Below are 144,179 nucleotides of genomic sequence, written 5' to 3' on the forward strand. Positions count from 1 at the left end.
ATGTAATTTCCAGAATAATCAAATCTAAAAAAAGATAAAATATATTAGTGCTTGCTTAGAGCTAACTGGAAATTTTGTGGGTAGAAGAGAAAAAACTTATTTAATTTAAACAAATGAAGGAGTTAGTGGATATAAGATTACTTTTGGAGTGTTACAAATGATCTAAAATAATTGTGGAGATGGTTAGACTACTCTGTAAGTACTACTCTATTAAAAAGCATTAAATGCTATAAAATTAGTGAACATATAGTATATAAATAATATCTATAGAAAGCTGTTAATTATTTTTTAAAGTAAGATTTTGGGGAAGAAATTTGCTATACAAATTTGGTACTAATTAAAAATTTTTGCCATATGACCCTGAAAATAACCATCAATGGTGTTTATTTTTGACCTAACTGCTGGTTCTCTTGGTCACAATAATAAATATAATTAAAGAAGCCCAAGATCAAATATATAGAGAGAATTTAAGGTCCACTTATGATTAAAAATATTCCCATAAAAATAGGTCTAGAACAATTCCTCGACCTGATAATCTCATAAAATATATTGTAAATCGCCCTGGATGGTGTAGCTCAGTGGATTGAGCGCGGGCCTGCAAACCACACGAGCATGGTTCGATTCCCAGATGGGGCACATGCCTGGGTTGCAGGCCAGTTCCTAGCAGGGGACTCACGAGAGGCAACCATACACTGATATTTCTCTCCTTCTCTTCCTCTCTAAAGATAAATAAATAAAATCTTTAAATATATATATATATATATATATATATATATATATATATATATAGTAAATCTCCTTCTAATTGGCAAAAAGAACATCAGTGATGGAATTGAAAACTGTGCTGTATTGATAAAATGAATAGACCTAGCAATTTAAATAATTGAAAAAGAACTATTGTATTAATTAAAATTTATCTCAAACACACACACACACATAGACATGTTATTTATAGGTTGAAAATATATAGTGACAGTTTTAAAACATGTACCAAAATTGTGCAAAACAAGTACATATCAATATTTGCTTCTGAGTTAAAAGAAAGAAGAGGATGGAACTAAAGAGAGTGAAAAGAGGCTTCAGATTTATCTGTACAATTTTGTTTACTTAATTAAAAATTTTAAGATAAAAAGACCAAAAGTCAACATTTTTATATTTTTGTAGTATATACATGGATATATGTTAGTATGTAATTTACCATAATTTCAAATTTACTAATTAATTCTGAAATATTTTATATTATTAAAACATTATTTGATTGCTAAATTACACTTTTAAAGAATTATTCTGTTTAAATTTTTTAATTTTTATGTTAAATGTCTACTAATCTACTATTCATATTAATCTAAATGTGTATCAATTTCCTCAAATATACATAAAGTGTATTTTATATTATATAGAATAAACAAATGTGATATACTTTTAACTCACAGTAAGTCACAGGACATTTAGAAATTATAAATTTTTTACCACCAAGCAGATTGATGACCTGACTTTGTTAAATTGTGCTAAATGAAGCACATCATCTTCATGAAAGATAATTTTTCATAGCTTTTACTCTGTCAAGTTTCCTACATTTTTTTTCTGAGAAAATTTTGGCACATTATATATGTCAAATTTACAGAGTGTTCTAATATTATTTTCACTGAATTCCATGTATTAAAATACATTATTCATGTAAGCAAGATTTTTTACTCAACTCTCCAAATGATGCACAAGAGAATATAAAGCAGGTGTAAGTAAGGTTCATAAGCTTTAATAAATGCCAGTTGAGTGCTTGTTTCAGCAGCTCCTATACTCAAATTGTAACAATACAGAGAAATTTAGCGTAACACCTGTGCAAGGATGACACAACCCTGTGAAGTGTTCCACACTTTGCTTTTTCTAATGTCTGTGGGTGGAGAAAAGGAGGTTGTATAAGGAAAGTGCCTTCCTCAATCAAGGGACCTCCAAGCCTGAAACCCCATTTCTAACTCCTCCTTCAAAAGCTAGCTCCATTCTGCAGTTGCTTTATTCTTTATTGTTCATAGGTGGGAAAACTGAAGTGCAGATAAATGAGGTGACTCACCCAATTGAGGACCCTCTGTTTTCAAATAAATAAATAAATATTGAATTGGTGAGTTAATACTTGGAATTCTAGACGCAACTTCCTTGATACTTGCATTGTTTACAGTATATAGCAAAATTCAGCCATCCAATGCAATCTCCCTATCTGTTACATTCAGATCATGCTTGTCTTTGTACCTCACCCTTTCAATTAGGCATTGGTTCTAATATGGTTAGAACCAATGTTATGTTCTGATCATTATGTTCTAATATTGCTCTTTCAGTATATTGCACACCTACTTCCCTGATCTCTACTTCTCTACTGCTTCACAGAAAGGGGAGTGGGATGAGCCCTGGGGCTATTCCAGTGAATCATACTTCCTCAAAAGGACTACTTCGCACAATGAGTTTTTTAAAAAGATTTTATTTATTTGTTTTTAGAGAGGAACACAGGTGGAGAAAGAGAGGGAGAGAAACATCAAAGTCTGGTTGCCTCTCAGAGGCCGCCTACTGAGGACTTGGCCCACAGCGCAGGCATGTGCCCTAGACTGTGAATCAAATCAGTCACTCTTTGGTTTGCAGGCTGGCACTCAATCCACTGAGCCACATCAGCCAGGGCTCAGACAACAAATGTTGATGCCTGTGGCATAGGCAGACTTTTCAAAAATGATATACTGAAGAAAGTATTTTCACAGCACCTAACATATAACAAACAATCAATGAAAGCCCCCCCCCCCCATTTTTTTATTGCTCAAGTACAGCTGTCTCCATTCCCCGCCCCACTCCCCGCCATATTCCCATTTCCCACCCTCAATCCTACCCCACTTTGGTTTTGTCCATGTGTCCTTTCTACATGTTCTGAAAAACCTTCTCCTTCCCCATCCCATTTTCCCCTACCACCTCCCCTCTGGTTACTGTCAGTTTGTTCTTTACTTCAATGTCTCTGGTTATATTTTTCTTGCTTGTTTGTTTTCTCAATTAGCTTTCTGCTATCACTTTACTAGTTGTTTGAGGGGGGGTCAGGCATGGAGAAAGATATTCCATGTAACTGAGGTTTCTTTTAACAGAGAACTTTAAAGAAACAGAAACATTCCATGATATTGGTTATGTGCTCTGTATAAGTTTTAAATATAAATAATTGTGTTTATTTTAAAAATGTAGATAATGAGAAACCTATTTTATATACTTGATCAAAGATTGAATACACGTAGGTACCTATTAAACACTGAATCTTCCACAACATTGGGAGGAAAGCCTCTACCCTATTGGTATGTTTCATTGCTGCAAATGGTATCTAAATATCTTAAAATTTAAGAATAATATAAGTAGTTATTTATACAGAAATTAAGTGTTTTAACAATGCCTACATTTATGTAAGATTGAGTGTATAAACTGTAAATGAGCATCTTCCATTATATCTCATTAACTCCAGATAAAATTTTCTCTTTCATTCTCTAAAAGAACCTAAAATAACCCCCTAGATTCTAGATTTGATTGTCTTATGTTTTGTATTTGCCTCCAAAAGTAGTGTACCATGGATACATTTTAAACAAAATAATGACAAAGTATAATTTTGCAAAGATTATTCCATTCAGGATTTAAATCCTGTTAAATTGCAACTCTGTGGGTTTGTTTAAAAGATTTTATTTATTTATTTATTTTTAGATAGAGGGGAAGCAAGGGAGAAAGAAAGAGAAGGAGAGAAACATCAGTGTTTGGTTTCCTCTCACATGCCCCCTACTGGGGACCTGGCACGCAACCCACCCCTGACTGGGAATCGAAATGGTGACCCTTTGGGATGCAGGCCAGTGTTCAATCCACACGACCTTTTTTCTTAAGATTTTTTTTATTTGTATTTAGAGAGGTGGGAAGAGAGGGAGAAAGAGAGGGAGAGAAATACTGATATGCAAGAGATCCATCCATTAGTAGTCTCTCTCACACCCTTCACACACCATCAACTGGGGACCTGGCCTGCAACCCAGGCATGTGCCCTGAGTGGGAACTGAACCAGCAACCTTTTGTTTCACAGGCCAGCACTACATCCACTAAACCACACCAGCCAGGGTGCGACTCTGTATGTTAAAAAAAAAAAAAAAAACATTGCTGAAACACTAGCAGTTCAGCTAGAAGACACTCTTGGGAAACGTTTTTTTTAAAGATTTTATTTATTTATTTATCTTTAGAGGGGAAGGAGAGGGAGAGAAACATCAATGTATGGTTGCCTTTTGTGTGTCCCCTGATGGGAGTTGGCCTGCAGGGAACCAGCCTGCAACCCAGGCATGTGCCCTGACTGGGAATCGAACCTCAATCCTCTGGTTCGCAGGCCCACGCTCAATCCACCGAGCTACACCAGCCAGGGCTTGGGAAACTTTTTAACAAAATACACTTAGGTATGTACAACCACATCCAATTCTATTGCCACCCAACTGCTGTATGTTAAATATAAAATTTCAGTGTGTTATTAATATATCTTCAAATTAAAGTTATTTTGTATATGTTGGGAATATTGGCTTTTAAATTCCCAGTTAGTGCTGAGTGGCCTTTTGAAAATCTTCATGTAAAATTATCTAAATGTCTGAAGTAAAGATTCTTACAAATGAAATTAAAGTAAATATGAAGAAAAAGAAGCAGTTTGGTTATTCATTTTTATAACTGACCTACCCAAATGCCTACTTAGATTCCTTTACATCTTCCTTTTTATCTCCAAATCCAAGACATATATTTAGAGAAGGTTTGTGATGTGGTACAAAACAAAAGGTGATAGAAGGTAAAATCCCTTCCTGCCTTCTATTTATTAAATCCTAATTCCTGCTCAAAATTATGTAAGGGCAGAGAGGTGAGGGGAGACAGAAATATTGAGGTAAGAAGTCAGATTAACCCCAACTGGTAAAGAGAAACCCTGTGGTCTTTGCACAGGAGGCAGCTAACGTCTGCAGATTGCAAGTGGAGTACCCATGCCTACCCAGGCCAGCATGGGGTCTGGCTGCACCTGCACCAGGGAGATAACAACCGCCAGAGCAACGTAGAAGGAAAAAAGTGTTGTATTCAGATTTTTCTTCTTAATTATTTAAGCATAAAATCTGTATAGGTCTCCAAGAAGTTAAAAAAATTCAGTCATTCATGTTAAGCTAAACCTAACCACTGTTGAGAATAAGTATTTAAAAAGTAAATTAAGGTTCGATTATGTATGGGGGAAAGAGAAATGGATAGTAGAAAATGAATAGAGATGGTGCAATGCAACCATAAAAAAGATGCAGAAACTTGGCCCAAAGCCCAGGCAGACATTGGAGATTTGAGCTCAGGTAAGTGTCAAGAGGACTGACTGAGCCAGGATTAGCATATGTTGCTGAGGTCTAAAGGTACATGGTGGAATGTTCATGGTAGAGCATGTTCATGGTGGAAGTAAGGCTCCACACCCCCATGCACATGGAGAATCTCTAGATACAGATTGTGCTAAAAAGCGTAAATTAGGTTTCCCCAAGCCTTTTTTTTCCATGTCAAACATTCAATGTATTTTGCATCTTGAACTATAAAGTTCCTGGGTGGCAGGAACCAAAAATCAAAGTAAGTATCATAAAATATTAAAAATGTGAGGTCAAAAAGTCTCTCAAAAATAATTTTACCCATGTTCTTCTCCAAATTATCTTGCCCAATCATCTGACACTCTCATCTCTTTGAAATCCCACTCTGCATTGCTGGGTGGGCTGGTTTTTCTTGACCTGCTCAGGCCGTATTTGGTAAGGAAAGTGGTTATGGAATAAACTTAAGAGAAGCATAAAAGAAGGTCTGAAGGCATTTCTCTTTGGGTTCTAAAAATACACTCCGTCAAACCTATACATTTCCCCAAATCCTATTGCCTCTCTCTCTCCCTTCTTTCCCATCAAAGCCACCCTTTATCCACAGGATCATCTGATTGGGAACTAGTAGCTGAAATGAGAAATTCTAAGCTTCATAAGCTAGAGCAGCCAGATATTTAACAAATAGCTGTTGTTTTAACTCTGTTCTCTTATTCTCAGCACATCTGACTTCAGAAAAAAATGGAGAAATAAAATTTTAAAGTAGACATGCATGCTGTAAAGTACAGACCTGCTGTAGAAGTGTACCTGGTTTGACGTCTCCCGTAAAATTTGATTTAACCTTGTAAAGTCTGACCTAAAATCTATCTCAGTCAAACATCATCACTCACACAGCATCAAGAACGCACCATTTCACACAGAACTTTAAAACATAATGACTTTAACTGATTTTTTAGTTTGATTTGTACTGCTTAATCTTTAATAAGAAAATGACATTTATTAACTGTGAATTTTAAGAATGTTGAATAAAAATGCAGAACAACAAAGTTAAAAGAAAAGAAAGTAAAACAGATAGGAATTTGTCTATTGCTATTTGTCTATTTGTCTATTAGACAAATAGTATTTTGTCTAATAAAAACTAGTGTGAATGTTTCATATTAATATTTTGAAAATCATTAAATACACAAAAATAAACATTTCAAGAGTTAGTATGTCTTGTTATATGTAAAATTAACATACAATGAATTGCAAAATAAATAATTGTTGAAATGTAAGTTGACTTCACCATTCCTAAAAGCTATTTAAGAATGCTTAATAATTAAAAGGGTTTGTACCTATATCTACTATTTTTATTACCACAAACCATTTTTAAGAAAATAATCATAGATGCTCACAGAGATTTAACATTTAATAGTAACATTTATAATAGCAAAACATTTATAAATATTTTAAAATCCCAAGCTAAAATAGTATGATTAGGTTTTATAGATACACAAACTAAACATTGGAAATGCACAAAAGTTAATGGTAAACATTTATAAATATTTTAGACATTCAAAGTAAAATAGTTTGATTGTATTTTGTAAACACAAAAACATACATGCATATACTAAAACATGAGAAATGTACAAAAGGTTAAGGGTGCTCATTGCTAGGTGGTATAATTGCAGGTAGTTCATTTTTTGTTGTATTTTTCAGTATTTTGCTGAGCATAAACAAAATCTATAACTAGAAAGGAATACAAAACTATTATAATAACAAAAATAATCACAGGTGATTAAAATGCACTTGAATGGGCTTTAAAGGTAATTATGTCTCTTAATTATGTAGTTGATACTTGTATTCTTGGTTTTACTATGATGATGGTTTTTATCATTTACATGTATTACATAAAGTGTTTAAATCAATTTATAATATTTTTTGGAAAACTCATTTTATGAAAGCCATTACTCTTCTGATTTAAAGGTAAACTACCTGCAAAAATAGAAAAATGTGTATGTTCTTAAAATTGATATTAAAATTAATATATTAAGTATAATTTTTACAATATTAAATATCATTGAATATTTGAAAGTTGCTAGGAAAGTAAATTTTAAAAGTCTTCATCACAAGAAAAAATTGTTTTGTAACTCTGTATGGATTCTCAGAGGCTAAACTAGACTCGTTGTGGTGATTATTTTACAGTATACAGAAATAAAAAAATCATGTTGTACACCCAAAACTAATATATTGTTATATGTCAATTATACCTCAATTAAAATTTAATCTAAAAAAGTATAAATGATATACTGTCTTAAATCAAAATCCAGTTATGAAGAACAAACAAAAATGTCTATTGTCTTCACTAACATTTCGCTTTAATAAGGAATCAGTCAGCATTGCAAGCAGACGAGTATAAAAACTGAAAAGTGTACCTTATTGAAAAAGACAAAAGAAAGTTTTTAGTACTATAGATGTTATTAATATGTATATTAGAAACTCAAGAGAATTAATTGAAGAAATTTTGTTAAAGAAAACCTGTAAGAAAATTCAATAAATTGGTTGGTTACAATTTTAATGTGATAACATTGATGGCCTCTCTGTGGATCAGCCCTGAGCAGCAAAAAATTCTGATGCATAGCCATAAACTTCCAGATATTTGAAACTGGTCATGATAAGCATGACAATAATTTTTTCTGAGTTTCTTGTTTTGCCTGCTCTTCTTGTACAGGAATCGCAGAATAATAAATGCCCATGAAGTTTTGGCTGCTGGAAATTCCAGAATTAGACATTTTTTATACATGTAGATTATGAAAAAGTAATTTTTATTCACTTTGAGGCAAACAGATAGTTACTGTCTCAGCTGGATTCGTATTCTAAATTACATTCACTTTGTACATTTTTATTTATTTTTATATTTTTATTATAGAAAATTTCAATTTATATACAAAATTAAACATACTAGTTAATAATCCTTCACACACCCAGCACCCAGTTTTACAATTACTAACTTATGGCCAGTTTTGTTTTTTCTGTATTCCTATCTACCATTCCACTACAAACTTATTTCAAAGCATAATCTGTATACCGTATTTAATCTGTACTTTTTCAGTGAAAGATAAGAATTATGTTTTTAACATGTCAGACCATATTCAACTAAAAATAAAGATAATAACTTTATCTCATCACATATCCAATTTGTTTAATCTATTTATGTCTTAATTTTAAATTTGAAGCAGAATCTAAATAATCTATATGTGTTTCTCTACAATACTTCACCATTCTCTGTAATTTTTTTATTTTATACCTTTTTAACTTTTTAAATTTAATCTTTACTGTATTGTTTTTATATTACCTTTTAATCCCCTTATGCCTCCCTCCTCCAGCAATCACCACACTGTTGTCCATATCTGAGTCCTTTTTCCTTTTTCCTCAATCTCTCCATCCCCTAACCACCCCGCACTAGCTATCATTCTGTAATTTCAAAAAAATTCTGTAGAGATTGCAAAGTGACTGCATCATCAAAGGGTGGCTTGACATGTTCCTCTGCACCTGTGTGTCCTCTATATAAATAGTTGGAGTGACAGGTTTGACCTGGCTCTGTTGTGTTATTTTTGAGAGAGTAAAAATACTTCAGAGTTGGATCTATTTTAGATCCACTGAAAAAGTAGTAAAATAGCGATAATCTAGTTTTATCATTTTTTCATGCATTAGCTGGACATTTCTATAAATAACCTCCCTATTTCTATTTCTATTTGGTTATCTATTGTTATACTTTCAACAGAAAAAACATAGACAAAATGTTTACTTTTTCCCATGGATTACTTATGATTAAAAATAATAATATTGATTATTATACTCCCAAAGCATTCCCAAATAGTTCCTCTAGCATTCTCTCAAAATGACCAATTTATTTTTTTACTTAGATTTTATAACATTACTTTTTATGGTCTTATGAGTCCATAAGAACATAGATGTCCATAATTCATAATATGAATTAACACATCCATTTCTTATTTTGTGTCCTACCTTTTTTATTTGAATATGCTGTAATTACTTGTCCACCATTATTTGTTGAAGTAAGGTATAACTTTATAAAAGTTTCATCAAAGTAGATTTTGAAAGTCTATCAATGTTGAATATTTTCACAAATTTTCACAATTTAATTATTAACCATAATGATGTGATAAAAATACTTAACACTACTCTCTTAATTCATTTCTTATGATTTAAAAAAACAAGTCAGAGAAAATTTATTTCTGAATCAAATATTATAAGTAATTTACACCAAATGCATTGTCAAATAATCACATTTTCCCCTAGAAACTTCATACAACTTTAAATTTTCAACTGTTTTTTTTTTTAATTTTGGAACATGGCAACAACATAGGTGGGAACAGAGTTCACTTCCCCCTACACACCAGTGGAACACCTAGCCAATCTTCTAAGGAACAGAGTGAACGGCCAGTGGTATCCCAGCATATATGAAGATTGGAGACCAAAAAGTATAGAGGATATTGAAAAATCAGATGGTAAGGAGAGTGCTTTGGGACAATAAGGTCTCCGGGACCAGCACAGGGACCAGGGTAGATGCAGCCCCAGGCCCATCACTGGCAGGCCCAGGCTTGGTACCTGCTGGGTCTGCCGCAGGATTCTTGGTAGAGATCCAGGTTAAGGGCTCCCTCCCCTGCCAAACAGGGAGGTTGGAGCAGCACCAGGATGGAACTGGATGTTTGAAGTTGCTGGGGCGGGGGGGGGCAGTGAAATGGCAAACAAACAGGGGTGGTGTGCATCCACAGAGACTGTGGAAGCCATCTGGGAAGAGTTAGGCTGTGATGGACCCTGACCCAGATAATTTCTGGTCTTGTTGGAGAGTCGGACTATGTGAGAGGCCAGGTGCTTCTTTGGAGCCGCAACTTGAACAGGAGGAATTTTTCAAAAAGAAAAAAAAAGAGGCACTGATGGCGCTTTAGGGAATTCTTCCACAGCAGCTGCACCCTTACCCTACTCCTGGCCCAAAGGGCAGAAGGTGCCCCACCCCACCCTAGATCCCAGTGGTGTGCCAGAGACCCAGCTGCCCCACCCCTTCACCTCCTGAAGCTGCCCTTGACACCACTGCCAGTGACTGCACTCCTGCTGCAGTAGCAGAAGCTGCGTACTCACACCCAAAGCCCAGGGGCAGCGTGTTCTCAAACCCACAGGCCAGCAGCTGCCCATCTCACACCAGCAACAGAGACCAAGTGCAAACGCCCACAGCCCAGGCAATGACATGCTCAACCCTGCCTCCCAGAGGCACCGCATGCCCAACCCCATGGCCCCTGGGAGCAGTAGCCGAGGAGGCATGTGCCCACGTCCACCATTACAGCCACTTCAGCGGCCCCCACCCTGTGGGGGCACCGACTGGCTGGCTAAGAGAAAGGCTGAGACACTCCTCACAGAGGAGAGTAACAGGGTGCAGGGAGTCAGCAATCCCCAGAAAGACTTCATTCAATGGGAGAGCCGAACTACCCTGAAGAGACTTGGAGAGTTCTTAGCATCTAGGACAGCAAAGAGCTAGAATGTGGTATGTGAGTTGCCCCTAATGGTGAGCCTCAAGGATGGCATAACTGGTGGACTAAAGGCATAGGCTAGGCACAGAAGGGCTATGGGGGGTCCCATAGCAAATTGAGGGTCTGGGCTAGAGGCTGGGAAACTGTGAAGAGTGAGGCTCAGACCTGGCCTCTATCCCCTCAAAACCACAGGAAATGAGAAAAGCTACACCAATCCCCCCACAGCCTGCTGTAGCCAGGGAGACTGACAGAATTGAGTTGGCCAGTTTAAAGCCAGCAGGAGGCTTATTTTTTCCTTCTTTCTTCCTTTGTTTTTTTTTTTTTATCTCCACAAGTGAGACAATAAAACCCAGAGCTGTGAAAGGACCAGAGTTAGACCCAAAGACGGATCATCCCATCAACTGAGACAATGAGATAAATCTCACTTTGCTACTCCAGAGAACTTGCAAGCTATTGTATATTTGTATTATTTTTTCATTATTTTTACATCTTTTATTTTATTAGTATTTTTATTTTTCTTCTTTCTGTTTAGTCTTCTTCACTTTGTTTGATTGCATTGTTTGACTGTTTTCCTTGTTCTCTCTTTCATAGTGTATTTTTAATTTTCTTTCACTTCACTTGTGTTCCAATAGTGCACTACTCTAGATCGTGTACTTCCTATTCTTGTCATTCAGATCAATAGATTCTGTCATATGATTGTCACTCCATTACTATTGTAACTAACTGTTGTTCCATACAGTTGTAAATACTACACAGCACACCTCCCCAAAATTAGCTCACTTCACTGTTTTCAGAACTTTATTACTGTTGTACTTAACTCTATTCTCCCACACAATACAGCTATTTTCTATAGTTTACTCTCACTGTATCTCATAATCTGACCTCCCGCAAGCTCACTACTTTCTAGATCCAACTCACAATCCTTCCTCCCACTACCAATAGTCTTCTCTTTTCTCCACCCTTTCTAAAAGTAGCTAGTTGGGTGAAATATCATGGATAACACTATAAATATTCAAAGGATCTTCTATCTCTGCTGGTTGGTACTTTAAATACTATAGAATATACTCCTGCTGTCTTAATCCATTTTAACTTCCCCCTACAACTGATCACATACAAGAGTACCTGGAACCTATGAACACCAGGATACCTGCTGAAAGAGGAAACCCACCAACAAAAGAACCACAGATAATAATGGAAGAAATTGAAGGAGTGAGTGGAAGCCACACTACTTCTACCCAGGACAGATCTGGACATACAACTAAATAGTAGAGAAATTACCCAGAACAAACAACTGAATGATAGGGAGAGAGAAGCCTCAAAACCTCATACAGAGAGAAGAACCAGCTTCAACACAACCTGTCCACACCTGCAAAACAGAATACAAGACATGGTGGATGGAGTGACCCTCAGCTAACCAGCTGGAGGGAAGGACCCACCAAGGAAAGACCCAACAACAATCAAAACCCAAAGACATACAGAGAGCCAACAGAACTGGCAGCCCAAGACCAGCAAGCTCAGGAGATCAAGGAGACTGCACCACTGAATCTCACAGGTTTCCTACCATAGAAGTTCACACCATAAACCCAGAGTCAGAACAAATTAATTTAAGAAGCAGAGGCTAACAAGAAGAGGCTCACAAACAAGGGGAAGACAAAGAAATAATCCCCAAATGAAAGAAAAGGAGGAAGCCTTAGGTAGAATGCTAAATGAAACAGAGGCAAGTCAACTTTCAGTTACTTAATTCAAAGCAATGATTCTAAGGAAGCTCAACAGGCTCACACAGAATTTCCCAAAACTACAGGAAAACTACAATGAACTCACTGCAAATATATCAACATGAAAAGGGAAATAGAAACTATCAACAAGGGCCAAGAGGAAATGAAGAATACAATTTCTGATGAAGAACACAGTACAAGGAATCAAAAACAAGCCAGAGAAGCAGAGGATTGAATCAGCTAGCAGGAAGACAAGCAAGAAAAAAATATCCAGAATAAGCAAGAAAAGGAAAATAGACTCAGAAAGAACAAAGAGGTGTTAAGGAACTACAAGACAACATGAACCATAATAATATCCATATATTAGGGATACCAGAAGAAGAAGAAGAGCAAGGGATACAAAACCTGTTTGAAAAAAAGTCACAATAGGAAACTTTCCTAATTTCATGAGAGAAAAAGTCACACAAATCCAGGAAACAAAAAGATGCAATCAAGAGAAACCCAAAGAGCCTCACTTTAAGACACATCATAATTAAAATGGCAACATTCCAAGACAAAAAGAGAATCTTAAAGGCAGCAACAAAAGGTAATATACCAGGGAGCCCCCAAAAGTCTAGCAGCTGACTTCTTAATGGAAATATGCCAAGCCAGAAGACATTGGCAAGTAATATTTCAAGTAATAAAAATGAAAGGCCTTCAACTGATACTACTCTATCCAGTGAGGCTTTCAATTAAAATGGAAAGCCAAATAAGGAGTTTCCCAGACAAAAGAAGCCTGAAAGAACACACCTCCTTCAAATGATGTCTGCAGGAGATGCTAAAGGGTCTGTTTTAAGAACAGGACGAAAAACAGAGAGAGAGAGAGAGAGAGAGAAAGAGAGAGACAAGTACAAAAAATGTCAATGAATAAGTACCTACCAATAATAACCTTAAATGCAAATGGATTAAGTGCTCCAATCAAAAGATAAAGAATAGCTGAATGGATGAGAAATCATGACCCACACATATGCTGCCTACAGGAGACACACCTCAGAACAAAAGACCTAAATAGATTGAAGCTGAAGAGCCGAAGACAAATATTCCAAGCACATGGTTAGGGAAAAAAAAGCCAGGGAGGCAACACTCATACCAGACAAAATAGACTTCAAAACAGCAGCCATAAAAAGAGACCTAGAAAGTCACTTCATAATACTCAAAGGAAGAATCCATCGAGAAGACATAAACATTGCAAATACACATAGGAGCACCCAACATAAGAGCATGCAAATACCTAAAGAAAATCTTGGAGGACTTTGAAAAAGATATTGACAGCAACACAATTATAGTAGGGGATTTTAACACCCCACTGTCAAAAATGGATAGATCTTATGAACAAAACATCAACAAAGATATTTGGACATTGAACAATTCTCTAGGTCAAATGGACTTAACTAATATACATAGACCCTTTCATCCTAAAGAAGCAAATTACACATTCTTTTCAAATAGACCACATGGAACATTTTCAAAGATAGACCACATAATAGGACACAAAACAAGCCTTAACAAATTCAAGAAAACTGAAATCATGTCAAGCATTTTCTCTGACCTCAAGTGACTGAAACTGGAAACCCAAAACACTCAAACTTGTGGAGATTGAATAGCATGCTATTAAACAATAAAGGGGTCAAAAATGAATCAAGGAAAAAATCAAAAAGTTTCTGGAAATAAATGACAATGAAATCACAACAATCCAAAATTTATGGGACACAGCAAAGGCAGTTCTGAGAAGGAAGTTCATAGCAACACAGGCCTACCTAAAAAAAGATGAAAACATATCAAATAAAGAACCTAGCCCTACACCTACAAAAACTCAAAGAAAAACAATAAAGACAGTCCAGAGCAAGTAGAAGAAAGGAAATAACCAACATCAGAGCAGAATTAAATGACATAGAGACTAAAAGAACAATTCTAAGGATCAATAAATCCAAGAGATGGTTCTTTGAAAAGATAAACAGAATCAATAAGCATTTAAGCAGACTCATCAAGAAAAAAAGAGAGAGGATCCAAATAAACACCATCAGAAATGAAAGAGGAGAGATTACAACTGATACCTCAGAAATACAAAGGATTGTAAGAAATTACTATGAAGAACTACATACCAAAAAATTTTAAAACCTAGGGGAAATGGACAAATGTCAAGAAAAATATAATCTTCTAAAACTGATTGAAGAAACAGAAAGAATGAACAGACCAATAACAGCTGACAAAATGACACAGTAATCAAAAAGCTCCCAAAACACTAAAGTCCTGGATCAAATAGTTTCATAGGAGAATTTTACAAAGCATTTAAGGAAGAACTAAACTCTATCCTTCACAGATTATGCCCCAAAATTCAAGAAGATGGAGGACTCTCAAACTCTTTTTATGAAGACAGCATCATCTTAATCCCAAAAACAAATAAAGACATAACAAAGAAAGAAAACTTAAGGCCAATATCACTGAGGAGCATAGACACTAAAACAGTCAACAAAATATTGGTAAACCACATCCAGCAATATGTTAAAAAGATCATACACCATAATCAAATGGGATTTATCCCATGTATGAAAGGATGATACAATGCTTGCAAATCAATAAGCATAATATATTACATAAACAAAAAAGACAAAAATCACATGATCATATCAATAGATGTGGAAAAAGCTTTTGATAAGGTAAAGCACCCATCTCTGATAAAAAAAAAATTAGCAAAGTGGGAATAGATGGAGCATTCCTCAACATAATAAAGGCCATATATGAGACACCTACAGCCAACATCATAATCAATGGGCAAAACTAAAATCTTTCCCACTAAGATCAGGAACAAGACAAAGATGCCTGCTTTCACCACTCCTATTCAACATAGTATTGGAAGTCATAGCCACAGCAATCAGAAAAGAAAAAGAAATAAAAGGCATCCAAATTGGAAAGGAGGAAGCAAAACTGTCATTGTTTGCAGATGACATAATAGTATCATATTCTCTATAGAGAATCCTATAGACTCCACCAAAAAACTATTTGACCTAATAAGTGAATTTGGCAAAGCAATGGAATACAAAGTCAATATTCAGAAGTCAAAGACATTATTGTACACCAACAATGAAATTTCAGAAATAGAAATTAGGAAAGAAATCCCATTTGATAAAGCAACAAGAAAAATAAAGTACTTAGGAATAAACCTAACCAAGTATGTAAAAGACCTGTACTGAGAAAACTATACAACACTGAAGAGAGAAATCAAGGAAGACACAAACAAATGAAAGAATGTACCATGCTCATGAATTGGAATAACTCGCTTCATCAAAATGTCCATACTACCCAAAGTGATTTGTAGATTCAAGGCAATACCTATTAAAGTACAAATGACACATTTCACATTTCACAGATATAGGTAAAGCATTTTAGAAATTTCTATGGAACCATAAATGACCCTGAACATCTGCAGCAATTTTGAGAAAGAGCAAAGTGGAAGGGATCACAATACCCAATATCAAACTATATTACAAGTCCACTATAATCAAGACAGCCTGATACTGGCATAAGAATAGACACATAGACCAATGGAACAGAACAGACAGCCCAGAAATAAATCCAAGTCTCTATGGTCAATTACTGTTTGACAAAGGGTGAAGAAGCATAATATGGAGCAAAAATAGGCTCTTCAACAAATGATGTTAGGAGAGCTGGACAGCTAAATTAAAAAAACTGAAACTCGATCACTGATTTACACCATATACAAAAATAAACTCAAGGTGGATAAAATACTTATATATAAGTCGTGACACCATAAAAGTTCTACAAGAAAATATCAGCAGGAAAATCTCAGACATTCCATGCAGCAATATCTTCACTGATATGTCCTCTGAAGCAAGGGACATAAAGGAAACAATAAACACATCGATCTCATCAAAATAAAAAGCTTCTGTATGGCTAAAGAAAACAGCATTAAAATTAAAAGAGAACAAACTACATGGGAAAACATATTTGGCAATGATATCTCAGATATGGGTTTGATATCTAAAATATATAAAGAACTCACAGGACTCCACTCCAAGAAGACAAACAATCCAATTAAAAAATAAGCAAAAGACATGAACAGACACTTCTGCAAGGAAGACATACAGAGGGCCCAGAGGCATATGAATAGATGCTCAGCATCACTAGCCATCAGAGAAATCAAATTAAAACCACAATGAGATACCACTTCACACCAGTCAGAATGGCCATCATAAACAAATCAACAAATAAATATTGGAGAAGATGTAGAGAAAAGGGAACCCTAGTACACTGTTGGTGGAAATACAAACTGGTTTAGCCACTGTGGAAAACAGTGTGGTATTTCTTCAGAAAACTAAGAATGGAACTGCCTTTTGACCCAAATTTACCACTGCAGGGATAATATCCTAAGAACCCTGAAACACCAATTCAAAACAACCTATGCTGTTGTTCATAGCAGCACAATTTACAATAGCCAAGTATTGGAAACAACCTAAATACCCATCAGTTAATGAGTGGATAAAAAAAGTCTGGAATTCTATGCAGCAGAGAGAAAAAAGGCACTCCTACCCTTTGCAAAAGCATAAATGGAACTGGAGGGAATTATGCTAAATGAAATAAATCAGGCAGTGAGGGGAAAATACCATATGATCTCACCTTTAACTGGAACCTAATCAATAAAAGAAAAAAGCAAGAGAAATATGACCAAAGGCACTGAAATACGGAACAGGGGGACAGTGACCAGAGGGGAGAGGGGAAGGAATTTCAGGGGAAATAGGGGAGGGATTTAGAGGAACAAATATAAAGGATACATGGACAACAACTAAGAAGGGTGGAAATGGGAGGGAGGAGGGAGCATGGGAGTGGGTTGGGATGGGAGTAAGATACAGAAAACTGTACTTGAAAAATAATTAAATAAATTAAATTTAAAAAAAGCAAGCAAAATATAACCAGAGACTCTGAAATTAAGAATAATCTGACAGTAACCAGAAGGGAGGTGATAGGGGATAATGGGAGAAAGTGTTTTCAGAAACAACTGCAAAGAACACATGGACAAAACCAAGGGGGGTCGGGGTGGAAGCAAGGGAGGGAGGCGGGTTTGGCTGGGGTGGTCTGAAGTGGTGGGAGGTAAATGCACACAACTTTAACTGAATTACAATAAAATAATTTTAAAAAATCTAAACTGTAGGGGTGATAAATTTTGTGTTTTTCTGTACTATTATCAATATATTATTTTACTTATGACAAAATAAATAATATAAAGCACAATGTCACATGGTTAATATAAGCTTTGATTATTTAACTAGCTAATTTTTCTCAGCCTTAAAATAGCTCTAATTCACTTTTTTCATAAATTTCTATAAACATTCAAGGTGGTTAATGTGAATATTCAAGTTGACACTAGACAAATTTTAGATTTTCCAGGTTTAATTCTGCACCCAGTTACAAAGTATGGGTTTTTCTTTTCCCACAACAACAAGCAATTCTTCAACAGCAGTGGGGCATCCTGAAGTTCAACCCAATTCTGACATTATCTACTGGGAGACTGCATCAGATCTGAGATTAAGGGCTCAGTTCTATAAAACTTCCCTTCACTTCAGATACTAATTGCAAATCTATATTGTTACTTGTGCTTCTGACCAAATGGCTATTTTGGAGTTTTTTCACAATCCCCTTCTTGGATTCAATTAATGTGCTAGAGCAGCTCACAGAATTCAGAAAACCAGTTTACTCACTAGATTACCAATTAATTACAAAGGCTATTAAATGTTATAATCAACAGCCAGGTAAAGAGATACATAGGGCAAGGTAGGGGGGAAATGCAAAGCTTTACACCCTCTCTCTTTGTATCTACATGTGTTCACCAACACTGAAGGTCTCAGAACTCTGTCCTTTGGGGTTTCAATGGAGATTTCCTTACATATGCATAAATCATTAGTTATAGATGATTGAACTCAAACTCCATGCCCTTTTCCTTCCTAAGAGGTGAGGGTGGAAGGAAGGTATGACTCAAAGTTCCAACTATAATCACAAGGTTGACTGTGCTAACAATCAAAACACCTTTATTGCTCTCATCAAAGGAAATTTCAAAGTTTTTGGAAGCCATGTGCCTGAAATTGGGATAAAGACCAAATATATATTTCTTATTTTAATCACAGTGATACACTAGCCAAAAATGTCTTTATAGCACATTATGATAAGGCTTCTTGAAAAAATGTTCTGGATTTCTTCATAAGTCTTGCCAGTTAGAGGTAGCTATGGAAGAAGGGTCATGTAACTCCCAGATCAGTTATAGGTGAAAAAGCAAAAGTAATACAATGTTCATTAGAATGGAAATAACTAGCTACTTTAAGCCATTATGTATTTATTTCTTTGAAGTATGTAAATGATGTAGGCCTTCCCCTAGATCCCTGTCTACATACATTTCCTAATATAAACTTCTTGCATGGCTCATTACAGTTTTGTTCATGATTAAGTCAGAAAGTGGATAAATCCATTGGTGTTGACACAATGCTCAAAGCCTGCAGAGAGATAACAGCTATGGCACATTGACTCTTGCTACATATTATAAACCCCTTGGAAGTAGTTACTCCAGCACATTTTACCCGTTATTGTCCCAGTAGAGAACAGAGGGCAGAATAAAACTGGATACTTAAAGAGCATCTAATTGGAATCAGAGAATTGTGAAATATGTCAAGAAGACATTAGATCTAGCTTGAGTGGCTCTCCATAGTCAAGATTTTAAAAATATGACTTGAAAACAATATGATGGTAGCAGATTATAACCCCATTGAATAAAATTGAAATGTTTGATCCACAGTAATATAAGTAATAGGAAGGAAGGAAGGAAGGAAGGAAGGAAGGAAGGAAGGAAGGAAGGAGGGAGGGAGGGAGGGAGGGAGGGAGGGAGGAAGGAAGGAAGGAAGGAAGGAAGGAAGGAAGGAAGGAAGGAAGGAAGAAAGGAAGAAAGAAAGAAAGAAAGAAAGAAAGAAAGAAAGAAAGAAAGAAAGAAAGAAAGAAAGAAAGAAAGAAAGAAAGAAAGAAAGAAAGAAAGAAAAAGAAAAAGAAAAATGATTACTGGAACCTGTAGAAAGCCACACAGTAAGTATAGCCTTTGGTACAAGGATCATTTCACCAGTGGTGACCCAGAAGGAAGAAAGCTGGAAGGCAAAGCACAGCCCAACAGCACTTGACTCTTCCACGCTTCCAATCTCCTGCCTGTGACTTCCATCGATGTGTTCTTACCAAAAGCTAGAGGTCATGGCAACAAACTGATCCAATCTATGCAGGTCAGATGACTGGGAAATGGGGAGCAGGGTGATAAAATTTATTGTGGACCTACAGAAACAAAAGAGGACAATCCAGCAAATATTTTTTGACCTGCAATTTGTTGTGTTTAACTTCATTCAAAACAATTACAATAGATTATGTTGTGACAGTGGTCATAACAGTGAGCACTAAAAAGAACTTAACAAAATCGGTGAATTTCTGTGTAGCCATTTTAATACTAAATATGGGAGAAAATTCACAATATTTTCTACATATTATGCTTTATTTTTTCAAGATAAAAATGCAATTGAAGTGCAAAAACAGATATGTGCAGTGTATGAAGAAGGTGTTGTGACTGATCAAACATGTCAAAGATGGCTTATGAAGTTTGTTGGTACTAGTCACATTTTGGCCCAATGATTCTTTGTTGTGGGGTTGTCTTATGCATTGGAAGATGTTTAGCAGCATCCCTGGCCTCTACCCACTTTCTATCTCTTGCCAACAGCAAGAGATAGCCAACACACTCAAAATACCCAAAGTGATAAAGTTATTGGTGAGAATTTTAAAAAATGTCTTTTATTTTATGGAAAAAAACTAAATGGACTTTTTGGCCAATCCAAGATACATGCACACACACACACTCACAGAGTTTGTTACAAATAATGCTCCTTTTCCATTACAAAATGTTTTATTATAAAACTGTAAGCATGTAATTCTATAACATAACAATGTCACACTCAAGCATACCCTATGACGTTTTAAGTGAAATGTTCAAATTAAAACTATAAATTATCACACACACATTATTACCCTATCAACCACACTTTAGTAGGTGTTACTTCTGCTGGACCCTGTATATGTATAATATCTTCCTCCTAGCTAAACTGAGACCTTTCTATTTCTGATGTGCTGCTGACAGAGAGTTCAGGCACTCTATAAATAGTTGCTGAAATGAATATATGTTGTCTTAAGTTATGTAAAAATCTGATTTTTGCACTCTTCTTCATGAAACCCTGAATTTAGTTGCAGAATTTGAAGTCAATTCCTTAGATCACTGAGCATCTCATCACCACACAGATAATCCAAACAAACAAAAACCTCTTATATTTATTTAAAATGCACTATTTTCTCTGAATAAAAATTTCACTACTACAGTACTAAGATACCACAGGACATTTTAGACATATCTTGCATTTATATAACATTGAAAATCACATATATATGATTACAGATTATATATATATATATATATGTGTGTGTATATATTATATATATATATATATATATATATACACACACACATAATATATACTGGATTTGACTATGCCATAATATCAAATAGGGGAACTGATGGGACTTTTATGTATCCCTTTTATAAATAAAGAAAGGAATGAAAAGGCAGAAAGTTTAAATAACTTGCTCCAGGTCAGAGAACTTACAATGAGGCAAGGCAGAATGTTTCAGAAGGATACTACTTTCTTTGAAGAAGTTTATGTGAACAAAAGAGGATATGTCAATAAAGAGACAGGCTCTCCAGGCACAGGTCTTAGCTAAAAAGGCAAACTTCCTAAATTTAAAGTTGGAATATCTACATTAAACCACCTCTTCTTCTCCCTAGAGAAACATCAGCAAAAATTGCCAATTCTGCCTCTAGAAACAAGAGACAATCTCTTGATACAGCTTCTTTCCTTCTTGCAAGTCAGGGGGAAATGTTCTTTTTCTGTACAAGAAATTCCATCCTGCTAGCCGAGGAGATCGATGCATGCCCTAAATAGGAATCATCTGCTTTTTCCTCACTGACCAGCTCTGGCTGCAGAAATGAGTTGCTGCCAATTTTATGCACAAGAGAAATTGTTACTTTTACTAGAATTACTAGATTGAATTGGAGATTTGCGCATGCTAACTCCTTAGTGATTGCTACTACAAAGTCTTTTACCCTGGCAACTTTTGTCGTAGGAAACAAAGAATCTCAAGCTGGTTTAAAGAGTAAGGAAGTTCATTATAAATATCCACATGAAGATGTGACTTGCATGGGAATTTAAGAGCAGAAAGATTACTGGAGGAATCTGAGCACCTGAAACTGGAAGGAGAGACTAAACTTGGAATACCTACAGCTACCTCAGTCACAGAAGTAGTCAAGGGGTTTCCATAGAAGTAATTGATCATGCAAGTGAACACAATTACACTTTGTATTGTGTCTGTTTCATTTTAGTTTGCTAATAACTCATGTGTTTTCCGTGTTTCTCAAATTCTCAAGACAGTCAGACTTGCTGGTATACACTTGCGCTTCTTTTTTTTAAGTTTTACTTTTTAAAATTTAACAGGAGTATGAACCATCTGGGAGTCTTGGTAAAATGAAATTTGATTCAGAAAGTCTTGGATACAGCCTGAGATTTTTGCATTTCTAACAAGCTTGTCCACAGATTATGGTTTGGGAGGCAAGGTAGAGTTTCTTACCAAGTCAAACAGTAAGTGTGTTAGACCACTTTAACCGAAGTGACTTATTCGGGAGGCTTGATTGTCCTTCGCTTATGTTTCTACCATTTATCCAACTACCTGAAGTCAGGGTTTAGGGATAGGTTTCTTACTGTATCAAACATATAGGGGCTGTGAAAGGGAAGTTTACTGAAAAAGGGACTAGGATTGGGCTGATACTCTAAATTATGCCACCTATAAACTGTTACTATCCATTGAGAACTGGTGGTAGTTTAGTTTCTTTGTCTACTGGTAAGTATCATCATTGAAGATCAAAAAAGAGACATTCAGAGCATCCCTACTCACTGTATTACCTCTTGCTCTAATTTTAAGGGATGCAAAAATAACCTCATTTTTTATACTCTATTGTAGATGAAAAGAATTGTACTCACCTATAATTTCACTAAAATTAATTACTTTTAAAAGCAACAAACTTAGTAGTTAATATGTTAGCAAAAACTATGGTATTAAAAATTTTTCCTACCTATTGTGAAAAATCCAGAAGCTGGGATTTTAAATACAAATTCTCCATCCTCCAACTGGAGTGATGCACTTCACCTAAACCACAGTCATTGGCGATTCACTTCCACAATAAAGACCAAGCTCTTTCATTCCAGCGTTCTTCGCAGTCTGATCTTATTTATCCTTCTGAGTCATCTCATACCACCTCTGCCACATACCATATCTTGTGTCATCCCTATACCATACCCAATTATTTGCCGTAACCTATTTCAGGGAACCTTACCAGACTCTGTGATTTTACTCTACCTTTTTCTTTCTAGAATGTGGTCCCTTATATATTTGCAGCTCATGTTTCTACTCATCCACTGATTATTTTACCCACAAGTAATCATACCATTTTCTCTGTTTTAATAGTTACCAATAGATACCCTAAAATAGCACTTAGCCCAGTACTATGTTTGTTTATTCATTGTCTAATAGAAATTGTTTTAAAATGAGCATAGTACTTGGTAGCCACTCAATAATATTTGTTAAATAAATAAACAAGGGGAATAAAGCAGTCACTTGGTCTGTAGGGGTAGAGTTGGAGGAGCAGTGGTTGGAGGAGTCCTAGGAAAAGTGGGGGAAGAAATGAGCGGATTACAAGAGGCAAGCCACAGCTCAGCCACACTGGATGCCCAGAGATAGACTCCACAAGTATGTCTGCCATTCGCTTCCAACTAGACTCTATGCTGTATCTGTTTGCTAGCGAATTAGAATGATATTTGAATCCTGAGTTCACAGCTGCTGGAATATTTACGTCTGCTAAATGAAACTGTTCCTTCTGTTCATAATTCAGGATTATGGTGCTACAACAGCAGCTGAATTGAAAATCAACAGCGAAAGGTGACTCATCAGAATGGCAGGGAAAGTAAATCAAATATCAAATAAAGCCAATTCCTTTATTCTTTTTGTCTCATTAAGTTTCCTTTAGAAGATGAAATATTTAATCTATTCTAGAGATATGGAACTCAGAGGCTCTTATTATTGAAGAGCCTTATTGCAACAGGTTAGATATGTTCATCTTAGCACTTTATAGTGTTTGTCTGAACACAATTACACTCATAAGGTCATTTGGCTGAGCTTTATTGGCTTATATTACTCCAGAGAAATTTTTTTCAGAAGTAGCTCCATGCTTTCCTGTCTTCTCATGCCATCCTTGATTTTAAGTGATTATAATTTATAGCATCTGGCCCAGATATTTTTATAGGCTTCCCTTTTGAACCAAAGGCCATGATAAGAATGCATTTACTATGCATTACCTAGCTTATTATAAAGGATGTTTTAATACAGTCAGCTCAGAGAAATGGTAATAGACATTGTAAGTTAATCTCAGAATATGAAAGAAAGGGGTAGGGGTGAGGGAGAGGGGGGAGAAGTGTGTACTTTTATTTGGATGGTCTGTCTTTATCCAAATAAAACCATCTCTTCTACCCAACAACAACAACAAAAAACACAGAAAATACAGATAAGTCAGGGGAGAGAGGAGAAATATCCTAGGGGAAACACATCAATTCAGTCTATGCAGTTCCTCCCAGTTCAGGGCAGAGTGGCTAGCCTAGCAGCTAGGGTCAGTTCTCTCATCTCCCTGGTGCCCGTTGGCAGATTTTCAAATCCTAAGCTTCATAGTTATTTTAAAGGTAATGTTTTTGAATGCCATGGAAAGGCTAGACAGCCCCCAAAGTTGAACACATTGAGAGATCTCTGTGGAACTTAACATGCCTCCCTCTGCACTGTGTGCAGTCCTCTTGGCCCTGGGAGCTATGAATGCACAGCACAGCACCTTCTTTGTTTAGCTTGCACTGGCAGCACTTGCATACAGGACCTTGCACATATCCCAATAGACTCCATGGAGCTTATGATTTTCATACTCCATGTAAGTAGAGTACCACTGGGTCTTTTGAAATTCTTTTATTATGTCCTCTGCTGTCGACCAGGTGAAGTTTGAGTGTCTTCTCTAAGTCTTTGCTTTCAGGTTCAACCAGTCTCCTGCTGGTAAACCTGAAAGACAGATGTCTCTATAAGCTCGAATTTAAATTTGCTGGAGCAGTTCACAGTTGCCCCTTGCTATCCCTGACTATTGTCAGGGGAGAGGCTTTCATCTTCCCACAGAGCAAATTCTGCTGGTGGTGCACTTCCTGAGATGGGAGGAATTTCTTGTCTGGGGCTTCACCATTGCTGCTGATGTGTGAACAGAAGACAAAGCCACAGAGACGTGCTGAGGCACCTCACCATTACTGTCTGTGGCTGTCATGGGTTTCTACTGCAGGTAGGCAAGGCTCCACCATGTGCAGCAGAAGCAGAAGCCATGAAAGCCCCAGGCCCTAGGCTGGTGAGAGTTTTTGCTTTCTGGATATAGTCCTGGCAGGGACCAGCCTTCTCTGAAACTGGGGAATTCCTGTTTTACATATGTAAATGTTCTTGGAAACCTTGGAACTTAAAACAATAAAATGACACATAATCTTTGAATTGATGAGAAAGGAAAAGAAGGGAAGTCTTGAAGCTCATCCTTTTCTCTGCCATTTATTTCATTCTAAATCGTGTCATTTTATTATTGCTGTTATTCTTGAGGGCAATTCAAAGGCAAGGAAGAAGCATACAAGATAATACAATTGAGAAATACAAAACATAGTATAATTAATATATTTATTGTCTTGTAAGAAATAATACCATAGAGCAGACAGTCATATGGACATTAGAAAGAAATATCTAAGTAGATAAGGCTAGTATATGCTAATTGTGGCTCATAGGTAAAACAACCAGGTGTAGGTTTCTGTAAGGGTTAAAATGATGTCTGGGAATACCTTTTAGTCTTTTCCCAGAAACTATTTCTTAGACATCTTGATATAAATCTAGGTATTTATACAAAAAACATAACAAAACTACAAAACATAATGATGCGCACATATTGGTTTAACCTCTGGATACTGAGGTTACAAGTAATTTTATTTTTTCATCTGCACATTTTCTAATTTTTATCTAATATAAATTATAACTGTTATTAAAATATGATTTCTATGAACCACAACTATTACTTACATAGCCTTTTATTACAGAACATATTGCATTCTATTAATATTTTATGTTACTCCAACTAGCTCACAAAGTCTTTGATGGTAAATATGTGAAATTTTCTTTAAGTTGCCTCCTTCATTCCAAACTCTCAGACTCTGAGACTTGACTTGGGTTTCAGGTAATGGATTTTTTTCCCTCAGGTTGAGCTGTGGTCAATCATGGCTTGAAGATTTAAGAGTTGTGTGACCTTAGGCCAATAACTTATCTATGCACAGATATCCTTATACAAAAATAACAATGGTGCTTAAATCTTAGATCCCTTCCCTTTTGGTACCTGCAAGCCAGTTCCTTGGTACAATGTGATCCACAGACCAGCAGCCTCAGCATCACATGAGTGCTTGTTGACAAGTAGATTCTTGGCCCTGTTTCTAAACTACTGAATTGAAACATGCATTTATGCATTTTAACAAGATCTCCAGGTGAGTCATTTCTCAAAATGTGTTGAAAAAAATTATGCTATAGTATGTGTGTTCAGAACATAATTATGTCATCTAAGAAATTAAATACACAAATATATATTCAATCTGTGGGAAGCTCTTTAGAACACCATTCCCTTCCACTGCCCCTCACTACAATCAGCAATTTCTGATGTAGAAGACTGACAACTATTAATGAACTGAGAAAGATATCAGGTCAAATAAATGTTGGACTTGGACCTTAATAGATAAAGCCATATTTTAAGAGATCCTTTCACAAGCTTCTGTTTCCTAAGAAAGACCCAGGCTATCTCTCTGTGCAACTTTAAGATGAAATTTGTTCTTTCACTCCTGGTAAAACAAGATGCTTACATTTCTTTTTTAAAATTTATTTATTTATTTATTTTTAGAGAGAAGGGAAGGGAAGGAGAAAGAGTGGGAGAGAAACATCAATGTGTGGTTGCCTCTCATGTGTCCCCTACTGAGGACCTGGCCTGCAACCCAGGCATGTGCCCTGACTGGGAATTGAACCAGCAACCCTTTGCTTCACAGGCTCGTGCTCAATCCACTGAGCTACACAAGCCATGGCATGTTTCTTTAACAATTAAAATAATTCTATTTATTGATGAGAGAGAGGGAAAGAGAGAGGGAGAGAGAGAGAGAGACTGATTTGTTGTTCCACTTATTTATGCACTTATTGGTGATTCTTGAATGTGCCCCGACTGGGGATCAAACCTGAGATCTTGGCACACCAGGACAATGCTCTAACCAACTGATGTACCCATTCAGAGCCCTGACTTTCTGACCTTTGATACTATATTCAGTGCCAATTTACTATCAGGGCCACATAACCTGTAATATTGTGAAAAGAGGGCCTAGAAAGTTTAGTAATTTTATTGTGATGATGAGTTTATAATCCACTTCTAAAAATGGTTAATTTCCTATTATTTAATGCTACCTAATGTTTTTAGGGGACCTGAGAAGATCACAATCATTCATTTTTAATGTTAGTATAAATTGGTGCAAATATTTTTCGATGGGGATTTTACAGCACCTATCAAATTAATACATGCATATACTTTTAACTTGTACTTCCATTTCTACAAATCCATTCTATAGAAATGTTTATTTATAAGGTGGGGGGCGGAAATTGGAGGGACGTGGGGAGCACTGGGGGGGCAGGGCTGGGAATACAAGACAGTACTTGAACAAGAATTAAATTTAAAAAAATGTTTATAGGGACTCAAAGATATATGTACAAAATTGATTGTGCCAGCATTGTATAGAATAATGAAAATATTTGTAATAATACAAAACATGAGAAAAGATGAGTGCCCATCCACAAAGAGATGACAAGTGATATATTATAGTACATTCATACTTCACTGAATGGGTTCCTATCATTTTGTCCATTCAGATAACTTTATTTTTGCAAATTTTTTGGAAATATGGAGAGACCATCAATACTTCTGGAAATTACACCAGTTTCTGCCTTCAGCTATGCAGTTCAAAGTGGAAATTGGCATATTTGCAATTATACTGGTTTGTGGACCACTGTTGAATACTCCAGATTTGGGTACCTGACCAAATACACAAGCACCATAATTCCCCAGTCTGCTCCATACAGTTGATTGATCCAGAGGTGGATACCTAACTCAAGTGGAATGCATTTGAGTCATGCTATAGATTTTTAAAACTGCAACTGGAAATTCCCGGGAGCTACATTCCCCATCACGTAGAGATAACTTGCTTTGCAATGAAAGAGAACAATCAAGCTGAAAATACACAATAATCTGAGATAAGAAAAGTGTATAAATTCTCAGTATACACTAGAATTTTCGGTTCCAGTTCTAGTCTTCTGATCCTATAGTTCAGCCATCCAATCTTTCCTTGGAATATATGACCAATAATTTCTCCTTTTAACTGAAATAAATCAAATTGAGTTTATATTAATGATATACTGGTGTGTAAAAAAGGCAAATTTCAGCCCTGGCGGGTGTAGCTCAGTGGATTGAGTGCTGGCCTGCAAACCAAAGGGTTGCCTATTTGATTCCCAGTCAGGGAACATTCCTGGATTGCCGGCCAGGTCCCCAGTTGGGGGCATGCAAGAGGCAACCACACAATGATATTTTCTCCCTCTCTCTCTCTCCCTTTCTGAAAACAAACAAAATCTTTAAAAAGGCAGGTTTCATAATAATTGAATACTTTGATATAATTTTTGTAAAACTTAAAACTTATGTGTATATAAATATGAAAATCATATAAAAGGCACCTTAAAGTGGTAACACTGTTTTGTTTTTCTTTTCAGTAGTGGGGAACAGGAGAAGGAAATTTGTCTGCTTTTATTTTATATACTTTTATATTGACTAAATTTTTTATAATAAACTATTAATTTAGTATTTGATAAATAGTTTTATAAGTCCATGAACCAAACACTTCTAGAAATACTATATTTTTTTTTAAAGTACTTTACAACCACTCACTCTTAAGTGTTCTGGTACCAAGTTCACTTGCATTAACTGGACCCACAAGGAAGCCAGTAGAGAATTATGATTGTTTCTGGTACAAGGTTAAAGATGCAGAATTCCACCTCACAAATGCCTAATTTATGAACACCTGTCATGTAAAGATAAAGGCTACTGTTCCAAGCTAACTTGCCAGGAGATACCTTAGCAGAGTAGAAAGTGCTCAAGTTTCACAGTCAAACTGCCTAGGTTTGAATTCCGCCCCTCTGTTTACTAGCTATGGAGTACACGGTGAGTTACATAGCCTTTCTGCACCTCAGTTTCTCATCCATAAAACGTCCTGACAAGGGAGTAAAATGTTCTTTACTCCTAAGATTGCTATGAAATTTAGTACAAATAATGCATCACAAGGTCTGGCACATATGACACACTCTACCTATGCAAATGTTAGCCATTAGTGTTATCAGAGGCAGCTTGTCTTCTAGGTGCTCAAGATTCCACTACACCAATGTGTTCTTTCTCTACTATCAAATTTGGTACGTCTTACCATGTAGAGATAGCAAATCTCTTAGAATAATGATTTTCCTGTCATGGTAAGAAATTTCAACGTGTTAGAATCAATTTCAACAGAATTTATTCTTTCTTTTTTTTTAAAGATTTTATTTATTTGTCTTTAGAGGGGAAGGGAAGGAAAGGAGAGAAGGAGAGAAATATCAATGTATGGTTGCCTCATGTGAATCCCCTCATGGGAACTAGCCTGCAACCCAGGCATGTGCCCTGACTGGGAATCGAACCACGATTGTGTGGTTTGCAGGCCCGCACTCAATCCACCGAGCTACACCAGCCAGGGCGAGAAGAGCTATTCTTAAATTTATGTAGTTCATCATAATAAAAGCAGACAGCTTGTTGTATTTCAGAAATTCTAACGTGCATTTTTTTCACATAGTGCAGATCCCTGAAATCTGATATCTCTCAGAGTCATAGAGTATTTCAATGTGCATCAACCAAGGAGCAGGCCAGGAGCTGCTTGTGTTATAGGTGGCTATTGCCTAATAGGGGCAGGATTTTCAATAGCTGTATATAAAATATAGCTTTGACTGTGTGTTATTTGCATTGCTGGTATGAGATATGTTGAGTTTAGTTGACATTTAAAATGTCCAAAAAATACATTATAATCGAGCAATGCAACAGAAGATATTGTATATTCAAAGTTACAGAATAGACCAGCATGATATATATTAAAACTCTATATCTAAAATAAAATTTCTACATCATAAAGCACTATATCAAAAGTTAACTGCATTTCTTCCTTTGTAGTTCATAAAATAATGACACTACACTAGGTAGTAACTTAGATTCAAATAAATATATTAATTGACACTAAGAAATAGGCAGCCCTCTTCACCCTTGGGGGTTCCCACTTCACCTTGGCCCATGGTACTGCAATGCAATATCTACTGACCACATACAATGTGCCAGGGCCACTGGTGGGGACTGTTTCCTTTCCACCAGAGGTCAAAGCCTTTTCTGCTGCACTTTATCCAAAACAAAGACCTTTCTTCCACCATTATTTTCACTGGCTATAATTTTGCTTGTAATTCCTAGACTTTTATTGTCTTTTTGAATAAAAGGATTTAATGATTCAGCTGGAGTCTGCTTTTGATACAATGGCCTTTACATGTGAATCCTGCTGCTGGGGTAGCGTTGATTCCTGACAAACAATGTATTTACTCACAGAAAAGATGTTACTTACTATGAGTTAATAAACTTCATCTATCCTCACTTCAAATTCACAATATAGATGCAGTGCTAACACCAAACCTCTAGCATGGAGATGAGTGCAATTTGAGTACATGTGGTCAAAGAAAGCACAGAGGAAAGAATCAGACAGTGCTGGCCCTGGCTGCTGTTACCAAGAGGGGAAGAACATGGCAGGGCCACTCCAACAGTTGCCATAGAATTTTGGTTATAATAAGAATCCAGAGATGAAAGTTAAAAAATTTCCCTCAAAGAGGGAAGTGAGGATTTTCAGGGAGAAACAGAGAGATGTTCTCAATGGGAAATCCATTATGGTTAGAGAGAAAGCAAACAGTTTCCAAGAGATAAATCTTAAAACTAAAAGCAGCTCCTATAGATGGAGCAGTGGCTTTGGCTTCCATATACAGGAGAACTCCCCCTACACTGCTGACTCAAAAGCCTTCTATGTACCTGAAACTCAGGAATCATTTTCAGCAGTGGAGACACTCAGGTTATGAAGAGTGGGTACATGGAGATGAGACCCACTGAAGGCACCAGTCTCATGCCACCACCTCATTAAGTTCACTCTTAGAATCTCTTTGAATGAATTGTCAGATGGGATTGTGGGGGAGCAAATATGTCATCCCAATATATGTCACTTTGGCACATAGATTGCTTTTGAACTGAACACAATTTAGATTCTGTGGGCTCAGAGAAGCTTCTGTCCCTGCCTTAGCTACTTAGGGGAATCTAAATTGGGGTCTTTCCCAGAATGAGAACTGTTACCAGAGATATGTTTTACCTGAGTAACCCATTTGTTGGTTGCTCAGGTAAAACATGTCTGTTTTGACAGTGAAAATGTCTAATTACCAAATATTTCTTCTTCTTACAATCCTGTTAATTGGTCTCTGCTTAAAGCCCCAGGCCCCTAATTCTATCCCTTAGCTCAGAACGCCATACATACCTCACTTTACCTTTTTGTCTCTGAATCTTTCATTTATGTGGGTTTTTTTATTCGCTCAGGTATGTATGGGTTCTCACACATACAAAATTTTATGTGTGGGAAAATATGTCCCATGTTAATCTGATTATTAGACCAGGCAAAAGAACCTTGGTAATATAGAAGAGAATTCCCCCTCTCCTGCAGAACCAGTGGTTGCTGTTTTGGATGTTTCTCTTTAGTTCTTCCCATTCTAACTTTCCCCCTAGTGTTGCTTATTTGAATTTCCACACTAAAGGGAAACTTCACTGTGATCCAATTAATGCAGAATTTCTAACCTGGAGCCCTAGGGGCAGCGTGAGAAGATTCATTGTATATTTGTATTACCACTGGTAGTTTTATTCATTGCCACATTGGGGATTGGATGGAACTGGAAAGCATTATGCTGAGCGAAATAAGCCAGGCAGTGAAAGACAAATATCATATGATCTCACCCTTAACAGGATTCTAAACAAACCAAACAAACAAACAAAATACGACCAATGACACTCAAATATGGAACAGGCTGACAGGGTCCAGAGGGGAGAGGGGAGAGAATCATAGGGGAAAAGGGAATGGACTCACATGAACAAGTATAAAGGACACATGGACAATAACTAAGGGTGGGGGGTGGAAAGGGGAGGGAGGTGGGGAGCATGGGGTGGGGGGCGGGCAGGGTTGGGAATATAAGACAGAAACCTGTACGTGAACAAGAATTAAATAAAAATTATATTAAAAAAAAGAAAACAGAACTTTCTACTGTGCATGCCATTTTCTTAAAAAAATATGATTTGTTCTAAAGAATTTATAACCAAGCTTTATAATTTATCCTTATCTTAAAGTGAGTGAAAATGGTACTTGGGGAAGATCAGGTGAGCCTACTGATTTCACATTTAGATATACGTAAAAACAGATTCAAGTACTTGCATTCCTAATATTCCTGTCAGGCCCTTCCTTTCACACTAAAAATTTGTCTTTCCTCTTCCTATTTTCCCATTACTCAACACTTAACAAGAAAAACTGACATATCTTTAACTTTGCATATAATAGGTTTTCAAATTTTACTTGTTGATTAACCAAATAAATGCCGCACGAATGAATGAATGAATAAAAAGAGTTGATTCTTCATAGGGGAAAAGGGGATGGACTCACATGAACAAGTATAAAGGACACATGGACAATAACTAAGGGTGGGGGGCAGAAATGGGAGGGAGGTGGGGAGCACTGGGTGGGGGCGGGCAGGGCTGGGAATATAAGACAGAAAACTGTACTTGAACAAGAATTAAATAAAATAAATAAATTTTAAAAAAAGAAAAAAATAAATAAACAAAAAAGGGGGGAAAGAGTTGATTCTTTCACTTAATTTGAAACTTACTCTTTTAATTTGAGCATTGATAAAGAGGAACAGAGTATTCTTTCACTTAATTTGAAACTTACTCTTTTAATTTGAGCATTGATAAAGAGGAACAGAGTTATAATGAAACAGCTGTGGTCTATAGGTGGCATTTATTCCCTTCATTTCTTTGAGATACACCACCATTCCAAGCTTCCAGGACCTCTCCTCCTTAGAGCTATGATTCCAGAAAATTGAATACTTAGGCCACCCTCCTGATTAGCCAGTCTTTCCGTCTTGTTTTACTGATTTGGGGATAAAAAAGTCTTTGCAATTTTCCCTAGGAAAAGAAGACATGGTGCGTTACTAAATATGACTAAATCAATACCTCCCCTTTACCTCTTCCTTTCTGTCTTCCTTTTTCTGCCTCCTACTTCCCCTGTCTTTCATCTTTCTCCTAATTCCTCAATGTGACACCTAACCTTGCTTCTGATTTTTCAACTATAGACTCATTGTTTCTTACTGATTAAATCACACATCTCTTTGCAGCTTCTTCCTGAATTCAGTGAATGTCCTTTGGAGCTTTCTAAACCTCTTTGCTACATTTAAAAATCTATTTACATAATATTCTCTGTTACAAGTGAACTTGATTTTATTCACTAAAGCAAAATAAATCTTTTCCATTCCTTTAACTTCTTCTTGTCATTCCACTGTTTTCACTTCCCTGCTGAGCTGCCGACCTTCCAAGGGAAGGTCAATTCCATGGGAGAGCTTCTAGACAGGCAATGACCAATACAAGCCAGCTCCACTTTAGGCTCAGGTACAGAGATCAGTAGTTGGAATAAACTGACATGTATAAAATACCCATTTTGTAATAAGCCACATATACAGAGTAAGATTTTTTTCATCACAAAAAACCCTATACTTTTGATACTATTATGCCATTTTGCAGAGTGTGAAACTAAGCTTTGAAGGATGTCTTACACAGCTCTTACTCTTGGAAGCACAGGGCGAGATCTCAAGTCTCTCCACTTCTACTTTATCTCCTCTTTTCGAGACAAACCTTTGCTTAAAATACAAGCACCACTATCTTATTTTTTTTTATTACAAATGGAAGACCTAGACCCATTTAGTAGTTACTTCTCCTAGTGGGGTAACTGTTAATATAATTAATTTCACTTTAAAATGATTAAAATTATAAATTTTATTTTTTTAGTTTTACCATAAACACACACACACACACATTTAAACAGTCTTTCACTTCCCACTTTTTCTTACAACTGCCTTTCTTTAAAAGTTATGTCAATAATTACAGAGTTCAGGATGAAATACCTAAGGTGATTTCATTAAGTTAAAATATTATATATTATTTTTTATTATCTTCATTATGATTTTACCTGGTTAAATATAGATTTTATAGCTCAGGGACATAGTATTATCACATATCAAAAGCTGCACTTCACAGGGGTACTGCAAGGAGTTTTAAAACACTAAATTTTTCTAATATAGGAATGCCATTCCTCAGAGAGAAATGTACCATTTACACACAAACACATAAAAATTCCCTGGTATTTATTTGGTCTGTTGGCTATAAAAGGAATCTTGGAGCTTTCACTTGAATTTCCACTTGACAAGCCCTTGACAAGATGTTGATGACTTCCAAATCTCTTTTCTAGTCCATACTTCCCTCCTGGGCACTAGACCATATATCTCACTGCCTAGTGGACATCACCTTGATGTCACTCAGAAACATGAAATTTAACTTGTCTAAAGTTGTACCCTTTATTTTGCACTCTTAGACATGCTGTTTTTCTGTATGTTTGATTTTGATATAACTGTCCACTCAGATGTTCAAACCAGATATCCAGGCATCATTCTAAAATTTTCCCCACCCATATCTTATTAATCATCACATTCTTGAGAGTCTATCACAGTGTCTCTCAAGGTCAGTTTCAAAGGATCAGCCTACGTACACCTACACCTGCATGCAAAAGCAAAGGCTTCCATTTTGATTGCCGTGTATGCCACATTCAGCTATCCATTTGATCTAGTAAATTGCTCTCTGTAGTCATAGAACTGGCCTTGGATCTCAGTCAAAAGAAAACTTGGAAAGTTAAATTACTGAGAGAGAAAGAAAAATGCATATTTCCTTGGAGCCTTCGCTACAAACTTTAATTCTCTGAAGTTTTTTGCTCATTATATCAATAAATATTTAAATGGCAGCAGCCAATTTGAGGCTTCTTCTGCCTTATATCAGGCCTATATTGATACCTTCCCCGAAATTCTCTTGCTCATTACCTCTGGGAGGAACAATTGTAGACCATATGGAGAGATTATTTTAAAGCATAGCTGTATTCATCTGATAATACACTAGCTTTTACTCACACCTAAACAGTGATTTCCCTCCCTTTTTCAGTTTAAGCAGGATATCCAAAAAATCTACAATACCACAGTACAAAAATCCTGGCTCTTACATTGTAAAACCTGTGGTCTAGGTGTATTTGGAAGAATATAAAGTAATTTTTCATAGACATGTAAATCATTTTAAGAACTTCTAATTTAAAATTGGACATGTACCTGGCTGGTGTCACTCAGTGGATTGAGCGCAGACCTGCAAATCAGAGGATTGCACTTCGATTCCCAGTCAGGGCACATGCCTGGGTTGCAGGCCAATTCCCAGCAGGGAATGCATGAGAGACAACCATGCATTGATGTTTCTCTTCCTCTCTCCTTTCCTTTCCTTCTAAAGATAAATAAATAAAATCTTTAAAAAATAAAATTGGATATGTAAACTATAACCTCTCCTTCACTGTCTAATGAGAAATCGTGCAAAAACAAGAAGGTCAATACAAAATAGGGACTCAACATTATCATCAAAACTTTTGACATTTGTGAAAAGGATATGCAAAGAAATAGATACATGAAAAAGGGTATATGATCAACCCTTCAACTTCCCAACTATCACTATTTAAGAGTGAGATACAAAGGCAAGAGTAGCCAGATATAAGACCTTTATTCTTAAGAAACACTCCTTTTACCATCACACAGAGGCTTGGCCTTTCTTTCAATGAACTTTCTGAAAACAACAGTTTCAGAAAACAAACTACTTACTTCAAAAACATTTAATCAAAAAGGAAGAGTGACAGAATCATATATGACACAAGAAACAAACAATAAATAAGAGGGCATAAAAAGAATACTTGTAATAAAATAATATAATAGTAATAATACAGAACATCTTAAAGTATTTCAACATAAAACTTTTAAAATGTAATAAAACAATAACAAGATAATGTGAGCAAAGATACATTAGTTGAGGACAAGATGATAAAATTAAAATATGATGGAATATGTATATAAGAACTAAGAAAAGATATGAGAGAAAAATAAAAAACACAAATAAAGGCAAAATTGTTAATAATAACAGGAGAATATACTCTACTAAACATGGTAATAAAAATGGGATTTAAAAAGGTAAATAAAATGAATGGATATAAATAAGTGTTCCTGAAAGAAATTTGAGAAAATAAAAGGTAAAGGAGAAAAAAATGTGCAAATTGGGTAACTAAAGAAAAAAATAAAATAAAATCTATCTTTAAATATATTATTCAAGAAAACTTTCTAGAAACAAAATCTTAATATAGAGACTAAAATATATTCTGTGTCCTAGGAAAACCTGACAGATGGTTAACACAAATAAATGCCCTACAAAATTGAGCTTTGGGCAGCCAGATAACTATCGGGTCACTTAAAAGCAGAAAAGCAAATTTGGCTTCTGAATTCCCCATAGCCATATTCAATGATAGAAGATAATTGAACAATTAAAAAATCTCAAGAAAAAAGGCTGATTCAAGAATTATATACACAGAGCCTTCTAGGTTGAGGAATTAGAGTATGCTTCCACACCAGCTCTCAAAAAAACTGAAGCACTTTGTTCAAGACCTCACCAACCATATGAATCTCTTCTGGCTACTGAGGGAGAGGGAGGGAGATAAAGAAACATTGATCTGATAGACAAACATTGTTAAGTTGCCTCCTATACATGCCAAGACTAGGATTGAAACCACAATCTAGTTTTCAGATACAGACAACTTCAAAACCCACAACTGGTTTTCCCTGAAAAATGCTCTGATTCTATCTACATGATGTCAGATTAAAATCCTGCTGTTTCTAAGACTTCTGGTCACAGTGGCAGCATAAGTAAATATGGTTCACCTCATTGTACAACCACAACTAAATTAAAGAAGAACCATCATTCAGCACCACCAGATATCAAGCCAAATGGAAGTCCTACAACTATCAAATTAAAGAAGAAACCATGTCAAGACTGGTAGGAGAGATGAAGACATGGAAAAAGCTGATATCATGCCCATGTGCAGCAGATAAAAACCAGGAGGTATATTTCAAAAATGAGGGATTCTAGCCCTACAACAGGCCCTCCAGCCCAAGGTTCCAGTGCCACAAAGTTAAATCCACATAACTTCTGGCAGTAAAAACCAGTGGGATTGAGGCTGTGGAAGACAGAAACTTCTTGAGTCCCAGGCAGTTCCTCTTAAGAAGTCTATACACAGACTTACTTGAACTCACTCCCCCTGATCTCCATCACCAGGGTAGCAGCATGGAAGGTACCAGAGACATACAGGGAGAAACTGAAGTATCTGGCATCAGGACAGGAGCAGGGGAGAGGGGCAGCTTTCTTTCATACAGAAATGCTGGCAGAGGCCATTCTTACTTTTCGGAGCCCTCCATACACAGAGCTGGCAGGCAGGTGCCTGACATTCCATCAACCTGGCTCACAAGGTTTGCACAACCTAGGTGATTCCCTGAGGCTCCACTGAACTTTTGGGCCCACCCAAACTATCTCCAGCTGTTTTTCCATATGAATGGCTTATCTTGGTTCATGTTTCAGATTTTCCTAAATTCTCTCAAACAAGCAGCATATGGCCTCAACAAGCCCCCTGCATTTTGCTAAGTGGTCTCAAGCCTAACACAAATAGCAACTGGTCTCAGTTCACCGCTTGGACTCACGGGCACCTTCAAGGCCAGCACAAGTAGCCATCACCTGCGGATGACTTTGTAGACTATTCCAGGCACCCTGAACAAAACACAGGCTGTGGTTGACCTTGGCATGTCCCTCCCTGAAGGCCTAAGATCCTGTGTACCCAGTGGACAGCTACAGACCTCATTGGCATACTACCACCCAATCACCTCTGTAAGACACACACTCAAGGAGCAGACTCAGCATACACCAGAGCCTTACTAAAGTAAATCCTACTGTGTGGAATGGGCCCTTGTACCACTGATCCTCTACAATGGTCAGAGGTCGATGGTCACAGTTAGTTCTTGCCATTAATCAGCCTTGGTACATCCCTTCTATTGGCCTGTCAACAGCAATCAAGGTTCAACTACAAGAGAAGTTGTCCCTCAAGAGGAGAGGCTGTGCTATTGGAACCTACAGAACACCTACTACTTTAGGCCAGCTACTAAGTCAGGGAGTGATGGAAGGTATCTGTAAACATAGAAACAAACATGGGGAGGCTGCCAAAATTAAGAGACAAGCAAACATGGACCAAATGAAAGAAAAGAACAAAACCCCAGAAAAAGAACTAAACTAAATGGCGACAAGCAATCTACTAGATCAGTGGTGTCAAACTCCTTTTCACCGGGGGCCACATCAGCCTTGCAGTTGTCATCAAAGGGTCGCATATAATTTTAGGACTTTATAAATGTAACTATTCCTTAACAGTTAAGTGAGATCTTGACACTGTTGCCAGGTAGAAACAAGGTGCTGGGCCAGATAAAACAAGGTGGAGGGCTGGATTCGGCCCATAGGCCTTGTGTTCACCACCTATGTACTAGATACAGAGTTAAAAATACTGGTTATAAAGGTGCTCAATGAATTTAGGGGAAGAGAAGATGAACTCAGAGAAAACTTCAACAACATAAAGAAGAACATGAAAACACGAAAAAGAACCAGTTTCAAATATAGCCTATACTAATTGAAATGAAGAACAATTTACAGCGTATCAACAGTAGAGTAGATGAAGTGAAGAATCAAATCAGCAATTTGGAATTTACAGAAGCCCAAAACAAATAAACAAACAAGCAAGCAAAAACAAAAAACACCCAATTAAAACATCAAGAAGAAAAAAGATTCTAAAAAAGGTAGTAAGGAAAGTGTAAGGACTCTCTGGGACAACTTTAAGCATACCAATATTCACATCATGGGTGTGAAGAAAGGGAAGAGAGCAAGAAATTGAAACCCTGTTTGGAAAAAATGACAGAAAACCTCCCTAACTACATGAAGAAAATAGACATACAAGTCCAAGAGGCACAAAGAGTCTAAAAAAGTTGAACTCAAAGAGGTTCAAACCAAGATACATCATACTTAAAATGCTTACAGTTAAAGAAACAGAGAGAATCTTTAAAGCAGCAAGATAAAAGCCATTACCTACAAGGGAGCTCCCATAAGACTATCATTTAATTTCTCAACAGAAACTTTGCAGGCTAGAAAGGATAGATGATGAATATTCAAAGTGTTGAAAAGCAAGGACCTACAACCAAGATTACTCTATTCAGCAAAGCTATCATTTAGAATTCAAGGTCAGATAAGAACTTCCAAACAATAAAAAACTAAAGGAATTTATCACCATGAAACCAGTATTGTATGAAATGATAAAGGGTCTTCACTAAGAAGGTCAGAACTATGAACAATAAAATGGTAAGAAATACATATCTTTCAATAATTGAATCTAAAAAACAAAACAAATGAACAAACAGAAGAGAAACAGAATCATAGATACAGAGAACATTTTGATAGCTGCCAAATGGGAGGGAGGTGTGGGGCTGGGCAAAAAAGGTGAAGAGATTAAGAAGTACAAATTTGTTACCAAATACTCATCGGGATGTATAGCACAGCATAGAAAATATAGTAGCCAAAGAATGCATATGCATGACCCATGAATATGGACAATGGTGTGGGGATTGCCTGAAAAAGTGAGGGGTTCCTTGAGGAGGGGGCAAAGGAGGAAAAATTGGGATGACTGTAACACCATAAACCATAAAATATAATTTGAATTAAAAATTATATATAATCATTCATACATAAAGGAACAAATAACACTTTTGTAACATTCAAACACTGGAAATATGCATATTACTTTCAGCCCATTTTAAAGAAATCACTAGAGGATGTAATTTTGCCAACCAAGAAAATAAGAGACAAAAAAACAGGTTGAGAGCATTAATGTATTTAGTTACAAAAAAATTAATCTTTTCAAAATGTGAAAATAATGTTTACAAAATAGAATAAAATGTTATACACATTCATAATGTAAATATAATAAAACTAACATTAGTTTAAAATTTTGGGCCATCATTTCTTTAAATATTTTTCTGTCCTTCTGTCCTCTCAGAGTTTCCTAGAATACATGAATCAACACATTTAAATTTGTGTTAACTAACTCATATTATCTTTATTTTAAATTTTATTCTCACATTTTATTTTAATAGTTTCTGTTTGTACTGGCCCCTTGTTCTTACTTCTGCTTTTACTCTCATTTATTCTATATTGCTGAATCAGTTAGGTACCTTACTGATACCTAAGCTTTTAATCTCATTCATTCTATGTCCTTGCATCAGTTAAGTATATTGCTGACAACTAAGCAATAATCTTAGATGAACACAATTCAAGTTTTGCTCTTGTTATAATTTAATATCAAATTACTTTTCATTGTTTGGAGTATACATTGAACTAGTGAATTTTAGAATTCTAGAGAGGTAAGATAACCCTTAAAAGTCATGTATTGCTGTCTATCAATTTACCTCTCATGAATCTCCAGCTCAAGAATGAACTACATTTTGTGTGTATGAATGTACATGTCACAATTTTGTCATATGTAGACTCATGTACCTACCATAACTATTAAGATAATGAATAGTTCTATCACTACAAAGATCTTTAATACCAACTTTTCATAATTGCATCCACATGTCCCCTCCCCTCTGTCTCTAAACCCTACCAACATCTAATATGTTCTAAACATTATTTTTAAAATGTTTTTAATTTTCCATATAAGGAACTTGGAAGTCACTAAAGGAATTTAAAAAGCTGAACAGACCTTTTAGGATCCATAAGAGAGGTAGGGACATAAGACAAACTCCTGCCCCCAAAGTGGACGGACAGACAGGTGAAAGCATGGAGTTCTGACTACCAGAGCAGATGCACCAGCAGGAACTGCTGTGGGAACCAGTGTCAGGGTAGGAAAACCTGAAGTGTAATTGACAAATTGCTGCAACCTCAATGTGGACAGCTCTGAAAGTTAAAAACCCTAGGAGGACCCATTAGTAGTGGGGCCTCTACCATATTTTAAGATTTACCTCCAGGAGCTAGGCCAGATTCCTGCAGTAAATATCTGAGAAAAATTCCTTTCTGCTTCTCACAGAATGGGAGAAATAAACTACTTTGAAATATAGTCATATGCCACATAAGGATGTTTTGGTCAATGATAAATCACATATACGATTGTGGTCCCATAAGGTTTTCATGGCTCTGAAAAATTCCTAACTCCTAGTGATATCACAGCTATGGAAACAGCATATGCAATGCATCACTAGTGTTTGTGGCAGTGCTGTTGCAAACAAATCTACTGCATTACAACTTGTATAACAGTGCAGCACAATTATGTACAGTACATATTTGATAATAAATTACTATATTACTGGTTTATGTATTTACTATAATTTTTCTTTTGTTTGGAGTTGCTCTTTCTACTCAAAAATTTTTTGTTGTGAAATAGTACTCTGTGTTATGCTGGCAGCAGCCTCATATATCTCCTGTTTACCATTTCTCTTTACAACATCATTTCCTCTTGTACTTGATTTAAACCAGTGTTGTTATATAAATTTAGTGTAGTCTCAGTGTACAGTGTTTATGCTGTCTACATTAGTGTACAGTGATATTCTTGGTCTTCTCATTTACTCACCACTCATGTACTGAGTTACCCAGAGCACCTGCCAGTCCTACAAACCTCATTTATAGTAAGTACTCTATAAAGGTATGTACCATTTTTTATCTTTTATTTCATATTTGTACTGTACCTTTTTTATGTTTAGATATGCAAATGCTTACCATTGTGTTACAATTGCCTGCAATATTCTGCACACTAACATGCTGTACAGGTTTATAGCCTAAGAACCATATAACCTAGGTGTGTAGGAGGCTTTACCATCTAGGTTAGTATAAGTACACTCTGTGATGTTCGCACAATGCAAACTATTGCTTAGTAATGCATTTCTCTGCACATATTCCTGTCATTAAGCAGCATATGACTGCACACTAGAACAGTTTGCTCTTTATAAAAAGGTCTGCCCTGAGAGGAAACTAGTTGCCAGAGCCTAATTTACTGGGGCATGATCAAAGCCTAACTAAAAAGAGGATATTGATACAAAAATGACATTAAATATTAAAATAACCTTGGGAAAAGAACAAAGTGAGAGAACTTATACTACTTGACTTCAGGTTTTTCTATAAATCTACACAAATCAAAAGAATGTGATAGTTAAAGTAGACACAAAGAACAATAATAGCGAACCCCAAAATAGACTTATACAATCATGTGATTTTCAAAAATAACGCTAAAGCAATCTAATGGAAAAAATCAGCCTTTTCTACAAATGGCATTATAACATTTGGATATACTCATATATTACAAAGGTAAAGATTAATTTTGACCTCACACTTAAAAACAAATATAAGATGTATATAAGATATAAATGCATTAGCTAAATTTATAAAGCTATTTGAATAAAAATAGAAGCCTACATTCATAACTGGAAGCATGCAAATATGTCCTAGGTCATAAATAGCAAAAGAAAAAAAAACAACAAACTATATTCCATTAAAATACAAAACTCTGGCTTATAAAATGAACAAATACACCAGAAACAAAAAAAAATACAAAAATGTAACTGAGAAAATATTAGTTTTCAGTGTTTAAAAATAATCCATGCAACTACATATTGTGTTAATAAAAACCTCACTTAAATAATGAAAAATATTTTAAGAGAGTTCCCAAAGCAAGATAGATGAATAGCCAATAATCATATGCAAAAATTTTCAATGTTAATATTTGTCATGGAAATGCAAATTAACACTGCAATAAAATTTATAACACTTTCACCAGAATACCTAACACTAAACAGGCTGACAATAGCAATGGCTGATAAGGATTTGCATGAACCTGAACACTCACACTTTGCTGGTAATAGTTAAAGTGCTAGACGACCGCAATTCGCATTCCAGAAAGGTAAAGAAAAAACGAATCATAGGCTCTAGCAAATGTTAATGAGAATGCGCTGCAACCACAGCTTTTATCCATTGTTGGTGGGCTTGTCACTTAGTAAAACCACTTTGAAAAACTGAAGCTGAACTAACACATGCCCTATAACATACCTAGGAATAGGCAGGTACATCCAAAAAAAGATGTGTACTGAAATGCACGTAGCAGTAAAGGTGATACGAGTCAACAAATGCACATATACAAGTGATTACTTTTTAAATTTATTTCATTATTGTTCAAGTACAGTTTTCTATCTTATACTTCCATCCTAGGCCACCACCTCCAGTGCTCCCCACCTCCCTCCCATCTCCCTCCCATCTTAGTTATTTTCCATGTGTCCTTTATACTTGTTCCTGTGAATCCTTCCCCTTTTCCCCTGAAATTCTCTCCCCTCTCTCCTCTGGTCCCTGTCAGCCTGTTCTGTATTTCAGTGTCTTTGGACATATTTTGCTTGCTTGTTTGCAAACCAACTATATGGAAAAACATATTTCCCAATGATACCTTAGACAAGGGTTTAATCTCCAAAATATACAAAGAAGTTACACAACTCTAAGAAGACAAGCAACCCAATTAAAAAGTGGGCAAAGGACTTGAACAGACATTTCTCCAAGGAGGACATACAGAGGATCCAGAGACACATGAAAAGATGCTCAATATTGCTAGCTATCAGAGAGATGCAAATTAAAACCACAATGAGATACCACTTTACACCGGTCAGAATGGCCATCATAAACAAAGCAACAAACAAGTGTTGGAGAGGTTGTGGAGAAGAGGGGACCCTAATCCATTGTTGGTGGGATTGCAGACTGGTACAACAACTGTGGAAAACAGTATGGAATTTTCTAAGAAAAATAAAAATAAATATGCCTTTTGACCCAGCAATTCCACTGTTAGGAGCATACCCTAAGAACCCTGAAATACAAATGATTATTAACAAGAGAAAAAATAAAAGCATCAAAAACTGTTTGGAAATGAAAATTAATGAATTACAACTACATACAATTTTATGGATAAATCTAAAAACATAATGTTGAGTAAAATATGGTAGAAACCATAACATAACCAAAGAGCACTTGGGGTCCTGCTGCCCCAAGACAAAATTCCAGAGGCAAAGTTTTGGTAATAAAGGAAATAAATTGATTCAAAAGCTTCACAATTTTGGAATAGCTTTCCACAAGAATTAGTCACTTAAGCCCATCAATTAAGGCTAAAAAATCTCTTCAACTCTTTAGTTGCAGCTTTAATCACTCGAGCCTATCAATTAAGGCTAAACTTTAGCTGTTAGAATTTCCTATCATTCCCATTTTTAGGTTTTAGTTATCCTATTTCTATAGGATTAGTTTACTAATTAAAACAACATAATATACAAAAGCTACAAAGTTTTGGAAGAATGTCAGGCTTCTGCCTCAGAGCCTGTTCCCTCTAAAATACCCAAAGCATAAACCGGCCACCCTCTGCCAGGCCAGCCTGATCCTAGGCTTTGCCCAGAGTTCCTTCCCATACAAACTACTGTCCCTTCAGAAATGCAAGCAGCTGCAGCACAATGATCATCCAGGCATACTGGAGGGAGAAGAGCCTGAGAGCACCAGACTGAGCCTGAGCCCAAGCTGGAAAGCCAGAACCTGAGCAAAAACCAGCTCAGGAGACAGAGAGCCCTCCCTGAGCAGGGGAAAAAAACACCCTCTTTTTGTTTCCATGTGCTCTAGTGGCATTCAGCTTCTCAGCCAATCCTGTCCTAGATTGACCACAATTGCATGGCAAACTCCTCCTATGCCCAGCCTCCTACTTCTTCCCAGTGATCTGAGTTACTTTAATCAGATGACTCTGTATTAATAATACTACATACAATATAATTCCACTTATACAAGCTTAAAAAGCACATAAACCCATCTACATTGTTAAAAATTAGAGACCGGTCACACTTGAGAGTTGGTGAACATGGGCATAAGAGGGAGCACTGGAAAATAAATAATACCCTATTTCTCAATTTCATTGCTTGTTAAGCAGGTGTAATCAGGTGAAAAGTCATCAAGCTCTATATTTACACTTAGAACAGTTTTCTGAATGTATGCTTTACCTCAACAAAATTTTACTTAAAAACAAAAGCATGTCTGCAAAATAATGTAATGGGCAGCCTCAAAGTCTCATCCTCTTTCCTCTTCAAAACTTCACTGAACAAGAAGAAACTGTCAAAACCTACTTCATTAGAATTCCAAGCAAATGATGAATACCAAAAGAGGCAACTTTAAAATGGTAGGAAAGCATTGTGTGTATGTGTGTGTTTTAACTTGCCCTTGCCCCACACCTTCTCCATGTAGCAGATTTTGAAGCAGCAGCAGCCCTGTGTGGAATCCTGTCCCTTAGAAGCAGCAGAGCCTATCAAATTATTATGTATATCTGTTCAAACTTGTTTACAGGCCACCTAAAACACTGATGTGCGTTGTTCACCATTGTTTAATCTAACCTGAAGCTCAGGATAGACAAGTGGTTAAGAGTTGCTCAAAAACACTGTAAGGTGAACTACAACCTCAAGGTGCCTAGGGCAAAAGATTGTGGTTTAAAAATATATTTGACTGTGTAAAGCCCTGGAGGAAGAAGCTGGGAGAGGTTTTTTTTTTTAAGTAGAACATTCAGAAGTACCTATGTACATGATACATTTTAAAAAGCTATGTGCATGTCCAGTGCAAGACGTGCACTCATAAAAAACCTAAGAAGACTCTCATCTTTCTCCTTGAGCTGATTGATAGCCAGGGTAAGGTTAGTGCAGGGCTAGCTGAATGCTGAGAATACCAGCATAGAGAGAATCCACAAAAACTTGAAGGTGTTTGATTTTCTTTGTCTGCTTAATTTTCCTCTCTTTTTTTCAGTATATTTTATTGATTATGCCATTATGGTAATCCCATTTTTCTCTCCTTCATTCCCCTCTGCCCTGTACTCCCCCTCCCTCCAGCAATACCCCCTGACTTAGTTCATGTCCATGGGCCATGCATATAAGTTCTTTGGCTTCTCCATTTCCTATACTATTCCTAATCCCTCCCTGTCTGTTTTGTGCCTGTCAATTATGCTTCTTATTACCTGTGCCTTTTCCTCCATTCTCCCCGATCCCCATCCCCATCCCCATTAAAAACCCTACATGTGATATACATTTCTGTGATTCTGCTTAATTTGTGTTTGTTTTGGTTTTAGTTTTTAGTTTCAGTTATGAATTTGTTGTCATCGTACTGCTCATAGTTTTCATCTTCTTTTTCTTAGATAAGTCCCTTTAACATTTCATATAATAAGGGCTTGGTGATAATGAACTGCTTTAACTTGACCTTATTTGAGAAGCACTTTGTTTGCCCCTCCATTCTAAATGACAGCTTTGCTGGATAGAGTAATCTTGAATACAGGTCCTTGCCTTTCATGACTTGGAAAACTTCTTTCCAGCCCCTTCTTGCCTACAAGTCTTCTTTTGTGAAATCAGCTGCTCATGGGACCTCTTTTGTAGGTCACTGCCTCCTTTCTGCTTGATGCTTTTAAGATTGTCTCCTTGTCTTTAATTTCGAGCAATATAATTATGATGAGGCTTGGTGTGTGCTTCCTTGGGCCCAACTTCTTTGGGACTCTCTGGGCTTCCTGAACTTGCATATCTATTTCCTTCACCTGAGTGGGGAAGTTTTCCTTCATTATTTTTTCAAATAAGTTTTCAATTTATTGCTCTTCCTCTTCTCCTTCTGGCATCCCTATGATTCAGATATTGGAGAATTTGAAGTTGTCCTAGAGGTTCCTAAGTATCTCCTAAATTTTTCTGAATTCTTGTTTCTTCATTATGTTCCAGTTGAATATTTATTTCTTCCTTTTATTTCAAATTATTGATTTGAGACCCAGTTTCCTTCCCTTCACTGTTGGTCCCCTGCATATTTTCCTTTATTTCGCTTTGCATAGCCTTCATTTATTTTTTTTATTTTATGTCCACATTCAAGCATTTCTGGGAGCATTCTGATTACCAGTGTTTTGAACTGTGCATCTGATAGGTTGGCTATCTCCTCATCACTTAGTTCTTTTTCTGGAGTTTTGATATGTTCTTTCATTTGGACCATATTTCTTTGTCTTGGCATAGCTGTTACATTGTAAGGGGCAGAGCCTTAGCTATTTGCCAGGGAAGAGCAACCCACTTCACTGCATCATGGTGCTATATATGGGTGGGGGTCATGGAAGGAACAATGCCATTTACTTGACTTTTGCCCGGCTTTCAGTCACTTCTCCCAGTACCTGCAAGTGAATGGGACCCTTCTGGTGCTGATTCCTGGGTGGGTGGGTTTGTGTACATCCCAGATCCCTCCAATAGACTCTCCTGTGAAACTAGGTGTTTGTTCTGCCACCACAACCCCCACAGGTTTTTACAACTAGAGGATTTGTGGCTTTCTTTTCCCGTACTGGAACCCTGGGTTGTGCAGTGTGTCTCTCTCCTCAGTTGTTCCTCCCAGTTTGTCCGCATATGAATGTGGGACCTCCCAGTTTCCCAGCCACTGCCTTGCTCACCTGGCCCACCAGCCACCATGTTGCTACATGTCCATGCCACCCCAGCTGCACATCTCCACCCCTCCTACGAATCTGGATGAATGTTCCTTATTTAACTTCTTGGTTTTCAGACTTCTATAGAGTTCAACGTTGGTAGTTCTGGTTGATTTTTGTTTTCAAATTGGTTGTTGTCCTTCTTTTGCTTGTGGGAGGTAGTGAAGTGTATCTACCTAAGCCTCCATCTTGGCCTGAAGTTCCAAATGTGTCATTATTTACACAGAACTGAGAAGTTGAGAATTGGAAAGAATTTCATTTTATAGGCAAGAAAGCAGACTCTGAAAGTCAAGTTGCTGGCTGGAGACCACACAGTTGCAGTGGGCACATGGTCCAAGGAGCCCTATCTTCAGCTGTATGCCTACTGCCTCTGTTTGCTAGTAATTAGCACAGCTCTATGGCACAGACCCAGAGTTTTCACCCTCTTGGGGAAGCTGGCTATCCCAGGAGCACAAAAAAGGGTGTCTGTTTGCAGCAACAGCACCAGGAAGTCTCCATCTACACACTTCTCAATGCAAATTTGACAGGAATATCCAGAAGGGTCCTGAGCATGGGAGCTTCTGTCCTCTGGAGTTTGGTATGTATCATCCTCCTGGCACAGGGATGCTTCTTTCCTTTTTCTCTCTACTTTGTTTAGCCCCTAATGTTCAAGAAATTCCCAAATTCAGTGACAACACATAAGAAGGCATACCATCTTTGCAAAATATTTTGAAAAATTCACTAAACAGATGAACTACTATAGTCATCAACAATCCATAAAACAAAAAAACCTGGAGTCAGGGGTTGGCAGCAAGGGAGAGGAATCTGATTTTCAGAGATACCATGCTATAATACTCAGTATTCCAGTTTTCAGCACTTCAGTCCATGGACAGAGGTTCCATGAGCAATGCTGTCCTGTGGACCATATAGGACCTAGACATACACCCAGCCCTAGGTCTGACTTTACCCACAGCCAGGTGAGGTGATGGCCAAGGTGCTGGTGCTGAACATGGCAGTGGTGGAGAATCTGAGGCCTTTCCATGGCCCCATTTGGTTCAAGATCTGCTTTGAGAGCAATGAGGCTCTGATGGATGACCTGGAGTTAAAGATCATTTACGTCAGCTCAGCTGAGTAGTATCGCCCATGTGAGTACCATTGACCCAGAGCTCTTCCCACAGATGTCCCTGGATTGCCTCGAAGCTTTCTTAGTCAATGGCTGGCAAGGTTCTTGTCCTTTTTAGCCAAAATCTCTGTCATTCCTTTCCCTCCCCAAACACCTGAGTAGATTCACTCAGTTTTCTGGAATCATGAGGAATCTGGGTTAGGAGGTAAACTTGGATACAAATTCTGTCCTCTTCCCAGGACAATTTTTAGGTCTTTTCAATTCATTTTCTCTGAAAAATTCTGTTCTCAACAATGTGATCAACAGGAGGCTGAGGAATGATGGTTGTCCCTTCTGTCAATCACAACACCTTCTTGTTGCCTCCTAACTGCGTCTGGATTTCCCTGGAGGCTGGTACTGTGGGGAGATGGCATGTTGGAGCAGTGTGCCATGCTCTGTCTTCATTTTGGCATCAGAGCCCCTCTGCCTCTGTCTTTCTTGATCTGCCCTCAGCTAAAACCTCATGCTCTCACAGGCTACCAAGTGATTGCAGGCATGGGAAACTGTAGAGACCCTGAAAAACCTCCCTTTCCTGCCAGGTGTTCTGCTATGTTCCCCATCTCCTTGCTGCTATATAGATGCCATTGTGATAACAGTTTGTATACTAAAGAGTTTTTATATTTTAAACAAGTCATTTTTCAACAACAGAAAAGATCACAAATAATAAAAGGAAAGAGAAAAATATGGCCAATTATATAGAACAAAAAAAATTTACCCATCCATCCCTGAGGATGCCCAGAAATTGTACTTATTAGATGAGGAGTTTAAATCAATTGTTTTAAATATGCTCACAAAATTAAAGGAAAATGTGGACAAGAAAACTTAAAGAAATCAGAAAATTACAGAAACAAAATGAAAATACCAGTAAAGAGATAGACATAAAAGTCAAACCAATTCTGGAGGTAAAAGTATAAAAACTAAAATAGGCCCTGGCTGGGATAGCTCAGTGGATTGAGCTCAGGCCTGAGAACCAGAGGATCAAGTTTCGATTCCCAGTCAGGGCACATGCCTGGGTTGTAGTCCAGTTCCCTGCAGGCCAACTCCCAGCAGGGGACACAGAAAAGGCAACCATACATTGATGTTTCTCTCCCTCTCTCCTTCCCCTCTAAAGATGAATAAATAAATAAAATCTTAAAAAAAATAAAAACTAAAATTAAAAAAACACTGTTTTTTAACAGCTTATTGGAGCAGACAGAAAAAAATAAACAGTAAATTTGAAGATAGGAAATTATTGAGTCTGAGGAGCAGAAAGAAAACAACAAAAAGTGAACAAAGCCAAAGGACTCTGTGAGACACCATAAAGTGGACCAATGTATGCATTATTAGAGAACTAGGAATGAAGAGGATATTTAAACTGCTGGTTGAAAACATTCCACATTTGATGAATTACATAGATTTTAAAAATCTTAGAAACTCAATGAATTCTAAATATAATAAACTCAAAGACTCTCATACTCAAGACACATTTTAATCCAATTAACTAAAGTCAAAGATTCCCCACAAAAAATATCTTAAAAACAGGAAAAAAACCAGATGTTCTGTCAGATTAACAGAGAGTTTCTCATCAGAAGCCATGGCAGTGGGAGCATAGTATGATGACATATTTAAAGCGCTGAAAGAAAGCTCTCAATAAATAATTCTATAATTGGAAAATCTCTTCTCTAAAAATGAAGGGCAAATAAGATATTCCTAGATAAGAAAGAAAGAAAGCATGAAAGAAGGAAAGAAAGAAAGAGCTGAAGTTCATTACCAATAAACCAGTCCTATAAGATATCCTAAAGGGAGTCTTTTACACTGAAATGAAGGACACTAAGCAAAATTGAAGGCATTTAAAGAAATATAAATATATATGGTAATGATAAATATATGGGAAAATATAAAAGCCTATATCTCTGTATTTTTTCTGACTCTAGTTTTTCTCACAATTTAAAACATATGCATACAAATAATTATAAATGTATATTATTGGGCATATAATTTTAAATAGACATTTATCCAAAGGAAATATTCAAATGGAAAATAATTATAGGAAATGATAATAATTATCAATACTCTAGAGAAATTGAAATCAAAACCACAGTGAGATATTATTTTACACATACTAGGATAGCTATGATTAAAAACAAAACAAAATGAGTGTTGGTGAAGATGTGGAGAAATCGGAGCCCTTTTATATTGCTGGTGGAAATGTAAAATGCTGAGCCAGTGTAGAAAATAGTTTGGCAGTTCTTCACATAGCTGCAAATATAATTACCTTTGGCCATGGCTCATAGCAATTTCATTACAGTGTTCTAAGGCCACCACATTCTGGAACTCACTTCTACTTAATCATATATATTTTATATTACGTAAAATGTAATATATGTTCTTTCCCTATTTGTAATAGGCTTTTTAAATTTTATTTCTATCATGTCTAGCAAATATACAAAGAAGACAAGCCAAACCACATGGAGTGGAAGTGAAGAAAGTCAAATACTAAGAATCAGCTATGAATGGTCAAGTGATGAAGCCTGAGCTGAAAAGTCTATGAACAGACACCCACAGTCCTATTATTTCACTAGTCCTTTTCCTCTCCATCATAAAGACTAATTTAAGCCGTTATCATCTCATGCCTGCAATGCTGTCTACATCCTCTGTTCTTCCTGCTGCCTAGGCACCTTCCTCCACTTTATCTTTAGCATTGCAGCAAGATGAACCTATCTGAAAACAAGTCTTAGGCCATCCCTGCTTCAGAGCTATTCATGTCTCCCCTAGAACATGAGTAACACAGTGTCCTAGCACAACAAAAAAAGCCTTCCATGACCTGGACCATTGCAGAAATAACCTTATAGTCAGTACTTATTAACAAATACTTAATGCATGATCAGTGTTTTCTGCCAAGAAAGAAAACATAAGCGTAATAATGGGAGTAAATTTCCTTATTTTGTACGTATTTCCTGAACATTGTCTCTGTGTAGGAGACTGAGAGGGGAGAGGAGAAGATTTTCAATCTCAAATACATGCTTCTTCTACTTTATCTCTTGCCTCAGCCTTTAAGGATTTGAGGATTTAGCAGGAAATGTAAGACTTGTGCAGAAACTGTCATGTGGTTAGGACTTGATTAATATGCTGAGGGAATTCAGTGAGAGAACGTTCATTTTTCATGTTGGGGGTTTAGAAAAAACTACAGACAATTTGATCTGGGCCTTGATGAAGGGAGTCGGGCAGGTAGGAAAACACAAATCTCCAGCATATGGGGGAAGGCCCTCTGGTGTGTGAAAGTCAGGGAAGAGATATTGTACTTGTTGTCATGCTGGTCAACTATAGTGCAGAACATGTGACGTTTAGTAATCAGCAGTAAGGTTGGGACCCCACTGTGGCTGGCTCTGGAGGGTTATGATTGCTAGTAAGAGAAATTTAAGTTGAGACTTCTCTGTGGAGACCCAAGGCCCCAGCTAATTCTCTGCAAAGCCTGACCCCTGGCTGCTTACTCTCGAAGGCTGCCCTTCCCACCTGTAATTTATTCATACTCACTCTGCTCCTTTCCATGCTTCTGGCTCCAACTCTGTGACAATAGGTTTCCATCAGTCTCATAGGAAACTGTCCCCCCAAATCATTCTTCATGTTGCTTTATATTTCTCTAAACCTGGGTATTTCTCCCCAGAAGTCTAGGGAACAGGAGAAAAAAACAAACAAGCACTGGTCTACAGACAGATCTGCACTCTAATAACAGCTCTTCTACTTGTAGATATATGACCCTGGGCAAATTATTTAACCTCTCTGAACCCTATGTAAGAAGGTAATAATAATTCTTATCTTAGAGAGATGCCATGAAAGTAAAATAAAATGTTTAAGCCTCTAGGTCTTAGATGGTTCTTAAAATATTAGAAGTCTTACCACTCTAGTCATTAGGCCCAATCAGGTCAAATTGTGGGCTCTAATCTCCCCGCTCCCTGGAGTCCTCAATTAGGGCAGCTTAATAAATTCTCTTCTGTGATCATTACTAATTCTCCTGGTTTCTTGCTCAGAGATAAGGAGACAGTATTACACAGCAAGGCTTAAAGGCTTCTCTTCATACTTGAACTAGACTCACTGAGGAACCTGGAAGTTCATGATTTGACAATTTCTGGCATTTGAGCTGATTCACATTAGACCTCCTGTGTAACAACTTCAAAGAAGGAAAGAAGAACGCTCTAATCAGTCTAAGCCTGAGGAAAACTAATTGCAAATTTATAGTGACAAAAGCAGGTGTCCAAAATGGCGTGTTACAGAGCTCGCTGTGATCTCCCAAGACGTTTTCTAGTCAGGAGCTCTCTTGTTGAAAAAGACTTAGGAGTATCTTGGCAAGTTTGTGTTTCAGGGAGTGCAATATTTATTCAGCACACAAATAATTAGTGGATATTCTGACAATTGTAATGCTGGCTCTCTGACTTGATTTTGACTGGAGTGTTATTTAGAGACTTATCACATAATACCCACGTGAATGTGATTGAAGTCTTTGCTCCTGTGAGTTTCAGAGTGCAGATAACCTAGGGTGACTGATATAAGAGCATATGCTGACTTTAAAAAGTTGTCAGCTCCTGGCCTCTGAGATCTGCTACAATGAGAACATCCCTGCATCCAGGCATAAAAATGTTGCTGGACCCTGCAGATTTTATCATGCATTTGTGGCAACTGTACTGATCAGCTTGAGCTGAGGGTGACATCATTTTCTCCTGCCAAGATTTTCATAGGTGCCCTTGAATCCACTCTATTTCATAGACTCACGGAATATTAGAGTTGAGGAAATAAGTTTATCTTATTTTGGAGGTGGTGAAAATGAAACCCGAAAGGGTGTAGATCATCAAAAACACAGAGTTACAAAAAAGGTCTGTGTGAGAACATTGGTCTCATAAGGCCCACAATGTTACTCTTTTATGATAGTTACCAAACTGTTGGGAACCGCTCTGCTTGGTTTCAGGAGTTGTAACTGCCTCCCATGGCTAAGACATGGCTAAGACGGAGGTCACTCCACATTCAAGAGACAAAAGCTTGTCTCTGGTAGCAAATGCTGCCTCAGCTTACTCCCCTGCCCCCAAAGCATGGTCAATGTCTGTGAAGGGTAAGACTCCTCACACAGAGAGGGGCAACCTAAGCCAGACACAATCACTTGAAAGTCCATCATGGAAGGATGAGGAGGGCTGCCACAAAGAGGGAGTGATGGACCCTCGACGCCCCCACCCCTCCCCAGCTATTGTGACATAGCCAGAGTCCCCACTTCCATATGGGAGAAGTGTTTCCTGGCTCTAATCCACCTAAACCTAAAAGCCTATGATGGGGAAGGCAGTGCACCCCTGTGCTGGAAAGGGGGGGTTCCCCAGGATGATCAGGCCTAAGAAAGAATATGTAAACTCCTGTGAACCCTGCTTTATTTAGAATGCTTTGGTTTATTTTTTTTTAATTTTATTTATTTATATTCAGAGGGCAAGGGAAGGAGAGAGGGAGAGAAATATCAATGTATAGTTGTCTCTGGTGTGTCCCCTGTTGGGAAATGGCCTGCAACCCAGGCATGTTCCCTGACTGGTAATCGAACCACAATGGTGTGGTTTGCAGGCCCACGCTCAATCCACTGAGCTATGCCACCCAGGGCAAGAATGCTTTCATTTAAATGATAAGGGTCCAAGCAAGAAGTTTGTTCCTCAAAGTTTTATGGCTTGTTAGCTATTGGACCCTGACTGAGAATAAGTCCTCATGGTTCTTTGAATGCTATTGTTTGATCCTTACCTGTATTCTTGTGCAAATGAACCCAATAAAAGCCCCTTGAGGAAGGGGCTCTTGGCCCTTCTCCTTCGAGGAATTGGCCACTTTTCCTCCCCAAGCACATCATGTCTTGGTAGTTTCACTTTCATCCATGGCATACAGGAGGACTTTGCAGGCAAAATTGCTCCCACACAAAACTACGTTAGTAGACAGTAATGCTAAATTAATTCATTGTTCTGCTATTGACACAGATGCTAGCATTATTTGACCATTTTCTCCAAAATGCTAAGCTATGCGTACATAAAGCCATATGTAATTTTCTAATTTTTTTCTGAACTTTAAAATTTCAATCTCTTAATGCCTAGTTACAATATATTTTGTAGCTTAACTTTATAGAGTTAAGAAATAAAGGACACAAGATGACTTTGATATATACTGAGGGAATAACCACATGACTCTGTAACATACATGCCTTAATTTACAAAATGATTAAGAGGAGGCCCAGAAATATGACTAAAATATATTAAAGATCAATTTAATTATTTTTTAAATAATTGGAATTTAGTCTTTGGTTACACCCCAATTTGAAATCTACTTTCTTGCTCTATTCAACTTTTCAAATATTGAGGGGTTCTTATGATGAACAGACAATTGTTTTTTAATGATTCTTTGCCCAGAGAACTCTGAAATCCTTCCTTTCACATTAATCAAAATCCTTCTGGCTTGTCCAAGCTTATTGCTACTTAAATTAGACTATGTTTTAGTGTAGCCAGAGAAATATCCAATAGCTTTAAGTATGCTTAGGTATGAAAAACTTCAGATACTAAAATCCCCAGATGGCTTCAGCATTTAGCAGAAATTGGGAAGAGGGTAAGGGGATATAGGATAGCAGTACTATTCCAATCCTCCTCAATCCTTGACTCCTGCACATTAAGTATATGTCTGCGTGTCTACCTATTGAGCTGTCTACCTATCATCTCTCTACTTATTGTGCTGTCTACCTATCATCTCTCTACTTATATCTCCATCTAACAAGAACACATGGGCAGAGAAGGAAATGGCCACCTTCCTATAGTCATGTCCATCCGCAGTAGGAAGGATACTCTCAAATACCAGGCAACTGTCCCTGGTGTGAATGCAATACATGTAGCCACTACTTGTATACCCTTGGTTGCTTGCTGCTGTGCTCCAAGCTCAATTGCTTTTATGAGACAAGTTTGGGCAGATACTAAGACATCTTTCAAACCAGCTGGATATGTAACACAAAAGAGTTCTGTCTATGAGCAGTCTCTGTCTTATACTGCTCTCACCCTTCTACCTCCCCCTACCTATTATTAGAAGCAAAGAGCTGATCCATACTGGTTCAGCTTTTTCAAAAAGGTCACACCACGCCTGCTTAATTCCTCTCTCCCAATGTTGCTGCACCAGAGATGGAAGCTTATGTGTCCTGGATATGAGGCTCAATTTTGCTTAAAAATAACTTTATAACTTTTGTATAAATATGCCATGACTTTCTTGGTACCTGGCAAGGGAAGTGGTAAGTGCACATTCATTGAATGAACCCCTGCTATGTGCTCATGTTTTCTCATTTGCTAAATTAGGGCCATTGTAGCAAAAATCAATACACTTTCCTCTATAAAAGTGACATAATTTCATAACTTCTGATTAAATAAAATCACTTTGTCTTTTCATTCTAAATGTTCTCCCTGCATATTCTCATTCACTGCTATGGTTTTGACTCTCACTTGTATGATTTTTAAGTAATTATCTCTAGTCAGACTTCAGTCTTTACTTCCATGACTGTGTACCAAGTTGCCCAGTGTCCATTTCTGCCTAAAAACCCATGGTACCTCAATAGTAACATGTCCAAAGATGAACCCATCACCTTACACTTTCTCCCTCTCCATTACACACATACATATACACATACTCCCAAATGATCTGCCTCTGGTGCTTCCCATATCAACATATGTCACCATAATTCATCTAGCGAAACAGGTTAGAGAACAGAAAGTTGGCCTAGACACTTTCTCTCTCTCAAAATCTGGCAAAGCCTTTTACTTTTAGTGAGCCCAATCTCTATAGCTTCAGAACAGAGTGTCACCTTCTAAGTCTGACTTCTTAAGTTGATATTTATTTCTCTTTTTAACGAATTCTATCTTTTTTAGCACGTTGTTGTCTGGCACAGCTCTCTTGCTTAACTGAATTCTTTCCACCTCTCAAGCGTTGCCCTGTAAACGCTTAAGACTTAACTCAAATGTTATTTCCTCTATGAGATTTTCCATCTTCAGTTATGCTGTGTTTCTTGCATGTGTCTCTCTTGTAGCACCTCACATGTGTTACAGTGATTGCTCCATTTTCCTTTCTCTTGTGTGCATTGCAAGATGTGTAATCACGTTTCTTTCCTTTCCATTTTTTCAAAAAACTAGCATGTTTGTAGTAGGCATTCAGTGCGTATTTACAGATAATCAAATGAATAATGGTAAGAACGAAGCCCTGGAAGAACAGGTCTAGTGGGTAGTCACTGGAGCAGAGTAGGAAACCATTTTCCTGTGATGGCAACTCAGATAGTTTGAGGGAGGAGTTAATTGAAAGCAATATGCCCTACAGGATCACTTAGTCCTGCAGATACCTGATAAATGGTAGGTCTGCCCTACTTGAGTGAAAGCTGGTGCTGTGAGTTTAGTAAAATAAGAAAAAGTATCTAACATCAAAATGTAGAATAAAATACACTGCATCAAATAGGTGTTTAATCTGTGATATGAACATGACCTGAAGACAAGCATGCCTCTGGTCCAGGACACATGGTTAAAAAGCTAAGTGATGGGCCCTGGCTGGTGTAGTTCAGTGGATTGAGCTCAGGCCTGCAAACCACACAATTGTGGTTCGATTCCCAGTCAGGCACATGCCTGGGTTGCAGGCCAATTCCCAGGAGGGGACTCACGAGAGGCACCCATACATTGATATTTCTCTCCTTCTCTCCTTCCCTTCCACTCTAAAGATAAATAAATAAAATCTTTTTTTAAAAAAGCTAAGTGATGGATGCTCAATGGGCTTATTCTTTTCAAGTTATCATCATACTAATATCCACAAATTTATATAAATTCTCTAAAACGCACCTCTATTTTAAAATTTGTTACTTTATTTTCCTTAGGTGTAATAAATAATTATTTCAGGTTTCAAAGCTATGAGTTGTGGAATGCTTACTAGTTCTAATATTCTAGGATTGGATGAACTAGTCACCATCCACCTCCTCTATGTAATTATAATTTTATGACTTGTCTCATATGGCTTTTCCAATTAAATGCTGGGCCTAATAGATTCTCAATTTCACCCTTGAGTACCTTCCTAATTCTTGGGTGGAAGCTAGTTTGCTTCGCCTAGTAGTTTTTCTATAATTTCTTTATTAGATGCAGAATACATGAAATGTTAACAATAGGTGTACTAGTATTATTAAAAAAATGAGAGTGAAAATCTCATATAATAAATGTGGGAATCATTCACTTTATTTCCACTTATTCTTTTATTATCCTTGAGCAGTTTTTTTGTTTCTTTGTTTTACTTGTTTGAATTATGGCTTCGGGTATTCTGTAATTCTCATCTTGGTCTAAGAAATTGATTAAATATCTTGCCTTTTCTGAGAAAGACATTGAGGGGAAAGTAATTAGAATGTTTAATAAGAATGAAAATGGACTTCCACAAGATGGAGGCATAGGTAGATACACTGTGCCTCCTCACACAACCCAAAGAAGGACAACAACAAATTTAAAAACCAAAAACAACCAGAACTTACAGAAAAACTGAACTGTATGGAAGTCTGACAACCAAGGAGCTAAAGAAGAAACATTCAGCCAGACTGGTAGGAGGGGCAGAGACAGGCAGCCAGGATGGAGAGCACACAAGGCAAGACAGCAGCTGGAGGACTCGGGGAGGGTGTAGCAGTGCCTGGTGGAGTGGGTAGTCCTACATTTGCATGCAGATAAACTAGGAGGAACAACTGCAGAGTGAAACAGACCATGCAACCCAGGGTTCAAGTGAGGGTAAACAAAGCCTCAAAACCTCTGACTAAAAAAATCTGTCAGGGTTAAGGTGACAGGAGAAACTCCTGGCCTCACAGGAGAGTTCTTTGGAAAGATCTACAGGCTCCTAGAACATACACAAAACCACTCACCTGGTAATCAGCACCAGCAGGGCACAACTGAAAGCCTGCTGAGAGCCTAGCAAGTGGCATTGTTCCCTCTTGGACCCCTACCCCATATATAGCATAACAACATAGGGTGGGTTACCCCACCCTGGCAAATAATCAAGGCTCTATCCCTTACTACATAACAGGCATGCAAAAACAAAAAAATGGCCCGAATGAAAGAACAGATCAAAGCTCCAGAAAAAATACAACTGAGCAATGAAGAGATGGACAGCCTATCAGATGCACAGTTCAAAACCCCGGTAATCAGAATGCTCACAGAAATGGTAGAGTATGGTCGCAAAACAGAGGAAAAAGTGAAAGCTATTCAAAGTGTAATAAAGAAAAGTGTTCAGGGAACCAACAGTGAAGGGAAGGAAACCAGGACTCAAATCAATGGGTTGGAGCAGAAGGAAGAAATAAAAATTCAACCGGAAGAGAGTGAAGAAATAATAACTTAAAAAAATGAGGAAAGGCTGTGGAACCTCTGGAACAACTTTAAAGATTCCAACAGCAGAATCATAGAGATGCCAGAAGGAGAAGAGAAAGACCAAGAAATTGAAAACTTATTTGAAAATATAATGAAGGAGAACATCCCTCATCTGGCAAAGAAAATACATTTTCAGGAAGTCCAAGAGGCTCAGAGAGCCCCCAAAAATTTAGACCCAAGGAAGCACACACCAAGGCACATCATAATTACATTACCCAAGATTAAAAATAAGGAGAGAATCTTAAAACCAGCAAGAGAAAAGGAGAGAGTTGCCAACAAAGGAGTTCCCATAAACTATCAGTTGATTTCTCAAAAGAAGACTTGTAGGAAAGAAGGGACTGGAAAGAAGTATTTGAAAGTGTGAAAGGCAAGGACCTACACCTAAGATTACTCTATCCAACAAAGCTATCATTTAGCACATTTAGGCAGATAAAGTGCTTCCCAGATAAGGTCAAGTTAAAGGGATTCATCATCATCAAACCCTTATTATACGAAATGTTAAAGGGACTTATCTAAGAAAAGAGGAAGATAAAAAATACAAACTGTAAAATGGCAACAAACTCACAACTGTCAACAACCAAACCTAAAAAAGCAAAAACAAACAACTATAACAGGAACAGAATCACAGAAATGGAGATCACATGGAGGGTTATCAGTGGGGAGAAGGAGGGGAGAATGGATGAAAAGGTACAGGGAATAGGAAGCATAAATGGTAAGAACAGAATAGACACGGGGAGGTTAGGAATAGCATGGGAAATGGAGAAGCCAAAGAACTTATATGTATGACCCATGGACAAGAACTAACAGGGGGAGGGGAATGCAGGTGGGAGGGGGGTGCAAGGTGGAAGGGTATAAAGGAGAAAAAATGGGACAACTGTAATAGTATAATCAATAAAATATATTTAAAAAAGAAAGAAAACTTTGAGTCCTTGACTTTGCTATTTAATTCATTTGTACTCTCTGCAAGGAACTCCCAAATTTTGAATGTGTCATGGTAATAAAACAGACATGAACCTTTTCTTAATAAAACAAAACCACAATATAAACACAACAATAAATGTATATATAAGTAACTACTTGTGGTATTAAGTAAAATTTTAAAAAAGGTATTTGAGCCAAAGCATTAAGTGTGTCTTACTTGAGAATAGGTAATCCAGGAAAGAAATGAAATTAATTTAGATATATGCATTAGAATAACAAAGGGAAGAATAGGAAGCACAGTATTCCAGTTAGGAAATACTATGGGGTAAAACCTTGCACTGGGAAAAAGTCTTGATCCTGCAAATTTGTACAGAGAATTTTAATTGTGGCTGAAGTCTCATAATGGAAGAAAGGTGAAGCATGAAACAAAATGAGAGAGGATAAAATGAGATGAAATGAAAAAGGTAGGTAATTGTCAGAAATGCCTTTTAGAAACAGAAATTTCATAAAGGGTTTAGACATGATATGTTTAGATAGCATGATTAAATTTACATTTTAAAAGACCAGTCCAAATGCTTTGTAGACTGATGTGGTGGCAATAGTGTAGGAAAAGAAAGACTGATTAAAAGACAAATACAGCAAATATGAAATAACTAATGGTAGCCTGAAAAAGAAATGCTATAAAGAAATGAAGAATTCCTCAATAAGTTACTTGGCTGTATAACACAGATGTTATAAGTATGGGTTGGCCAGAAATTCTGTCCAGTTTTTTCCATATAACAGAGGACTCATTTTTCATTTTTACCAATAATTTTTTTGAGATGAATATTTTGAGTATTTGGCTATCTCTCATGGGGTATAATGTTGATTGTTCTCAATTAATGTCTCAATTTGATCACTATCAACTTCAACTGGTCTACCCACTGTGGAGCATCATCCAGCAAGAAGTCTCTGGCATGAAACTTCACAAACCACTTCTGACTTGTTCCATCTGTCACAGCACCTTCTCTATACATTGCACATCCTTCTTCATTTCAGTTGCATTTTAACCTGTCTTGAAATAATAAAGAAAGCATAAAGCATAAAGATAATATGCTGAAAATATTGCACATTTTCTTCCATCTTCAGTACTAAATGTTTAAACAAAAATTAATCAGTTTTTCATAAGGTTTTTAAAGGCATGCTGATAGGATAGCTGTCACAATACAATCTAACAAAACTGTTTCAAATGAACTTGAAGACAACTAAGTGCTACTAGAGCTATGTTATGGAAAAAAAATAAACTTTTTGTCCAAACCAATAACTTCCTCACACAACAACAAAAAAAATCATTTGGTATTATGCCTCCACAGCACAAAGGAGAGTTCTGGCACCTAGAAGCATGTGCATGTTGATTGTTATTACTGAAGCATTATTACCACTAATATTGTTGCAATTATTTAGTTTGGTTTTAGGGGTAGTGTTTGGATGGTAGTGAGGAAGAGTAAGTTTATATGTTGTATTATAATTATATTATGGCGTATTGTCTTGGGGTGGTATTTAGAATGATGGTAGGTGATATTTAATGAATATTGAAAGAGGTGAATGAAGCAGTGGAATTTTAAAAAATCTAGTGATTTGCTGACTCAGGGACCAATAGAGCCTCACCATCTTTTTCCTTAACCCTCTTTCCTCCAAGAAATTTCTTCACTATTTTTAAACATTAAAACCTCATTCTCTGCAAATTATACAAATATCATTATAATTCTCTGATGTAAGAAGCATTTCTTCCCATTGAAACTGTTTTAGGACCTCTTTTAATACCAAAGCTGAAAGGGAAGTTGGTGGTAATTGGCCTAATTACCTTACCTACAAACATAGAGGCAGACACTCTGTAAAGGAATCACTGGGACACCTCAGAGGTTCCAGACTGTGCGTTGGAAGGGCTCTAGACTGGGTGTCAGAGTGAACTACCTTGAAGCTCTGTATCTTTCAACATCATGTAAAGTCAAGAAAATTGTTTAAACTTCTGAGGTTCAATTTCCTCACTGTAAAAAGAAGGTCCTAATATCTCTCCTGCATAGCTAAAGGGTTGCCATGAAGAATGAACACTGATGTGCATAACAACATTTTATGAACTATAAGGTATATTTGTTATCATTCCTTTGCCAAGTTTACAGTCACCAAAACAACAGATGAGCATATTAATTCATCTGTCTTTCTAGAGGTAGTTAGTGTAGCTCATGGTTATGGAACTTAGAAATTCCTGAGGTAAAATTGTTGGTGGGCTGTATTCTGAGTACACATAAAACTTATGTAGGTTGGCTGAAAATCTTCAAGTACATATTTCATGAATTCTTAAAATGTTTAAACCTCAATACAACCTTGGGCTACTATTGTTATTCACATTTTACTATAAAAATAGTTCTAGTTTAAGTGACTAGATTAATTAACAAAACCAATATAGGGTTATACAGCCACAAAACAGCAGAGCCTGACTTCAAATCTGGATCTGGCTTCTTCAAAAAGCCATACAATTTTTACTGCGAACAGTGAGGCTATACACAGTCACAGAAATAAATTGATAAAGTTTCTTCAAAAAAAATAAATAAATCCTTAAATTTGCCAAAGTTTATTAGGAAACCAGATGCATATTTTTGTTCTTCAGTCATGTGTTGAAATGCAGTTCATATGATACTGCAATTTAGCAACTGGGTGCAAAAATCACTGGTAAAAACGCACTGCAGATGGCAATTAAGTAGCACACACACGAGTTCTGCTCTATAACTCAGTGAAAGATTGACAGAGATACTGGGACAAGACTGAACCGGGAAATGACAGCACACATGGAAAACTGCCCTCTGCTGGTCAAGCCAGTGACCCATCCTTGTTAAGCAGGGACGTTATTCAAAGATGCAAATGAGGTATTTTGAGCACTTTTATATTTATTACTCTGAGACAGTTGGGAGTTTTAATTTTGTGGTTGGCCCACCTGCTGTTTCTTTATTAAAATCTTAGTTCTGATTAATCAAATATATTCTTTGCAGTCAGGTCACACAGATTCCATAAAACAGAATGCAGTAGTTTGCCTGGATTTGGTGTGCAATTTATCTTTTAAAGATGCACACTGATTTATATGTGTGATCACAAATGTGTCAGTGAATTAAAATATAATAGCAAGTGGGGAAAGTTCATGGCTTTTTAAATGTGATCATAAAAGAGTGATTTCATGACTATGTTGCTCTGTCTCTCCTCACCTGTGGGCATATAGGAGTTGCTCTCATTTGGGGCAACCCTGGAAAGCTAGCATTGGTTCTGCATAGCTATACAAAGTTGGCACTAAAAACATTTAAAAATCCACAGTTCTATCAGCAACCACAGTGTTTTTATACACATGGCACTAAAACATGTGAATTTTTTAAGCAGCAGATATGATATTATCTTTCCAGCATCATCCAGATTTTTGTTCACTGTCAATAACCAAGAGAGCCAATTTTGAATTTTCTTCTATGGATCTTCAAAAACATCAGGGGCAGAGCCTGGGTATGAGATTCAGAGATAGGGGAGGAGAGCTTTGAAGCTGTTCAATAGACAGAAGTGGAGGGAATATCTAAAAGGGATGTAAGTGCTGTTCTATATTTTTTCAAAGCACTCTTCAGATTCTATTTTATCCCCAAATATTACTTATTAAACACCCATGTGAAAATGATACTCTTAGAGATTTGACATACCAATTCAATTACAAGTCCCTTTGCGGCAACTTCTAATATCCACCCCCCCAAAAAAAAAAACTAATATTACTCAGACTTACACATAATGAAATGTAATTTAAAATCTAGAACTGTGAAACATATGAGAAAGCCATGGTCAAAAGAGTGCTCCTATTCACATTGACTGTAAGAGCATCTTTATGAGATAACCTTCACTGCCAGGATTCTAGGAGACTCTTAGGATAGAGACTTTTGCAATTGCAAAATGCAGCAAAAGAGAGGAGACAACCACTGCTCAGAAACCATATCTCTACCACGTATCTTTGGGCCTATTTTTGACCTGACTGAGCCTCAGGATGTTATGGGGACCTACCACTGGATTCTTCTGAGAATTAAACTTTGCATGTGAAATGCCTAACTCACAGCAGACATCAGAAAATGTTAGCTTGTCTCCTCTTTCCTGAGAAAACTTAGCTGGCACTATTACTCTGTGTGGGAATTCCTCTAGCCAAATGACTTCATTTGTTCACCATCCCTGTCCTAAACATGTGCATCTGTATGGACTTTTGGTGGAAAATCGTTAGGCCATGGAGCCTCTCCACCACAACCTGAAAACTCGTATGAAGTAACTGGAAATAGCCCCTGTCTTCTGGTGTCTCATATAACCTGCTTTCTAGGTGTCTAAATCCCTGCTGGGACTATCCCTGTCCCCAAATAACACAGGAAGGCCCTGGGAATGTTTCTCAAGTGCTCTGGCAATGTTTCTCTGAATGAAGTTGCCATTACTACTCTGGGAAATAGCACTGGTCTTCTGTTCACTGTGGTCTCTCAGCAGGCCTTGCTGCCTCTGTTTTCCTTTCTCTGGATATTTCCATGCATAGAGTGAGTGGAGCCCTCACATGCCAAAGCTGCTAGAAGCTGTGTGGTAGAACCTGAAAAAATTCTGATAAGAGATGGCCATCTTTGATTAATATCATATGAGGTGCCAAAACATAGATTTTTGTTTCCCATCTTTTGCAGAGGCTCCTGGTAATCTCAGGATGGGCTTAAAGTCTTCTCTCTTCTCTGAATGTAAACTGGGTTTGGATGTCAGGCTTACTGTATTATCAATCTGTAATCTTTTAATGACAGAGGCTTTCTTACTGGCTCAGCTCATTGTGCCTATCTGATGAGTTATATCCAGAGTTTTCTCACTATACCCTGACAAAAAGATCCTACTCTGTCATCAACTTCATGCTTTAGGGTCCCCCTCAGGCTCTGAGCCATGGGTTAAGTGCGTATGCATACCCAAAACCCAACTTGAGCCTCTAAACCAGCATTTGGATAGCTGACATCCCTGAACTCCCTTTCCAAATGGCCCAAGACTTCCTCATTGTCCTGGTTGGTCTCTTCCTCATGTCTGCCCTCCTGAGATCAAATAAAGCTCTGACTATGTAAAGCTTGAGGCCCTAGGAGACGCCAAGGGGCAGCTGTTATGAGCAACATAGATGGGCATGCTGACTAGGTTGCCTAAAAACTCAAGACCTTTGTAATGGGAGAGGGAACTGGCATTAATAACAGAAAGGGGAAGTCCATCTGCCTTTTTTTTCTTTTGTCTATTTTACTAGCTCCCAGATAATTCTGAGGAATCCCAAAATACTGGATTGAAACCTGGCCTTTTAGGTCATTGTGAAGGTGTATTTGTCAAGACAGAAGGATAGACCATATTTTATTTAGCAGTTTGTTAGGTGAGATTATACTTTCAGATATGTAGGCCCAGGACTTGAAAGTACAAGGGCAAACCTACCTTGATGAGCATCCATAAATAGAGGTTGGTCTGACTTTTCCGAAAAATTTTGCAGGCATCCAAAAGGTAACATAATTACAAATTTTTGCTGATTAAGAACATTTTTAGTTTTGTAATTTTTTTCAGCCAAGGTTAGCCACTTTGAGGAAGCACAGGAAAGATGTGTATTAGCCAAGGGCTTATAATAATGTGATTGTGCTGAATGGTCATGGACTCTAAGCTGTGTGAGTAAACTCAGAGTGGTTCTGTGGAAAATGGAGCAGTGAAAGTAGCAGTGTTCATAAAGTTAGAGAAGAGTTGTGTAGGGGACACAGCCATAAGGAAGCTAGAATGTGGGGGGTTGTTGGCAGAGATTGTACCTTAGGAGCTTGTGATCATGGGGTTTATGGCTGAGATGGGATGGAATAGGAGGACATTGCTAATTACCTGCAACAGAGTTCCAGATTCCTAGAATGACTGCACCGGTATGTTAAATTCACCTTGGATGAGGATTAAAGGTTAGTAAGAGACAGTTACCTAAAAGGAGAAGAGAATGACAGTCAGAGATGTGAGCTATCAAGGTAAAAGCTGTTTATAAGATGGGAGGAAGAAAGCTTCAAAAGCAGTACAGAAGAGTCGCAATCTATTACTATGTTGTCCTTTACATCAAAACTTTTTGAGCCACCTTTTCCATCTACTGAAAAATCTGGTCATCCTGGAAGTTGAAGTCATACCCCACTTCTCACAGAGCCTTCCTGCTGTTCTTCAAGCCACACTGGTTTCATTTTCTTGGCCCTTAAGATGTTTATTTTCTGTATAAAGCCCCTCTCCTGTCTAGATAGTTTCTATTTAGCTTGTCTGCCCAGATAGGCTGTTGGCTTCACAGAGGTGAATCTTAGCAATCTTAGGCAATCTTAGCTTCTTGTCCACTTATATCTCACAGTTCTTAGCATGATTTAGAGCATATGTGTTAGAATGCAAATATAATACACTTATATTTCAAAATTGTCTTTTCTTAGAAAAAACTACCCTTAATTCTGAATGGACCTGAAAGACCCAACCTAACAGTTTGCAGTATAAATTTTGTAGTGGAAAGTATGAGTATGATCTAGTTATCCATCTGAGGTTCTGATTGTCTAAAGTAGTAAATGATGTAAGAACTTTCTCTGTGGCATCTTCTCCTCACTTTCCTTGTTGCTTTTCATAATTTGCCATAAAACTTTCAAAGCAAAACCACAGTTGGCAACATTTGAAAAATTGAAATCCTTTGAGTTTCCTACTTTATCAAATCTAAAATTCTGGAACCAACTTTGAAGTACTAATTCTGAAGAAAAGAAAGATAAAAGTCAAATAAACCAAATGACATAACCTGAAGTCTTTTTTCCTCATCTCCTGCTTCTTAAAAAAGCTTTAGCTGTCTAAAGACAGTTTTGCTGGCTTATTTAAGACAAGTTTTCCTTTGTTCAACATAAGGCAAGAAACACTACTGAAGCAGAGCTTTGAACAGGAGACTATTTTCAGTCTACTTTTCTCTGCCCTTCTCTTTCTCTTATGTATTCCCATTTTTCCTTGTAACTGATAATATGTTGGTCAAGAGAGTACACATAAAAATGCCTTGTGTTCAAATGTTACATTGTCTGTGGAAATATATTTTAAATATGGCTCAATTAACATTTGAAAATTAAGTTATGTGTTCTATATGTTAATATAGTAATTCAATAAATGTAAACAAATTTTGATAAAATAAATGCACATTCATGATTAAAAATGAGCAAACGAGAATTAAAGGGAGACTTTTATAAATTGATAAAGAATACCTAGAAAAATCTTTTTGTAATATAGTTAATGGTCTGAAATTATACGCTATACACCTAAGATCAAGAACAAGGAAGGACATACCTTCTCACCAGTCCTATTCAACATGTACTGAAAATTCTAACTTATACATAGAAAAAGAAAAATAAATTAAAACGGAGAAATAAAACTCTTCTTTTTCACAGATGACATGATTGTTTACATAAAAAACCCTAAAAAATAAAGAAAAATGCACCTGAAACTAAGCGATTATAGTAAATATGCATAAAATGGGCTATTATTAAAAAATTTTGCTTTCCTATATACCAGCAATGACCACATAGGAATTTGAAATTAAGAACACAATAGCATTTATATTAGCACCAACAATCAAATACTTAGGTGTAAGCCTAACTAAATGTGTACAGGATGTATCAGAGAAAAACAATAACATGCTAAATAAAGAAATCACAGGAGAACTAGATAAATGGAGAGGTATTCTATGTTTGTGGATAGGAAGATTTAATATGTTAAGAGGTAAGTTCTTCTCCACTTGGTCTATAGATACAACACAGTCTCAGTCAAAATCCCAACAAATTATTTTGTGGATATTGACAAATGATTCTAAAGTATATGGAAAGACAAAGACCAAGAATAGCCAACATAGTACTGAAGAAGAACAAAGTCAGGGGACTGTCACTCTTCAAGTTCAAGATTTACTGTAAAGCTACAGTAATCAAGATAATGTGGTAGTGGTGAAATAATGGACAAATAGGTCAATGGAACCAAATAAACACTCCGAAATAGACCTATAGAAATATAGTTGACTCATCTTTGACAAAGGAGCAAAGGTAAGTTTGTTAAGAAAAACACAGTCTTTTCAACAAGGGTACTGGAACAATTGGACATACATATGCAAAAAAAATGAACCTAGACACAGACCTTACACATTTCACAAAACTTAACTCCAAATATGTCATAGACCTGAATATACCACACAAAACTTGTAGAAGGTAACATAGGAGAATATCTAGTTGACCTCAATTTTGGCAATAATTTTTTATTTTTTATTTTTAAATCATTTTTTATTTTTCAATTGTAGTTGACATACAATATAATGAGTTTCAGGTGTACAACACAGTGATTAAACATGATATAACTGACAAATTCTGAGAATTGAGGGAAAATGGCAGCGGAGTAGGACAGACAGACTCCAGTTTTCATACCCCTGGGAGAAAATCCTGGCAGATCTACAGAGGAACAGTGCAATCAATTCCCCAACCAACAATTCCCCAGCATTTATGAAAATAAGAGACTAGAGATAGTGACAGACCAGACAGCTACAGGTTGTTGGGGTCTCAGGGACATGAGTAAGGATGGAGGCGGCCAGGCAGCGGCAGCCCTTGGCTGGGGCATAACGGCCCTGGAGCTGCAGCTCCAGGCCCAGAGGCTTCCTTCTATCTGTGCCCAGTGACAGGGGCATCTGCCACAGAGAACTCATCCGGAGCCAGACAACCCTGAATAAAGTCAAGGGCAGCGGCGGCGGTGGCGGGATGGCAGCCATTGGCCGGTGCATAAAGACCTTGGAGCCACGGCTGCCACAGCGGTCGGTTGGGGCCCAGAGGCTTCTGCCTGCGCCCAGCGACAGGGGTGTCTGCCACAGAGGACTCATCGGGAGCCTGGCACTTGTCAATAAAGACAAAACCGGCAGCAACAGGACTGGCTGCCCTCGGCAGGGCCAGCTGCCCTCGGAAGCCAGGCACCCCAGAGTAAAGTCAAAAGCAGCTTAAGCAGGACCAGCAGCCATTGGCCTGTGGGTAAAGACCTCAGAACTGCTGCTGCCACAACTTTCAGGGCCCAAAGGCTTCTGTCTATGGCCAGCGTCCGGGTGTCTGCCACAGAGGACTCATTGGGAGCCCAGCACCTGTGAGTAAAGACAAAAGCGGCAGTGGCAGGGCGGGCTGCCCTCAGCCAGCCCATAACGCCTCGAAGCCGCCGCCACTGCTGCCACCGCTGCTGCCACCACTGCCGCTGCCGCCACCGCGTGAGGGGTATAGGAGCTTCAGGCTGCCGCCACTGGCACAGAGGACTCATAGGGAGCCCAGCACCCAGTGGAGCATTGGGCCGGCTACGGGGTCCTTGGAAAAGATGGCTCCCTTCCTCACCATCTAGGCAGGGCTGGGTGGCAGAGACCTGTCTGCCTAGGTGTGCAGAGAGGGTGGCAAGGACAGGGGACCATGGTCAGTTGCGATCTCTGGTTGCCAGCCCACCAGCCTGCCAGCCCAGGAAATTTGAGAGGAGCATTGTCCTAACCAGTCAGGTTGGGGATTGGGCTAGGCTGAGAGGCACGCTTTCTGGAGAACTTTTTACTGGAAAGTGGACTGAGGTGTTCTCCTGTGAATGCAGCTGGACTGGCTTCTCACCCAGCCACAGGACTGGGAAGGACCAGTACCAGATCCCGTGGGCCCAGGCAGCCTGTCGGATGGGTGGGCGCTCGCACCCCAGTCTGGTAGCCTGGCTGGCGGGTGGGTGTGCACCTGGGCCTACGACCCAGCCCACAGAGGTGTCCTGCAGAAAACAGAAAACCCAGATTGGACAGTTTGAAACCAACAAGGGAGGAGGTTTTTTTTTTTTTTTAACTTTTTTTAAACCTTTTTCATAAACTTTTTTCAGAAATCGTATATTTTTTAAATTTTATTGTTGCTGTATCTTTCACTACTTTGCTGCCCTCCTTTCTTTTTTCCTGTTTTAGTCCTTCTTCCTTTCACCCCAAACTTATTGCTTTTTCTTCACTTCTCTTGCCCTTTTTTTGTGTGTTTGTTTGTTTGTTTGTTGCTTTCTATCCCACCGTAAACATTTCACAACATATCTCTTGGGTCTTAGCCCACTTTACAGGTTCCTGAATTTTATTACTGTAGTAATTAACTCTACTTGCTCACACGCTACGTCTATTTACTATTCTTTACTCTCACCTTACCTCAAAATCTGACCAACCACAACCTCACTGCTTTCTAGATGCAACTCACAAAACTTTCCTCCCCAACAAGAGACTTATCTTTGGTCTATTAAAAGTGGCAAATTGGGTTGAAGATTACAGTTAACACTATATAGAGCCTAAAGATCTTCTATCTCTTCTCTACTGGCTGTGACTGTAAATATCATAAGGTATTCTCCTGCTGTCATAAGCCATTTTGCCTCTCCAACTGATCACACACACACAAAGAAAGGAGTAGGAGGAAGTGGAGAACATCAAGATACCTGCAGGAGACTGCACCACTGAATTGCACAGGCATTCTACCACAGAAGTTCACACCATAAACCTAGGGAGTCAGAACAGATCAATTTAAGAAGCTGAAGCTAACAAGAAGACTCTCATAAGCAATGGGAAGACAAACAAACAATGCCCAAATGAAAGAAAAGGTGGAAGTCTCAGAAATAATGTCAGATGAAAGAGAGGCAAGTCAGCTGTCAGATATGGAATTCAAAGCACTAGTTATCAGGAAATTCAAAGAGCTCACAATGAGCTACCAGAAACTAGAGGGGAGCTACCAGAAACTAGAGGGGAGCTACAATGAGCTCTCAACAAACTATATCAACATGAAAAAGGAAATAGAAACTATCAGCAAAAGACAAGAGGACATGAAGAATAAAATTTTGGAACTGAAGAACACAGTAGAAGGAATGAAAACCAGGATTGATGAAGTAGAAGATCGGATCAGCGAGTTGGAGGACACAGTAGAAAGAATCTCCCAGAAAGAGCAAGAAATGGAAAAGAGGGTAAAAAAGAATGAAGAGGAACTAAGAGAAATGCAAGATAATATGAAACATAATAGTATCTGAATAATAGGAATACCAGAAGGAGAAGAAGAAGAACAAGGCATAGAAAACCTATTTGAAAGAGTAATGGTGGAAAATTTTCCTAATTTGATGAGAGAAAAAGCTACGTGAATCCAGGAATCACAGAGAGTCCCATTCAAGAGGAACCCAAAGAGGCCCACTTCAAGACACATCATCATTAAAATGGCAAAATCCCAAGATAAAGAGAGAATCTTAAAGGCAGCAAGGGAGAAAAAAGAAGTAACATACAAGGGAGCCCCAATAAGGTTAGCTACTGACTTCTCAATGGAAACACTCCAAGCAAGAAGAGAATGGCAAGAAATATTTCAAGTAATGAGAACCAGAGACCTACAACCAAGGCTACTTTACCCAGCAAGGCTCTCAATCAAGATAGAAGGCCAAATAAAGAGCTTCCAAGACAAAAGAAGTCTAAAAGAATATGCCTCCACCAAACCAGTTCTACAAGAAATATTAAAAGGACTGCTTTAAGGAAAGGAAGGAAAAGAGAGAGACAGAGAGGAACTGTGGTACAAAAATGGCAATGAACAAGTACCTATCAATAAGCTGCTTAAATGTAAATGGATTAAATGCTCCAATCAAAAGACATAGAATAGCTGAATGGATAAGAAAGCATGACCCACACATATGCTGGCTACAGATGAAATGGACTTGACTGATATATATAGAGCCCTTCATCCCAAAGAAGCTAAATACACATTCTTTTCAAATGCACATGGAACAATTTCAAAGACAGATCACATGATAGGACACAAAACAAGACTCAACAAATTCAAGAAAACTGATATCATACCAAGCATTTTCTCTGACCACAAGGGACTGAAATTAGAAACCAACTCCACAGGAAAAAAACCAAAATACCCAAAATCATGGAGACTGAATGCTATGCTACTAAACCACGAATGGGTCAAGATTGAAATTAGGGAAGAAATTAAAAAGTTTCTGGAAACAAATGAAAATGAACTCACAACAACCCAAAACTTATGGGATATGGCCAAGGCAGTCCTGAGAGGCAAGTTCATAGCAATACAGAATTACCTAAAGAAAAGAGAAACATTTCAAACAAACAACCTAACCCGACGCCTGCAAGAACTTGAAGAACAACAACAAAGACAAACCCGAGAAAGTAGAAGGAAGGAAATAACCAAGATCAGAGCAGAATTAAATAACATAGAGACTAAAAGCACAATTCTAAGAATCAATGAATCCAAGAGTTGGTCTTTTGAAAAGATAAACAAAATAGACAAGCCTTTAAGTAGGCTCATTAAGAAAAGAAGAGAGAGGATCCAAATAAACACAATCAGAAATGAAAGAGGAGAGACTACAACTGATACCACAGAAATAGAAGGGATTGTAAGAAATTGCTATGAAGAACTGTATGCCAAGATATTTGAAAACCTAGGTGAAATGGACAAATTTCTAAAAAAAAAAATTATCTTCCAAAACTCAATGAAGAAGAAGTAGAAAGCCTGAACAGACCAATAACAGCAAATGAAATTGAAGCAGTAATCAAAAAACTACCATCACACAAAAGCCCTGGTCCAGATGGTTTCACAGAAGAATTCCACAAAGCATATAAGGAAGAGCTAACCCCTATTCTTCACAGACTGTTCAAAAAAATCCAAAATTATGGGAAACTCCCAAACTCTTTTTATGAAGCCAGCATCATTCTAATTCCAAAACCAGATAGAGACACAACAAAGAAAGAAAACTTCAGGCCAATATCATTGATGAACATAGATGCTAAAATCCTCAACAAAATATTGAAAAGTTGCATCCAACAATACATCAAAAAGACCATACAGCATGGCCAAGTGGGATTCATCCCAGGGATGCAAGGATGGTTCAATATCTGCAAATCAGTAAATGTAATATACCACATAAACAAAAGTAAAGACAAAAACCACATAGTCATATCGATAGACATGGAAAAAGTTTTTGATAAGGTACAACACTCACTTATGATAAAGGTACTCAGCAAAGTGGGAATAGAGGGAGCATTCCTAAATGTAATAAAGGCCATATATGAAAGACCTACAGCCAACATCATACTCAATGGAAAAAAACTAAAAGCTTTTCCACTAAGATCAGGAACAAGACAAGGTTGTCCACTTTCACCACTTCTATTTAATATAGTATTGGAAGTTCTAGCCACAGCAATCAGACAAGAAAAGGAAATAAAAGGCATCCAAATTGGAAAGGAGGAAACAAAACTGTCATTGTTTGCAGATGACATGATAGTGTACATGGAAAATCCTATAGACTCTACCAAAAAAAACTGCTCGAACTAATAATTGAATTTGGCAAAATGGCGGGATACAAAGTCAATATCCAGAAATCAAAGGCATTTTTGTATAGTAACAATGAATCCAAAGAAGCAGATATCAAGAAAAAAATCCCATTCGATATAGCAAAAATAAAAATAAAATATCTGGGAAAAAACCTAACCAAGGAGGTAAAAGACCCGTATGCAGAAAACTACACAACACTGAAGAAAGAAATCAAGGAAGACACAAACAAATGGAGACATACATCATGTTCATGGATTGGAAGAATTAACATCATCAACATGTCCATACTACCCAAAGCAATTTACAGATTCAATGCAATACCTATTAAAGTTCCAATGGCATATTTCACAGACATAGAACAAATAGTTCAAAAATTTATATGGAACCATAAAAGACCCCGAATAGCAGCTGCAATGTTAAGAAAGAAGAACAAAGTAGGAGGGATCACAATACCTGATATCAAACTGTATTACAAGGCCACTGTAATCAAAACAGCCTGGTACTGGCATAAAAACAGGCACATAGACCAATGGAACAGAATAGAGAACCCAGAAATAAACCCAACTCTCTACAGTCAATTAATATTTGACAAAGGGGGAAGTGACATAAAATGGGGTAAAGATAGCCTCTTCATCAAATGGTGTTGGGAGAACTGGAAAGCTACATGGAAAAAAAATGGAACTCAAGCAGCAATTTACACCATACACAAAAATAAATTCAAGGCGGATAAAAGAGTTAAATATAAGCTGTGACACCATTGAAGTCCTAGAGGAGAACATTGGCAGGAAAATATCAGATATTTCACACAGCAACATTTTTACTGATATGTCTCCTAGAGCAAGGAATATAAAGGAAAGAATAAACAAATGGGATCTCATCAAAAAGAAAAAGCTTCTGCGCGGCTAAAGAAAACAGCATTAAAATAAAAAGACAACCAACTGTATGGGAAAACATATTTGCCAATAATACCTCAGACAAGGGTTTAATCTCCAAAATATACAAAGAACTCACACAACTCCACTCTAAGAAGACAAGCAACCCAATTAGAAAGTGGGCAAAGGACTTGAACAGACACTTCTGCAAGGAGGACATACAGAGGATCCAGAGACACATGAAGAGATGCTCAATATCACTAGCTATCAGAGAGATGCAAATTAAAACCGCAATGAGATACTACTTTACACTGGTCATCATAAACAAAGCAACAAACAACAAGTGTTGGAGAGGGTGGGGGGAAAAGGGCACTCTGGTCCATGCTTGGTGGGATTGCAGACTGGTATAACCATCATGGAAAACAGTATGGAATTTTCTTAGAAAACTAAAATTGGACTTGCCTTTTGACCCAGCAATTCCACTGCTAGGATTGTATCCTAAGAACCCTAAAACACCAATCCCAATGAACATATGCACCCCAATGTTCATAGTAGCACAATTTACAATAGCCAAGAGTTGGAAGCAGCCTAGGTGCCTGTGAGTAAATGAATGGATCAAAAAACTATGGTACATATACACAATGGAATTTTATGCTGCATAAAGAAAGAAGGAGCTCCTACCTTTTGCCACATCATGGATGGAACTGGAAAGCATTGTGCTGAGTGAAATAAGCCAGGTGTTGAAGGACAAATACCATATGATCTCACCTTTAACAGGAAGCTAAACAAGAAAACAATGAAGCAAACAAAATATAACCAAAGACACTGAAATAGAGAACAGGCTGACAGTGACCAGAGGGGAGAGGGGAGGGAATTTCAGGGGAAATAGGGGAGGGATTTAGAGGAACATATATAAAGGATACATGGACAACAACTAAGAAGAGTGGAAATGGGAGGGAGGGGGGAGCATGTGGGTGAGATGGGTCGGGAGTAATAGACAGAAAACTGTACTTGAAAAATAATTAAATAAAAGTTTTGGAAAAAAAACATTATATAACTTAGTAAGTGATCATCCTGATGAATCTTGTACCCATCTGACACCATACATAGTTCATGATTTTTAAATGCAACATGATCCATGAGAGAAAATAAGTTAGACTTCCTTAAAATAAAAAAAAAAAATTCCACTCTATGAAAAATACATCAAAGGTAGGAAAAAAACAAGCCATGGAGTAGGGGGAAACATTTACAAAATGCATATCTAATAAAAGAATTACTCAAGCTCAAGTATGATAAAAATTAACCCAATGAAAAAGGATCACATGATCTGGATATATCATCAAAGAATATTTACCGATGTGAAGAACCATACAAAAAATACTCAATACCACATGTCCTTAAGAAACTGTAAATTAAAACAACAATGAGACACCACTATGTACCTATTAGAGTGGCTAAAATTCGAAGCACTAACAGTACCAAATGTTCACAATGATGTGGAGTAACAGGAATTGTCACTCATAACAGTTTTGGAAGACAGTTTCTTTGGCAGTTTGCACATAGACAAACATGGGCTTATATGCAATGAGTTGAAAACTTATGTCCACAGCAACTGAACATAAATGCTTATAGCAATTTTATCCATAATTGCCAAAACCTGAAAGCAACCAAGATGTCCTTACCTGCTGACTTTATAAACAAATTCAGGTGCATCCATACAAGGTAATATTATTTAACAGTAAAACTTAATGAGATATCAAGCCACAAAAATACATGGAAAAATCTTAAATTCTTATTGCTGAATGAAAGAAGTCATCCTGAAAAGGCTGCACTCTGTATAATATAGAAATTATCAGAAAAAGAGCAAAACCACAGAAAGAGTAAAAAGTTTCATGGTGGATCATGATTGAGTGGGAAAAAGGGATAAATTAAGCAGAACAGAAAGGATTTTTAAGGTAACTATTACAATAGAAATTATTCTGTAAGACACTGTACCAGTGGATACATGACATTGTGTATTTGTCAAAACTCACACAAATGTACAAAGCAAAACATAAGCTTTAATGTAAATTATGGATTTTAGTTAATAATAATATATCATAATTGGTTCATCAATTGTAACAATATGGCACATTAGTGGGAAATGCTAATAATAGGGAAAACTGGAGGAGGGGGTGATTGGGAGAGGGAGTGTGTGAGAACTCTAACTGCCTGCTCAATTTTCCTGTAAACCTAAAAGTACTCTAAAATTGAAGTCTATTTAAAAATAGAAAATGTCATCTCAAATGATCCTCTGTTAATCTCCGACAAATAAGTTTATGGCATCATATTACAGATGACAATACTGAACTGAAGCTCAAATAGAAGTAATAGAAGTAATTTAGTCAGTAATAGAAGAAAAAAGTGAACTCCTGACTTGCTTTGATGTAACTACATGAGCTATAATATCTCAGAGAGGGTCATCCAATAAAGGATAAAAGCCTATTTCTAGTCAGGTGTAGATAGTAACCTCTGTGTACTTTAGGGAACTACTGTGAACTTCATTTTATTTTATTCTATTCCTTCAACCATCTTCAGGTGTCACCCCACCTCTCAACATACATATGCCTAGAAGAAGTTAGTGCCTCAATTGCCTGGATACTTTGTATTAATAAAATCTTAAGGAATCACAACTGTCTTGAAGAAAGAAAGAATTGGTGTTCTTAGATAGAAAACTATGAGATTTGCTTGCTCATTGTCAGTCAGGGGGCATTCTCAAATATTTTTCTTATGAATTAGTATTTTCTATGACACTCTTTCTCACTAAGATGAATTATGTCCTAAGAACCCTCCTCATGACTATACTCTTCCACTGATAGCCAATCATAGTTGTCATGAGAGTTGAACATTTTTTTACCATTTTAGATTGTGGGAATCTTATAGGGTTTATAATCAGGAAAATCTCTTATAAATGGTGGCTCTGAATACCTATGTAACTCTTATTTCACAGGTAAGATAACATCTACAATATATGATTTTTTAGAGTAACCAATGAGTATGTGTAAGCACATACATACACACCAGGAACAGAGAACAGACTCACACAATGAACCAAGTATAACAGTAGTAACCCATATTATTTCACCTTAACTATACACATCAGCAGCACACTCTGCTGCCTGTATAGTCACTGTGGAAGAAGAGGTTAAACTTGTCCTCTAAAAGCTCCTAATGTTCTCAATGAAATTGGGCCCTGGTGTCAGTCATTGTGAGAGTTACCAAGTACAATCCTTCTTTTAAAATATTATCTGTTCTATTGAAAGACAAAGAGGCAACGCCATTTTTTAAATGAAAGTTTCCTGTTCTATTGAAAGACAAAGAGGCAACGCCATTTTTTAAATGAAAGTTTCCTTCAGAAATGATTCAATTCCCAAGGCCTAAAGAGGAAGAAAAGTAAGATAGTAGATGAAACCCAGGCTCTAAAAAGAGTTATTTATACAACACCATGTGAAAATGAGACAAACCCAAAATGTGAGAAACTCAACCAAACAACTGGCCTGAGTTTTTCAAAAAACTCAATATTGTGAGAAAAGAAAAAAAGATGGAGAAATTGTTCTGTTTCAAAAGACACTAAGAAGACATTCAGATATGTATCAACATTTACTGAATCTTGATTTGAAAAACACAGCTCTAAAAGTACATTTGAAAATTAGGAAAATTTGGATATGAACTGGATATTAGCTAATGTGATATAGTTTTAACTTTCTTAGGTATATTACTGGTGTTATCATTATATGTAGAATATACCCCATATATAAAGTTGAAATGTCATTATACCTGAAACATATTTTTAAATTATTCAACAGGAATACATAAAACAATTTGCAATGAGTATATGGATGTTCATTGAACTATTCTTTCAAATTTTTATGTGTTTTAACTTTCTAATAATAACTAACTGAAAAAATATCAGAGATACACTTCTCCACTTTTAATGCTGGATTCATATCTTCTAATGTGTATGGAATCAGGCAAATGACTTTGCCCTTTTGTGTATCACCTATAAATGTAGAAATAAGAATGGTGTTTTCCTCAGATTATTATTGTAAAGCTTTTTACGGTGTTTGTAGAGAAAGCATATCTTAACCTGTCAGACTGCCAGAAATGGAATCTATTGCTGGAAATGGAATTGATATATCACAAATCAAACTCACTATGTCTCTGCCTTTCTACCCTTCTCTCTCATGAAATTTCCCCTTCTAATATTCCACATCTTAGCTAATATTACTACTGTTTTTCATGTAAAACTGTTCAGTTAAAGATGGGAGAAGCTGTTGAGGTTTTAATAGCCTCTAAAGCAGTCACTCATGGAAGAAGGGACAACAGTTCCATTTTCTAGTTGGTACAGCCCTCAATTTATGGAGATGAAACAACTTGTACAGTCAGAGAGAAGGAAAAAATATTTTGTTATATTCATTTAAACTAACATTTTTACCACACAGGTGCTTATGAATTGTAATCCTCATATTGGTTTCATGGCTTATATAGTTGATACTCTTTCCAGATATAGACAAGAAGTTGGATTTTACTCATGGGGGATATTTTTTTTTACCTTTCTCTGATGACTCATAAATATGGAAGTAGAATATATATCTATGGCCAGCTAGCTAAATGTAATTTTAAACCTGAAACTATCTCTTTGGTTTAATTCTTTAACCCAAATAGAACATGTACATTTGTTTAGGTTTCCAATAAATTAATTGGATATCAATTGGGGTTGACTATAACATAGTATAATGTTGAAATGTGTGGCTATCAAAATGGACTAATATTGTCATTGAATAAAATTCAACAGTCCAGACACAATGTAATTTTTTAGGATGATAATAGGATAAGAAAAGGTATGAAATCAATTGCTTAAAGTAAAAGAAAGCACAAAGTGGTCTAGAAAAGGTTACAATTTCTCAGCTCACATGCAATACTGCCTGAGCCATTTTGGGGGGGCAGAGAACTCCCATCCAAGTGACATCAGCCTTAGGGAAAGCAATAGGCCCACCTGCAGGAATCCATTCCCCCCCCCCCCCCCCCGTAGAACTTAAGCTCAGCTCCTGAGGAGTACAGCTGGAGAGTACTTCAGAGATCAAGCCTAGCAGAAAGCCTATAGACAGAGGCAAATCTCTGGGAGCTCTGAGTCTTTAGCTGACCCTCCCTCAGTCCCAGTTCTGGTAAAAGTAAGCCTTGGTGTGCAGCTTGGTTCTTTCTGAAACACCCAAGCCTAGCAGAAAGAGCCATAGCTGTGGATCACCGATAGCTCCAAAGGGTTGCCCAAGGCCAGTCACAGGAAGCACCTTACATAGATGTGAACCAGAGTCTTTGCATATCTATCTAATGCATACACACAAATGCAAAGAGGCAATTAAAATAGGAAGACAAAAAAAAGGCCCCAAATGAAAGAACAAGGGAATTCTCCAGAAGAGCTAGATGAAATGGAGGCATGCAATTTGTCAGGTAGAGAGTTAAGAATAGTGATTATAAATATACTCAACAGCATGAAAAAACAGACATAGAAACCATGAAAAAGGATCAGTCAGAAATAAAGAATCCAGTATCTGAAATAAATAATATTCTGGAAGGAATTAATAGTAGGTTTGATGAAGCAAAGTTTCGAAACAGTGATTTGGAAGACAAGGGGAAAAAAAGAAAACACATTGGCAGAACAGTAAAAAGAAAAAAGTATTTTAAAAATGAGGAGAGCTTAAGAAACATTTTGAACATCATGAAGTGTAAAAATATGCACACCATGGGAACAACAGAGGAAGAAAAGATGAACAAGGGATCAAGAACCTATTTGAAGAAATAATGACCAAAAACTTCCCTAACATGGTGAAAGAAAAAGGCACACAAGTTCAGGAAGCTCACAGAGTCCCAAACAACAGAGACCCAAAGAGGTCCACTCCAAGACACATTATAATTAAAATGGCAAAGCTTAAAGACAAGGAAAGAATCATAAAAGCCACAAGAGAAAAGCAGTTAGCTGCCTACAAGGGAGCCCACATTAGACTGCCATCTGATTTCGCAGCAGAAACATTTTATGCCAAAGAGACTAACATGAAATATTTACTGTGATGAAAAGCAAGGACCTACAACCAAGGCTGTTTTACCCAGCAAAACTATCATTTAAAGGAGATATTAAAAGCTGACAGAAAAAAATCTGAAGGTGTTTGTGAACACAAAACCACTGTTGCAACAAGTGTTAAAGTGTTTGCTTTCAGAAGAAGAAAAATAATAAAAACAGAGGAAAATAGTTAAAAAGTAAAATGGCAATCAACATGTATCTATCAATAATAACTTTAAATGTAAATGGATTAAATCCTCCAACTGAAAGACTTAGGATAGCTGAATGAATAAGAAAAAAATGACCCAAATATATGCCATCTCTCAGAGACCCATCTCAGATCAAAAGACATTCACAGACTAAAAAGTGATGATAAAAGATATTTCATTCAAATGGAAAAGAAAAAAAGAGCTGGGGTAGCAATACTTACATGTGACAAAAGAGACTTAAAACCAAAGCTATAGCCCTGACTGGTGTAGCTCAGTGTATTGAGCACAAGCTGTGAACCAAAGGGTCATGGTTCGATTCCCAGTCAGGGTGCATGCCTGGATTGTGGGCCAGATCCCCAGTGGGGGCCATGTGAGAGGCAACCACACATTGATGTTTCTCTCCTTCTCTTTCTCCTTCCCTTCCCCTCTCTGTAAAAATAAAAAATAAAATAAAATATTAAAAAAAGCAAAGCTATAGTAAGAGACAAAGAAGGACACTACATAACGATAAGGGGGGAAAATCCAACAAGAGCATCTAACACGCCCCTTCCCACTCTCCTGTTGGTATCCCTCCGTGTGATCTCCATTTCTGTGGTTCTGTTCCTGTTCTAATTGTTTTCTTAGTTTGCTTTGGTTTTTGTTTTAGGTGTGGTTGTTAATAATTGTGAGTTTGCTGTCATTTTACTGTTCATATTTTTTATCTTCTTTTTCTTAGATAAATCCCTTTAACATTTCATATAATAAGGCTTTGGTGACAATGAACTCCTTTAACTCGACCTTCTCTGAAAAGCACTTTATCTACCCTTCCATTCTAAATTATAGCCTTGCTGGATAGAGCAATCTTGGATGTAAGTCCTTGATTTTCATGACTTTCAATATTTTTTTCCAGCCTCTTCTTGCCCGCAAGGTCTCTTTTGAGAAATCAGCTGACAGTCTTATAAGCAGTCCTTTGTAGGTTACTGTCTCCTTTTCTTTTGCTGCTTTTAAGATTTTCTTTTTATCTTTAATTTGGGGTAATGTAATTATGATGTGCCTTGGTGTGTTCCTCCTTAAGTCCAACTGATTTGGGATTCTGAGTTTCCTGGACTTCCTGGAAGTCTATTTCCTTTGCCAGAATGGGGAAGTTCTCTTTTATTATTTGTTCAAATAATTTTTCTACTTGTTGCTCTTCTTCTTCTCCTTCTAGCCCTATAATTCGGATGCTGGAACATTTAAAGATATCCTGGAGTTTTTTAAGCCTCTCCTCATTTTTTCAAATTCTTGTTTCATCATACTTTTCTGATTAGATGTTTCTTTCTTTCTTCTGGTCCACTTCATTGATTTGAGTTCCAGTTTTCTTCCCATCACTATTGGTTTCTTGTACATTTTTTTATTTCATTTAGTATAACCTTCATTTTTTCACGTAATTTGTTACCAAATTCAACCAATCCAGTGAGCATCCTGATTACCAGTGTTTTGGACTATGCATCTGATAGGTTGGCTATCTCTTTGTTGCTTAGTTGTATTTTTTCTGGAGCTTTGATCTGTTCTTTCATTTAGGCCATTTTTTTGTCCTGACATGCCTGTTACATAGTGAGGGGCAGAGCCTTAGACACTCTCACAGGGTGGGGCCACCCAGTGGCTGTGTTGTGATGCTGTATGTGGGCGAGTGGTCTGAAAGGGAACAATGGTGCTTGCTCTACTCTCTGCTGGATTTCAGTCGCTTTCCATGCTTCCCAGAAGCGAACTGGGCCCTTCTGATGCTGATTCCCAGGTGGGTGGGTTTGTGTATGTTCTAGGACCCTGTGGGTCTCTCCAACAAACTCTCCTGTGAGGCTGGGAGTTTTTCCCACCACCCCAACCCCCATAGCTTTTTACAACCAGAGGTTTTTGAGGGTTCTTTTTCACACTGGAACCCTAGGTTATGCTGTCTGCCTTGCTCCCTAGTTGTTCCACCTGGTTTATCTGCATGCAAGTATGGGACTGCCAGCTGCCACATTGCCTGCCTGGTTCCAGCTACTGCCTTGCCCATCCTGGTCCTCCAGCCACCACCTTGCCAGAAGTCCTCTCCACTCAGGCTCCCTGTCTCCACCCCTCCTACTGGTCTGGATGAATGTATCTACTTTAACTCCTAGGTTGTCAGACTTCCATACAGTTCAATTTTCTGTTGGTACTACTTGGTTTTGTTTCTAAATTATTGTTGTTCTAATTTTGGTTGTATGAGGAGGCACAGTATGTCTACCTATGCCTCGATCTTGGCAGGAATTTACAAGTCACTTTTTAAAAGATAGAACACTTCAGACATTTATGATAAGGTCTTAAAAACAATATAATTAATTTTAGTTTCTATCTATGCTGCAGATAGCATATAATAGGGTAATGTAGTTAAGGTAGTAAAATTTGAGAACAGAAACCATTTAGTGTTAATTGATGCTCAATAATCACTGAGCTTTCACCAAAGACATCTAAATACAAAATGACTAAATTAAGAGTCAGCCACTTCCAAGTGATAAAATAAGTAAAACAAAAACCAAACAAATAAGAAAGCTACAAAATGAGTACTCATGAGAATCCTGAGATTTATTAAGGTAACTAAAGATGAAGATACTAAATTCCCAAGTGTAAGAAAGATTTAAAATATGAATATATCACTTATCAACTAAACCTTGGAAAGTACTATAAAAATTCCATGCTCAGTAGGCAGATTTATCTGAGTGAGATACATGTATACATGAGCACCAGCAGTCATAGTATTTTCCAAGGAAAGAACGGTTGCTGAGTCTCTTGACGAAGCTGCCCAGTCAAATCTTTGGTACCTACAAAAGCAGCAGCAATAGAGTTTCACAATTACAGCCACATTTGTAGGGGTTGACATTGATGCTCAGAAGCTATGACTAACAAAAATGAGCTTCTGAAGTTAACTCTACATCATTACCTGCAAATTTCAAAAAAAAAAAAAAAAGGCTTAAAAACTCTTCCTTGGGGATTAGTCAGTAGTGTAATCTAGTAACCATTTATAGCTATTTTTATGTCTTAGTATATGGTTGAACTTTATCATTTGCATGTTATAAAGTCCCCTTCAAAATTTGAAACAAACATGTGGGTAATATATACAGTTATATATGATTACAAGAAAATCTAGAGAACAGGTTGAATAAGCTTCAAGTTTTAAATTACTTCTGGCTAATGCAGCTAGGATTATGTCATTCATTCTGCCTTCAAAATACCTGATAACCTAAAGATGATAAAAAAGGCCAGAGCAAAATCAGAAATACTGAGATTGCTCAGATCAGAATCTGGGAGGAATTTCCATTCAGTTTAGACAAGTGAGGCTAGATTCAGAATAAACAACTGGCTTTACCTTGGGGCATAAATCAGATTTGCTTCAGAAGAAGAACTAAATTTAAAAATTAGATTCAAATAAGGAAGATGAGGAAGATTTCAAATGAGGAAAATTAGGTTCAAATGAAGAAGCCAAATAGGTGGAAGCTGAGCCCACTGGTTCTTGCACCCAACTCAGTCACTTAGCTGACCTTCCAAAAAAAGTAAAGTGAACAATCCACAGAATCTTAGCTGGTATGTAGTTTGGAAGCCAAAGAGTGCAGAAGACACTTCAAAGTGAGTGGTAAGGAGATTTTATAGGTGGATGGGGAAAATCCCCAGGTGTGACACCAGCAGCCATGGTGCCAGCAGCTGCAACATCTGCAGCTGAGGTGACTGAACACAGAGAGCCTACTCAGAGAGAGCACCTTAACAGTTCCCTCCCATCCCAGGGAAGGGAATCTCCAGACCAAGACCAGGAGTGACTTGGATACACAAAGTTGTCAAGTTGTCAGGGTAGAACTAGGCTACACACACACACACAGCTCGCAACATAGGCATAGCTACAGCAGCAAACACCAACTGTGAGAGTGCCAGAGAGTGAGAGAGATACTATGGGATTCTGGATCTGGCAGAGGAGAAGAGCCACAGCTGGCCAATGACTGTGATAGACTCTCACCTTTTTGAGGAGGTGGCATGTACTGAAAGCCAGACAGTGGCTCAGTATTGCAGTGGGAGATTCCAAAGAGCCTTTTTTTGAGCAGGGAGCTGAGGTGTGTTAGGCAGGGACCTCATTCAGATAGTTGCCATGCCAACAAGGTAAAAGGATTGAAACTGTGATTTGCTTCCATTCAGAACAGTTGGGCAGATTGACCAAAAAGGTCCAGAGCAAGGTGGTTCCTCAACTCCAGCCCAGCACAGCTACACAGAGAATAGATATGGGCCACTGTATGCTATGAAGATGGTGGGCTGACTGTACACCTGAGATTATTTAAAGCCAGACTGAGTCCCCTTCCTTGGCAGAATCTCTTGGAAGGGAAGGTTGCACCCAGACCCCATCTCTTGCAGTAGCAGGAGATTTGAAAAACCCTGCAGGGGGCATTTCTGCTAGAGGCAGACAGCAAGAGGGATGACTAAAAGATCCTATTTTGAACTTCTCACAGGGAGACAAAGTACTCTGGGTCCTAGGGCCCTATTTCACTAAGGACATCAAGGCAAGGAATTCAGAAAGTGGTGCAACAAAGGGGATCCAGGGATCTGCCCAGCCACACCTTGCACGTGGAGCTGAAACCAAACAGGAGAGAGCTGATACTCTTACATGGATTTCCCACCCCACCCCCCGTGAAACAGACAGCTATTTAATCAGAAACTATAATTATTGGAAATAAACAGACAGACTAAGAGGGGAGGTGTAGGGGCAGGTGTGGGGAAACAATTTTCCCAGAATACTGAACAGTGCCTCCAAGGGGAGACACAGAGTCCCCACCCTCTGAAGTGCAACAGAAGGTCCCTGTAGAAGCAGCTAAAGAAGATACAGATGGTGTTGCTAGAAGTTGGATGACCTTGATCTGATAAAAAAACAGAGATAGACCCCAAAACAAGGGCAAATACCAACAACTGAGACAAATTTCACCTTGATCTTCCCCAAAACTTGCATGTTTTTTCTTTCTTTTTTTTCCTTTTCACACAGCCTTTTAATGTGCCTTATTTTGCTTCAATTGTATTCCAACTAGCTCACTGTATTTGCTCTTTTATTTTTAATTCTTTTTATATAGGTTATGTATATATTTTCATATTATAATTATTTTAAATCTCACATAGCACTTTTCCCTGATCTTACTCCATTTTGCCTTCTCCTTAACCATTTGTGTTGTTGTAAAGTGTATTTTTCCTACACTATGCCATGTTCCTGTTCTTTGGTCTTACTCTTTGTCTTCCAACTATCTTCCCAACAGCACTGTTGCTTCCTTAAGTCAGCTCATATTCTTTTCCCTTTTATTTAATAGTCTTATTTTCTTCCCACCTTTATAAATTATGGCTGGTAGGGTGAAGATATAATGATTATTGCTGTTCTTCTCCCGTGGTATTCCTATTCTTCACTAGTTGTTTATACTTCCAACCTCATAGGATACTATCTACTTGTCTTGCTCCATTTTGTCTTCTTCCAGCCCTTGATCAGTTAACTTAGGAATTTTATTTTATTTATGCACTTATTTTACTTTATTTTATTTTATTTTTCCCTTTCTGAGCCTGGGCTCTATTCCTTACTCTAATTAGTTATTCTCCCTTATCTTCTCAAAATCATTTTTCTTTACTATAGACACCTCATATTCATTTTTCTCTTTGTATAATATTCTTATTCCCTTTCCACCTTTGTTAATCTTCACTCAGCTATCATTTTATTGACCCTAGAGTGGTTTATGTGCAATTTTGTTCCTGTTGGTCTTTTATTTTACTTCAAAGCTCATAATATACTCTTTCCTTTTCTTATTCCATTTTTACAATCACACTTCCCATGTTTTACTCACATTTTAAATTTTATTTCCTCCATTTCTTTATATTGTTTTATTCCTTACTATCATTATTTCTCCTCCTTCTTTCCAGTCAAAATCACTTTTCCTCTTTTAGTTATTTCATATTCCCTTTTTATTATGTTATGATATTCTTAATCTCTCTCCATCTTTATTAATATTTCTTCATTTGCTGTTTATATTGCTGATGTTGGATCAGCAATACAACAGAGATTGTTTGCTCTTTTCTGACACGGTTCTGGTTTTCTGGTAATATGCTCTGTTAACCAACACCTGTACACCAGCATACAATACCATTGCAGGAGTTGTGACTGTGAGTCACCCAGCTGGAAAAGAGAATCCACCAACGAATTAGTCATCAACAAACAAACCCCAGGCACATCAAGAGAACCCACAAAAACTGAAAAAGGGCAACCCTCCAGCATCCAGACAAGGAGACCAAAGGGACTGCACCACTGAGAGCCATAGAACTCCTACCACAGAGGTCCAACCCACAAAGACAGGCAGACAAAGCAGAGAATCCTGAGATGCAGAAACAAATAAAAAGAATCATCCAAAGTGGGGAGGCAAGGAAAGAATTCTCGACTGAAAGGAATGGAGGAATTTCAGAAAAAGAGCTAAATGAAATTGAGTCAAGAGATCTCTCTGACATAGAATTAATAAAGTGGTTCTTTATTAAAAAATAAAGTGGGGCAAGAATGCTCCAGAAACTCGGTGACAACTTTAAGAAATTAAGTGGGAACTACAGTATCATGAAAAAGTAAATAGAAACCATGAACAAGAACCAGGAATAAATGAAGAATACAGTATCCAAAATGAAAAATACACTAGAAAGAATTAAAAGCTGGCTGGATGAAGCAGAAGACTGAATCAGTGAGCTGGAAGACAAGACAGAAAGAAATGCCCAGGCAGAGCAAGAAAACAAAAAGAAAGAATCAAAAAGAATAAGGATAGTTTAAAGGAACTTCAGGACAACATGAAACATAACAACACTTGCATTATAGGAATATCAGAAGGAGAAGAAAAGGAGCAAAGGATAGAATACCTGTTTCAAAAAATAGTGACAGAAAACTTCCCAAACTTATTGAGGGGAAAAGTTATACAAGTTTATAAAGCACAAGGGTGCTGATCAAGATGAACTTAAAGAGGCCTACTCCAGGATCAATCATAATTAACATGCCAAATGTTAAACAGAAATAGAAAATATTCAAAGACAGCAAGGGCCCTGGCTGGTGTGGCTCACTGGATTGAGTGCCAGCCTGTGAACCAGAGTCACTGGATCGATTCCCAGTAAGAGCACATACCTGGGTTGCAGGCCAGGTTCTTAGTAGGGGGCATGCAAGAGGCAATCACACATTGATGTTTCTCACCCTCTCTTCCTCCCTTCCTCTCTGTCTAAAAATAAATAAACAAAATATTTTTTTTAAAAAGGCAGCAAGGGAGAAACTGCAAGTAACACAAGGGAGCTCTGATAAGGTTATCAGTGGATTTCTCAACAGAGGCACTACAAGCCAAAAAAGATTGGCACAAAATACTCCAGATAATGAAAAACAAGGGCCTACAACAAAGAATACTCTATTCAGCAAGGCTCTCTTTTAAAATAGATGGTAAAAATAGAGAGCTACCCAGACAAAAGGCTAAAATTGTATGTCTCCACCAAATCACCACTACAAGAGATGCTAAATGGAATGCTCTAAAAACAAGCAGAAAGAGAGAGAGATGAGGAAACAAAGAGAGAAAGAGATAAAATCAGGTACAGAAAAAACAGCAGTGAATAAATACCTGTTGATAATAACCTTATATATAAATGGTTTCAATGGTCCAATCAAAAGACATAGGATAGCTGAATGAATAAGAAAACATCACCCACATATATGCGGTCTATAAGAGACTCTCCTCAGGGGAAAAAAAGATCTACACAGACTAAAAATGAAGGGATGGAAAAATAGTTCAAGTAAAAGGACATGAAGAAAAGCCACGGTAGCAATATTTATATCACACAAAATTGAATTCAAAACAAAGGCCATAAAAAGAGACCAAACAGGACACTTCATAATAATTATGAGAACCCTCCATCAAGAAGATATAACCATTGCAAACTTATATGTACCCAACATAGGAGCACCCGAATGCTTGAGGAAAATCTTGTAGGACTTCAGGAAAGATATAGACAGCAACACAATTATTATAATAGGGGGTTTAATACCCCACAGTCAACAATGGGTAGATCTTCAAAACAAAATATCAACAAAGATACGGTGACACTGAAAGACACTCTAGATCAAAAGGACTTAATTGATCATACAGAATGATTCACCCCAAAGAAGCAAAACATATATTTTCAAATGTTCATGAAACATTTTCAAAGACACACTAGATGGTAGGATACAAACCAAGCCTCAACCAATACATGAAAATCGAAATTATATCAAGTATTTCCTCAGATCACAATGGCTTAAAACTAGAAATCAACTCAAGGAAAAAACAAAAAAATTCAAATTCATGGACACTGAATAGCATACTATTAAACAATAAATGGGCTAATAATGAGGTCAAGGAAGAAATAAAAAAGATTCTGGAAACACATGAAAATGAACACACAACAACCCAAAACCTATGGGACATAGCAAAGGCAGTTGTGAGAGGGAAGTTCATAACAAAGGCAAGCCTACCTAAAAAAAGATAGAAACATTTCAAATAAACAACCTAAATCTAATTTACAAGAACTAGAGGAACCACAACAAACACAATGCAGAGCAAGCAGAAGGAAGGAAATAATCTAGATCAGAACAAAATTAAATGATATCGAGACCAGAAGAACAATTCTAAGGATTGATAAATCCAAGAGCTGGTTCTCTGAAACCATAAACAAGATTGACAAACCTTTAACCAGACTCATCAAGAAAAAAAGAGAGAGGACTCAAATAAATTAATTCAGAAATGACAGAGGAGAAATTACAACTGATACCACAGAAATATAAAAATTGTCAAATTATAATGAACAATTATACGCCAAGGAATTTGACAACCTCTGTGAAATGGATAAATTTCTAGAAACATAATATTTCAAAACTGAGCCAAGAAGAAGCAGAAAGCGTAAAAAAAAAAAAACAGCTAAATTGAAGCCCAAATAAAAAAAACTGCCAGCACACAGTAGTCCTGGATTGGATGGCTTCACAGGCAAATTTTACCAAACATTAGGGACGAGCTAATTCCCATCCTGCTCAATCTATTCCAAAAAACTCAGGAAAAGGGAAGACTCCCAAATTTTTTCTCTGAGGCCAGTGTAATCCTAATTCCAAAACCAGGTAAAGACACAACAAAGAAAGAAAACTACAGGCCATTATCACTGATGAACATAGATGCTAAAATCTTCAACACAATATTGGCAAACCAGACCCAGCAACACATTAAAAAGAGCATACACATTGCTCTGGCTGGTGTAGCTCAGTGGATTGAGCGCGGGCCTGTGAACCACACAATCGCGGTTTGATTCCCAGTCAGGGCACATGCCTGGGTTGCAGGCCAGTTCCCGGCAGGAGATACACCATAGGCAACCATACATTGATATTTCTCTCTCTCTCCTTCCTTTCCCCTCTAAAAATAAATAAATAAAGTCTTTTTTTTAAAAAAGAGCACACACCATGATAAAGTTGGATTCATCCCAGGGATGCAAGGATGGTACAATATTTGCAAATCAATAAACAGAATACATTGCATAAACAAAATGAAAGACAAAACCCACATGATCATATCAATAGATGCTAGAAAAGCATTTGATAAAATCTGGCACACATTTATGATAAGAACACTCAGCAAATGAGAGTAGAGGGAGCGTACCTCAACATAACTAAGGCTATATGCAAGAAACCTATAGCCAAAGTCATACTCAATTAACAAAAAGTGAAAGCTTTGCCCCTAAGATCAGGAACAAGACAGGATGTTCACTTTCGCCACTTCTATTCAACATAGATTGGAAATTCTAGCCATAGCAATCAGCAAGAAAAATAAATAACAGGCTTAAATCAGAAAGAAGGAAGTGAAACTGTCATTGTTTCCAGATGACATGATAGTGTATGTGAAAAACCCCATGGGCTCCACCAAAAAAGTATTTGACCCAATAAGTGAATTTGGCAAAACAGAAAGATACAATGTCAACATTCAGAAATTGAAGGCATTTTTATACACCAACAATGAAATCAGAAACAGAAAGTAGGAAAAAATCCCATTTACTATAGCAACAAGAAACATAAAGTACCTAGGAATAAACTTAACTAATGAGGTAAAAGACTGTACTCAGAAAACTACAGGCACTGAAGAAAGAAATTGAAGAAGACATAAATAGATCAGAGTATATACTGCGTTCATGGATTGAGAGAATTAACACCATCAAAATGTCCATACTACCCAACACAAACTACAGATTCAATGTAATCCTTATCAAAATACCAATGACATAATTCACAGATGTAGAACAAATATTTCAAAAATTTATATGGAGCCATAACCAATCCCAAATAGTCTCAGCAATTTTGAGAAACTAGGAAGGATTACAATACCGTACATCAAATTATATTACAAGGCCATTGTCATCTCAATAGTCTGGTACTGGCATAAGAATGGACACATGGATTAATGGAACAGAATAGAGAATCAAAAAATAAACCCAGGTCTCTGATAAATTAATATTCAACAAAGGGGACAGAAGTAAAAAACAGAGAAAAATAGCCTCTTCAGTAAATGCTGCTGGGAGATCTGGATAGGTACATGCAAAAAAAAGAAAAAGAAACTAGATCACCAACTGACATCATACACCATAGTAAACTCAAAACGGATAAAAGACTTAAGTGTAAGCCATGACACCATAAAAGTCCTAGTGGAAAACATAGGCACTAAAATGTCAGATATCCCACAAAATATCCCAATATTTTCACTGATGTATCTCTAGGGTAAGAGACATAAAGGAATAAACAAATGAGACTACATTAAACTAAAAAGCTTCTGTATGGCTAACAAAAACATCAGTAAAATAAAAAGAAAACCATATGGGAAAACATATTTGCCAATGATACCTTGGACAAGGATTTGGTCTCCAAAACATATAAAGAACTCACACAACTCCACACCAGGAAGACTAACAATACAATTAAAAATGGGCAAAGGACCAGAACAAATACTTCTCCAAGGAGGACGTACAAAGGGCACATTACCATATGAAAAAAATGCTCAATATCACTAGCTATAAGAGAGATGCAAATTAAAACCACAGTGAGATACCACCTCACACTGGTCAGAATGGCCATCATTAACAAATCAAGAAACAATGAGTACTTTTCAAAGAAGATGGAGAACTGTTTGCACAGCTTAACAATAGATAATGATATGGGAAACTATTGGACTTGATTTCGGCTTATAGCCTGGTGGGAAGCAAGGGAAGTACTGGGTCTCAGAAGGAACAGGGCTCTGAGTAGGAAGGAGCGCTCTCAGAGCCCCGAGGTTTCACCCCTATAAATAAAACCTGTTTGCTCCAACAATAATTGCTGGGTCACGCATCAAGGTGGCATCCTCTGTCCTTCAGGACTTGCGGTATGTTGTCCTCAGCCTCCATGTAGTATTCCAGGAAATCATGTGCCATGTTACATTGGATCGTGTTACAGTCCAGAAAGGTGTATGTCCCAACAGAGTGGCATCTCTGTATGTCCCTCAGAGAAGCGGAACTCTACAGTCTGCAGTCTCAGTTCAGCATTCCAGGCATTTCCCTCTTAGCTGTACTTGGTTAGGCAGTTTCCCACACAGCTTCATCAGGTTTGCCAGATCCTGACATATCTCCATCAGTTCTCTCCTTATGTCCTTCTCTCCTGCACAGCTGCTACTTTACTACAGACCACATGCCTGCTTTCTCACTACACTAGGCCCCATGGCTGAATTCTCAGAAGAGAAAATGTAGCTCCTCCCTAACTACTGGCAGCATTTCTGTATTTCTTTCACATAGTTGCCCTTTTCACTACAGATCAGCACGGCTGCTTGTTGCTTTCTTACTATCCCATGGCGACCCCACCTTCCTTTCCTTGCCTATCCTTATTTTAAATGCTGACCCAGAGCTTCCTACATGACTTCCTATCCATCTACTCCCACCATGCACTACATTTGCCAGTTTCCCCATTCCATTTACATTCTCTTGGCTGCTATCTTTAGTCAGGGAAAGAGTGATTCAGTGACACATGTGCCTCTGCCAGCCTACCTCCTGCAAAGGTGCTTTACAAATCCCCAGCTGTGTCACAAATCCTTAAATATTCTCTGAAATTCATGTGTGTTTTGCCTGGGGTGGTAGCACAGCTATTATCTTGCCCTTTTTATGTAAAGATTTTTAAATGCTGTATTATCTTTGACTCCCATCTGCCAACGATGGTTTATGTAGAATTCGGGACCCCTTGCTCTGTAACCCATTACAGTCCCTTATACGTGACTACCTGCTTTTCTCTTGTGGCTTTCAGGATTCTCTCCTTGTCTTTAAGCCTTGTCATTTTAATTATGATGTGTTGTTGTAGGCCTCTTTCAGTCCAACTTGTTTGGGACTCTCTGAGATTCCTGGACTTGTGTGTCTTTTTTCTCCACCAGATTAAGGAAGTTTTTGGTCACTATTTCCTCAAACAGGTTCTTGATTCCTTGCTCACTTTATTTTCCTTCTGGTATTCCCATGATGTGGATGTTGTTATTCTTCATGTTGTCCAAAATGTTTCTTAAGCTCTCCTCTCTTTTTTAATTCTTTTTTCTTTTTGCTGCTCTGCTTGGATGTTCTTTTCTACTTTGTCTTCAAAATCACTGATATGATCCTCTGCTTCATCTAACCTGCTGTTTATTCCTTCTAGTGTATTATTTATTCCAGATATTACAGTCTTTATTTCCAACTGGTCCTTTTTTATGGTTTCTATATCTTTTTTCATGCTGTTTAGTATCCTTATAATCATTACTCTAAACCATCTGATAAATTGCTTCCCTCTATTTCATCAAGTCCTTCTTTTGGAGAATTCTCTTGTTCTTTCATTTGGGGTCTGTTTCTTTGTCTTCTCATTTTGGCTTCCTCTTGATAATTTCCCCTTTAGTTGTTAAACTAATCAGCTGTTAAAACTGATCAGTTGTTAAATTAATCAGGTTGTAATCAGCAGTCAGGCTTAAGCTCCAGAGGGTGAGTAATTACTGCCAGCAGGGCTATTGCTTCCTTGCAGACTGATGCCACTTGGAGAGGAGTGTTCTGAATGAGAAGTATAGCTTCTGCAGTATAGGGAATGACTCAGCAAGTGAATACTGGTGGCTGTTCCTTCAATTCTCTGGAATTTATGTATGCTTTTTGCCTGGAGTAGTAGCCCAGAGCCACCAACCCCAGATCTTCTCAAGCATCTCTAGTCCACTCTGTCCTCCTTCTGCTAGAGGCCAGGGTAGGTGTCTGCCTACAAAACATTGTGTGTTGTTCCTTTAAGAGATTCTGTGAGTCTCCAGTCTTCTCTCTCTGGCAGACACAAACCCTGCTGCTTTTCACAGCTGGAGGTTATCTAAGTTCCTTTCAGGCTCTGGTGCTGTAGGAATGGGGATGTACAGATGACCAATATACATATGGAAAGATGCTCTATGAATTAATTGTGAGAAAAATGAAAATTAAACCACAATGGGATACCATCTCACACCTGTCAGAATGGCTTCAGTCAATAAGTCAACAAACAACAAATGCTGACTAGGACATGGAAAAAGGGGAACCCCTTTTCACTGTTGGTGGGAATGCAGGTTGGTGCAGCCAGGAAAGCAGTATGCAGACACTTCAAAAAATTAAAAATAGATCTGCCTTTTGACCAGTTATCTCTCTTCTGCAAATATGTCCTAAGGAACCCAAAACACTAGTTTGAAAAAACTTAAGCACCCCTATGTTCACTGTAGCATTATTTACAACCACCAATATATAGAAGCTGCCTAAAAGTCCATCAATACATGAGTGGATAACACAACTATGGGACATTTACACAATGAAACATTACTTACCTGTAAAAAAAGAAAATATTACTCTTTGTAACAATATGGATAGACCTGAAGAATATTATGTTAAGTGAAATAAGCCAGTCAGAGAAAGACAAATACTGTATGATTGCTATTTTTATGTATACTTCATTACAATATAATGTTTATATAAAATATTAAAATAAATTCTGCTTTTTCTAAAAAAAGAACATGAGGGGTACTGAAAGTTTTATTTTTGCCATTATTTGAGAAACTAAAATAGAATATATTTTCATATTTTTATCAGTGTGTATTTCTTCTGAAAGTTGCACAACCATATCTTTTATTTATTGAGTTAATTATCCTTTTATTATGGATTTATAAACGCTATGAATGAATATATAATAAGCATATGTATTCATAAACATAGTAAGATTAATACTTTCCTTCAAGAGTTGCTGCGAAGCTTAAATTAAGAAAATTTTGTTAGGCAGTTTACATTTGTATTATATTTTATAATAATAAATTCTAGCTGTTACTGTCAACATAATTATTTTTCCTCTAAAAATATATGTATACATATACACATCAGTCTAAAATATTATACATATTTAAGGGACAAAAATGGATGTCTCTGGGAGATATGTTAGATAATATAATATCTTTTTGTTTATCTACATTTTTTACTTCTTTTACAGTGTCCCAGGTAGGAATTTTTAAAGTTATAAAGATCCTAAAAACTGAAACTTCAAAAAAATACAGCAGATTTCAACAAAGTTTATATTGAAATGAAGATTATATAATGATTTTATTTGTTTATACTTTTATATTTATCATTTTGCATATATAGTTTATAAAATGGATTTATACACTGATTTCCAAAAATATGAAATATATAACGTTCTATAACTAAAAGTGTTATATTTATATATTAAAAAAGACTGCAATCCATTTCCCCCAAATTTATTGTTACATTAATTGTGATTCCAGTCTCCCAAAAGGACTATTTTATGAAACTAGACAATATAGTTATGACCTCTATCTGAAAGAAAATAATTAATTTGGTCAAGAAAAAAATAAAACATATTCAATGGGAGAGAAATTTCCATGACATATATTAAAATTTGCTATACAACCATGGAAATAAAAACAAATAGCAATTGATCAATAGAACAGAATGCAGAGTATGAAAATAGACCCTTGATATATGTGGATTCAGTACATGACATTTTGGCTTTTCAATGCAGGAATGAACAGATTTTAAAAAATAGTTGGAGACAATTGGATAAGCATTTGGAAAAAATAAATTAAGATAATTCACAAAATAAAAACCTAATTTTTAGAAATATTACAATATCTATGTAATAAATTAAACAAAATAATTGAGATAGAAAGAACCATCTGAATTGAGAAAACCTAGAAGCTGGGAAAGTAAAGACATAAATTAATTGTGCTAACATTTCTTATTTTCCAGAATAAATTAGATTTCAGCAAATACATAAAATTAAACAACCAGCATGGAGAAAATGTGTGTAACATGTAACTGGCAATTCAGAATTTATATGTTATAAAGAAAAACACATGACAAAAAATAAAATTATATGAATACTCAACTCAGGAGTAAAATAAACAGTTAATGAACATAAGAAAAGATATCTATAAGTAATCAAATAAAGGAAAATTAAAATAAAATATCAGTCTGGGAAAAATTAAAATGTGATGGATAATATTCATGTCAGGAATAGCTATCAGTATTGAAGGTATACATATAATTCTTTAGGACAAATGCTATTCAAACTTTAATACAAATCACTGCTTTTCTCACTAAAATGCAGATTGTGAAACAGCAGGTCTGGACTTGGGCTTGGAACTTTTTATTTCTAGAAAGCTTCCATGTGATGTCAATGTCATAAATCACAACCTGGTAAAACTCTAACATACACTTCTAAAAATATACCCTGGAATATTAGTTTTGACATGTACACAGAGATGTGCTTATTAGGATGTCTATCATGGGACTGAAAACCACCCGAATATTTATCTAGAAGGGAATGTCTCTCTAAACTGAGGTATAACTAACTATTCTACTGAGATATGATACAGCAGTGTAAAATGATGACAAGGCTCTGCCTCTACTGATATGAAAAGAGATCTTCATTAAGAGAAAAGACAAAACTGACTTTGAAATTATGCAGCATAATTCCACTTAAATACTCTCCTGGTTATAAAGAGAAAATACAAAGACACATGTCAGGAAGGACATCTAGTTGTATGCAAATATTAAAGGAAGATGTTGCATTATGCAACTATCATATTATATGTTTTGCATTGGTTTAATATTATTTCATGGCCACTTGTTTATTACTTAAGTGAAATTGTTTTGATTCACTTGTTTATGACAAAGACAAAAATATTTGTTTTAGAAGTGAAGTTGTTTTAATATAAAAATGAAGTAAATTGTGTCAGGATGTCAACATCTCATCTGCTGTCACTGATAAGCACCCAGCATGTAGAGAAGAAAAACGGCAAGGAGACATTTAGACTATTGGAGAGATTCCATGTGAGCAAGGCACACTTTGCTAGCCTAAACAGCTCTCTGAAGATTTTCAGACACTTGTCCCTGCTTTGGCCAAGATGGCTCTTTGATGGGCAGTGGTGCTAAACAGTGCAATGTCCCTAAAGTGTTAACCCTTGGAGCAGGCACAGCCTGCTCCCCAACACTAGTACTGCCACTCCCTAGCCTGAGATATGCTCTAGTAACAGGGACTTTTATTTTGCTAGCAGGTGGAAGTCAGCTTACAGTTGGTTAAGTCGTCTATCCCAGTGACCAAATTCATCTAAAAAGGTAAACCTCAGCTGAATTTTGATGTTCTCATTTTATCTCCCCTTACCTGGAACAATAATGTATCATTGTTGTTCATTGCTTTGGAGTATTATATTTATTTGTTTATTGATATTAACTTATTAAAACGCATTATCCTGTATTCTATTGGCCTGTGAAATTACTATAATTCCTGCAGCTAAATTATGCTAAATAAATTGCTGGCAGACAGAATCAACCCCTGTGTGTAACTTTGCCACCTCCCTTCAAACAAAACAAGACATCGTACATAAGTGAAATTTGCACAAGGAGGGACTAATACATATACAAACCTACATTAAAAATGTATGTAGTGAAGATAGATTAGAACGCCTCAAACTGTAAGACTGGAGAGTCATTCTAAAGTTTATATTAATACAAAGTAATGGTTTACATCCATCCTGATAAAAATGTGACTGCAATATTTTATTTAGTGTAAAATTGAATCTAATAATGTGCATACTTAAATTAGTGCTCTCTGATGTTCTTCAATAATTTGTTTACCATATTCTAATAAGAAAAAACAACAAAGGAATGAGACATGTGGGGAGGCCATGATGTTGGCAAATATCTCTGTAGTACTACAGTACACAAAGTACTTAAAAGTACTTTAAGGGATGGTAATATAGTTTATATTCAATTTATTTCATTTCCCTACAAAGCCCTGAGGAACATACTCCATTTATTGCACAAAAGCCAATTACAGTAATGAGCAGTTCATAAGAGTTTCCAGCTTTCAGAATTAGTTTTTACTATCTAACAGTGCATTTTCAGATGGCTGTGAGGCTAATCATTTCAAATTCTTCTGTAACTATGTCTATAAAATTGACATAAATACCACACCAGTCTCTCAATATTCAGTGTAGACTAACATGAACAAACTAACTAAAAAGGAGAAGGAAAAAACTTTCGGTTCATCATGGAAACAGAACCACAAAGAATAATTTCATGATAACAAGTTCTCCTGACAAGAATACAAATTGTTCATATAAAATGCTTTTATAAAAGTCTCAATGGAAGAACAATTCTACCTCAAAGCTAATTCATAGAGTCAAAAAACATAGTTTAATGATAAAGTCTTAGCACTGGAACTTCCAGTTTGCTTCATTAAATGAGTCTCACTTAGAAATACAATATGTTGTTGAGTTGTACACTTGAAACCTGTATGTTTTGGTGAACTAATGTCACCCTAATAAATTCAATTTAAAAATAAAAAGAAAAAAATAAAATGGGATGGGGAGGTTCCTAGAAGTTTGCTCTTAGGTCTTGCTCTCTCCTCCTGAGAGATGCCTTTCTTTGGCTCTGCGCACCTGGGCAAGTCATTCTCTTTCCTGGCTTCATTTTTTTTTTTGTCTATAAAAGGCAATCTTCCCTTTTTCATAAGGATGTTGAACTGATGTAATTGTTCAGTGTGGAAAAGTCAAGCAATATCTGTTCAGTTGATGTTCATTAAATGCTTCTTATCTTTAAGGCTGAACCCCTATATCTCTAAAGAAGATATTTTATTTTTGTGGCCCAGTAATTTCTTATCTTGGTCTTTGGGACATCATCTTCTATTATGATCTGATCACATGAGGCATTTCGGGCACTATTTTTCCCCTGAAAATTTCTTAAATCCTCTTATGTTTCTAGGAGTCACTATGGGCATTTGAGGTGGGAAATTGTGTGGAGCTGTCCCAAACATCTAGGACGGTTGCATATCCAAATATTTTCCACTAAGTGCTGAAAGCAAATTGGTTATTGTAAGAACCCAAGGCAAGCAAATCAAAATACACCTGTATCTCTGGGCCCTTCAAAATCCTAGAAGAGTTCTTTTCACTTTATTTGTGATCTCACACAGTTAAATTATTTATTAACTAGTTTTTACATGGTTCTTCAATTTAAGTTTATTGATGATAAAACTCACCTTTTTCATTTACTTTTATAATAAGATTTGGCCCAGGTTAACTAGAAAGTTAGTAAACATGCAGGTATTATCAACCCCTCAAACTGTTGATCTTTAATTAGTTTGATAAAAAATAATTAAAGCAAATTAAAAAATAATGCAGAAATCAAATGACCAATACCAAGGAGAAAACTCTAAGTAATCTTTCTTTTGCAGGATGTGACCCACCTGTACATAAAAATCTTCAAAACCAGAAACAGAATCCTCACCATCCACAAGTCCTTTTGGACAAACTGTCAGATTGACCCAACTAGCTTTTTAGATGAATACATTAACCAGAATCTTTTTAAATTTTTGTGACTAAATTTCACCCTCTTCATATTTCACAAAAAAACCTGCACGTTATTTTTTGTAAGGGGTATTTGCATTTTCTTTTTTAATGGAGTTTCTCAATTTCTGCAGCTAAAAGTTGGAATAAATTGATCTTGGGTTTTTCAGATTGAGTAATTTGATTTCCTTTTCCAGCTCCCCCCTCTTCCCTAATGCTGATTTTTGTGTCTTTCTCTTTCAAAGTCTAAGTGGCCTATTTTGCTATTGGCTAATTTTTTTTCTGATCATGGGTCACATGTAATTCTTGGATGATTTTTAGTGCAGGTGACTGAAAAGGATCTCTGAAAGCAATAAATTAAAAAAAGAAACAACAACACCCTGACTCGGTTTACCATGCCTGCCACCTCCCTTTTGTCTCTGAACACATATGGTCCCTGTCTTCCAGGCACTTGGTATTCCTGAATTGAACTGTTCATAGTAGGATAACCACATGTTTTCACATACAGTGGCAATCACAATAGAAGTTTTCACCTGTTAAATGTGGGTAGCTAATGTGTGGAAAATTTATTGTGCCTGTATTTGACAGTAGAATTTGCCTCTCTCCTTAGTTACTCCAAGTCAGAAGAGAGATGTACAGACACACTTTGGAGAAGCAGCATAGCCACAGCCCAACTGCCTGAGGCAATCACTAAGGCGCTGTCAGAAAGAGTCACAAGTGCTTTCTCTTTGTGGTTTTGGTGACAGCAGCTGCTGTCTAATATGGTTTCTGATAATAAACAGAGCTACTGAGAGCTTCCCAACAAATCCCCAAACTTCCACAAATGAATCCCTGTAGGCCCAAGTAAGATGAGCTCCTTCAGCTCCTAACTCAGAGAGAAAATGAGGAAGCCCTCTGGCTGTCTCGCAGGTCCAGCAATCCCAGGGATCCAGAGAATGGCATCCCCTTTTCTATCAGCTGGATTTCCCCATTCTGAAGAAAGAGAGTAGAACAATTGAGACGAAGAAATGTGAACCGGGAAAAAAACACCAAAAGCAACTCCAACACATAGAATATAATATTACATCATCCCTAAAAGGTTATGACATGGACACAGAAAATTGCCTCTCCACTGTGACTCATGCTGAGATAGATACTATTGATAATTGTATTCATAGAAAAGAAATTTTATGTACTTTTGCCCAACCAAAGGAGGAAACATATAAACATGCCTCCTGTCATTTTACAGTTTTTATATTATAGGCTTTAACAAATTTCCCATTTGCTTCAATTATCCTTATTCTTCATGAATGTTTTGTTTATTTTTAAAGCCTGGGAAATTTGATGTTGATACATTTGAAAAGTAGTGAATGAAATAAATCCAAAGATCTATGGGGGAAAATGTAACTCAGTATTGTCCTCTGAACTATTTAAACAACTGTTCTGGACCAATGAGCCTGCCACACAAAAATGCAGACTCTTGCTTCCACACAAGCAGAGCAGGTCCTTGAAGTTTGTGGTATTACTTATACTCATCTAATGTCAGGAAGCCAAGGATCAGAGAGAAGGGTGATCTGATATTTCACTTAAAGGACAGCATGGCTATTGTACTAGGCTGTTCAGACAGTAACAATACAACCTATGTACGTGGGGCTCATGTAAAATGACTGTCCAGAATCTAGCAAGGGCCCAGAGAATTAGCAGCTGACTACCAACACCCTGTTTAATTTCAGATACCTAGTTTCTCTGCTCACCATCTAGCATTTCCTTGGAGCATTCCCAGCAAGGACACCACATTCTTAAATCCTAATTTATTGCATTCATTTTTCAGATTCTTCAACTACTGTTTATTTTCTCCCCACTTTACTGCAAATCATTGCAAATCATAATAAAGGGTAATTTTTTAAAGCATGTCCTCTTCTCTGAAACTGTCAAGACCATAGTGTCCTTATGGTCATGCAGACTGATGAAGCATATTTCAGCTGCCAACTCACATCTTGAATAAGTATTGTGCAAAGGGATGTGTGATAACTCACATATGGACATAAAGCTACTAGCCTTCCATTTAGATAAATTTTGAATTATATTCTTAGTAAAAATAAGAATTTTTATTAAAGCATCAGCAGTCTCAATATTATTTTCACCTTGTTCCTTTTTTATTGTTATTCAATTATAATTGTCTCCATTGTCCTTCCGTTACTCTTTTTGGCCCTACCCACCCAATACCTTCCACTTTCAATTCTCTCCACTGCCCCTGTTGCCTTTGTCCATGTGTCTTTTTCATATTCCTTGACTTGAGCTTCCTCTTCTTTCCCCCATTATCCCCCTCCGCCACCCCTCTGTCAGTTTGTTCTTTATATCTATGTCTCTGGTTCTATGCTTGGTTGTTTGTTGTGTTGATTATGTTGATTAGGTGAGATCATACGATATTTGCTTTCACAGTCTGGCTCATGTCACTTAGCATAATGCTCTCCAGTTCCACCCATACTGCCACAAAGGACAGGAGAAGTTCCTTCTTTCTTTCTACTGTATAGTATTCCATTGTGTAAATGTACCACAGGTTTTTTTTTATTCACTCTTTTACTGATGGGCATTTAGGTTGTTTCCAGAACTTGGCTATTATACATAATGCTGGTATGAACACTGGGGTGCATAAGTCCTTTTGAATTGGTGTTTCAGTATTCCTAGAGTATAATACCAGCAGTGGAATAGCCAGGTCAAAAAGCAGTCCATTTTCAGTTTTTGAGGAAATTCCATACTGTTTTCAATGGTAGTTGTACCAGTCTGCATTCTCACCAGAAGTGTACTAGAGTTCCCTTTTCTCCACAATCTTGCCACCACCCACCTGTTTGTTGACTTGTTTATGGTGACCATTCTGACCTGTTTGATGTGGTATCTCATTATGGTTTTAATTTGTATCTCTCTGATAGCTAGTGATGCTGAACATCCTTTCATATGTTCTTGTCTGTATGTCCTCCTCAGAAAAGTGTCTGTTCAGGTCCTTTGCTGTTTAATCAGACTGTTTGTCTTCCTGGTGTGGAGTCAGATGAGTTATTTATCTATTTTGGAGATCAAACCTTTGTCCAAGGTATCATTGGCAAATATGTTTTCCCGTACAGTCAGTTCCCTTTTTATTTTGCTGATATTTTCTTTAGGAGTGTGGATTTTTAATTTGATGTAGACCCATTTGCTTATCCTTTCCTGTATATCCCTTGCTCTAGGGGACATATGGGGAAATACTGCTGAACGGAATATCTGATATTTACTGCCTATGTTCTCCTCTAAGGCTTTTATGATGTCACAACTCATATTTAAGTCTTTTATCCATCTTAAGTTTATTTTTATGCATGGTGTAAGTTGGTGGTAAAGTTTTATTTTTTTGCATGTAGCTGTTCAGATTTTCCAACATCATTTTTAAGAGAGGCTATTTTTACTCCATTTTCTGCTTCTGCTCCCTTTGTTGAATACTGACTATAGAGACATGGGTTTATTTCTGGGCTCTCAATTCTGTTCCGTTGGTTTGTTTTTCTGTTCTTATGCCAGTACCAGACTGTTTTGATTACTGTGGCCATGTAGTATAGTTTGATATCATGTATTGTGATCCTCCCTACTTTGTTTCTTTTCAAAATTGCTGCAGCTATTTGGGGTCATTTATGATTCCATATAAATTTTTGAAATACTTGTTCTTTATCTTTGAAATATGTTATTGATATTTTAATAAGAATTTCAATGAATCTATAAATTGTTTTGGGTAGTATGGCCATTTTAATGATGTTAATTCTTCCCATCCATGAACATGGTACAAGCTTCTATTTATTTGTGTCTCCCTTAATTTCTTTTTTCAGTGTTGTGTAGTTTTCTGAACATAGGCCTTTTACTTCCTTGATTAAGTTTGTTCCCAGGTACTCTAGTTTTCTTGTTAGTATAGGAAGTGAGAGCTTTTTCCTGATTCCTGTTTCTGACAGTTTGTTGTTAGTATACAAAAATGCTTTCAATTTTTGGATATTGACTTTGTATTTCCCAGTTTTTCCAAATTCACTTATTAGGTCTAGTAGCTTTTTGGTGAAGCCTGTGGGGTTCTCTAAGTACACTAGCATGCCATCTGCAAACAATGATGGTGTTACTTTCTCCTATCCAATCTGTATGCCTTTTATTTATTTTTCTTGTCTGATTGGTCTGGCTAGAACTTCCAGTACTATGTTGAATAGAAGTGGTGAATGCAGACACCCTTGTCTTATTCCTGATCTTGGTGGGAAAGCTTTCAGGTTTTGCCGATTGAGTATGATGTTGGCAGTAGGTTTCTCACATATGGCCTTTATTATGTTAGGTATGATCACTCAAACTTTCCTACTTTGCTGAGTGTTTTTTTCTTTAAAGATTTTATTTATTCATCTTTAGAGGGTAAGGGAAGAAGAGAGGGAGAGAAATATTAATGTATGGTTGCCTCTCATGCATTCCCTTCTGGGAACCAAACTGAGATCCTTTGGTTTGCAGGCCCATGCTCAATCCACTGAGCTACACCAGCCAAGGCTGCTAAGTGTTTTTATCACATGGGTGCTATACCTTATCAAATGCTTTGTCTGAATCTATTGACATGATCATATGATTTTTGTCTTTCTTTTTTATTTAATATATTACATGTATTGATTTGTGAATATTATACCATTCTTGCATCCCTGGGATGAATCCCACTTATCATTGTGTATGATCATTTTAATATACTTTTGAATTTGGTTTGCCAATATTTTGTTGAGGATTTTAGCATCTATGTTCATCAGCGATAATAGCCTGTAGTTTTCTTTTCTCATTTATCTCTATCTGTTTTGGGGATTATCATGATGCTGACCTCATAGAAAGAGTTTAGGAGTTTTCCCTCTTCTTGGACTGTTTGGTATAGTTTAAGAAGGATAGGGGTTAGCTCTTCCTTAAATGTTTGGTAAAGCTCTCCTATGAAACCATCCAGTCTAGGACTTTAGTGTGCCGGAATATTTTTTGATTATTGCTTCAATTTCACTAGTTGTTATCAGTCTGTTCAATCTTTCTGATTCTTTTTTATTCAATTGTGGAAGATTGTATGTCTCTAGATATTTGTCCAATTCACCTACGCTTTCAAATTTCTTGGCATACAGTTCTTCATAGTAATTTCCTACAATCTTTTGTATTTCTGTGGCATCAATTGCAATTTCTCCTCTTTGATTTTATTTATTTTGGTCCTCTCTCTTTTTTTATTGATGAGTCTTGTTAAAGGCTTGTCAATTTTGTGTATCTTTTTAAAGAATCAACTTCTGGTTTTATTGATCCTTTGATTGTTCTTTTAGTCTCTATGTCATTTTGTTCTGTGCTAATCTTTATTATTTCCTTCCTTCTATACACTCTGGGTTTTGTTTGTTCTTGTAGATGTAGGATTAGGTTATTTATTTGAAATGTTTCTAACTTTTTTATGTAGGCCTACATTACTATGAACTTTTCTTTCAGGATTGCTTTTGCTGTGTCCCACATGTTTTGGACTGTTGTGTGCTAATTTCCATTTGTTTCCAGAAACCTTTTGGTTTCTTCCATGATCTCCTTCTTGACCCATTCATTGTTTAATAGTATGCTATTCAGTCTCCACATATTTAAATGTTTTGAATGATTGAGTGTTCCCTTTGAATGGTTTTTAATTTCAAGACCTGGTGGTCTGTGAAGACTCTTGATATGATTTCAACTTTCTTGAGTTTATTGAGGTCTCTTTTTTGTACTATCATATGGTCTGTCTTTGAAAATGCTGCATATCCATTTGAAAGAATGGGTATTTTACTTGTTTGGGATGAAGGCTTATACACACACACACACACACACACAAACAGGCACACAGAGTTCAGTCCATTTGATATAGTGTTTCATTCACTTCCACAATATCCTTGCTTATATTTTTGTTGAAAGATCTATCCATTGTTGATGATGGGGTGGCAAAATGCCCTACTATAATTGTGTTATTGTCAACATCTTTCTTGAAGTCTTCCAGTAATTTCCTTAGGTATTTAGTTGCTCTTTGTTGGGTACATATATGTTTACAATATTTATATCTTCTTCATGAATTCTCCCCTTGAGTATTATGAAGTGTCCTTCTGTGTCTCTTTTTATGGTCTTTATTTTGAAGTCTATTTGTCTGATATATGTATTGCTACCTCAGCTTTTATTTTTTTCCTGTCCATTTTCTTGGAATATTTTTTCCAGCATTTCACTTTCAGTCTATGTAGGACTTTTCTTCTGAGGTGGGTCTTTTGTAGGCAGCGTATTTGTGGGTCATGTTTTCTTATCCTTTCAGGAGCTCTATGCTTTTTTTATTGGAGCATTTTATCTATTTACTTTCAACATTATTATTAATAGGTGCTTATTTCATTGCCATTTTCCCCCCTCATACCTGTGTCCCTCTCTTTCTCACTCTTTTTCTTCCTCTTCTTAAAGCAGCCCATTTAGCATATTTTGCAAAAGTAGTTTGGTGGAAATATATCCTTTTAATCTTTTTTTCTGGAAAACTTTCTATTTCACCTTCCATTTTAATTGCAAGACTTGCAGGGTAGCGTAGTCTTGGTTGCAGGACTTCACTTTTTATTACTTGTAACATCTCATGCCATTCCCTTCTGGCTTATAGTATTTCTGTTGAGAAGTCAGCTGTTAGCCTTATCAGGGTTCCCTTGTGCGTTACTTCCTGTTTCTCCCTTACTGCCTTTAATAGTCTGTCTTTGAGTTTTGCTGTTTTAATTATGATGTGTCTTGGAGTGAGTTTCCTTTGTTTCTCTTGTTTGGGACTCTTTGTGTTTCCTGGGCTTGTATAAATTTTTCTTTAATCAAATTAAGGAAAGATTTCATCATTACTTTTTCAAACAGATTTTCTGTCCCTTGCTCCTCTTCTTGTCCTTCTGGTATCCCTAATATTAAAATATTATTATTTTTCATGTTGCCTTGCATTTTCTTTAACCCCTCTTCATTCTTTTTGAGTCTTTTTTTCTTTTTCTTGCTTTTTCTGGGAGTTTTTTTCTACCTTGTTCCCCCAACTTGATTTGATCCTCTGCTTCATTAGCCTGGTTCTAATTCCTTCTACTGTGCTCTTCAATTCAGAAATTGTACTCTTCACTTCCTCTTGGCTCTTGTGGATAGTTTCTATGTCCTTTTTCATGCTGTTGTAATTCACAGTAGGTTCCTTTTATCTTATCTGTAGTTTTTTTGTAATTTTCACTGAGTTTATTGAGCTTCCTTATAACCATTGTTTGGAATTCATTATCTGAAAGTTTGCTTGCCTTTATTTCATTTAGTACTCTTTCTGAAGATTCTTCCTTTCCTTTCAATTGGGGGTTATTGTTTGTCTTCTCATTTTGGGGCAGACTCTTCTTGTTTGCTTCTGCTTCTTCAATCATCAATTTAGATGAACTTCTATGGTAGGAGGCCTGCTACATTTGGTGGTATAGTTTCCTTTATCTCTTGAACTTGGTGCCCTTTATGCTGTTTATGTTGGCTCTCTGGATGTAATTGGATTTTGATTGTTGTTGGGTAATTCTTTGATGGATCCTTCCCTCCAACTGGTTTACTGAGTGTCACTCTGCCTATCATGTGTTGTAATGCTATTGTACAGCTGCTGCCAGAACAAGACCACAAAGCCCAGGAAACAAACCCACACCCACAAAAATAACTGTTTCCTCCAATACCACTATCTATGCAAATGAGTCTGTATTAATAAGGGTGTAAAGAGATTAAGACTAGTATAAGAAAGGGAAATGAATATGAGATAACCTATTGAAAGGAACATGATTTTGAGAGGGTTGAGGTAGGAACATTACTTCAGTTGGGAAGAATTGGGATTCAGAGCAATGTGAACAGAGAAAGTAATATTTACATCATAAATAAAAATGGGAATAAAAATGGCAGAATGGAGTAAGAGAAAGGAAGTGTATAATAAGTTAAAACAGAGATTAAAATAAAATAAAATAAATAAAGAGCAAGAGAAAGAAAAACAAAAACTAAATAAATAATAAAAAATAAGAACCAAATTGGAGAAACAGATCTACCACAGCCCTATCAACAACAAATGAGCTAAAATTATTATAGCTGGAATGGGAATGACAGGGAAAAATGAAAGAAAGTAAAGTTTAAGAGATGTCTAGAGGGAAGGGAAGTAATTTTGAGATGATAGAAGGAGATGGAATACTAAGAGTGAAGAATGAAAACCAGGATAAGACAAGGAGAAATTAAAATTTGAGACAAAAATGAGTAGGAGAAAGGAATGGTAAAATTTGAGATTTGAAATACAAAATTACTGAAGATGCAGAAATAAAATTGAAAAAATGCAACAGCCATTCTATTCACAATAAATGAGCAAAGATTGCTAAATGTGGAGAGAGAACACAGGTATATTGAGAATATAAAAAGGAATGTCAGATGACCATTGACAAGAAACTTGGTTTTGAGAGGATGGATAGGGAAGAAATAGTAGGAGTGCAGAATGGAAACAAGTTGCTGCAAGAGAAAACACAAAATTTAAAATGAAAATAATAAGAAGACAGAAAAATCTAAAATCAGGTATAAAATAAACTATAGTATAAAATCTACTGATTCAATATGCACAAACTTGATGGACAAGAAATGAATGTTAATCAGTTATGGAGGAAATATCACAAATCATGGAGAAGACCATGGTGGATTTTGTCTTTGTAGCATCTAGTATTTACCACTGTTTTTTCTTTCTGGATCTGCTTCTGGTGATATCAAATGGTGACCCTGTCTGACCTTAAGCGGCCTGTTTGAGACTTCCAGGGATCTACTGTCTATGGTAACTCCTTCAGTTGTTAATCTAGTCACTCTGTATTCAGCAGTCAGACTTAAGCACCACAGGGTGGGGCAGACTCCTTTCTGTGGTCAGGCTACTGTTTCCCTTCAGGCTGCTGCTGCTCAAAGGGGAGTGGTCTACCTAAGCAAGATGGATGCCGCCTTTCAGGGAATGACTCAGCACTGAGATCCTGGCATCTGCTCCCTCAGTTCTCTCCCCAAAGCCTCATCCCAAGTCTCTCTTCAAGCATCTCTAGTCCTCCCTCTTTCTGGGTTAAGTGGCTGCAAATGAAAATTTATGTGTTGGCCCTTTAAATGCCTCTTTGTGTCTCCAGTCATTTGTCTCTGGCAAAGAGTTACCCTGCTGCTTTTTACAGCTGGGTGTTATCAGTGTACTTTTCATGCTCTGGTACTGTAGCCTGGGGATCCCAGCTTTGTGTTTAGAACCCACACTTCTCAGGGGGATCCAACCAGCTGCTTAAATATCCCTCTGGTGCTTCCCTGACACCTGTGGGCACATAGCCCGGCCTCTCATGTCTCCAGTGCACTCCTTACCAGTCAGGTTGTGCTAATGCTGATTCTTCTGTCTGTTTGAGAGTATAAGACTCTGTCTCACTGTTGTTCAGTTGTTTGTTCTGGCTAATTTCTCCACAATTTAATTCCAGAATCTGTAATTCCAGATTGGTCCTGGGAGATGATTAGTGTGACTTCCATCCACTCCTCTACCATCTTGGATCTCCCTGTTTCCCCCTGTTAACAATAGAGATTATGTGTGGAAAATAAAAAAGAAAAATTATATATATATATACATATACATATACATATATATATTCATCTATACATACACAGTACTTATACTATATTTGAGTTTTTTAACTTTATTCCAAGTTCCAAAATTGGCACTGTGCATGGGAGACAAATGTACCTTTAAAAAACTCCTCTAGGTTTCTCATACACCTACCCATTTCTGTGTGAAAATCATTCTACTACATTACATTCCTTTCTGTTGAGGTGTTAGTCTGCAGATTATTTATGAAAATACTATTTAATGATTTAATGGATCAGAAATACATAGTGTTTTTCTCATATTATTCAAATATGAGAAAGTTTAAAAAGTTGATCAAAATGTGACTATTTATAATTTAAAATTTGCATGAAATTGGGTTGATCTCAGGAACAAACTGACTTTGAAACTAAAAAAATTGTTTTCAATTGTTAATTAAAGTAATACTGAAAACCCAGATTGTGCAGTTCACATAATTTTTATTGCTACCTTTTGAATGGTTTGTAGATTGTATTAGAAAATACTTTATCACCTTGATTTTATAAAATAAAATTTTATAATTTTATTTATAAAATTAGAGAAACATAGAGAAGAAAAATGTTAATTGTGTATGTATAAATAAAGTCTGTCCAGAAAAAGTCCAGCCATTGTTAATATAATGAGAATGGTTTGCACAACATTGATATAACCTGGCAGCCCAGGAGAGTGGACTGGATTGCACATGGTAAACAATGACAACTTCATTGTACTTGTCAGTGGGTCTAGTAGACACTGTTGAGTGATCATGTGTACAGTGTGGCCATTGCATTCAAAATGACTGAGTGAGTAGAGCAACAGATCTGCATTAAATTTTGCATTAAGCTTGAACGTTCTTCCACGGACACTATTTGGATGATTCAGAAGGCTTTGGGGACAATGAAATGAGTGTAGTGCAAATAAAAGTGTGACACAAATGCTTAAAATGTTTGAGAATCTATTGAATTTGAATCTATGGTTCAAACCATATTCTGGTAGGCCTGTAAAAAACAGAACGTCTGAGAATATTGAATTTTAACAGACTATAATCAACAAAGATCAGTGATTGATAGTGCTAGAACTAGAAGCTGATCTGGGGATTCCCAGAACTACTGTGTCAGATTTTTATGCAGGAACTTGTCATGAAACATGTCACAGCAAAATTAATTTCATGACTTCTGCTACTGGAGCTAAAGGAATGTCATGCAGAGTTGCTAATGATTTGGTTTAAACTACTACCAATGAAACGAATTTCCTCAAGAAGGTAATTACTGGAGATATGTTGTTGGCCTATGGCTATGATCTGGAAATGAAGGCCCAGTTATCCAAGTAGAAGTCACCTGATCCTCCATGCCCAAAGAAGGTGTGGCAAAGTCTCAGCAAGATCAAGACCATGTTAACTGTGTTTTTTTATTGGGAAAGTGTTTTCCATCATGAGTATGCCCCTCCAAGCCAAGTAATTAATAAGGAGTACTATTTCAATATTCATATTCATGTTCTCAATAAAATCTTCATTAGTTGAGAGATGCAATACAATGAAAACGGACACAGCTATGAGCAACTGGTGATTCACAGGTTCATCACAACAATGCTCCCACTCATGCATCACATCTCATACAAAGTTTTCTGGTCACACATCAAGTCACCCACTTGACTTAGCCCCCTACAGCCCAGATTTGATGCCCTGTAACTTCTGGTTTTTCCAAAAATGAAAATCATCTTTGGAGGGGAAGAGATTTCAGACTGTCAATGAGATTCAGGAAAATGCAATAGAATTGATTGTGGTTCCAACAAAAAAATTTGCAGAGTGCTTGGAACAGTGGAAGAGATATAGGAGAATTGTATGAGGTCCCAAGGTACCTACTTTAAAGGGGACTAAGCTGTTATTTTCCTATGTACAATGTTTCTTGTATCTTCCTCAATAAATGTCTGCATTTTTCATATTATATGACTGGATACTTTATGGACACATGTTGTAAAGTTTTACTATCCATACCAAAGTTTAAGGGATAAAAATGAAGGGAAAAGCAAAACATTAGTATTTTTTAATTTAATGATCAGTTTCCAGCACATAGTGAGTATTTTAAAAAGTTTTTTTAAATTAATCTAAATTGGGCTATATATGTATTCACATGTGTTTTTTGTTTTGTTTTGTTTTTTTTTTTGTGGCTGGATACATGTCTCCTGAAACTTAAATTTTTTTTTGCATAGTCTCTAAACCAACTGTTGAAAATTAGCCCATAAACTAATCATTCTCACACACATTGGACATGTTTTTTTTTCCTAAAATGCAACAGAAAAGATAGCTTAGCACTATTGCTAATTGCTCCTAATTATACAAGTTTATTAACTTTAGCTTCCTCCATAATCCCCCTAATTTCATCTCATTAACTCTAATTATGTTGTCATTTATAACACTACCACTTCCACCCACAGTTGTTTATATTAACCTGTTTTGGATTTCTTAACAGGTTCCTCTTTCAGTTGACTCTTAGGTAAACATTCATTTTGATGAAACTATGTTGATCATAAGTCATTTCCTACTATCCTGGCTAATGCTTTATTTTGGGGGACATTCTGATAGACTAAAAGTGTTCATTTATACACATCTTTAAGAAATAGTGCAGCGCTAGCTTTCTTATCCTAAAATAGTGAACTAGTCCCTATTTGGTAAATTTTTTAAATTGCAATCAGATGTAATAAATACTATTTATAAAAGAACACTGTAAACTAAATACCACCATCATAAGCAATACAAAATATTGTCATTATTATTATGATTATTTTTGCTTCCAATAGAAATTTAAAGTATAAAAAAAGAAAGATCAGTTTCCTTGAATGCTAAGAATTTCTACCAACCTCTAATCTTAACACAAGCCCCTCCAATATGGTTGCCCAAAGCCATATAAAAAGAGAATCAAGCAGGGTATATAGCTGCAGTTATTACAACTTGAAATTTTGGCCCAAATTTTCAATGCCATCACCTGCTTGTTGAAATTATTTGTACCATCTCCTAACACTGAAGAACATAATTCCTCCTTAGCAGCCTAAAAGCATATTTAAGCAACTGATCTCAGTACTCCTTTATACAGCTGTGTTCTTATTACATTTTTTTATATAAAGGAGGTTACTCATCCCACCTGATTTCAAGCAAATACAAATCAACAGTAGTCAAGACTGTGTTGTATTGGAGAAAAAGATAATGAAACAGAAGAAAGTCCTAAAATAAAAATCACAGAAATATGATAAATTAACTTTTGACAAGGTACCAAAGTCAATACAATGGCAGAGGAATAGTCTTTTCAATAAATGGTGCAGGAACACTTTAACATTTATAAGCAAAAAGAAAAATCAATCAATATACCCTATTATTACACTTCTGGTAAATTATATTTCCACAAGATTGTCAAGACAATTCAATTAAGAAAGGATTATTTTTTCCAAAAATGGCACAGAGCACTGAGACAGCTTTATATCCATACACACAAAAATAAATTGGAATCCCTTTCTCACACTATACACACAAACACATATAATTAATGTAAAGTTGATCATAGAGCTGAGTATAAGAACCAAAATTTTAAAACTCAGGAAAAAGTATAGCAGTGTAATCTTGTGACTCTGTTAGGTGATATTTTATGACATCAAAACTAGAAGGGAGAGGCCTTGGCTGTTTTAGCTCATTGAATTGAGTGCTGGTTGTGAACCAAAGGGTCAATGGTTCAATTCCCAGTCAGAGCACAAGCCTGGATTACAGGCCAGGTCACCAGTTGGGACCACATGAGAGTCAAAAGTAGAAGGGAGAAAAGAAAAAAAGATACTGAACTTCATCAAATTAAAAAAATTTATACCTTAAAATGCACCTTGAAGAATGTTGAAATTCAACCCACATACTAGAAGAAAATGTTTGCAAATCATATCAGAAAAGAGTCATGCTCCCAGAATACATAAAGAATTTTTACAATGTAATAAAAAAGAAACAATTAAATTTTAAAATGAGCTAAGGTTCTGAGTAGAATTCTCCAGTAATTATATGCCAATCCCCAATTAACACATGAAAATATGTGTAACATCATTAGTCATTAGTAAATGCAAATCAAAACCACAATACAATACCATTTCATACATATTAAGTTGACTATAATCAAAGGTCTAATAATAACAAATGTTGGCAGGGATGTGAAGTTAGAGCCCTCATGTCTTGTTAATGGAAATGTAAAATGGTTCAACGACTTTGTAAAAGAGTTTGGTAATTCCTTGAAATAGAGTCATATGGTAAACAGAGAGTTTACCTATGTTTATCAACTCCAATCCTAGGCATATAACTAAAAGAAATGGAAAAATACATCCAAACAAAACTTGTGCACAAATAGTTATAAAAGCATTATTCACAGTGGCCTCCAAATTGAAACAATTCAAATGTTCCTCAACTGATAAATTATAAGGAAAATCTAGTTAACCCATTCATCATAATGACATTTGGAAATAAAGACAAGAGATTACTGATACATTCTATAGCATGCATATAACTTGAAAAAAGTGCTAAGTGAAAAAAGCCAGCACAAAGTTCTACATATTGTGTATTGTCTTTTATTTAAAATGGCCAGAATAGGCATATTTTTAGATATAGAAAGTCGATTAGTGGTTGCCTGGGAATGAGGGAAATAGGTGGAATTGGCAGTGACTGCTAATTAGCATGAAGTTTTCAAAATGACATAACCAAATTGTTACAAACTGAGTTTTTGGTGATGGTTCATATTTGTATAAATATATTAAAAAGCATTTGTGCACTTTAAGTTGGTGAACCATATGGTAGTTGAATTATATCTAAACAAAGTGTTTAAAAATAAGGTGATATTCACTTTGTAAAAAAAGCCATTTGGGGGGATGGATATGTCACTGTCACTAGTACCTAAAATAGAATTATGTGCTATATTAGTGTGTACATAGAATTTTTACCAAAGAGAGTATTGAAACCAAATATATTTTAAATTTGTGGAACTCTTCCACCTTGTGTTATTGCTTGGGGGCAGCTTTCCAGATAAGAACTGCATTTCCCAACTTTCTGGTATATTCCAGTGATCAGTAGTAGTCAAAATGGTCAACTAAAGTTATGTTTGCCACTTCAGGTAAAGGTATACTAAAGAGAAAGTATGCATACTTTTGCTTTCTATTTTGACTTCAGATAGTGTGAATAAGGGATTTGACTGTTACATGTCTTCAAAAATGTCTTGTAGAAAATGTCTAAAATTTTAGATATTTTTGTCAGCTAATATTATCTTAATACAAGAGGCAATAATACATTAGTATGAGAAGTATATGATGAGAGCTTGGTAGTTTTTAATTAATTAATGGTGGCTTAGCCAAAATAGTTATTCTTTATTTAAATGAATACACAGAACCAAAAGCAGGGATCATATGAAAAAAATAGATGCACGGAAAACTACTCTGGACTGTCTTTTTCACTGTCCCTCTACAAACATGGATAGATTATATGGGTGCAAAACACATTAAAGTTAGCACACCCAAAGGTCTTCTAATCTGTTATTTTATACTTACCCATATTTTCTCTCTCTTGCTCATTTTCTTAGTCAAAAGTGCTCAAATTCTTTTCTCTAAAACAAAAGAAACACTTCAAATACAAGAAAACCAAAATTTTCTCATTATGTAATCACATTACAGAAACTACTTTTGACTATATAGCTTATATATTTTTGAAGGCTTGTGTAAAAGGAATTATGTGGATATTTTTTAGTATTTTTCACTAAATCAATAAGCACATAATAATTCTGTTGAGAATAGAAAATTCATTTATTAAGGGTGGTAGTGTAAATCAGCAATCTTCTAATGTAGAGTGTATCTTTTTTTTTTTTTTTTTTTTTTTGCTTGGAGTGAAAACTTTCCATTTGCCACTAGAAGTCACACATGGCGGGTCTGGATACTTGGTATGTGGTTAGTACCATGTGTCTCATCTACATTAAATGCACTCATTCATCTGCTTTTCCAAATGCAAAGATGTCACACAGTCAAACTTTCACTAGTGTGGCTGCAAAAGATGTAGCTCATAATCCAGCATAAATCATGAATCTTGGAAATCACAAGGTTTTTATTTTCCTTGTTAGCCTCGGACTAACTCTGTCCTCCAGGTTCTCTAAAGCCTTTTTCTATTGCTTTATTTTTATTATACGTTATTGATTATGCTATTAGAGCTGTCCTAAATTTCTCCAATTTTCCCCCTCCACCTAGCATTCCCCACCCCTCAGTCAATCCCCCCATCATTGTTCATGTCCATGGGTCACCAGTATACTTCTTCGGCTACTCCTTTTCCTATATTGTACTTGACATCCCCATAGCTATTCTGTAATTATCTATTAAGTCTTAAATGAGTCCTTTAAGACTTAAGCAAGAGAGGTATATGGATTCCAATTCATAAAGACTGGACATAGGAAAACATGTGCCCTTAAATATCAATATATAGAATCCATATTCCATGAACTGATTAGGCATTAGACAGAGATTGGGGACTAATATATTTTGAGGGTTGTGGTTTCCATGCACTTCATCTGTTCAGTATGTTAGAAAATCACTCAGTAAAGAAGGAAAATATTCCATTTCTGTCAAGCAAAGATAAAACAAATGACAGTTTTCTAAGAACTGGGAATTCTGCCAAGAACTATATTCATTAACATACTTCTCAGCTGTATATGTGAAAAAAATCTTATCCACTACTTTGTTCAAATTATATACCACATTACACCATATCCCTTGATGCGTACTAAGTCTGGGTCATATTAGTCTAGGTCATATTAATCACTTAATCATTATATACCAGATCTGGCCAGAAGGTATCCAGCCATGTAATATAAAAATAGTGACATTTACTGAAGAAGATACAATATACAAGAAATATTGTATCTTGTTTCAGTTCCCCTCAAGGTAGGCACCTTGGGACTTCATGCAGTCCTCCCAATTGCCATCAGCTGCCCTGTTGTGTCTTCTTGAATCTCATCAATGGTCTGAAATCTCTTCGCTTTCATAGGTGATTTTAGTTTTGGGAAAAGCCAGAAGTCACAGGGCACCAAATCTGGGCTAGGGAGGTTGAGTCACTTCGGTGAATTGATGTTTCACCAAAAAACTCTGCAGGACACACGGTGCATGAGTGACATGTTGTTGTGATAAAGCTGCCAGTCACCAGATTCTCATAGCTTCAGCCTTCTGAATCATCCAAACAGTTTCCATGGAGGAACGTTCATGCTTAACACAAAATCTGATGCATATTCATCGCTCTACTTGCTTTGTCATTTTGAACTTAATGGTCACACAGTGTACACATGCCCACTCAACAGCATCTACTGTCCCCACTGACTACTACAGTAAGTTATCATTGTTCATGCATGCACATTCCAGTCTACTCTCCTTGACTGCCAGGTTAATCGATATTGCACAAACCATTCTTATTAACAATGACTACTTTTTACCAGACAGACCTCATATATTGTACACATTTATATCATATGCATACAAGTGTGCAAAAAAACATCAAACAAATAAAAATACAGTATTATACAATACATGCAGCTTATCCTCAATGTTTTGATATCACTTCAAATTTCTACCTTAGTAACTGAAAATACATTTTAGACAAGAGTTTGATACTCTTAATAACATTTTAAAATTAAGAACAAGGCTACATGTTTACTCATTGCTTCTATTTAACATTGGTTTGGGGATCCTAGTTTGTAAAATAAAGCAGGAAAAGTATATAAAAGGCATAAAGAAAGAAAAAAAGAAATAAAAGTGTTTTTAATTACATGACCATGTACACAGACAATGCTTAAGAAATGACCAACAGACTATTAGAACTAACTAGTGAGTTTATCGGGGCCTCAAGATACAAGTTCAATACCAAAAATTGAATTGTACTTTTATGCACTAGCAAACAAATAGAAAAGGAAATTTTAGGAGTGTACTTACAAGAGCATCAAAAATACTTTGAAATAAATTTAACACAAATGTATAAGACCTGTACCTTAAAATGTAGGAAACGCTGAAAAGGGAAATTAGTGAACTACATAAATAGTCATGAATTGGAAGACTGGATGTGGTTAAGCTGGCAATTCTCCCCAAATTGACCTATTGATTGAATGTATTCTCAAAAATATCATAGTCAGATTCTTTGAAGATATTAACAAGCTCATGCTAAACTATATATGGTAACCAAAAGGCCCAAAATGACCAAAAACTTTTGTAATATATAAACAGCTTGAAGACTTATACTATCTTTTTTTATCCTCATCTGAAGATATGTTCATTGATTTTAGAGAGTAAAAGAGAGAAAGAGAGAGAAAAACTTCAATGTGAGAAACACTGGTTGGTTGTCTCCTTACTCTCCCTGACCTGGAATTCAACTTGAAAGCTAGGTATAGGCCATGACCAGGAATTGAACCCATAACATTTTGGTGAAGGGGATGATACTCCAACCAATTTAGTTACCTGGCCAGGGCAGGATTTATGCTATCTTGAGAATTACTATAAAGGTTCTATTGTCAAAAAAGTATGGTGTTGATGTAAAAATAGACATATAGAAAAATGGAACACTATAGACAACTTAGAAATAGACTGTCCACTTAAATGATCACTTCATTTCCTACAAAGGCATTCACATAATTCAGTGGTGGAAAGATGGTCTATTCAAAAAATAACATTGGAGCAAATGGAAACTTGTGTAGCAAAAGTAAACTCTTAACCTAATACCAAATAGAAAATTAACTTGAAATGGATCATAGACCTAAATGTCATTGCTTAAACTTCTAAAAGAAAGACAGATGATTTTTAGAAATTGGGTTAAGAAAATAATTTTAAATGGGACACAATGGCACGACTTACTCAATTTTTTAAAAATGACAAAAATAGACTTTATCAAAATTGAAAACTTTTCACTTTAAAAGACAGTTATAAAATAAACAGGTAATCTACATACTAGTAGAAAAATATTATACAAGACTTGAATTGACATTATGATATAGAAGTAATACAAGGTAGTCATAAGAAGACAAACCCATTTTAAAAGTGTGTGAAAAGCTGGAGCATGAACTTTAGTAAATGATAGATATAAATAGTAAATAAGCCCATTAAAATATGTGCAACATTCCCAATCATCAGAGAAATAAAAATTAAAACAACAAGATACCATTACCCACCCACTAGAACGGCTAAAGTTCAGAAGATTGACAATACTAAGTGTGGTGATATGAAGCAACCAAAACACTCATTTATTGCTGTGGGAATATAATCTAGTATAGTCATATTGAAAAACAGTTTTGTGATATTATAATGATAAAATTGAATGTATTTTTATCATAAAAAGAATACTACTGCTAATCATTTTTCCAAGAAAAAATGGAAATGTATATTCGCACAAAAACTTGTATAAATGATCATAGCATAATTTTCATAATAGTCAGAAGTTGGAAACAATCGAACTATCCATCAACTTATAAATAATCACATTGTAGGATATCCATCCTATGGAAAATACTCCAATACTGATGTGTATGATAGCATATATGAATCGTGAAAACATTATGCTAAGTGAATGAAGTCAATCAATTAACTACATAGTGTATGGGCCCACTTTATGTAGTTTTGTTTGTTTCTTTTCATCTGTGGAGGACACAGACCTTTGACCTATTCAGTCCTATAGTCTGGATTTGGCTCCTGGCACACTCTTGATGCAATTCAACATGTTCCTCTATACTCTGTTTTTCCTGCAGATAGACAGCTGATCCAGAGAATGGAACAGACAGTTTTTGTCTCTTTGGCAAAACTACTATTTTTATGAAATTTAATAACAGACAAAAGATAGCAAATGACTGATTGGGTCAGAGTCAGGGTGAGCAGATCAACTGCAAAGGAACAATGAGCAAACTTCAGGTGATGGACATATTTTATATTTTATTTGCCATGGTGGTAATTGCATAACACTATAGAATTATCCAAATTTATCAAACTGTACAATTAAGTTAGTAAATTTTATTGTTTACAAGTTATTTTTCAATAAAATTAGAGGAGAAAAATACTGAATAATATGGAAAAATGAACATATCAAAAAGCAAAAATACCTACAACTTCATTATATGGAAATATAATATTTTAGTATTTTATTTTATGCTTGTTATAGTATTCAATGCTTACATAATTCATATGCACTTACTTTTATAAAATGTTATGTACTACACATATTTTAAAATATATTTAAAAGCAATGTGTGATGATTGCAGGGGAGAATGAGATGTAAGGGGACTAAATGGTAATGGAAAAAAATACAACAAAAATTTAAAAAGAATAAAATAAAGTTCTTCTTGCCATCCAAAACAATTAAAAAATAAAAGCTATGAGTATTTTTTGAAAATATTTAAAATTATAGAAATTGGTGCATAAAAGAAAAATAATTTTTCTATGATTTATTTATCTGAAAAATTAATTAAAATTGATATTTAAAGGTTATGGAGGTCATGTTGTACACTTCCCTTCTTTGCCAATCCTAGAAAACTAGGGAAAGTGTTATTTGTAGCATAATTTCACTATTCACTTAAATGCTCTTGCTTGATCAGCTCCATGACCACTTAAAACAAGTGATGCTGCTTCTCTCTTCAGTGTTTGTAAACAAAAAATATTACTTTTATATATTTAGTGGATTGCACCAATAACATCAGCAATTCTCAAGAAAAATTTTTCCTGATAGAAGTCACTGTACAGAGCAAGATAATGAGCACCCTCATTTAGAGGGGAAGTGGTTTTGGAATCTACAAATTGAATGACTTGGGAAATTTTTAGTTTTTATATTGGTAAATTTAATACTTGTCAGCAAGTTTAACTATGAATGTAAGAATAAGAGAGTTTGTGCAATGCATTTCCAGCTGTTGTATTAATATAAGCAATATTATTGCATGAAAATTATCCAGTTGAAAAATTATTGAGGTTAATGGATTGCATGCTAAAGTTAGTGAAATATGAATTAAATTTGTTAAATGTTGGAATGTAGATTTTTATTTAATAAGAATATGTCTCAGTAATTCTGAACCCTTAAGGAGCATTTTACAATTTTGGGGGTTCTAAATGTCCTTTTATGTGGCATTTCACATAATGTCTATCAGAAACCAAAGCCTACCAGCAACCAAAAAATGTTTTTCTTCTATTGCCAGAACTGTCCATATCAATAACTCAGCTTAATCTTTTAAGAGAGAGTGTTGTCCAAAATGGCTGTTGGTTGGCTTACCTGACAAATGGCCTATGTTTGTACAGAGCAATAAACTGCAAAATGTCTGACTGTTTCTTCACCACTCAAAATTCTCCCTGATGGATAGCACTCATGCAACACTGGAGGCCAAACAGGAATAGACAGGCCTTTACAAAGGTGAGGGAGAATGCCATGTTTCATATCCAGGGTCTTTTTGCAGCCTGCATCTTTCTCTAACAAGGCTCAGGACTTGAGCTACTCCTGCGGAATACCGAATACATAAGGATGAGGAACATGCTACACCTCTCATCTGTGTGCTTAGATTAAAGCTGATCCCAGTTGTCTGGATACATTTACACAAGATGACCAGCTGCAAGGCAACCTACCTGGTACAAGACAAATAATAGGCACCTTCAAGCATCTACCTTCCAAAAAGAAACAGTATCTCTGTAAAACTCTTGCTTGAGCAAGCAGCTTTGCTGAGCCTGGGAGAAGGGGTTCACTGTGCAGCAAAAGTAAAAGCTAGACACAAGCAGTATGTTAAAATCTGGAACTTGAGAGCCCATCTAAAATTTGATGTCTGGTTAATAGAGTGATTTCAGAAATTCTAGTTTTCAGTTCTTTCAAGATGGTTTCCTACTGGGTTAGGATTTTTTCCAGCTATAGCTCTATATGTACCCCATACTGTGTAGGGAACGTTTGTGAGCTATATAGGTAGTTGAAATGGCAGGTCATCATATTAAGAGATTGTAAAAATAACTTGTAGTGAGGTTAAAATCCTGGACCTTCAACTTTGTAATCTTCTGTTGGATTCGAATATCTTCCTCATGAGGGATATTGATATTGAATCTTTGTATTAATCTTGGAGGGCTACTGAAGGAATTAAATAGAAATTTATTGTAACATCTTTACCAAATAAAAGACCCTTGGTGTTGTGCCAATTTTCGTTTCTTCTTTTTCTCAGGAGAACATACCTTAAGGCCCAGAGAGTAAAGTTAGAATTCTTCTTTGGTTTCATGATTTTATATATTTTTTCCTCATCCACCTGTACCATTTAATTCTTTGTATCCCTTTTCAGTCCATTCTCATTCTGCATCCTGCCTTCCCACAATCCACACACAAACTCCAGCACATGTTGATATGCAAATCTGATTAGGAATCTTGACTTATAACAGAAGTTCTTCTTTCCCACTTTCGAGGCTGAAACCTACCTTTAAAAGTATATGAAGAATCTATACCTTGACTAATTCCCACATTCTATTGGCTTACAATCAAGCTACATTACAACCAATCTCAGTAGATTTTACCATTTTTCATATCTTCTCCAGCTCTACTTTATGTATATGTGCCTCAACCTGTTGAACTCAAGCCTGCTATATGCTGTGCTTTGACTAGTGAAATTTGAGAAGAAATTATGTATTTGCTTCATGGCAAATGTTTTAAGAGTCAGCGCTTATGTCATGCAATTTTTTCCCTTTCTCTTTATGACTAAAGATGTTTCAGAAAGTGGCCTCTCTGTTTGCTTGGGTTCCAAACGAAGGACACAATAATGATAACACAAGTGACGGTTCCCAGCCAACTTTCAATGGAAATATATCAGAAACAGAAAATAAATATGTTCTTTTTCCTGAATGTATCAGTGTTACACCGGTTAACACAATGATACAGGTTTCAGGTGCACAGTTCTACAACACATCATCTGTACAGTGTGTTCACCCCCCAAGTTATATCTTGTCTATCACCGTTTATCCCTCCTTTACCTTCCTGTACCCTCCTCCATTTCCCTCACTCCCCCAGGCAATTGTCACACTGTTGTTCACATCCACAAAGTTTGTTTTCCCCCAATCCTGCTACTTCCCCGTGCCCAACTCCTGCCCTGATGGCTATAAACTAATGAGATTTGGGGGATTCTTTATCACTAGAGTTTAATCCACCACAAAATGATTAGTACACTAAGCCAGCCTTCATTTGAAGTAAATAAACTTCAGCCTTGTTTGATGTTCTCAGATATAATTTTATAAACCTTTCTAATACTATCATTTGACTGGATCAATTTTATTTTTTAATTTAATGTTATTTTAATTGTTGTTCAAGATCAGTTTCCTGCCTTTTACCCCCATCCCATGGATCAGTTTTGTATACTCCAATTCCATACAGAAAGACTGTAGCCCTGTGCTTGAGTCTCTAGTACTTACTTACATCAGTTGATAATAATTTCTTGTATTTCCACAAGCATTTGCTCTGGGCTCCTCGTCAATATAATCCTCCCAACTGTTGTGAAACCCATTTATTCATCTTTGGTATCTTAATGATGATTGCTTTCATAAATTGTGATCAGACAATGCCAACCCTCTTTGTGCAGCAGGATTTCTATCACCAGCCTAAGAATTTTTTTTCAGCCTTAGAACCCGGTTGTAGTACCCTTGTGGTCTATTCAGCCCCTGTTGCTGTGGCAAGACTTGGTTTCCATGTTATTCTCAGTCTATATAATGAATGATTTTGATCAAATTACACTTCAATCAATAATATAATGTGAATACCCACTCTGTGAGTTACTGACTTCGTGGTATCATCATATCGAGTTTTAATTCTGATTCATTTTATAATTTTGTGTGAATTTAATAAAACATGCTACCAAAGACAGTTTGACAAATTGCATGTGCCAAATTCATTTACCCGTGGGAGCTGGGAAAATGACTCAGAAAAGTAAATCTTAATTTTCTTCTACTCCTGTGTATACACAGGCACATACATATTCATTGCTTAGAGCTAAATGAACTGCCTTGCACATATCTTCCATACACCCTGAAGTTGGTAAGAAGTGAACCGATGTAGATTTTTGGAACGAACACTGTAATATGATGCTCCCCATACAGTTCTCCAGTGAGCAAGGCTGATTGGCAGCCTTGGCACAAATCTGAAGTGAACAATAGAATAATTGGTCAATATTTGGCCTAGCATACAATTTAGGCTTGAAATTAATTTAACTGTTAGCTACCTAATGTATTTCATATTTTCCCAGCTGACTACTTGTAGGAGATATAAAATGAATAAGTGACATGCACAGGTGTATACAGTCTCATTTCTGATTAACTGCCTGCAGTGGTCAGCTATTCCTCTGGCTGATCATAGATTTAAATAGTGAAACCACGGAATACAAAGTCAATATTCAGAAATCAAAGGCATTTCTGTATACCAACAATGAGACAGCAGAAGCAGAAATCCCTTTTGATATAGCAAAAAGAAAAATAAAATACATAGGAATTAACCCAATCAAGGGAGTAAAAAACATGTGCTCAGAAAACTGCACAACATTGAAGAAATAAATCGAGGATGACACAAAAAAATTAAAACATATACCGTGTTCATGGATTTCAAAAATTAACATCATCAAAATGTATATACTACCCAAAGCAATTTACAGATTTAATGCAATACCTATTAAAGTACCAATGGCATATTTCACAGACATAGAACAAACACTTCAAAAATTTATGTGGAACCATAAAAGAACACAAATAGCTGCTGCAATTTTGAGAAAGAAGAGCAAAGTAGGAGGGATCACAATATCTGATACCGAACTGTATTACAAGGCCACTGTAATCAAAACAGCCTGGTACTGGCATAAAAACAGGCACATGGACCAATGAAACAGAACAGAGAGCACAGAAATAAACCCAAGTCTCTGTGGTCAATTAATATTAGACAAGGGGGACAGCAACATAAAATGGAGTAAAGATAGCCTCTTCAACAAATGTTGTTGGGAGAACTGGACAGCTATGTGCAAAAAAATAAAACTCAAGCACCAACTTACACCATACACAAAAACAAATTCAAGGTCTATAAAAGACTTAAATATAAGTTGTGACACCATTAAAGTCCTAGAAGAGAACATAGCCAGGAAAATCTCAGATATTTCATACAGCAACATTTTTACTGATATGTCCCCTAAAGCAAGGGACATAAAGGAAAGAATAAACAAATGGGATCTCATCAAAATAAAAAGCTTCTGCACGGCTAAAGAAAACAGCATTAAAATAAAAAGAGAACCAACTGTATGGGAAAACATATTTGCCAATAATACCTCAGACAAGGGTTTAATCTCCAAAATATACAAAGAACTCATCACACAACTCCACTCTAAGAAGACAAGCAACCCAATTAGAAAGTGGGAAAAGGACTTGAACAGACACTTCTCCAAGGAGGACATACAGAGGATCCAGAGACACATGAAGAGATGCTCAATATCACTAGCTATCAGAGAGATGCAAATTAAAACCACAATGAGATACCACTTTACACTGGTCATTATAAACAAAGCAACAAACAACAAGTTTGGAGAGGTTGTGGGGAAAAGGGGACCCTAGTTCACTGTTGGTGGGATTGCAGACTGGTACAACCATTATGGGAAATAGTATGGAATTTTCTCAGAAAACTAAAAATAGATCTGCCTTTTGACCCAGCAATTCCACTACTAGGATTATATTCTAAGAACTCTGAAACACCAATCCAAAAGAACCTATGCATCCCATTGTTCATAGCAGCACAATTTACAATAGCCAAGAGTTGGAAGCAACCTAGGTGCCTGTCAGTAAATGAATGGATCAAAAAACTATGGTACATTTACACAATGGAATTCTATGCAGCAGACAGAAAGAAGGAGCTCCTACCCTTTGCAACAGCATGGATTGAACTGAAAAGCATTATGCTGAGTGAAATTAGCCAGGCAGTGAAATACAAATACCATATGATGTCACCTTTAACAGGATCCTAAACAACAAAATAAACAAGCAAGCAAAATATAACGAAAGACACTCAAATAGAGAACAGGCTGACAGTGACCAGAGGGGAAAGGAGAGGGTATTTCAGGGGAAAAGGGGAAGGATTTACAGGAACTAGTATAAAGGACACATGGACAAAAACTAAGAGGGGTGGGACTGGGAGGAAGATGGGGGACACTGGGGGTTGGGCTGGGATGGGAGTAAAAGACAGAAAACTGTACTTGAACAACAATAAAATAAAAGAATTAAAAAAAATAGTGAAACCATTGAGTTAAGAGAGAACAAATAAAAAAATTGGATAACATTAAGAAGGGTAAACTTCTAATGCAATATTTTAACTTATTTTTCAACTTATTTTTTAATTATGGTTTGCATTCAATGTTACTTTGTATTAGTTCCAAGTGTACCTCATAGTGCTTAGACAGTCACATGCCTTGCAAAGTGCTCCCATAATAAGTCCAGTTCCCACCTGGCACCACACATAGTCACTACAATATTATCAACTATATTCCCTATTATTTTGTAACTATCAATTTCTCCTTCTTAATCCAAGAAACATAAATTTTTGAAAGACTACACAGATTCAAACATTTTCACTGCTGTTTACCAGTTGTGTGACCTTGTACAAATCACTTAATCCTAGTAAATCACATTTTATCATCTTTAAAAGGGTGATATATAGTAACACTTAATCTCAAAGAATTGTAGAAAAAGTAAAATGGCATAATATATGAAAAGTATTTATCCAAGTGTTTAATGCTGAGCATGCATAAATAAAACAAGCTGTTGTTAGCATTATTTTAAGCACAATCAGGCATATGTTTCACTCATCTTCTACTCATTCCTTATCTTACTTTCTTTACAACCAAATTATCACAACTAATTTTCTGCATAGCACATTCATGACTTTTTGTTTATTCCTGATCCTCTATGCCTTTAATGCTTATAAGCTCTATATGTTTGCTTGCATATGAAAATAGACCCTCTGGGAATGTAAACTCTTCACCTCTTCCCTCCTTCATGTCCCTATTGCCTCACCATATGGTTCATCTCTCCAGTACCCAGCAGGTAATTACATACTAGGTAAGGGTTTAGCCATGCTAACCCACCTCTCAGATAACTGTAATAAAATATTAATGCCAAAGCTACTGAAAAATTAAACTGTGTGATAATCTTTAGAGTTATGCAGCAATAGCTCCAACAGGAAGCTGTTTCTGCCCCAACAATTTGTTAACGTAAGGGGCTGCAGCTCAGGGAGGTGGCCACAGCAAGGGCATGCATTCTTCCTGGCGCCTCTTTCACCGTTTTGCAATCAATGCCCTCTGCACGCAGCTTGGCTGGTGAAGACTAAGGACAGGGTCTAAACAAGCTGAGTTTTAAGGCTGGTGAATCCTCTGATCTTCCCATCCCTTTGTGTGTTCTTTGATTTTACAGTAAGAAAACTAAATCCCAGAAACACAGTAATTTGCCCCAAATCTTGCCCTGAAACAGTATGTTGAGTGTGATTTTCAACTCATCCATTTCCCTCTTTTTATTTATTTATTTATTTATTTTCAATTTTTGCAGGCTGACAGTGTCCAGAGGGGAGAGGGGAGGGAATTTCAGGGGAAATAAGGGAGGGATTTAGAGGAACCATTTCCCTCTTTATTCTGTAGTTTCTCAGTGTTTCTCCTGGGCATTTTGTCTTCAACAGCTTGCTTTTACAGTGGTAAGCATTAACTGCCCCAAACATAGAAAAAAAAATATCCTCTTTTTCTTTCTCATTTTGTATTCTATTGCATGCTTTGCCCTTTATTTCTTCTGAAAACCTTAAGTGTCAGAATCATAGAGAAACCTTCCCTTTGACCCAGTAATCCCAATAGCCTTATCAATGTATGACAACACTCAAGCCTATAAGTTAATATTTATCATTGTTTTTATGCCTTTATTTCCAAATATATGATGCACTCTGATGAATAGCCCCATGTCATTCTTAAGATTTCTTTTTAAAAATTAAGAAATATTTCTTACATGGAACTAAATTGTGTGTAAATATAGAAGGTATCATACAGAATGATAAAATGAATACTCGGTACTCAGTACTAGCTTACAAGACAAAACATGATCAATATCTTAAAGCTCCTGCATAGTCTCTCTGAGAGAATATATTCTCTTCACTCCAAACTTAATCACTATTCCTAATTTTGTGTTTACTTTCCCCCTGCTTTTTAATATAGTTTCACTACAAATGTGTTTCTATCATTAAATATAATGGTTGATTTGATTGTATTACATTTGAATGAGACCCTGTCCTTTTTATTGTTTATTGTTAGATTTATCATAAAGCCTGAGAAGGTAGAAATAGTGATTTATGTTTGTTGTTGTTTTATTATCATTTAATAGGTCAAAGAACGCATTATCTTCTTATACACACAGAGGTGCCCTGAGAGGCGCTTGTGTTGGGTCAGTATGATCTTCATCTGATGACGGGAGACATGAGACTCAGAGTGTCTGCTGACAGTCAGCCACATTTCAATGCAGCTTTGACTTGATTATAGTAAAATTGTTTTACATTTATTAAAACTCATTCACTTCTTCATGTTTAATTTTTTTCAACTGCCCACAATTGCTGGCATGCTGAATCCACACTTTAGAGGGAAGGGAGAAGTCAGATGCTGATAAAGATTGCCTCTTTCCCCATTTTCAGGTGGTAATTCCTGAATTGTCCTGTTGATGTAAGATAGAAGAGATGTGGTATAGCAAAAGGTGAGAGGCTGGTGTCGTAAAGGCAACAAGATGAGGCCACAACACCGTCCACTTAACGTACCTTAAGTACCTTATAAACTTTAGCAAATACCTGATAAAGTCTACCTTTATATCCATGACCTGGCAAATTAATCGCCTGTTTTCCTCTTACCTTTGCTCCTTGTTTAAATTCTCTGTCATGATTTTGTTCGGGTAATGTATTTCCATTTAGATCCAATCCACAGGTTGGAGCCATGTAACTGAATGCAGGTTTGGCTCCCTGCAGCTTTGAAAGCCAATACTCAAGGGACAGGTGCTGATGTAAAGAAAAGAGTTTTGTTGGAAGCGCTAGTACCTAGAAGATGAGGGACTCTTTTCTCAGAGCCCATCTCAACATCTCTGGCATTACACAGGTTTTTATAAGGAGGGAGAAGGGAATAGAACAAAGAGATCAAGGAAGAAGATTGTAAAGTTCCCTACATGCAGATAAGCACAGTTCATTCCAATATGTCATGTGATGGTCCAGTGTGCATCATTCTGGTTTAGTTTCCCTGGCTTCATGTCATCCTGGCTCCACACTCGAAGGTCATCAAATCTCCTGGAGCTAGGATCCCTGTAAGTCGGAATCTGTCTCTTTTAATGTTGGTCTCTAGGATTCTTATAAAAACATGCTGTTTATTTACAAGCTACATATTAGTCAGTGTCAGCACTTATAGAAACAATGTCAAAAGAAGCATGGATGGTCCTGGAGAACATTATGTTAAGTGAAACAAGCCAGTCAGGGAAAGACAAATACCATATGATTTCACTCATATGTCTAATTTAATGAACAAAATGAACTAACTAGCAAAACAGAGACAGGCTCATAAATAGAGAGAAGGCTGGCAGCTCTGGGGTGGACTTAAGGAGTGGAGGGATAAAGCAAAAAAGAAAAAGGACTCATGGACAAGTGTGGTGGTTGCAGGTGTGACGGAGGTGGGTGAAGGTGCAAAAGGTCATAAGAAGAATAAATGGTAATGGAAAAGTACAACAAAAAAGAACATCGGAGTAGGTTACAACTCCCCACTGTTACGCAGCTACTATCTACTTGTTCTTCCTCAAAGAGCTAGAATTCCCTCTCTGCTTAAGTTGTCACTCTTTTCTCCACTTTTCTAAGATCTTTATCTCACTTTTTCATAACATTCCCAAACTATTATGATATTAGCCAAAGTCCTAGGTGGTAATAAATAAAATAGGAAAATGAAGAAAAGCAAGCAATTAGAGGGGTAATACTCCAGTTTTAAAAAGTATGAATTTACAATTTAGGATGTTTTAAATATCTAGTTGCCATCAATTCTGAGCTGTGTCATCTTGATAAAATTATCAATAATTACATACAAAGAAGGATGGATATTTCTTCGCATGGTTACTCTGAGATTTTTTTAAAGATAGTATGGTTAGAAAACACTGTCTAACCTCTGAAGGACTAAATGATTTTAAGTTAAAAAATTCTTAGAGTTCTAAGATGGCAACAGAGTAGATGGAAGTTAAACTAGCCTCCTCCTGGGACCAAATAAAAATTACAACTAAATTATAGAACAAATAACCTGAATATCCAACTGAAGACTAGCTGAACAGATTTTATTATCAAGAATTTACAAAAGAAACCACATCAAGAGTGCTAGAAAGGGTAGAGGCCTGAAAAGGGCTGGCCCCACACCCACATGTGGTAATTGAAAATCTGAAGGGATAGGTCAGCTATGACGGTCCCTATGAGGAGCAAGAGGTCTCAATCTCCTGCCTGGCTCCCCAGCTCTGAGAACTAGTGCCTGGAAGAGAAACCTGCATACACCTCTCTGTGGAAAGCAGCAGGGATTCAGTCTACCCAGGTGAGACAGAAATCTGCTACAAACTCAAGCACCCTTTTAAAGAGCCGGTGCACAAAGTCCCTTTCGAAGCCATTCACTTTGTGCTCTAGTGGAGAGAGAGAAGAACAGAGTGACAGGAGCCATATTGGAAGAGACTGGACTGTACGGCTTCAGTGAGAAGGTTGTAAGGACAATCTCAGATGTCCCTGTGCTGAGTCCCTCTCCCACACTACCCACAGATGCTGTCTTTCCTGAGTCAAGCACTCTCTTAGGCCAGCAGTCCCCAACCTTTTTGCCACCAGGCACTGGTTTCATGAAAGACCATTTTCCCACTGACCATGGGTGAGGGATTTCAGAGTAATTCAGAAGCATAGATTCTCCTATGAGAATCTAATGCCACTGCTAATCTGACAGAAAGCAGAGCTCAGAGGGTACTGGCAGCAATGGGGAGCAGCTATAAATAAAGATGAAGCTTTGCTCTCTTGCCTGCTGCTCGCCTCCTGCTGTGAAGCCAGGTTCTTTACAGGCCATGGATACTTACTGCAGGTTGGAGACCCCTGCCTTAAGGCATCAGACTAGAGGAGATACATTAGCCCTACCCTCCCAACTCCCTATAGCCCTGCACAGCCATGCTTGAGCCCTAAAGAGGAATAAGATAGCTGTGGCCAGACTGGGCCTCTGGTGCTGGCTTTCTTGGAAGGTTCTAGAGGTCCATCAGACTCAAGGGATATCAGAGATGCATAAGGAGATACTGATTGTTGGGCTCTAGTGTGAAGGCCATTTTTCCTCACATCCCCACCTGGCACCAACCATTCCCATGCAGAACCCTCCTAAGGAGGAATCAGCATAGCAAGGCCAGTAGATTTCATTATGCTAAAACAGATTAAGACTTGGCCATGCGAAGGGAGGGCTGTGCACAAGAAAAGATGCATACAAGTATGTAAAAATGCTTGTCAATAATCATCAGAGAAATGCAAATTAAAACCATAATGATCTACCACCTCAAACCTGTCAGAATGGCTATCATCAATAAATCTACAAATAAGAAGTGTTGGCGAGGACACAGAGAATAGGGAACCTACACATACTGTTGGTGGGAATGCAGATTGGTGCATCCACTATAGAAAATATTATACAGCGTCCTGAAAAAATTAAAAAAGGTAACTTCTTATGATCCAGCAATTCCACATCTGGATATGTGTATATATATATATATACATACACACACACACACACACTATATATATATATATATATATATATATATATATATAGAGAGAGAGAGAGAGAGAGAGAGAGAGAGAGAGAAGGAGAGAGAGAGAGAAACCCAAACACTAGTCTGAAAGAATATACACACCTCTGTGTTCATTGCAGGATGATTCATACAGCCAAGGTATGGAAGCAAACCAAGTGCCCATCAATAGATGAGTGGGTAAAAAAGTGGTGGTATAGAGGAAGATGGCAGCAAGGTAGAAGGAAGCAGATTCCACTTCCCCCTATACACAGGAGAAAAACCTAGCCCATCTACAGAGGAACAAAGCAACAGCCAACAGTACCCCAGCATATGTGAAAATAAGAAACCAAAAATTGTAGCAGACACTGAAAAACCACAGGGTAAGGAGAGTGCTTCAGGACAATAAGGTCCCAGGGACTGGCAGAGACCCCAGGTGGCTGCAGCCCCAGGCCCAATGCCCATCAGGTCTGCCACAGGGTTCTTGGGAGAGAGCTGGGTCAACTGCTCCCTCCCTGGCGAAACAAGGTTTGAGCAGCACAGGGAGATACCTGGTTGCTTGAAGTCACAGAGAGGGGAACAAGGACTAAGTGGCAAACGTATAGGGCCTATGAACACCCACGGAGCCTGTGGACGTTGGCTGGGGAGAGTTCAGAGTTGGGCCTTGATGGGCCCTGATCCTGATAGTCCCTGGTCTGGCTGGAGAGTTGGGCTGTGTGAGAGGCCAGGCCACTGTACAGAGCGGCAGGCTTGAGTAGGAGGAATTTTTCAAAAAGAAAATGTGAAAAAAAAGAAACACTATTCGGGGAATTCTCCTGAAGAAATCACTCTGGCTGCCTCCCCACCCAGCTGGGCAGTGGGAGGCCCTGCACATCCCTATAGCACAGAGCAGTTTGCATGCCCCAACCCATAGGGCCAGAGAGAGCCTAGAGGAGTGCTGGTGCCTGCAACCCAGGGACAGTGTGCTCCGAGGAAGGCCCCAGCCCAGAGAGGTAACACCTGGGAGAGTGCCCTCTGGGGAAGGCCTGGATCCCGCACCCAGGGCCCGGTGGAGAGGCACCAGGCTAGCATTGGGGAGAGTTCCCACAAGGGTGACAGTGCTGATCTGGAAGGGAGAAGAGCCACTCAGCCTGCTGCAGCCAGCAAGACTAGCAAAACCGGTGTGGCCAGTTTGAAACCAGCAAGAGGCTTTTTTCTTTTTAAGTAATTTTATATTTTTAAATTTTTATTTTTTTTATCTCTCAAGGCCCTTTTTCTCTTTCTTTCTTTGCTGTTTTATTCCTCCTTCCTTTCTTCCCAATTTTATCTCTTCTTCCTTCCTTCTTCTGCTTCTTTTTATTTTATTAAATACACATAAGTGAAATAAAAAAACCCTGGAACTGTGAAAAGACAGGAATTGTGCCCAAAGATGGGGCATCCCAACATGTGAGACAATGAGACAAATTTCACTTTGCTATTACAAAGAAACTACAAGTTATGGCATATTTGTATTATTATTTTTCATTACTCTTACATCTTTTATTTTGATAGTATTTTAGTATTCCTCTTCTTTCTGTTTAGTCTTCTTTGCTTGGCTGGTTATATTGCATCATTTGACAGGTGTCTCCTGTTCTCTCTTTCATAGTGTATTTCTAATTTCTATCCTTCACTTCACTTGCATTCCATTAGCTCACTACTCAAGGGCCTATACTTCCTATTCTTGTTATCCAGATCACATAGATTCTGTCATATGATTGTTGCTCTAATATTATTGTAAATAATAGCTGTTCCATACAATTGTAAATACTATACAACACCCCTCCCAGATCTTAGCCCACATTATGGTTTACTGACTCTATTACTGTAGTAGTTAACTCTATTCTCTCACATACTACACCTATTTACCATCCTTTACTCTCACCGTACCTCACAATCTGACTTCCCACAACCCCACTGCCTTCTACATTTAACTCACAACCTTACCCCAAAACATGAGACTTATCTTCTCTCTATCCTTTCTAAAAAGTAGCTAATTGGATGGAATATCATGGTTAACATTGTATGTAGCAAAGGGATCTCCTATCTCTTCTCTACTGGCTGGTACGTAAATAGCATAGAATACTCTCTTGCTGTCTTAAACCTCCCTCCTCCAACTGATCACAGAAGCTGTGAACACCAGGATACCCACTGGAAGAGGAAACACAACAACAAAGGAACCACCAACAGAGAACAACAGAAGAAGGTGAAGGAGGGAGTGAAAGCCACATTAACCTCAATCCAGGACCTATCTGGAAATACAACTAAATAGTGGAGAAATTATCCAGAACAAACAACTGAAAAAGAGCCAGAGATAATTCTCAAAACCTTGTACACACGGAAGAAACAACTTGAACACAACTTCCCCTCATCAGCAAAACAAAATACAAGAGGTGGTGGAAAGAGGGACCCTCTGTTAACCAGCTGGTGGAAAAGACACAGCAAAGAAAGGCACAACAACAATCAAAACTCAAAGACAAACACAGAGCCAACTTAACTGACAGCCCAAGATCAGAGAGCTCAGGAGATCAACAAAACTACACCACTGAATCTCACAGGTATTCTACCACAGAAGTTCACACCATAAACCCAGGAAGACAGAACAGATTCATTTAAGAAGCTGAGACTAACAAGAAGAGTCTCACAAACAAAGGGAAGACAAAGAACAATTTACAAATGAAAGGAAAAGAGGAAGCTTCAGAAAAATGCTAGATGAAGTAGAGGCAAGCCAGCTATCAGATATTGGGTTCAAAGAAATGGTTATCAGGAAGCTCAATGAGCTCACAGTGAACTACCAGAAACTACAGGGAAACTACAATGAACTCACTGCAAACTATAAAAACATGAAAAAGGACATAGAAACTATCAACAAGAGCCAAGGGGACATCAAGAATACAATTTCTGAACTGAAGAACGTAGTAGAAGGAATGAAAAGCAGGATCGATGAAGCAGAAGATGGGATCAGTGAAGGTGGAGAACAAAGTAAAAGAAAACACCCAGAAAGAGCAAGAAAAGGAAAAGAGGCTCATAAAGAATGAAGAGGGACTAAAAGAAGTGCAAGACAATATGAAACATAATAATATGTATATAATAGGGACACCAGAAAAAGAAGAAGAGCAAGGGATAGAAAACCTATTTTAAAAAGTAATGATGGAAAATTTCCCTAATTTGATGAGAGAAAAAGTCACAAAAATTCAGGAAACATGCCCTGGCTGGTGTAGCTCGGTGGATTGAGTGTGGGCCTGTGAAGCAAAGCGTTGCCATTTTGATTCCCAGTCATGGTACATGCCTGGGTTGCAGGCCAGGTCCCCAGTTGGGGACACATGAGAGGCAACCACACATTGATGTTTCTCTTCCACTCTTTCTCCTTCCCCTTTCCTCTCTCCAAAAATGAATAAATAAAATATTTCAAAAATTTCAGGAAACACAAAGAGTCTCAATGAAGAGGAACTCAAAGAGGCCCACCTCAAAACACATCATAATTAAAGTGGCAAAATTACAAGACAAAGAGAGGATCTTGAAGGCAGCAAGGGAGAAACAGGAACTGACATACAAGTGAGCCCTGATAAGGTTACCAGCTGACTTTCAATCAAAATGCTCCAAGCCAGAAGAGAATGGCAAGAAATATTCCAAATAATGAGAAGCAGAAGCCTGCAACCAAGGCTACTTTATCCAGCAAGGATCTCAATCAAGATAGAAGGCCAAATAAGGAGATTCCCAGATAAAAGAAGTCTAAAGGAATACACCTCCACCACACCACCTCTGCAAGAGATGCTAAAGGAACTGCTTTAAGGAAAGGAAGGTAAAGAGAGAGAGAGAGGAACACAGGTATGAAAATGGCAATGAATAAGCACCTCTCAATAATAACATTAAACAAAAATGGATTAAATGTTCCAATCAAAAGACATAGAATAGCTGAGTGGATAAGAAAGCATGACCCACCTATACTCTGCCTACAAGAGGCACACCTCAGAACAAAAGACCTACACAGACTGAAAGTGAAGGGCTGGAAACAAATTTTCCAAGCAAATGGACAGGGGTAAAAAAGCCAAGGTAGCAAAACTCTTATCAGAGAAATTAGACTTCAAAACAAAGGGCCATAAAGAGAGACCCAGGAGGTCATATCATAATAATCAAGGGAAGAACTCACTAAGAGGACATAATCATATGTAAATATATATGCACCCAACATAGTAGCACCCAAATGCATAAAGAATATTTTAGAGAACTTCAAAAAAGATACTGATAACAACACAGTTATAGTAGGGAATTTTATCAAAACACTGTCAAAAATGGACAGATCTTACAAACAAAATATCAACAAAAATATTGTGGCATTGAACAATGCCCCAGATGAAATGGACTTAACTGATTCCTTCATTCTAAAGAAGCTAAATACATAACCTTTTCAAATGTACATGGAACATTTCCAAAGATAGACCTTATGATAGGACACAAAACAAGCCTCAACAAATTAAAGAAAATTGAAATCATACCAAGCATTTCCTCTGGCACAATGGATGAAGTCAACCTCAAGTAAAAAAAAAAACAAAATATTCAAAATCATGGAGATTGAATAGCATGCTATCAAATAATAAATGAGTCAAGAGTGAAACTAATGGAGAAATCAAAAAGTTTCTGGAATCAAACAAAAATGAACTCACAATAACACAAAACTTATGGAACACAGAGAAAGCAGTCCTGAGAGGGAAGTTCACAGAAATACAGGCCTACCTAAAAAAGATAGAAACATTTCAAACAAACAGGTTAACCCTACATCTCCATGAACTCAAGGAACAAAAACAAAGACAGCCCAGAGCAAGCAGAAGGAAGGAAATAACCAGGTCAGAGCAGAATTTAATGACATAGAGATTAAAAGCACAATTCTAAGGGTCAATGAATCCAGGAGCTGGTTCTTTGAAAAGATAAACAAAATTGACTAGCTTTTAAGCAGGCTCATCAAGAAAAAGAGAGAGGACTCAAATAAACACAATCAGAAATGAAAGAGGAGAGATTACAACTGATACTGCAGAAATACAAAGGATTGTAAGAAATTACCATGAAGAACTGTATGCCAAGAAATTTGAAAACCTAAGTGAATTGGACAAATTTCTAGAAAAATATATTATTCCATAGCTTAGTGAAGAAGAAGCAGAAAGCCTGAATAGGCCAAAAACAGCAGATGAAATGGAAGCAGTAATCAAAAAATTCCCGTCACAAAAAAGCCCTGGACCAGATGGTTTCAGAAGAAAATTCTATCAACCATTTAAGAAAGAGCTAACCCCTATCCTTCACAGACTATTACAAAAAATCCAAAATAATAGATGACTCCTAAACTTTTTTATGAAGCCAGCATCATCCTAATCCCAAAACCAAAGACACAACTACAGAGAAAAATTCAGGCCAATATCACTGATGAACATAGAAACTCCTCAACTCCTCAATGAAACATAGAGTTTAGAAACTCTAAACTCCTCAACAAAACATTGGCAAACCACATACAACAATACATTAAAAACATCATATACCATGGCCAAGTGGAATTCATCTCTGGGATGAAAGGATGATACAATATTCACAAATCAATAAATGTAATACATCACATAAACATAAAGACAAAAATCAAATGATCATATCAATAGATTCAGAAGAAGCATTTGATAAGGTAAAGCACCCATTTATGATGAAAACAACCAGCAAAGTGGGAATAGAGGGAGCATTCCTCAACATACCATATACGAGAGACCTACAGCCAACATCACACTCAATGGGAATAAACTAACATCTTTTCCACTAAGATCAGGAAGAAGACAAAGTTGTCCACTTTCACCACTTCTACTCAATATAGTATTGGAAGTTTCAGCCACTGTGATTAAACAAGAAAAGGAAATAAATGCCATCTAAATCAGAAAGAAGGAAACAAAAGTGTCATTGTTTGCAGATGACATGAGAGTATACATAGAAAATCTATAGACTCAGCAAAAAAACTGCTTGACCTAATACATGAATTTGGCAAAACAGCGGGATAAAAAGTCAACATTCAGAAATCAAAGGCATTTTTGTATACCAACAATGAGACAGCAGAAGCAGAAATCAAGAAAAAAATCCCAATCAGTATAGCAAAAATAAAAATAAAATACCTAGGAATTAACCTAACCAAGGAGGTAAAAGATCTATACTCAGAAAACTACACAACATTGAAGAAAGAAATCAAGGAAGACACAAACAAATGGGAACATATTCTGTATTCATAGATCAGAAGAATTAACATCATCAAAATGTCCGTACTACCCAAAGCAATTTACAGATTTAATGCAATACCTATTAAAGTACCAATGGCATATTTCACAGACATAGAACAAACACTTCAAAAATTTATGTGGAACCATAAAAGAACACAAATAGCTGCTGCAATTTTGAGAAAGAAGAGCAAAGTAGGAGGGATCACAACACCTGATACCGAACTGTATTACAAGGCCACTGTAATCAAAACAGCCTGGTACTGGCATAAAAACAGGTACATGGACCAATGAAACAGAACAGAGAGCCCAGAAATAAACCCAAGTCTCTATGGTCAATTAATATTTGACAAAGGGGACAGCAACATAAAATGGAGTAAAACAGCCTCTTCAACAAATGTTGTTGTGAGAACTGGACAGCTATGTGCAAAAAAATAAATAAAACTCAAGCACCAACTTACGCCATACACAAAAACAAATTCAAGGTCTATAAAAGACTTAAATATAAGCTGTGACACCATTAAAGTCCTAGAAGAGAACATAGGCAGGAAAATCTCAGATATTTCACACAGCAACATTTTTACTGACATGTCCCCTAAAGCAAGGGATATAAAGGAAAGAATAAACAAATGGGATCTCATCAAAATAGAAAGCTTCTGAATATCCCAAAAAAGCAATATTAAAATAAGAAGAGAACCAACTGTATGGGAAAATATATTTGCCAATGATACCTCAGACAAGGGTTTAATCTCCAAAATATACAAAGAACTCAGACAACTCCACTCTAAGAAGACAAGCAACCCAATTAGAAAGTGGGAAACGGACTTGAACAGACACTTCTCCAAGGAGGACATACAGAGGATCCAGAGACACATGAAAAAATGCTCAATATTGTTAGCTATCAGAGAGATGCAAATTTAAACCACAATGAGATACCACTTTACACTGGCCATCATAAGCAAAGCAACAAAAAACAAGTGTTGGAGAGGTTGTGAGGAAAAGGGGACCCTAGTGCACTGTTGGTGGGGCTGTAGCCTGGGACAACCATTGTGGAAAAGACTATGGAATTTTCTCAGAAAACTAAAAATAGATCTGCCTTTTGACCCAGCAATTCCACTGCTAGGATTATATTCTAAGAACCCTGAAATACCAATCCAAAAGAACCTATGCACCCCAATGTTCATAGTAGCACAATTTAAAATAGCCAAGTGTTGGAAGCAACCTAGGTACCCATCAATAAATGAATGGATCCAAAAACTATGGTACATTTACACAATGAAATTCCATGCAGCAGAAAGAAAGAAGGAGCTCCTACACTTCGCAAAAGCGTGGATGGAACTGGAAACCATTGTGCTAAATGAAGTAAGCCAGACAGAAAAAGAATACCATATGATCTCACCTTTAACAGAAACCTAAACAACAGAACAAACAAACAAGCAAAATGTAACCAAGGAAACTGAAATAGAGAATAGGTTGATCAGAGAGGAGAAAGGAGGGGATTTCAGGAGGAAAGGGGAAGGGTTTACAGGAACAAATATAAAGGACAAGTGAACAAAAAGGTCTGGGCTGAGGCGGGGCTGGGGGGTTGGCTGGGGTGGGAGTAAAAGGCAGAAAAGTGTATGGGAATAACAATAAAATAAAAAAAGAAGAAGAAGAAAGTAGTGTTATATATGCACAATGAAAAATTACTTGACCATAAAAAGGAGTGAAATCTTACCATTTATAACAGCCTGGGTAGACTTAGAGGGTATTACACTCAGTGTAATATCAGTCAAATATGATACAATTTCAGCTATACGTGGAAACTAAAGAACAAAATAAATGAACAAACAAAATTTAAACAGAATCAGACACAGAGAGCAGACTGGTAGTTACCAGAGGTGCAGGGCATTGGAGAACTGGGTGAAAGAGGTGACTGGATTAATAAGTACACATTAGTAGTTAACAAAATAGTCATGAGGATGTAAAGTACAGCATAAGGAGTACAATAAAAAATACTGCAATAACTATTTATGGTGCCAGGTGGGTACTGGGAATATGGTGTGAAACACTTTGTAAAGTATGTGATTGTCTAACCACTAAGTTTTATACCTGAAACTATTATGAAATAACATTGAACATAAACTGTAGTTAAAAAATTAATTTAAAAATATTCTTAGGACCTGAAAAAGTTTGGAAAAATATACACAGTAATTATGGTGATGTTCTTGACACTAATTTTTAAGTGATAATTTTCTTGTAAAAATGAATGCACATGGAAATGAACAATACATACTAAATAAAAATAAACAAGATATATAAAAAGGATCTTATAAGAGTTAAATATAATAAATATATTGCAAGACACTCTTGGAATATAAAGGAAAGATACTCTTTCCTTTAGTATACAGGTGGATCAGAATAAGGAATATATTGAGCTCTTTATTTTGTCTTTTATGAAAATAAAGGTACCCTACAAGTATATATGAGGAAATTTGATTCAGAACAGACATCAAAATTTTTAGTAGCATAGACAGAGACAAGGGGGGTAGGATTGAGGGTGGGAATGGGTGGGGTGGGGGACAGTAGTGGTAGGAAAATGGAGACAACTGTGTTTGAACATCAATTTTAAAAAGTAAAAAAAAAATAATTAAAAAAACTTAGTAGCTATAATATCTCTTTTGTAAATAATAACTACCCTTCATGTAAAGTTACCCATTTTCTACTAAGCCCTTTGTTATGCTTGATGTATATTTCCACACATTTATAAACATGTTGCAATATGTGGATATTTTAAAGTATCTTTCATGCTAAGATCAACTATCTATTGTTTTACAATGGCAAATGAAAATGGAGAAGACATCCAAACGCCAAAATCCTGAACTTGTTCAGCTGGGATCTTGACTATTCCAATGCCACTGGGAACAAACTTAAATAAATTATCCAACCAGGGCAGGAGGAGCATGGTATTTACAAAGTTTGTAAATAATAAATGCCTAGTTTCTATCACTCCAAAGACTTCATAATATTTCTTTGAAAAGTGTTGAATTATTTCTGGAATATTTATCAAGGGTAAATCATAGCCATTTTATTTTTTCCTACTCAGAAGCTACGGGCTTTTTCCTGTCACTGTAATGACACCCATGCAAATTCACCTAATATTTTGTCAAAATACTTTAATAGTGTTATCAAAAAGCTGCCTCCTTTAATAGAGCAGCTTATGCTGGTGCAATGTTTCTTCCTTGTGATATCATGGTCTCCACTTCTTTCTAGAAGGCTTATCTGTCTCTAGATTTAAGTTCTCTTTTAAAAGTTTATGCTTCTAAAAATAATTCAAAACTCTCCTGATTTAAATGTCATCCTGGGACATTTTTGAAGAAGACTTAATGGACTTTGCAATTTCCCTTGAGAAATTTCATCTTTCTACCCATTGCTTTCTCTCTCTCTTTTCATATATATATATATATTATATATAATATGTACATATGATATCATATTATAATATGTACTATATATTATATAGAAAGGAATACTATATGTTTATTTACTTATAATTTATACTATTCTTTGAATATATATTGTGATATATTATTTATGAAACATGCAATAAATATGTATTAAAATATGAATATATGTGTGTACACATATATAGTCTGTCTTGGAAAAGTCCATCCATTGTTAATATAATGAAAATTATTTATGCAATATCAATATAACCTGGCAGCCCAGGAGAGTGGACTGGAATGTACATGCATGAACAACGATGACTGTGCTAGTCAGTGGGGGTGGGAGACTCTATTGAGTTAGCATGTGTACTGTATGGCCCTCACATTCAAAATGAGCAAGTAGAACAATGAATCTGCGTCAAATTTTGCATTTAGCTTGAACATTCCCCTATAGAAACTATTAGGATAATTCAGATGGCCGCAGCTTTGGGCAACTGGTGATTGGCAGCTTCATCATGACAATGAGCCTGCTTAAGCATCACATCTTGTGTAGAGTTTTTTGGCAAATCATTAAATCACTCAGGTGACTTAGCCACTCTACAGCCCAGATTTAGTGTCTTCTGACTTCTGGATTATCCCCAAACTAAAACCACCTTTGAAAGAAAGGAGATTCAGATTATTGATGAGATTCAGGTAAATACAATGGGGTAGCTGATGGTGATCAGGAGAGCTGTGTGAGGTCCCAAGGTCCCTATTTTGAAGGAGACTCAAGTGTCATTTTTCTATGTACAATATTTCTTATATCTTATATCTTATTCAATAAATGTCTCTATTTTTCATATCATATAATATAAAAACATTTTCATGTTATGTAAAATGAAAACATTTTCACATCATGTAATGTGAAAAATACAGACATTTTTTTAGGAAGAATCAAGTTACAAGAAACACTGTACATAGGACAGTGATGCCTCAGGCCCCTTCAAAGTAGGAAACTTGGAACCTTACATAATTCTCCCAGCATCTTTTCCATTGTTCAAAACACTTTGCACAATCTTTTGTTGGAATCACCATCAGCTGCCCTACTGTGTTTTTCCAAATCTCATTGACAGTCTGAAATCTCTTCTCTTTCAAAGGTGATTTTGGTTTGGGGAAAAGCTAGAAGTTGCAGGGCACCAAATCTGGGCTGAATGGGGTCTGAATCACCTGAGTGATTTGATGTTTTGTGAAAAAACTCTGCATGAGATGAAATGCATGAGCAGGCATGTTGTCGTGATGAAGTTGCCAGTCAACTGTTGCCCATAACTGTGGCTGTTTTCATCATATTGGATCTCTCAAACAAAGAATAACATTGAGGTAGTACTCCTTATTAATCATTTGGCCTGGGGGGCATACTTATGATGAACAATACCTTTCCAATAAAAAATACAATTAAGCCCTGGCTGGTGTAGCTCAGTGGATTGAGTGCAAGCCTTTGAAACAAAGGGTCACAGGTTCCATTTCCCGTCAGCACACACGCCTGGGCTGCAGGCCAGGTCCTCAGTAGGAGTGCATGAGAGGCAACCACACATTGATATTTCTCTCCCTCTCTTTTTTCCTTTCTTCTCTTCTCTCTAAAAATAAATAATAAAATCTTTAAAAAACACAGTTAATATGGTCTCACTCTTGCTGTGACTTTGCTGTACCTTCTATGGGCATGGAGAATCAGGAAAATTCCATTCAGACAGCTGGGCCTTCATTTCTGAATAATAGCTGTAGGCCCATGATTCCTCTGTGGTTATAACCTTCTTGAGGAAATCTGGTTCATTAGTAACTATTTGAGTCAAGTCATTAGCAACTGCAGAAAGATGTTCCTTCTGCTCTGGTAGCAAAAGCTGTGAAACAAATTTTCCCAAGACATGTTTCATGCCAAGATCCTGCATCAATATCTCAGAGACAGTAGTGTTTAGAATCCCCAAATCAGCTTCTACTTCTCACATGGTCAGTTGCCAATATTTTTTATTACAATGCACAGGTGATCAACACTCCAAGGTGTTCTGTTTGTTGCAGGCCTTCCAGAATGTGTACCATTTTCAACAGATTCTCAACCACCTTTGAAGCATTTGTGCCGCACTTTAATTTGTGCTGCACTCATCGCATTGCCCCAAAAGCTTTCTGAATCATCCAAATAATTTCCATGGAAGAATGTTCAAGCTTAGTGCAAGATTTGATGCAGATTCATTGCTTTACTTGCTCAGTTGTTTTGAATGTGACAGACACACAGTACACATGTTCACTCAACTGAGTCTACCACCCCATTAATTAGTACAGTGACACTGTCATTCTTTACATATATGCATTCCAGTCCACTCTCCTTGGCTGCCAGGTTACACTAATGTCGCACAAACTGTTGTCATTGTATTAACAATGGCTGGACTTTTTCAGGACAGGCCGAAGTATATTTATGTGTACATATACACACACACATATAGATGTATATATATATATATGTGTGTGTGTGTGTGTGTGTATACTCATATATGTGTGTACACACATATATACACATCTATGAGCTTATATGTGTGTTTACACAGACACATATATATACATATGCATATATATATATATACATATATGAGTTTATCCAGGTATTATTAGAAGAAAAGAGGCATTTTCCCTAACTGCAAGACAATGAATTATATACTAAGGGACTCTTGCATGCGCAGAGCCAAAGGAAAGAATCTGATCTTGTCTGTAAGGACATGAAAAGATGTTTTGTTCTTTTTCCACTCTCTCCTCCATGCTCAGAAATTTAAGATCCACTGAACAGAAAACCTGGGGGCTATAACTGTACTGCAAGGCTGTTCCTCTGTGAGGGGGACAGAGTGCTGTTCTCCCCAGTCATCCATGACTGCCTCTTTATGTACATCCACATGGAGACCAGGAAGTCAGAAGACAAGTCAGCCAAAGCAGTGGGAGCTAGTGGTGTCATGCCAAATGCCGGGGAACAGAGTCTATATAATTGAAACATGGCAAAATAATAAGACCTCAAGTGCTGCAATCTAAGAGCTTTAGCTTTTTATGTGCTTAAAATAGATTCAGAAAGTCAGGGAAGCACAAGCAAGAGGTAGGAGAAATCTCTTCTCAGTCCAACAGAACTCCATACTATAAAAATTAAAATTTGATTAGATTCAAAAGAAAGAAGTTCATTAGTGGGCTAATTGACCTTCTCTAGCTATGTAAAGGGGAGGTGAACATCAACCAATTAAAACATATACTGAAGGGCAATTCTCCTGTCATGTACAGAGGGAAAATATTCAGGTTTATTTTTTATTTTCCCACAATGATTAACCAAAAAAAGAACAACCTTTGACATATATTCAATAAAATGTATTTATTTACCAGATGTGTATTGTGCCAATATTTATTTTTGGTCTCGAGGATGCTTTTAGGGAAAATG

General features: G+C 36.8%; 1 non-coding gene across 1 annotated transcript; it reads left to right on the plus strand.

Annotated features, from left to right (window-relative positions):
• The first annotated feature begins 1,773 nt into the window (after window positions 1-1,773).
• LOC118989682 (U6 spliceosomal RNA) lies at window positions 1,774-1,878 on the plus strand. Its single transcript, XR_005067058.1, has one exon. It is a non-coding gene; the product is annotated as a U6 spliceosomal RNA (small nuclear RNA).
• Window positions 1,879-144,179: the final 142,301 nt, after the last annotated feature.

The sequence above is a fragment of the Sturnira hondurensis genome, unplaced genomic scaffold, assembly GCF_014824575.4.
Source record: "Sturnira hondurensis isolate 20B ecotype Veracruz unplaced genomic scaffold, ASM1482457v3 Scaffold0006496, whole genome shotgun sequence".
Taxonomy (NCBI): domain Eukaryota; kingdom Metazoa; phylum Chordata; class Mammalia; order Chiroptera; family Phyllostomidae; genus Sturnira; species Sturnira hondurensis.